Raw genomic sequence first — 121,286 nt, 5'->3', positions numbered from 1 at the left:
GACAACTTCTAAGAGAAAACAGGGAGGCAGGTATTTGAGAAGCCACTATGAACTTAGAAAAATTCAGCACATAGGGGCAAGAATAGCATTGAATGAAACTGAAATGCTGAAGTTCATAGGCTCTTTAGCATTTCAACCCTTGTCTATGTTTGAACTACGTGCTGCTTTTCCTATAACTCAGTGTTTCTTTGTTGTTGTGTAGTTATGTCTAAGTTATGTCTGACTCTTTGCAACCCTAAGGTCTGTAGTCTGCCAGGCTCCTCTGTCCGTGGGATTTTTCAGGCAAGTATACTGGAGTGGGTTGCCATTTTCTTCTTCATTTCCTTCCTGACCAGGGGTCGAACCCGCATCTCCTGCTTGGAAGGTGGATTCTTTACCACTGCGCTATCTGGGAACGCTGGATGTTTCTTTTCTCATCTTCAGTGCATTTTCTAAGACAGCAAAAATTTTTATTATTGCTGGAAAATGCCTGCTTCAGTAAACAGTAAGTTTCTTGGGGCCACATAAACCAAACCAAGAATCAATCAGTCAGTCTCTCTCTCTCTCACACACACACATACACGTATTTTTATTGTGAAATATTACCTATGTCTAAAATGTACATGTATGGTTTAACAAATAGTTTAAAACCATGTGCCAGTACAACCACCACCCAGGTCAAAAAATAGAAATTATCTAACACAGAAGTGACTCATCTGTGCTGTCTTTCCTACTCCCAACTCCCCTCCCATCCATGAGAGGATACCACTTATCCAGACTTTTATGCTAATCATTTCCTGCTTTACATTATATTATCATCATACATGCATGTATCCATAGATAATGTGTTTAGTTTTGCTTGTTTTCAAATTTCTTAAGTGGGATGATAAATTTTCTCTTGCTCTTAATTTTTTAAATAAGATGTATCTATTTTGTGTGCAGCTGTAATTTATCCAATTTCATTGCTATAAAAATTGTACTTTATAAAAAAATCCCACAATATCTTTATCCTGTCTGCCAGTGATGACAGTTTGAATTGTCTCCAGTTTGGGTTAATTTTATAAAAAATGCTGCTGTGAACCTTCTTGTGTATGTATCAGGGTATAGCTAGGAGTGAAATTTCTGTGTCATTCCTGGTAAGCATATCCTGAACATAACCATGTAGTGTGAAAGCACCTCCCGAAGTTGTTTTGTCATGAAGTCACATCTGACTCTTAAGCGACCCCATGGACTGAGTCCTCCAGGCTCCTCTGTTCATGGAATTCTCCAGGTAAGAATACTGGAGTAGGTAGCTATTTCCTCCTCCAGGGGATCTTCCCAACCCAGGAATTGAACCCAAGTCTCCTGCATGTCCTGTACTGGCAGGCAGACTCTTTACCACTGTGCCACCAAGGAAGCCCATTTAAATCGATAAATGTCTCTGAAATTTTTTATTTTTTTTTCCTCTAAAGGTTTTGTGTATCCCTAGTCTGACGTATTCATAGATAATTGACTTTGTTTGGTGCTGTTGTAAATCATAATTTTAAGAATTTGCTGCTTTACAGAAATAAAATTGGAATTTGTATACTGATTTTATATGGAGCTACCTTGCTAAACTCTCTTACTGACTCTAATATTTTATTTGTGAATTACATTGTTTGATCTACAAACACAACCATGTCATACCTGAATTATGCCAGTTTAATTTCTTCCTTTCCAATCATCAAACTTCTGTGCCTTCCTCTTGCTTTATTGCTCTGCGTAGGAGCACTACTAAAATGCTGAATTGAAAAGTAGTAATGAACATTCATGTCTTTTCTTGAACTCAAAGGGGAGCTTCCAATGACTCATCATTATATCTGAAATTTATGGACGGTTTCTGGGTTGTTTACAAATAATTTATTTTCTATTCACAATTCCTGGGAATTTTAAATCATAAGCGGAAATGAATTTTATCAAATACATTTTTCTGGATCTGTTGAGGTAATTATAGGATTTATTTCATTTGTTAATTAATTACATTTATTCTTTTTCTAATGTTAATCTGCATCTTTGGGCTTCCCTGGTGGCTCATGGGATGGGAAGATGGCAGATGGATGGGAAAGAATCCATCTGCCAATGCAGAAGACATGGGTTTGATTCCTAGTCTGGGAAGATTCCACATGCTGCAGAGCAACTAAGCCCATGTGTCACAACTATTGAGCCTGTGCTCAAGAGTCCGGGAGCCACAACTACTAAGCCCAGGAGCCACAGCTGCTGAAACCCATGCATTCTAGAGTCCATGCTCTGCAACAAGAGAAGCCACTGCAATGAGAAGTCCGTGCACTGCAAGAAGAGTAGCCCCTGCTCACCGCAACTAGAGAAAGCCTTCATGCAGCAAGGAAGACCCAGCACAGCCAAAAATAAATACAAAAATAATGTTTTAAAATATCTTCATCTTGTATATAAACCCTCTTTGGTGATGATGGATGATCCTTTTTACATGTTACTCACTTTGATTTGCATGTGAGTTTTCTTTCCTGTTTTCCCATGTCAGACTTTAGTATCAAAGTTTAGCTACTCTCAGAAAGTAAGTCTTCCCTCTTGTTACTCCTATTATCTCCTATTATCTGGAAGAGTCTGTGCAGTATTTCCTTGAAGGCAACTTTAGTTGTATCCCATTATATTAATGCATCACATGGGTTGTCACGACAGCTTGGAATCCCAAGGAACCTTATCCATAGATCAAATCTTCATAGTCCTGTTGACTCTCCCATGGGCTTTCACTGAATACACACTGGTGCTGAGCCAAGGCCTGGGAGCAGGCAAGGAGAGCTGAGAGAAACTTCTGAAGGTTTCATTCAGTGCAAGGCACTGGATGCCAGCTTCCTATGGCTAAGGGATGTCAGAGTACTGACACCAGTCCCTCACTGAGAGCACTGCATAGGCTTCCAAAGCCTGAGGGTAGGCTGCAGAGAGACCTCCTGAGGCCCTGATTGGGAATCATAGAGAGAACTTCCCATGGACCCCAAAAGCTAGCAGCTAGCCCGTAGAGCAGAGAGAGATCACCCATGATTTAGCAAGCTGGGTAACTTGGCTACAGAACAAGAGAACTGTAGGGTCCCATGCCCTGCTGAAGGAAAAGTGCTAGCTCTTCTTTCTAAACATTTGAAGCTAGTAACCTGAATCTAGCAAACCTGAAACAAAGGCCATACTCAACTCAGGTACAGATTAGATGGTAGCGTAGATGGTAAAGCATCTGCCTGCAATGCAGGAGACCCAGGTTCAATCCCTGAGTCAGGAAGATCCCCTGGAAAAGGGAATGGCAACCCACTCCAGTATTCTTGCCTGGAGAATTCCATGGACAGAAAAGCCTGGTAGCTTATAGTCCATGGGGTCACAAAGAGTCAGACAACAACTGAACAACTAACTCACCCACAGATTATATGAGCTCAGGCCCCTAACCAGAAGGCCTTATTGAATAATTGAAATGCACTTCTCTGGAAATAAATATTATTAACTTCCCTGTCCATGTCTTGTCTAATATCAAAAATTAAGATACATTCAAAGAAGCAAGAACATATGAGCTAGGATTGAAAAAAGAAATGGTCAATAAAAGCAAACCCAGAGATGGCCCGGATGTTGGGCTTATCAGACAGTGACTTTCCATAACTATAATAAATAATAAATGTTAAGGGCTCTAGTGGGGAGAAAATGGACACTGCACAAGTAGATGGGCAAAATCCACAGAGAACTGGAAGTTATAGAAATGTTAGAAAATATAGAACAGATACAAGAATCATTCAGTGAACTTAGCTGACTGGACACAGCAGAGAAAAAAAAATTAGTGAAGCTTGTAGACAAGTCAATTGAAATGATCCAAAATTAAACTAAATAGAGGGAGGGAAGGAAGTTAAAAAGCGACAGAATCTGAGTTCTGCAAGATAATAACAATAGCCAAACCCTGTACAGGTAATAAAAGTCCAAGGAGAAGAGAGTGGAGCACCGGAAAAATTTGAAGAAATAATGGTTGAGAAATTTCTTCTGTTGATTAGTGATACCAACCTACAGATTCAAGAATCTCAGTGGACTCCAAGCAGGATAAATCCAAAGAAAAGAGCTGGGGTGGGACTGTTGGACAGTTATGTCCAACTCTTTGTGGCCTCATGGACTGCAGCCCACCAGGCTCCACTGTCCATGAAATTTTCCAGGCAAGAATACTGGAGCAGGTTGTCATTTCCTACTCCAGGGGATCTTCCCGACCCAGGGATTGACCCGCATCTCTTGCATCTCCTCCAGGCAGATTCTTTACTGCTTATGCCACCTGGGAAGCCCTGACCAGAGTCAAAGTGTACTAAAAGGCAAAGACAAAGAACAGATCTTAAAAGCACCCAGATGGTGAAAAATCTTCACTTTCAGGGAAACAATAGTGAGGATGATGGCTAAATTCTCTCAGAAATCATGAAGACCAGAGAACACTAGAACCGTATCTTTAAAGTCCTGAAAGGACAATTAGGGGGTAAAAAGCTGGCAAGCTAAATATCCATTGAAAACCTCCTTTAAAAATTAAGGTAAAGACATTACAGAGTACCACTGGGAGAACTCTTTCCCAACAGACAGTTACTGCAAAAAAAGCTAACAGGTTTTAGGTTGAAGGGAAATGATACCAAGTGGAAGCAAGACTCTTAAGACAAAATGAAGAGATCAAAAGGATAATAAATATGTAGCTTTAGACTTGCTTGGCATAAAAGCTTGGCTTTAAAAGCCAAGTCATGGTCACCAATCCTTTGCCCTAAGGGAACCAGAGCCTTTTCCTCTCAGAGTACAGGCTCTCCAGCTGCAACAAAGAGTTGGCCCCTGTCTCCTCCTCTCTGGTGACCTTGGGAAGGTGGCACAGTGGTAAAGAATCTGCTTGCAAAGCAGGAAGCACGGCTTCAATCCCAGGGTTAGGAAGATCCTCTGGCATCGAAAATGGCAACCTACTCCAGTATCCTTGCCTGGAAAATTCCATGGACAGAGGAGCCTGGCCGGCTACAGTCCATGGGGGTCACAAAGAATCAACGCTGTGTCAACTGAGCACACCCCCTACAGATGTTATCCTTGGGACTCTTTCTTTCTTCTTGACTATATTCTTTAAAAAATCATTTTACATTGAAACAGATTACCACCTGCCTGCACTGTGGCAGAAGTTTTACCTTCTAGGTAGATATGGAAAGAAAGGAGCAGTTGGTGGGGCTGGGAGTGGGTCAGTGGGAAAGCTCTGTCCAGCTCCCAACAGAGCTCACATGCAGAAGTCAATGGCTGAATGCTTCTTTGGTGTTTTAGTCCAAGAGAGTTCCTTGTTCTGGGCAGGCAGATGAGGTGAATCGATGCCTTTTGCTTTATTGCTGTTACCGCTTCTGCTTTAGTTTAAAATTCACAGCACGAAGAGCTCCAGAGTGTGTCCCTCAGCCCACCCCCAGGGACACAACAGTGCACTTGTCTTTCAATGCTGCAAACAGCCTTTTCTTTCCCCCTGAGTTTCCAGCACTGTTTCCAGTCGTTGGCCTTTATCTTCTCAGGTATTTTAATGAAATAGTTAGAGAGGTTACATCAGGTAAGTCTAGTTTTTTTTTTTTTGACAACTTTTTATTACTTAAATTCATATATATAGGAAAGCTGAAAGAATTTTACAAGAAGTTTCCATACACCTTCCACCTAGATTCAATACCTAAAGTATTTTGCTTATTAATGATAAATTTTAAGACCCACAAAAAATAGTTTAAGCAGATTGTTATTATGCGTATCCTCAGGACCTATGAACATTAAATATGCTTTATCCTGTTAATAATAAAAATATTTAACCAGAGAAAAACTGGAGTATAAATAATTTTTCTATAAATGATATGTCAGCATTACATTAATAAATGGAGAACTGAAGCAATCATTTTAACAACTCATGTTTTACAAAATTTTAATGAGACTTACTTGAATAATTTTTTACAATGATTCACCTCATTCTATAGATTAAAATTGGTTGAATGATAGGAAAGGAGAAATAAATGACCCAGATGTCAATTTGAGCCTATGTTGTCCCAAGTAAAAATTTACCTAAACTATAAATCAATTTGGGCTTTCCTGGTGGCTCAGAGAGTAAAGAATCCACCTGCAATGTGGGAGACCTGGGTTCAGTCTCTGGGTTGGGATGATCCTCTGGAGGAGACCATGGCCACCTACTCTAGTATTCTTGCCTGGAGAATCTCCATGGACAGAGGAGCCTGGCGGGCTACAGTCCATGGTGTCACAAAGCATCGGACATGACTGAACGACTAAGCACAACACATAAATCAATTTAGAATTCAAGACATCTCCTTTTATAGCTAATCATATGGGCTTCCCTGATAGCTCAGATGGTAAAGAGTCTGTCTGCCTGCAGTAGTTTCTCGCAAGAGAAGAATGAGAAGATTCTTGACTTTGTAATTCATCACCTTCCAACACGATCACAACTTGGGAGAAACCGACATCAGCCACTGGGCTGACTTCTTGAGAAGCTGAAGGATGATGGCCTCAAAGCGCTTTACAAGGAGCACTTCAACTCCAACTTCCTTTAAAGGGCTATGTTTTTATATCAAAACTTAGTTGTAATATTCCTCCACTTTACATTTTTCTCCTCTCAATACAGTATTTTAAACAGCCCAGCCAAGGGACCCTAAAGCAGCGTCTTAAGTCTTACATAACCATCCCCTGCATATTATTATTATTTTTTAAATTGCTTTTCCCTGGCACACATTACAAAGAACTTTTCCTATATATCAAAACTAAAGGCTTGGACTGAGCCCATGTTTGTTTCAACTTGAATCACCACCCACCTGGGTCTGAGTCAGGCTGGCAGTCCAAAGGGAAAATACTGCCTAAGTGTATTACAGCCTCTGGATCTGTCCCCCTGCTCAGGAGCACAGAAGCAGATCAACTGGGAGAGGCCACAAGGCAAATTTGCCTAGAGATGAATTCTGGGAGGCAGCACGGTTGAGAGTAGCTCAGCCATTTGGCGGGGAGTTAAGTTGCAATGACTTCTGAGAGGAATCATTTGAGAAAGAGCAAGATTGCTCATGAGTCCTAAGTCAGGGCTTGCTGAAGCATTTTTTTAAAGCTAGAAATGCTTTCAAGGCAAGCCTTTTCCTTTTTGAGAAGTTTAAGACCTGAAAACCAGCCACCTTTGGTTATTATAAAACTTCAAAATGTATATAACATTTTAAAACAAAGACTCACGTTCAAGAACTCACTTAAAAAGCAACTAGAATTGATCCGTTCTTTTCTTCTAGAGGTCCTTTTCGATTCTAGATTTTACATATTCTAAAAGTAGAATCCTTTTCCAAAATAACTTTCAGGAAAAGGAAAGGTCATTTTATTTGCTAATTGTGGCTCTCTCCTTTCCCCCATAGACCAGATTCTGCCAGGTGAGTAAACTGTCAGTTGGCTGAGTCCAGCTGTCAAGAATCTTTAACTCTCTAAGCCTCTAGGACATTGCTCATCAAGGACAGGCATTAATTCCTCTCTGTCAAAGGGTCTAGCAACGTGCTGGGTCTCCTGAGAAACTGGTGAGGAGGAGGTATTCTATGCCTTATTTGGGGTCAATCAAGAGCCTGAAAGCCTGGGAGACCATACTGGCTGCTCTAGGAGGTCTTATGGCTGTGACTGGAGAACATCATTTCCAGCTGCCCTACTGAGTGGCTGGATAGATTGGGACACATTACTTCACCTCTAAGGCCTATTTCCTCATCTGTAAAATGGGGCTAATGGTAACAAGCACAGCAATGTGCTGTTTTGTATTTTATAATTTATCTTTATTTTTGGCTGTGCTGGGTCTTTGTTGCTATACAGGCTTTCCTTTAGTTGCAACAAGCAGGGGCTACTCTTTAGTTGCAGTGCTTAGGCTTTTCATCGCAGTGGCTTCTCTACGGAGCACAGGCTCCATAAGAGCCTGGGGAGTGTGGGCTGCAGTAGTCGCAGCTCCCAGGTTCTAGAGCACAGGCTCAATATTTGTGGTGCATGGGTTTCGGTGCTCTTCCTCATGTGGGATCTTCCAGGACCAGAGATGGAACCCGTGTCTCCTGCATTGGCAGGCAGATTCTTTACCACTGATCCACCAAGGAAGCCCCAGTGAGCTGTTTTTCAGATTAACTAAAATAGAAAGAGCACAAAGTAAATGTTAAACATATGTTAGCCATTACTATCAGACGTCTGTGTGTGTGTTTGACACATGTAACTGTACTACGACCAAATGTCATTTGTGCCAGTAGAACTGCATTGTCAGCTCTAGTCAGATAGATCTAGTCAGATATAAACTTCTTTCACGATTGTGAAAAGATTACCAAGAGGAAACCGTGAACTGAGTGCTGAGGCAGGGGGAGAGCCGGAATCTCTAGGGCATTTGCCCCCACCCTCCCTTGCAGCTCTCGCCACTAGTGAGAGTTACCTTGTTTGGACCAAGAGAAACCACTCCTGGGAGCCTCTTATAGCCGGGGTCCCCAACCTCTAGGATCTAATGCCTGATGATCTCAGGTGGAGCTGATGCAATAAAAATAGAAAGAAAGTGCACAATAAATGTAGTGCACTTGAATCATCCAGGAACCATCCACCCCTCCATCCACAGAAAAACTATCTTCCACAAAACTGGTCCCTGGTGCCAAAAAGGCTGGGGACCATTACTGTACAGAGCAGGCTTTGTGTGTGTGTGTGTGTGTATGTGTGTGTGTATTTAAAGTTCTTCAACAAATACACTAAGTTCTGCTTCGGGGATACATCATGGATCCACAAAGAAAACCCAGTCGAAAGAAACATTATGGATGCAGAAACATCATCAAGACCTCACAAATGCTTGAGTACTTTTGCTGCCTGTATTTACAGACAGACCCTTGAAAGGACCCAAAAGGTGGCCCAAAGAGTCACTACATAACAATGCTTTTAATTTCACTAGTGTCTATATGGCTACAGTTTAGTTTCACATAAATTCACATTAAATAAAATTACAAAATGCAATTTCTCCCCCCAAGGGATGATTTTATTGATTTTACATCCATTTTCCTAAGTATATTTTCAAAGTAGAGGTGTGTATACCTGGTAATAGTAAATAAAATTAATAGATATTAGGAAATGGGCATCACTGAAAGATATTCAGATTCTTTCATATCTTCTACTTTCTAAATGAAATGTAACGAGTTTTTGGCTTCTATTGCCAGAGAAACACAGAAGAACTCGTCCTTTCATTTCCATTTGAGAACCAAAAATCCGATCTCTTTTTCTGTGCCCTGTAGCAGACAATTGTTTAACTTGTCCCTTGTTAAAGAATATTTCTATTAAACAATTTAATCCCATTTTACAGGTGAAGACTAGAGAGATGTACAGGGAAATGAAGTAATTCACCTAATCTCATGCATGTAGTAAGTGGAAAACGTAGTGTTCTGATCCAGAGCCTACCTCCTTTACTACTTCCATTGTCTTCCTGCCAACAAGGGGAACCATAATAATACTTATCTACTGCATTAAGTAAGGTGTTGGAGGCTTTCCTGCTGGAGAATCTGCCTGCAGTGCAGGAGACCTGGATTCGATCCCTGGGTGGGGAAGATCACCTGGAGAAAGGAATGACTCCACATTCCATTATCCTTTCCTGGAGAATCCCATGGACAGTGGAGACTTGCAGGCTATAGTCCATGGGGCTGCAAAGCGTTGGACACAACTGAGCGACTCACACTTTCATTTCATTTTTTTGAGGAAGGCTACAGAGTGTACACACTGTGGGCTTTAGCAGTGTTTGTAATATGCTATTTCCTCAACTTAGGTCATGGATTCACAGGGATTTATTTTTATGTTTCCTAATTTACATCAATGTCACTTATGAACTTTTATATGTATCATTTACTACACAATTAAAACTGTTAAAAATACCCCAGTACTGGTATAAAGATGTGTGGGTAAAATCTATAGACTAATTTTTTAGGCTGCTTTAAAATTTGACCTGTTCCTACACGGATGGGGAAGGGAGAGATTGGAATGGTGATTTAGGAAAATGTGGAGAGCAAATCTCAAATCTGGTCTCACACTGACTCGTAAGACAACTTGTTCCTCTGGAATCTGCTTTTCTCAGAACTACTCTTTCTCCAGTAATTTATGGTTTTGGTGGGAGATGAATGATTCCACTTCCTGGATACCACTGATTGGAGCCGAGAGTGCTCCCTGGAGACAAAATGCTGTAACTTCGGTAATTCATTTCCTGGCCTAAGTCGATCTGTCTATAAGCAGGCACGTGATTCAGGCTAAGCCAATCCGTGTCCTTTACCTAGAATTTTAGGACCAGAATTAGAATACTGTTAAGATTCAAACTCAGATCTGGTAGTACATTTTTGGAGAAAAATTCATTTGTATTCAAAAAGAAGGAATGCAAGGCAGACAAAAAAAAAAAGGACAAGCCACTGGGAATCTTGATGGCATTCAAGGCTTGGTTCCAGAAGTTCTCAAGGCCCAGCTACACCCAAGATCTTCCAAAGATAAGTTGTTTTGTAAGAATCCACAATATACATTTAATAAAGTACCTTTTTAAAGTACTTTTTAAAAAGAGTTTTTTTTATAACCTAAGAGAGTTCTAATTTCCTTACATTAATTAATCAGCAGATGTTACTGCAAAGGTATAAGAAGACATTTATCCAGATAATAAGGACTTTCTCTGCTAGTCACTGAGAGTTGAAGAGGTTATAGGCTCACAGCAACTATTTCTACTGAACAGCCAAAAGAAAATACAAATAGCAAACCAAGAAGTATACCTGTGTGTGTGTGTATGTGTGTGTACGTGCATGCGTGCTTGTGGTCGGTTGCATCCAACTTGACTCTGCGACCTCATGGTCTGTAGTCCATCAGGTTCCTCTGTCTATGGGATTCTCCAGGCAAGAATACTTGTGTGGGTTGCCATTTCCTCCTGCAGGGGACCTTCCCGTCTCAGCGATCGAACTCTGGGATCTCCTGGATCAGCAGGCAGATTCTTTACTACTGAGCCACCTGGAAAGCTATTGGTTATGTCAAAAAACAGACAAAAGAAAAATAACCAGAGTTGCAAAAAAGAGGATAAAAAAAAAAATTGAGAGGCAAAGTAGGAATAACAGCTTCCAATAAACATTAATGAACTATTTAAATTCTGTGCAAATGCATCAGTTTGGTGTAAAATAAAAGGTGTGGACCAGATAACTGCCTACCTCCTTACTAGCTCTAAAATTCTTTAGTTCTGATGTTAAAAACAGCAATGATAATTTATAATGTTTTTAAAGTCCTCAAAATGTGACAAAGATTAAAAATGGAGGTCTTAGCTAACTTAGTACCAATGATAGAATCAGACCAACTGGTTCAGAATCTGCTTTATTGGCTAGTTATCAAGTTTGCATTGGTGAAAAATTTTTACTAGCTCTCAGAGGTGATTTGTAAATATCAGATATAGCCCAGGCTCTGTAGATGCTAAAATTACATAGAAAGGTTGTATAAAGACACGAGAAAGCAAAATCCAATCCCTATCATTTTATTTCTTGATGGTTTTTAATTTAAAATCACTACTCTATTTTCCTTTTAAAGTTTAGTTTGTTTCTTCTTTCACACCAGTGGTCCACTTTATCATAAATATTTTCTCTATTGTAATTTAGTATAATATGTATATAGAGAGAGTAATGATTACAAAATATTTTTGACAAGTATGGAAAATAGTAGTTAATGTTTTCCATCTGTTTGCTGTATGCTGGCATGAAAAGAACCATTGGTCCTATAGAATCAGGAAACACCTATGTAAGTACATGACAGAAATACAAATGCTTAATGAATTAATTTTGATTGCTTACACATTTTTGTAAATGTTACCACATGTTGTTTAAATTACCCATTATCAAAACTAGTGCCCAAATGCTATCACTTCCTAGAGCTTCACTATGGAAAGTTTTAAAACTTGTAATTATTTAAATTTATTTGTGGAAAACGAACTGTCGTTTCTTTCTAGATATCTGATTTCTAAAGCTGAAGTTCAAGGTCTGAAATCTTCCTTCTAAGAACTTTTGTGACGCTGTCACAAAGTATTTTGTTTAGTAGACTTAAGTTCTCCAAAAAAAGTCAAAAGCAAGAACTCTATCTAACGACCTAATTCAAACTACAGATTGCAAAAGCGAATGCAGGCTTGGAAGGTATTGCAGATCTGCAGGCTTGGAAGGTATTGCAGATTGTCCATGTTCTAGGAAGTCAGGTGGTGCTAGTGGTGAAGAATCCAGCTGCCAGTGCAGGAGATGTAATAGATGTGGGTTTGATCCCTGGGTTGGAGAGATCCCCCGGAGAAGGAAATGGCAACCCATTCCAGTATTCTTGCCTGGGAAATGCCATGGATAGAGGAGCCTGGTGGGCTATATAGTTCATGGGGTTGCAAAGAATTAGACATATCTGAGTGTGCACACACAGGAAGTCACCAGAGCTTGGTTCCATGTAGGAATCCAACTGTCCTCACCTCACCCCCATGCTTCCGAGGGATTGTGCCGGAGGAAGAGAGCTCCGTCAAGACAACACGAAGGAGTTTAGGAACTTTTTCTAGACAATTCTGTTTCACCAACTTGGCACAGAGATCAGAAAGGCTTCCCATAGGCAAAGTAATTGTTCTAAATATTGCAAATACTGGCATAGGCATTTGTTGTTTCTTGAATAATGATTGCGTTCTTATAAAAGCAGCACTATCTCAAACTCCTTAAAGGTAGGTGTTCTAATTATGCCCATTTAAATGCCCAAGGTGACACACCTAAGATGTTGCCCAGCAGAGGGTGAACACAGGTGCCTTACTATAGAGCTGCTGTTCTCACCACTGCATAAGGTAAAGGGCTAGATATTGGTACAAATGACACAAACAGAACTTCTTGTCTGAGGCGACGTTATCAGGGATTTACTGAGCAGATTTCCCGGGCTGAGTTTTTTAGTCTTATATTAATGTTTACAGAATGTGGTTTATCCCAATTCATATTGCACATACAAATTTCACACAGTGAAATTTCAAAGAGAAAAATAGGCATGAAATCACACAGCTCACCCATCTGGAGTACTGGCAGAGTAGGTATCAAAGACTCTGCACTGCACTCCCTTCCCCAAATAACTAGGCCAATGTAAAGTCCACAGGGGCCAGGAGCTCTTGGAAACAGGAAAAACCTTGAATATACACACAAACGTACATTTTGCCTGAGGAGAGGTGATATCGGATATTCATATCCCAAAACATGAAGAACCACTGCATTAAAATCTTTTAAATTGTAGAACTGATTCCCCCCATGCTGCTAAGTCACTTCAGTCGTGTCCGACTCTGTGTGACCCCATAGACGGCAGCCCACCAGGCTCTGCCGTCCCTGGGATTCTCCAGGCAAGAACACTGGAGTGGGTTGCCATTTCCTTCTCCAATGCATGAAAGTGAAAAGTGAAAGTGAAAAGTGAAAGTGAAAAGTGAAAGTGAAGTCGCTCAGTCGTGTCCGACTCTTAGCGACCCCGTGGACTGCAGCCCACCAGGCCCCTCCATCCATGGGATTTTCCAGGCAAGAGTACTGGAGTGGGGTGCTATTGCCTTCTCCGATTCCCCCCATAACTTTTATTATATAGGAAGAATGTTAATCCACAAAAGAAAATCTGCCCTGTTTGTTATATTTCTCATGGTAATAAATTAGTATTGTGATTTATTAAAAAGCAAAGTAAGAGAAAAACCAAAAATGCACTAAGGTTTACAATGCATATATAATATAACCATGTTAAAAAAGCAACATTAAATTGGAATAAAGTGAGTCATTTCATCATTAATACAAGTCTTAGAGTCTCTGAGAAATCTTTATTTTACTCAATCCTGAAGGGAAAGGAACAAATGGTTCCTTTCTGTTTGAAACACCTTACAAAGTCACTGCTCTAAGGTTACATCTTAAGAGATAATCCGTCTTTAGGTTTCATGTTGAAATTCAAATGCACTGTTACAACAGGATGTAAAAACTTCAATTGTATGTGGGTAATATGGTGCAATCACTGAACGTCTGTCTTTGATAAAAAGCACCTATTGTGCTGAGAAATGGCAAATTTTAGTGATTCAACAACTGACTTGAATCCTCAATACCGTGGTACAAAATGGAGCAGGGAATATGAGAAAGAAGGGTTTGCTGATGTAGATATTATCAGCTTGAGAAGACTGAAGATTTTCCACATAAGCATATTTCCCCTTAGGAAAAAACACGTTACAGCACAGAAATATAAAAATCTTACCCAGTCCTAATCTCTCTTTTATGTAGCAAATGAGGATACATCATCTTTAGTGTCTGCAAGGAAATTGCATTGGAACCATACAACCTCCTCTTATTGAGTTTTGTATTACAGAAGGTAAAAAATTTAATCCCTTTGAGAGTTAACAAATATAAGGATTTCTCCTTTCAGGGTGTAGGAAACAAAACAGAGAATTTATATTCTTGTTATATATTATCAGTATATGATAATATACTGATTGGAAGTGTTTGGATCTAGGCTTGTCAATACAAGTTGACAAGCTAACTTATTCAACAAATTATAATTCAACAAGTAAGTTGAATAATATTCATGTGGTATCCAATAACTGTTGAGCTTATTTCTCTAAGTGTGCTTTATTAATCTTGATAATGAATGGAAGATAATAAGAAAGAAATTGTATGGCAGTTTATACAAAAAATTTTTTTCCAAAGTGGACGATAATATTTGATCTCTGTGCTTCTTTTTTGAGGAAATTTAACTCTAGAAGTTTCTGGTCCTGTGGGGCTCAGAAACTACACTGGCAGTGAACAGAGTGCTTGCTGAATAAAATGAAGTGTGCTCAGACACAAGTGCTCAGGGACAGATTCTGCATCGGTGAAGCCATACTGCCAACTTTAATAAAGAAATCCCAACATTTTGGTGACTTACCACAATAAGAGTGTAATTCTCATTCGTGTAACAGTCACTGTTGATGCTCCTGGCCAGTGAGTGGCTATCTTGATCCCAGTAATTCAGAGACCCAGGTTCCTGCCAACTTCTGGTGTCATAATCTAAATGGCCTCTTCTGTTGCCTGTGTCTAGATGGCAGATGGGACAGAGAGCTTCTTAAAGGTCTTGGCCTACAGGTGACACACATCACTTCCATGTACATTTTGTAGTGACTACTGGTCATGGGGCCACACACATAAGTCAAAGGAATTAGAAAATGTAGTCCTTAATTGAGCAGCCATGTTTCAGTTAAATTTCATATTATGGAAAGGTAGCAAACTTTCGCTTGAAGCAAGCGTTCAATGTCATTGACTCTTAACCACTTTACATTACATTAAAATAAATTTCCAGATGGATCACTTTTAAATGCAAATTTTTCCCTCTTCAGCAAGTGGTGCTGGAAAAGCTGGACAGCTGCATGTAAATCAATGGAGTTAAAACACACCCTCTAACCATACACAAAAATAAACTCAAAATAGCTTAAAGATCTAAGTGTAACACGACACCATAAAACAATTTAAATGTAACCATGACACCATAGAACATAGACAAAACATTCTCTGACATAAATCACACTGCTGTTTTCTTAGGTCAGTCTCTCAAGGCAATCGAAATAAAAACAAAAATAAGCAAATGGGACCTAATTAAACTTACAAGCTTCTGCATAGCAAAGGAAACCATAAACAAAATGAAAAGACAACCTACAAAATGTAAGAAAATATTTGCAAAAGATGTGACTGTCAAATGACTTATTTCAAAAAATACAAATAGCTCATATAATAACAAAGAAACAACCCAATTAAAAAATGGGCAGGAAAAAAAGAAAGAGAAGAAGAAAAAGAAAAAAAAGAGAAGAAAAGAGAAAAGAAAAAAAGAAATGGGCAGAAGACCTAAACAGACATTTCTCAAAAAAAAAAAAAAGACACACAGATGGCCAATAGGCACATGAAAAGAGGTTCAACATTGCTAATTATTTGTTTAGTTGCTAAGTCCTGTCCCACTCTTTCCTATCCCATGGATTGCAGCCTGCCAGGCTTCCCTGTCCTTCACTATCTCCCAGAGTTTATTCAAATTCATGTCCATTGAGTCAATGATGTTATCTAACCATCTCATCCCCTGTCACCCCCTTCTCCTTTCACCTTCAATCTTTCCCAGCATCAGGGTCTTTCCCAATCAGGAGGCAAAGCACTGGATCTTCAGCTTCAGCATCAGTCCTTCCAATGAATATTCAGCGTTGATTTCCTTTAGGATTGATTGGTGTGATCTCCTTGCAGTCCAAGGGACTCTCAAGAGTCTTCTTTCAGCACCACAATTCTAAAGCATCAATTAACCAGCACTCAGCCTTCTTTATGGTCCAACTCTCACATCTGTACATGACTACATGGACTTTTGTCAGCAAAGTGATGCCTCTGCTTTTTAATACACTGTCTAGGTTTGTCACAGCTTTCCTTCCAAGGAGAAAGTGTCTATAATTTCATGGCTACAGTCATCATCCTCAGTGATTTTAGAGTCTAAGAAAATAAAATCTGTCACTGTTTTCATTTTTTCCCCTTCTATTTGCCATGAAGCGATAGGACCAGATGCTACAATCTTTGTTTTTTGAATGTTGAGTTTTAAGCCAGTTTTAAGCCAGTTTTTCACTCTCCTCTTTCACCCTCATCAAGAGACAGCACCAAATACTTAACTAAGTATATCAGTCACTATTTATAAGCAGATCTTTCAAACACTCCCCAGAATATTCTTTTAAGTATTTCAGTGAAGTAGCTTATGAATTATTTGAACATTATTTTAATCATTACAAAACTCTTGATAACTGCTAGTCCTTATGATGATCCTGTGTTATTTGAGAACCTGGAAGTTTGTATCAACTAAAGGTATATTTACTAAGGACTTGGCAGACAAAATTAACAATGTCAATTTAAATGAATAAAGATCTCCCAATGTGATTTGGATTAATTTTTTTTTCCTTTTTAAGTAAACACAGTAAAAAGTGATGTGTTTATCATTGCACTAAATACCTCTGAGGAACTGATTTGTAGATTGTGTACTAGGAATGATATTTGCATATAATAAAGCAATCTAAAGATTAAAAACAAAACAGAGACTCTAGTTTCTTTTCACTTCCTGCCATTAGAGTGGTATCATTTTCTACATTCACCCTTATGGCAGAAAGCGAAGTGGAACTAAAGAGCCTCTTGATAAAAGTGAAAGGGGAGAGTGAAAAAGCTGGCTTAAAACTCAACATTCAAAAACTAACATCATGGCATCCAGTCCCATCACTTCATGGAAAATAGATAGGGAAACAATGGAAAAAGTGACAGACTTTATTTCCTTGGGCTCCAAAATCACTGCAGATGGTGACTGCACCCATGAAATTAAAAGACGCTTGCTCCTTGGAAGAAAAGCTATGACCAGCCTAGACAGCATATTAAAAAGCAGAGACTTTACTTTTCTGACAAAGAATCGTCTAATCAAAGCTATAGTTTTTCCAGTAGTCAAGTATGAATGTGAGAGTTGGACCATAAAGAAAGCTGAGCACTGAAGAATTGATGCTTTTGAACTGTGGTATTGGAGGAGACTCTTGAGAGTCCCTTGGACTGCAAGGAAATTAAACCAGTCAATCCTAAAGGAAATCAGTCCTGAATATTCATTGGAAGAACTGATGCTGAAGCTGAAACTCCAATACTTTGGCCACTTGAGGCAAAGCATAGGCTCATTAGAAAAGACTCTGATGACAGAGGATGAGATGGTTGGAAGGCATCACCAACTCAATGAACATGAGTTTGAGCAAGCTCTGGGAGATGGTGAAGGACAGGGAAGCCTGGAGTGCTGTAGTAGCAAAGAGTCTCAAAGAGTTGGATACACCTGAGTGACTGCAGCTGCTGCCTCTAAGTCTCTTCAGTCGTGTCCAACTCTATGCATCCCCATAGACGGCAGCCCATCAGGCTCCCGCATCCCTGGGATTCTCCAGGCAAGAACACTGGAGTGGGTTGCCATTGCCTTCTCCAATACATGAAAGTGAAAAGTGAAAGTGAAGTCACTCAGTCATGTCCAACTGTCCTCGACCCCAAGGACTGCAGCCTACCAGACTCCTCCATCCACAGGATTTTCCAGGCAAGAGTACTGGAGTGGGTTGCCATTGCCTTCTCTGAATTGAGTGACTGAACAACAACAAATCTGCATATCTGAGGTTGTTGATATTTCTCCTGAATTCCAGCTTGTGATTCATCCAGCCTGGCATTTCAGATGACGTACTCTGCACATAAGTTAAATAAGCAAGGTGACAACATATAGCCTTGTGGTACTCCTTTCCCAATTTTCAACCAGTTTGTTGTTGCATGTCTGATTCTAACTGTTGCTTCTTGACCCACATACAGGTTTCTAAGGAGGCAGAGAATTTATAATAATTATATGATAATTATAATAATTTGCTAATTATTACAGAAATGCAAATCAAACTATAATGAGGTATCACCTCACACTACTCAGAATGGCCATCATCAAAAAATCTACAAACAATACATGCTGGAGGGGATGTGGAGAACAGGGAACCCTCCTGCATGGTTGGTAGCAATGTAAATTAATACAGTCATCATGTAGAACAATATGGAAATTCACTACTTCGAATACACCCTGAGAAAAACAACAATTCAAAGACACATGTACCCCAGTGTTTGTTCACTGTAGCACTATTTACAATAGCCAGGACATGGAAACAGCCTTGATGTCCATGGACAGATGAATGGATAAAGAAGCTGTGGTATGTATATACAATGGAATATGATTCAGCCATAAAAGGGAATGGATTTGAGTCAGTTGTAGTGAGGTGGATGAACCTAGAAGCTGTTTTACAGAGCTAAGTAAGTCCAAAAGAGAAAAATACTATATATTAACATGTATATATGGAATCTAGAAAAATTGTACTGATAATCCTATTTGTAGGGAAGGACTGGAGATACAGACATAGAGGACTTATGAACACAGTAGGGGAAGAAGAGCTTGGGATAAATTGAGAAAATAACGTTGACCTATATGCATTACCATGTATGAAACAGATAGCTAGTGGGAAGCTGCTATATAACACAGGGAGACTAGCTTGGCACTCTGTGACAACCTAGAACCCCTAGATGGGGTGAGGAGGGAGAGAGGCTCAAGAGGGAGGGGACATATATATATACGTACATAATATATCTAGTTATACCTGATTCACATTGCTATACGGCAGAAAGTGTCATGGAATCTGGAGGTCCAAAACACACCTTGGAGGACTCTCAAGACAGTGGAGTAAAGTTTATTACACCAGCGAGTCCAAGGGGAATCAGTTCCCAACAAGGAACCCTGATGTTTCTGAGACCCAGTTTTATACTCCCTGCTATGTGATCGGTTACATGTTAGCAACCTCTTTGTTGTATATGACTGAATTTTACAACAAGTGGAACAATTAAGGTGAACAATTAAGGTGCTAGGAGAACAATTCAGGTGAAGGGGGGGCGACACTGATTATACATCAAGGGGGGATGTCTCCATGGTTAGTGTAACAGGGGCAGCCTGACCTCAACTACAATCTCCATTTGCCATCTGTAGGGAGGGAAGTCTCCAGGAGACCTGGATTTCATTAGCAATAGTTTCCTCACTCTTGGGCAGGGTTCAGGCCTAGTTTACATCCTGTCTTTAAGATGGATGACAGGCTTCAAGATGGAGTCTCTCCTGCTTTCCTCACACTGCTGCTGCTGCTAAGTCACTTCAGTCGTGTCCAACTCTGTGCAACCCCATAGACGGCAGCCCACCAGGCTCCGCCGTCCCTGGGATTCTCCAGGCAAGAACACTGGAGTGGGTTCCCATTTCCTTCTCCAATGCAGGAAAGTGAAAAGTGAAAGTGAAAGTGAAGTCGAGTCCGACTCTTCGAGACCCCATGGACTGCACCTACCAGGCTCCTCCGTCCATGGGATTTTCCAGGCAAGAGTACTGGAGTGAAGCCCCAGCAAAAGTAACACAACATTGTAAAGCAATTATTCTCCAAGTAAATAAATAAATAGAAACTTCCTGAAAGGTTGTTGCTGAGCTGTGAAAGAGGTTGGGATTCTTGGCCTCCAGAGGAGAGGAATTCAATCTGGGGCCAGTGATCGTTCAGAGCTTTTGTGTGATAAAGTTTTTATTAAAGTATAAAAGAGATAGACAAAGGTTCTGACATAGAAATCAGAGGAGGCAGAAAGAGTGCCCCCCTGCTAGTCTTCAGCAGTATGTTATATTCCTATCAGCAGGCTGTTAATTAGAGAAAGGAAATGTCTCAAAACTCAGAGTGGTATCAGGCCCCTCATCCACAACATACATTTTGAGATAACATTAGCACAAGGTAAGTTGTCTCAGGCCATAAAATGATTGACATGAATTTTGAAGAAAGGCAGGTTTCCAAGCAAAGACATAGTCTCATTAACATAACTTAAGAGAACATTTGCAAGTGTAAAACATACTGGTTTGTCAAGTGGGTTCTGAGTCTTAGGTGGAACCAACTTGAAGAAAGAGTGTTCAGTTCAGTTCAGTCACTCAGTTGTGTCTGACTCTTTGTGACCCCATGGACTGTAGCATGCCAGGCCTGGACCAAACACCAGCTCCCGGAGTTTACTCAAAATCATGTCCATTGAGTTGGTGATGCCATCCAACCATCTCATCCTCTGTTGTCCCCTTTTCCTCCCACCCCAATCTTTCCAAGCATTAGGGTCTTTTCAAATGAGTCAGTGCTTTGCATTAGGTGGCCAAATAATTGCAGCTTCAGCTTCAGCATCAGTCCTTCCAATGAATATTCAGGACTGATTTCCTTTATGATGGACTGGTTGGATCTCCTTGCAGTCCCTTAGACTGTAAGAGTCTCCTCCAATACCACAGTTCAAAAGCATCAATTCTTTGGCGCCCAGCTTTCTTTATAGTCCAACTCTCACATCCATACATGACTACTGGAACAACCATAGCTTTGACTAGACAGACCTTTGATAGCAAAGTAATATCTCTGCTTTTTAATATGCTGTCTTGGTTGGTCATAACTTTTCTTCCACGGAGCAAGCGTCTTTTAATTTCATGGGTGCAGTCACCATCTGCAGTGATTTTGGAGTCCCCCAAAATAAAGTCTATCACTGTTTTCATTGTTTCCCCATCTATTTGCCATGAAGTGATGGGACCAGATGCCATGATCTTAGTTTTCTGAATGTTGAGCTTTAAGCCAACTTTTTCACTCTCCTCTGTCACTTTCATCAAGAGGCTCTTTAGTTCTTCTTTGCTTTCTGCCATAAGGATGGTGTCATCTGCATATCTGAGGCTATTGATATTTCCCCCAGTTATCTTGATTCCAGCTTCTGCTTCATCCAGTCCAGTATTTCTCATTATGTACTCTGCATATAAGTTAAATAAGCAGGGTGACAATATACAGCCTTGACATACACCTTTCCTGATTTGGAACCAGTCTGTTGTTCCATGTCCAGTTCTAACTGTTGCTTCCTGACCTGGATACAGATTTCTCAAGAGGCAGGTCAGGTGCTCTGGTTTCCCGTCTCTTTCAGAATTTTCCACAGTTTATTGTGATCCACACAGTCAAAGGCTTTGGCATAGTCAATAAAGCAAAAGTAGATGTTTTTCTGAAACTCTCTTGCTTTCTCAATGATCCAATGGATGTTGGAATTTGATCTCTGGTTCCTCTGCCTTTTCTAAATCCAGCTTGAAAATATGGAAGTTCACAATTCATGTACTGTTGAAGGCTGGCTTGGAGAATTTTGAGCATTACTCTGCTAGCGTGTGAGATGAGTGCAATTGTGTGGTAGTTTGAGCGTTCTTTGGCATTGGCTTTCTTTGGGATTTGAATGAAAACTGACCTTTGCCAGTCCTGTGGCCCTTGCTCAGTTTTTCAGATTTGCTGGCATATTGAATGTAGCACTTTCACTGCATCATCTTTTAGGATCTGAAATAGCTCAACTGGAATTCCATCACCTCCACTAGCTTTGTTAATAGTGATGCTTCCTAAGACCCACTTGACTTTGCATTCCAGGATGTCTGGCTCTAGGTGAGTGATCACACCATCCTGATTATCTGGGTCATGAAGATCTCTGTTGTGAAGAAAGACAGAGTCTAGAGTAAGTACATAGTTCATTAACATAGCTTAAGAAAAACATTTCCATAAGAAAAATGCATTGCTTAGCTCAAGGTTTGAGAAAAGTTAAGTTCAGATGGAACCAGGTGTAGTCATGGCAACACAGAATTTTAAAAGATATCTCCTTTTAAATTTGCATAGAGAAGGAAAAAAATCTGACACTTGTAGTTTGTTTCCTCCTGCCCCTTGCTGCTGCTGCTGCTGCTAAGTTGCTTCAGTCGTGTCCGACTCTGTGCGACCCCATAGATGGCAGTCCACCAGGCTCCTCTGTCCCTGGGACTCTCCAGGCAAGAACACTGGAGTGGGCTGCCATTTCCTTCTCCAATGCAGGAAAGTGAAAAGTGAAAGTGAAGTTGCTCAGTCGTGTCCGACTCTTTGTGACCCCATGGACTGCAGCCTACCAGGCTCCTCCGTCCATGGGGTTTTCCAGGCAAGAGTACTGGAGTGGGTTGCCATCTCCATCCTGCCGCTTAAGAGAGATAAAAATGTCTAACACTTGCAGTCTATTTTCTCATTTTGGAGACCCCCTAGCCTTCCTGCCTGTTACCCTCTCACTCCTATCTTTTGTTTCAGCAAAGATGAGCTCAGCTTACACTGAAGTCTCTCTGCTACTGCAGTAGCCTGAATAAAATGTTTGGCCACCTTAAAAAATAAAAAGTATACTTATATGTATAGCTGAATCACTTTGCTGTACACCAGAAATTAACATAACTACAAATCAACTATACTTCAACAATTTAAAAAAGGAATATATGGAAATTTTAAAGATTATATTATAATTATATAATATATATTATATAATTATAATTATATTAGATTATAATTACTGCAAGGAAAAGTGAAAGTGAAAGTGAAAGTCGCTCAGTGGTGTGTGACTCTTTTCGACCCCATAACTGTATAGTTCATGAATTCTCCAGGCCAGAATACTCGAGTGGGTAGCCTTTCCCTTCTCTAGGGGATCTTCCCAACCCAGGGATCAAACCCAGGTCTCTCGCATTGCAGGCAGATTCTTTATCAGCTGAGACACAAGGGAAGCCCTAGTGCAAGGAAAACGACCGTTTATTATGTAACAAAATCCAGAACTCATTAAAAAAATTAAGTTAATTCAACTACAAACATAAGGCATGGCAACCAGCAAAATGGGGGTGGGAGAACAGGGCAGGGGGATCTTCATCGCTTGAAGCACAGGAACAAGCGATTATTTCCTTAGCACACGGATAGTTTCTATAGTGAAGAAGAAAATGTAAATAGTCCAAAAGGGAAACCAGGAAAAGGTGAAAGTGAAGTTGCTCAGTCGTATCCAATTCTTTGCGACCCCATGGATTGTAGCCCACCAGGCTCCTCCATCCATGGGAATTTCCAGGCAAGAATACTGGAGTGGGTTGCCATTTCCTTCTCCAGGGGCTCTTCCCCGCCCAGGGATCAAACCCATATCTCCAGGGTGTGTTTCCTGCATTGCAAGCAAATTTTCTACCTGCTGAGCAATTGGGAAAGTCCAACTTCTATGGATTTTATCAAGAACTCTGAAATTTAAAATGGGATAGCCTTTGGTCCAGTAAATCCCATTCTACAAAATCATCTTACAAATACATTTCTTGTGCTCTAAGAAAAAGATTTGTTCACTTAGCACTGTTCATATCAGCAAAACATTCTAAACAACCTACAGATCTATCAATAATGTTATGGCTAGTTTATGTCCCAGCCATACAATGGAAAATTATAAAGCAATTCAAAAGAAAAAGGTAAATCTACATACAGTTACATGTTAAGATCCTTTGATGTGTTTGGTTAAAAATGTAATCTGCATACAGAATTTTTTTTCTTTTTCGCTCAGCCCTGTCTGACTCTTTGCCACCCCATGAAATATACAGTCCATGGAATTCTCCAGGCCAGAATACTGGAGTGGATAGCATTTCCATTCTCCAGAGGATCTTCCCAACCCAGGGATCAAACCCAGGTCTTGCATACACAGATAGTGCAATAATATTTATGAAAAATATATACTTGCATATATCTGGATATGCTTGCAAATGCAAAGAAAACAGTTTGTAAGGATAAGCACCCACTTTTTAACACTTCTGTTAAGAAGAGGAATGCAATAGAAGGAAGTTTTAGAACTGGGCTTTGGGTTCTTCCTTTCCCACTTTTTATTTTATGCATTTACTTCTAACTTTTTACAAGGAGAACATTATGTCTATAAAGAATAAAAATAACAAACTGTGCTGGACCAGGTTCACCAAAGCCTTACCTTAGAACCATGCTTCTGGATCATCCCCTCAAAGGTAAAATCTACCACTTAGAACACAGGGAAAGTCTATGCCTTTTGTGTGTGTGAGTGTGTGCATGTGTGTGTGTGTACCTGAACAAGCCAAATTCTCCCAGTCAATTGTGAGTCATGTAAGCACTCATTTCATTCGCCTTAAGAAGTGCCTCTTGTATTAACTAAATCCTGAGAGGATGGGTGCCAGGGACAAATTGGGGGCTAGTTAGATCATGGCATTTGGTCCCATCACATCATGGCAAATAGATGGGGAAACAATGGAAACAGTGACAGACTTTATTTTGAGGGGCTCCAAAACCACTGCAGGTGGTGACTGCAGCTGTGAAATTAAGAGACACTTGCTCCTTGGAAGAAAAGCTATGACCAACCTTGACAACATATTAAAAAGCAGAGATATTACTTTGCTATCAAAGGTCTGTCTAGTCAAAGCTATGGTTTTTCCAGTAGTCATGTATGGATGTGAGACTTGAACTATAAAGAAAGCTGATCACCGAAGAACTGATGTTTTTTAAGTGTAGTGTTGAATAAGACTCTTGGAGATCTTACCTCTGCAAGCAGATCCAACTAGTCCATCCTAAAGGAAATCAGTCCTGAATATTCATTGGAAGGACTGATGCGGAAGCTGAAAGCTGCAATACTTCGGCCACCTGATGTGAAGAACTGATTCCTTGAAAAAGACCCTGACGCTCGGAAAGATTGAAGGCAGGAGGAGAAGGGGATGACAGAGGATGAGATGGTTGGAAGGCATCACCGACTACATGGACATGAGTTTGAGCAAGCTCCAGGTGTTGGTGAAGGATAGGGAGGCCTGGCGTGCTGTAGTCCATGGGGTCGTAAATAGTCGGACATGACTGACTGACTGAACTGAACTGAACTGAACTGAGGCTACCACGTGACCGCCAACGACGTTCTAGCATTCGGGCACGAGCAGCCCAGGTTCAAACAGACTCGCTTAGAAGTTCTCCAGGAAACCGTTGGGTGGGTGGAGAGGAGTGCTCGGTCCAACAGCTCCTTTCTGATCTTCCGTGCTGTTTGAGAACGTGGCCTTTCCTTCCTGGAAATGAGCCTTAATCCCTCGAAGGTTGCACCAGAGCCGAAGCGGGAGGCGGGGCAAGAGCCTGGGTCCAAGTCCCAGGGGCCTGGGTTGGAGCTGGGGCCTGAGCTGGAGAGAGAGAGCTGGCCGCCCGCAGGGCGTGGCCTAGAGCCGGAGCCGCCCTCGGCCTCTGGTCAAGACCGGAACCGAGCTTGGCTGGGCGGTGGGGCAGAACGCAGAGCCCCCTCCCGAGTCGCGGCTGAGGCTCCACCACCTCCGGCCAGCATCGCGGTCTGAGAACCAATTGGCCCAGCGGCCCCGCTGCCACACCAACTGCCTGGAGGCGCCGCTGTCCCGGGCCTTCGGGCAGGTGGACTGAAAGGTGGGCTCGCATCCCTGGATCTGCTGCTGCCCATGGTGTTAAAGGCCTTTCTCGGCACCGGCCTGATTTACCAGCCCCAGGCTGAAGAAGACGACCTTGAGGAGCAGTACACCCCGGTAGGGAGACCCGCCAAGGCTGCGCTACGCTTTGTGCAGGACATTTCACCACCAACGACTCTCTCTCATCTTCTCCGTCTCTAGGAAGAGCACCGAGGTAAGTTATGCCTCCATCCTAGTGGTCTCCAACTTTGAGACACTGCTGGAGCTGGAAATCTTAGAAGAAATTTGCAAGATGGATGACCCGGTGCAGGTTTTGATTGTGACACAGGACAGTGGAACCCAGATCCCCTACAACGAGGTGTGTGCTAAGAACCAGGGCTCCTGTGTCCCTCCTCCAATTCACTCTTGTTCGCCTGGAAAAGGAACAAGGGCCTCAATCTGAAAACCTACACCTTCCCCATCTACAGCCTAGCCTGTCAGATCATCTACTTGGCCACACCATCCTGGGAGGAACTGGGAGAGGATTGGGCTGAGCCAGTTGCTTCTCCAGGCCAAAGCCATGTGGCTGCAGTACTACCTGAAGACAGATGAAGGAGAGGAAAACTAAGGTAGCAAGGTGTGGATGATCCATTTCCTAAGAAGGCTGGCAGCCTTGAAAAGAGTCTGGCCTTGAAGAAGATCAAGGTACCTAGTGGCTGGGGTTTATAGGGAGGCCAGGAGAAGGTGGGAGGGTTAAGAGGACTTGTTCCAAGTACCATAGCAGCAGCACTCCCACATTATCAGATAGAGTCCTTGACTGGAAGCTAGGTGTGCTCTGCTCTAATTGATCCTTAATCCAACTTTCTTAAAATAGCACACTGAAGAGAGCCAGGAAAGAATCTAAAAAAAAGTGGATATGTGTATAACTTATTCACTGTGCTGTACACATGAAACTAACACAACATTGTAAAGCAACTATACTATAATAATTTTTTTTTTGAAATAAAGTAAAAGGAGATAGGTCCTAAAAAAAAAAAAGAAGAAGAATGCCTCAAATCTTAAGTCCTTGATAACATTTCACTTTCATGCGTTGGAGAAGGAAATGGCACCCCACTCCAGTGTTCTTGCCTGGAGAATCCCAGGGACGGGGTAGTCTGGTGGGCTGCTGTCTATGGGGTCACACAGAGTCGGACACGACTGAAGCGACTTGGCAGCAGCAGCAACATTCTGGTTAAAAACACAAATTGTACATTCTCAGGGTAGTTCTGTTCAGTACAGATGTTGATCTTCAGGTTTAATTTGGTTTTCTGGTCAAATTACTCTGAAATTCTTACTTCCAGTTTAAGCCTTTGCTGTTTCTGGGAGCCCCCTAAACTTTGTTTGGAATTCATTAGAATAAAAAGACAAAACTTTAAACAAAAGTTCCATGATGTTTTTGAGAAAGAAAGATGACCATTTAAAAAGTAAATTATAGCATAGTGCCAGGCACATATTACTACTGCTACTGCTAAATCTCTTCAGTCGTGTCCGACTCTGTGTGACCCCATACTCGGCAGCCCACCAGAGTCCCCCATCCCTGGGATTCTCCAGGCAAGAACACTGGAGTGGGTTGCCATTACCTTCTCCAATGCATGAAAGTGAAAAGTGAAAGTAAAGTCACCCAGTTGTGTCCGACACTTCGAGACCCCATGGACTGCAGCCTACCAGGCTCCTCCATCCATGGGATTTTCCAGGCAAGAGTACTGGAGTGGGGTGCCATTGCCTTCTCCAGGCACATATTAGCTGTTCAGTAATTTTTGTGCCGGCAAACCTAGTACTCTGAATAAAACTGGTGAAAATGAGAAGACACCTTCTGGAAAAAGCCTTTTAATACTCAGTTTCTGAAATGGTGTTTGTGCAGTTAAAATAGTAAAAGATGGCAACCTAATAGAAGTTTAGAAAAAATCATAATGTCTATAGTAATTAATGCTTTCACAGTTTGTATAAGATTCAGATTTTGTGTATTCAGGAGTTTTAAACTTTAGACTGTGAAAGAAACTTTGAAAAGCATGCCAGAGATTTGTGGGAAGAAGCAAATCTCTATTACCTTCTATATTCTAAAATCATAATCCATATATTTTGGTTTTTTACTGAATTTTAATGTTTAAATCAATAAACTGTAGTGTTGTAATATCATATGTAACTCACACACAATATCATAATTGAAGGTTATTTACCTGAATATATTTTTGTGGCAGGTCCTCTACTTTACATCACTTTCTAGACAACTGGAATTTGAGGCAACTTCTATGACAGTGGTCCCCTTGTTTCACTTGGCATACCTTCTAATCATATTAGTTGCAATTGTATCATGTTAAAGGTAAAACAATTTTATTAGTAAATTCTAAAAAATATTTTATTGTGTAATAAATATAATGTCTAGATATGTTGGAGTAGTATGTAATTTCCTTGGTTCTGTCTCTCCACAGCAAAGATTTGAAACACAGTGGAACAGTGTTACAGCTCGATTACAGCTCAGAGTTTTATTCAGCAAGCAGAGGAAAGTATACCCTCGAGGCATGAGGGCAAGCTGACCCCAAAGGGGAGGCCTCAATCCATCTTGGCTTCCTGTTTTTATACATTTGTCTCCTCGCCCTGAGTCTGCCCTATGTAAACTGGGCTAGCCAGGAGGGCTGTTTGTTTCACCTGAGGGTCTCACTTCAACCCTCAGGTTTTCTTTCGTTCCATTTTTGCATGCTTTTTCCTTTCTTGTCTTTTAGCCACCACCATTTGGGACTCCTTTTTCCTATTCTAACTATCTAACATTCCCACCTCAAGAGACGGGAGGCCCAATTCTTTGGGAATTGGGGCATCAAGCTCTCGCTGGCTACTTTGCTGAGGTGGGATGGTGAGTGGAAAAGGGCCTCCCCCTCTTGCTAGTCTGAAGCCTCAGAGTCCTTATAATGGTGTCCATCTAAGAGTGAGTGATATTTTCTGTGGTTGGGTGTAGTTTTATATATCCTTGTTGAACTGGCACTGCATGTTGCAGCTTGTTGACCTGGGCAGAGATAAAATGGGTTAAAAAATTGATCATACATGGAACAATCATAAGCAGCATCAATATGGTGATAACAGGGATTAGTAGGGGCATTGCTGCTGCTGCTAAGTCGCTTCAGTCGTGTCCGACTCTGTGCGACCCCAGAGACGGCAGCCCACCAGGCTCCACCGTCCCTGGGATTCTCCAGGCAAGAACACTGGAGTGGGTTCCCATTTCCTTCTCCAATGCATGAAAGTAAAAAGTGAAAGTGAAGTCGCTCAGTCATGTCTGACTCTTAGCGACCCCATGGACTGCAGCCCACCAGGCTCTTCCATCCATGGGATTTTCCAAGCAAGAGTACTGGAGTGGGGTGCCATTGCCTTCTCCGAGTAGGGGCATTAGCCAACTCCAAATTCCCCATCACCAGGAGAAGGAGCCCCCAAAGAGAGATTGTAGCCACCCTGATAACTCTGCAGCTCATTCTTTGAGATCCTGTAGGATCTGAATGTTTTTCTTGAGGACTGTGAGACTTTCTTTAACTTAGCTGGAGGTATTTACCCAGAAACAACACATCTTATTCAAGATGGCTCAAGTCCCTTCTTGTTCAGGGATCAGGAGATCTATCCCTTGTCTATTTTGGAATACAACCCCTGGCAAGCATTGTTGGTTCTTTAAATCTATCCTGAGAAATATTATCCCCAGAAACTTAATTTTTACGGTATTCATGAATATGCAGTCGATTGTAGTCTTGAATAGATATCGAGATCTCACATGTGTATTGAGTGTCCTCTTCTCTTTCATTCCATGGTTTGACTCATGAGTAGTGAATTCAAGAGTCATGCCCTGGTACCTTGACTACTATGGGGGTAGAAAGTATTACAGGATAGGTAGGAGTCCTTCCATGTGGCTGGAGTTGAGCCTTTGGGGATACATCTTTCCAGACTTTAAATAGGACTTGAGTCACTGGAGCATACAGTGGTGGCTCTTTAGAATCTGTTGGGTCCTGATTGACACCCTACAAGTGTGTGTATTGTTGGAATTGCCCAATAGCCATGGTATAAGACCAGAGGCTTATACCATGAGCCTCTGGATCTAGGAAGGGGTCATTGACATAAACAAAAGGTCTCCCATATAGCCTCTCATAAGGACTAAGACCAACCTTTTCCTTAGGGGCAGTATGGGTGCATAGGAGAGCTATTGGTAAAGCTCCTTCCATCCCAGGGACGTCTCCTGGGGTTATCCTTTTTATCTCTAGTTTTAAGAATTGGTTGGCTCTTCCTACTTTTCCTAAAGATTGAGGCCTCCAGGCACAATGGAGATAATAAGTAATGCCCAATGCTTTAGAGTCCCCTTGGGTGACCTCAGGAGTAAATGATTTCCCTTTGTCACTTTGTAATGATCTGGGCAGACCAGATCTCAGAATGATTTTGTGGAACAGATTTTTTTTTTTTTTTACCACCTCCTCAGCTTTCTCAGTCTGGGTGGTAAGCCTTCAATCCATCCTGTGAATATATCTATCATGACTAGTAGGTATTTATACCCTTGAGAAACTGGCATCTGGGTGAAGTCCATCTGCCAGTTCTCTCCTGGGTAGGTCCCACACCATTGGATGGGCTGGGTCAGCTGGGGTCTTTGAGCTCCTTGGGGGTCGTTTAATTGGCAAAGGGGACAAGAGGAGACCACTTGCCTTATAGTTGTTTGGAGGCCTGTTCCTCTGAAGGACCTTTCTAGTAATCTTTGGAGGGCCTTCTCCCCTAAATGAGTGGTGGGCTTGTAAGGAGTTAACCAACTTCCACTGGAGGTTCCCAGGCAGAAAAAGGAGTCCCTCCTTTTGGAATCACCCCATATGATCTTTTTGAAAGCACTTACTCTTAGCTTTAAGAGTCTCACCTTCAGTTTATGAAGGAATTTCTGGCAAAGTAGTCTGCGGAACTAGGGTGGCAACCCTATCAGGTCATTGTTCTGTAATGCTGCTCTCTTAGCTCCTTGATCAGCTGCTTGGTTCCCTCGTGCCACTTCCGTGCTCCCTTTTTGGTGTCCTTTATGATGGGAGACTGAAACCTCAGCGGGCAGGTGGATGCCTCCAAAAGCCTAAGGATTTGATCACCATACTTGATTGGGGACCCTCGGGTGGTCAAGTGGCCTCTTTTTTTCCCAAATAGCAGCATGTGCATGTAGCACCAGAAAGGCATACTGGGAGTCAGTGTAAATGGCTACTCTTTTTCCTTTTCCCAGCTTTAAAACTTGAGTCAGGGCTATGAGCTCAGCCAGTTGGGCTGAAGTACCTGGTGGCAAAGGTTTAACTTCTATGGTCTCAAAATTGGAGCTTATTGCATATCCAGCTCTTCTTTTGCCACCCAGGGTGAAGCTACTTCCATCAGTGTACCAGATTTCCTCAGGATTGGTCAGAGGATCTTCTGACAATCCTTCTCGGGGTTTTGTCCAGTGGTCCAAGGTTTCTAGGCAAGAATGAAAGGGGAGAAAGCCCTTGGAGGTAGGCAGGAAGGTGGCAGGGTTAAGAACCTCACAAGGGGATATAGTCAGGCCTGGATTTTCCATCAGCACTACTTGATACCTGAGGATCCTTTGATCAAACATCCATAAATGGCCTCTCCAATTCAGGAGTTGTTTCACCTGGTGACTAGTAAAAATAGTTTGCCCCCAAGAGAGAGTTTTAAAGCATCTTGTATCAGGACTGCAATAGCTGCAAGATTTCGAAGGTAGAGAAAGATCTCTTACCAATAATGGAGTAGGATACTCAGGGACCACCAGAAACTGGTGGGAAAATATTTGTCCATCCCAGCAACAAAGAAGTGCTCAGGTGAATCTTTTTATAGTTGTTTTTCTTATAGCACCAAAATGGTACAGGTTTGGGAGGAGAAGGCTCTGGAGTAGAAGGTCAGGACAGAGTAGGTAGCCCCTGTGTCAACCAAGAAATTCTCGGACCTACCTGCCACATCCTGTTGCACCCTTGGCTCCAGTCCCATGATGATTATCTGTGATAAGCAGGCTGGCTGGAGTGAGCTGCTTCAGTCTTGTTGAACCATCGTGAGGGAAGGCTTGGCACTTGACCTTCAGGCTCTTGGGTCCTGAGGGCAGAGTGCTGCCCAGTGTCCCAACTAATGGCATTTGTAGCAAGCTGTTTTAGGAGACTTGTCACGGTTTGGACACTCTTTGGCCCAATGTCCTGCCTGTCTACAGATTAGGCATTTGCCTCATATCTTGTCATTTAAGGACTTGGGGTTTGCCATAGGGCTCCCCTGGAGCAGGGCCAGCATCTGGGCATGGCTTGTCTCTTTCCTTTTCTCCCTTTCCTGGGCCTTGGCGTCCTTCTCCTATTCTCTGTTATTAAAAGTATTGGTGACTGTCTGGACCATCTTATTTAAAGAGTCAGCAAGGCCCTGCAGTTGTAGATGTTGTAGCTTTATCCTGATGTCTGATGCACATTGGAACAGTAATTTGTCCTTTAAAGTCACCCTCATAAGAGTCTAAGTCCAGATTGGTAAACTTTTGGAGGGCCTCTTTTAGACTTTCCAGAAAGGCAATGGGGTTCTCACTGGACTCCTGAGTTATTGCTGAGACTGGGCACAGTCCCACAACTAATAGGCTTCCTTTTATTTCCATGGGTGGACTTCCTTAGGGGTAAGTCTTTTTGAAGCTTATCCTACTCAGTACTGTTGCAACCTGAGAGCTGGGCATCCCCAGGTCAGGGTACAGATCCCCAGGCAGGTTGAGGAGACAGCCTACTGGAGATGGAATCCTGGGTCAGGTTGAGGCAGGTCGGCCTCTTGAGAATTGGGTCCCTGGGCAGGTTGAAGCGTGTCGACCTCCTGGGACTGCTGGACTGGAGGTCCCCATGCAGGATGAGGCATGACAACCTCCCAGGGCCTGGATCCCTAGGCAGGTCGAGGCAGATCGACCTCCTGGGACTCCCAGGCTGGAGTTGGGTGTCTCCGAGGTCTCCAGCATGACTAGTGCTGGATAAGATTAAGGGGCTGTAATCTTAACTCATTGCTGGTTTGTCCACTGAGGATGGAAATAGATACCATGAGGTAAAGCAATCCAAGCCTGTGCCCTGAGACTGGGAACCTGGTGAAATAGCCATAAGCCTTAATCTCTTATTGCTCTGAAGTAATGTAAGTCAGTGATTTCTTCCCCTAGTCCTCCATAAGAGCAGTTTAGGGTGTTTCCAATGGTAAACATATCATTGTCATAGACCCACTTTGGGTAATAGCAGAAGTAACGGCAAAGGAGTGGGTTATCTGGTCCTGCTACGGGCATTAAGAGTGTTTGAATAATAAGTGGGGTGGAGTGATGTTGCCTACAAGGGGGCAGGGTCCTGGTTGTAGGAATTAGTAAGTGGCTTAAGAACATATTGATAAGAGGCAACAAATCAGATTTTCCGTAAAAGTGGAGTGGAGATTTGATCTGGGGGTATGTTTGTAACTTTAGGAGAAGGGTAGGAATGGTTTGGGCCCAAACAGCCTTCAGGGCTAACTCCCAAAGTGGCAAACATTATCCCTGGAAGCCTGCGCAATTGCCCTCGAAGGGATGCCACCAACAGATGGACTTCTAGGAGGCATTGTGTGTCTGTCACCTGCCCTAGCAGGTTCACTGAGAGATGCTGTTGTTGCACATGTTGTAGGAAACGTGGAAGATGAAGGCTTGAATATCTAGAGGGATTGGATATTACACAGTGTTTCCCTCCCAAAGGCCAGCTATCTTCTGGTTGGTTGTCCTTCCAGAAGATTGTAGAGGCAACATTGTGGGCCCAGACGGGGCTCAGGAAAAGAGCATGAAACAGGAGCAAAGAGGGCAAGGCACAACTTTGGAAAGAATGACATAGCCCAAGGGCATATTATAAACTGATTAAGATGACAGACAAGTCAAATGCAACTAAACCTTGATTCTCAATCTAAATGACACACACGGAGGTAACAGGATAGTTCCAGGCACTATCAAAAGACCAAGGAGTGGCTGGTTCTCCAATTGTTGGAATGATCCTCCCACTCATTAGCATATGAAATCACCCAGCTTTCAAAAACTAACCACACCACATTCCCTGGCCACTGCACTCTGTGATGGCCCAAGCCCTGTGGAGTGTGCTTCTCTCTAAATCTGAACAAATCTACTTCTTACCTATCACTGAATTCTTTTTGCAACGAGACATCAAGAACCTGAGCTTCATTAGGTCCTGAAACCAGGCACTGTGGGTTTTTGCCAGGCTCAAGTCCCAGTCAGACACGACCGAGTGGCTAAGCATAGCACAGAGCCACATGGGTTTGAGTCCCAGTCTTAGGTAAACGGTTTCAAACACAACTTTTCCCCTTCAGGAAAGATGATGACCTGCCCAATACTTAGTAAGCAGTGGCATACATGGAGAGAGGAGCTGAAGGATGGGAGGAAAAAGCAGTGGGAAAAACATGCTGAGGAATCCCCTTCAAAACCTGCTGGGAAATCTGCTAAATACCTGACCTGTGCTCACAGTTTTCATTGGTCTGATTCTTGGCACAAAGAAGATTAAGGACAGAAGAACCCTCACCCACTTGGGCAACAGCTACTAAGGCACAGCAGATAGTAGAGCCTTCAGGACACACCGGCCAGAGTCCCTCAATGCACCCAGTGCCGCTTGCCTGTTTGCAGGGGGTTTGAGGAAACAAGAAATGATAGATTGTTTAGGAATTAAGATTTTGTGAGCTATATGTCCTCCTAGCCATAGGGGTGAGGACCCCCTACCTTAACCAGAAGTCTTCTGTAATCTGAGACTGAGCCACGTGAGCTTTCTGCCACATTTGTTTTTGCTGTCCTGGCTTCCCGCATGCTGGGCTTCTTGTCGCTTGCATCGCACTGGGTTTTATTCACATTCAGCTTCCACTGTGGGAGCTTTTGAAGAGTTGGTTTCTGCTGTGCTTGGCCTCCACCTCACAGGGGCTGAGCCGAGGTTGTTTCAGCCAGGTGAAATCCAAGTCACAACACAAGATATGTCTGGGGAGTGTGTAATTTCCTTGGTTCTGTCTCTCCGCAGCAAAGATTTGAAACGGTGGGCCAGTGTTAGAGCTTGGTTACAGCTTAGAGTTTTATTCAGCAAGCAAAGGAGAGTACACCCTCAAGGCATGAGGGCGGGCTGACCCCAAAGGAGAGACCTCAGTCCTTCTTGGCTTCCTGCTTTTATCCATTTGTCTCCTCCCTTTGAGTCTGCTGTATGTAAACTGGGCCAGCCAGGAGGGCTGTTTGTTTCACCTGAGATTCTCACTCTGGTCCTCACATTTACTTTTGTTCCATTTTGGGGGGCGTTTTCCTTTCTTTGTCTTTTAGCCACCACCATTTTGGACTCCCTTTTCCTCTTCTAACTACCTAACATATAATATTTCTAACATAAAATGTACCATTTCAAAAACCATTTTTAAGTAGACAGATCAGTGGCATTAACTACATTCACAGTGTTGTGCAACCATCACACTATCTATGAATATTTTCCATCACTCCAAACAAACTCAGTAACCATTAAGTAATATTTCCCCATTGTCTTCCCCAAGTCTCGGCTAATTTTTAATCTAGTTTCTGTTTCTATGAATTTGCCTATTCTAGAGATTTCATATAAGTGGAATCATACAGTATTTGTCCTTTTGTGATTGACTTATTTTGCTTATCATAATGTTTTCAAGGATTATCTATGTTGTAGCATGAGTTCCTTTACATGGCTGAATAATATTTTATTTTATGTATATACCACATTGTTTATCTACCTATCTCTTGATGGGCATTTGAAATATTTCTACCTTTTGATGCCCATAATCACAGAAGCAATAGCAAAAGTTACCCACAAAGAACACAGGGGATGAGAAATTAACAATAAGGAAACAATGAACATAACTGTTGATGCAAAAGTCACATTTTGAACAGTGTTTTCTAATATTGCAGAATACTGACCAAAATATATGAATGCCTGGTAGTATACCTTTAGGGAGCTTCACACTTCTCAGCCATGTCTTGGAACTGGTGTAACATCAGTTTCTTATTGAAGAAGAAATATCCATGGTTTGAATGAAAGCCTGGGAACAGATGATTTCCTGTGATGATGTAATATTGTTATACACAAAAAGTGGAAATTCCATGTAAAAAGTGGGTTTATTGCTTAGAAAACTGTCTTATCATTTATATCTTGACGGAGGGTTTCCATATGTTTTGTATATTCTTGTAACCAAAACTCTGTAAGGTTTTTATCTACATACTCACTGTTTTCAAAATCTGCCAGATGACATTTTCCCAATTTTTGCCTTGTTTCTTTATCCCAGTATTCAAGAGTCTCAGTAATGATAACCATAACCCTGGGACCATAACTTGACAAATGTTCTTCTACATTACAATATGGTGTGATATAGGAGTTGTACCTTGCCAAATTTTGGAGGCCCAAGTCCTGGGTGTTCATTGGAAGGACTGAGGCTAAAGCTGAAACTCTAATACTTTGGCCACCTCATATGAAGAGTTGACTCATTGGAAAAGACCCTGATGCTGGGAGGGATTGGGGGCAGGAGGAGAAGGGATGACAGAGGATGAGATGGCTGGATGGCATCACCAACTCAATGGACATGAATTTGAGTAAACTCCGGGAGTTTATGATGGACAGGGAGGCCTGGTGTGCTGAGATTCATGGGGTTGCAGAGAGTCGGACACGACTGAGTGACTGAACTGAATTGAAAGCTTCCTGCACTTGGAAACATCCATATGTACTACTTATGATGTACAAAATGTATAGGAGCACTACAAAAAACTTGGACTCAATGCTTGTGAGAAAAGGACTAAAATATTCTCTAAAGAATAGATTCACTGGATCCCATATGTAAAATAGATAGCCAACAGGAATTTGCTGTATGGCTCAGGAATTTCTCACCACAGGCATTTCCCACCACAATCTCCTCCCTCACATCCCCTCGATCTGTCTCTCTGCAGTCAACAGCAGCCCTCGCCCTGGGATTGCTCCACAATCCCTAAACTCCAGCTCCCAGCTGCTGTACCTTCCAGGGGACCTGCATCCTTGTCCAGGGTTTATGGCTGCCACAAGGACTGTCTGATTCTCATTCTATTTATGCTGCAACAGATCATCTGTTTCACTCTCAGCCTTAAATGTTTCTCCTCTGACTCAGGTTTTTTCCGATATGGGGATCAGACCCCTGCTTCAGTTCCCCTACCAGCCGAGGGCAGGTCCAGTCCTCCTAAGACTCCTGTTTTCCCCCCTAGTTCCTTCATCCTACTGAGTTTTGCGTGGTTCTGTATATTCTTTTCCATTGGTCAGGTAATCCTGTCTGCTCTCAGCTGGTGTTCTGCATGCACTTCTGTGTCTGAAGATGTATTCCTGATGTATCTGTGCAGAGAGGTGTACTCCACGTCCACCTACTCCTCTGTCATCTTGTTCTCTCCCCTTTCAGGATATTTTAAATAACATTTTTTTTTAATGGTATTTCCAAGCCAAGGAAACGTGCCTTTGGTTTTAGTCTATTGACTATTCTTAATAGTGTGTTTTCATCATATTGGATTGGGGCAATCAGGAATACTGCAATTGGTCTTTGTTAGTGGCTTTTCAAACTAACTTTCAAAAAAAGGTTAAGAATACTGACATAAAATTAGACCATGAGCAGCTCCAAATACCATCACAAGAAAGAATCTGAAAAAATGTCCTGAAGATGTACACTTTAGCTGCAGATAGGACATACATCCCTATTATTGCTGAAACTGCACTTTGTAACACAGTGTGGCCTAGCAGATACAATGCCTCAACGGGTTTTCAGTTTACTGAGGGCTCTGAACTGGAAACAAATGCATAAGAAATGTGAGCAGAAAAGTCAAAGGAAAACCCTATACAAATGACAAGATTAATCATGGCTATGATATCAAGATTGTCATTCCAGAAGGCCATAAAACCCATGATGCACATAATCACAGAAGCAATAGCAAAAGTTACCCACAAAGAACACAGGGGATGAGAAATTAACAATAAGGAAACAACATAACTGTTGATGCAAAAGTCACATTTTGAACAGTGTTTTCTAATATTGCAGAATACTGACCAAAATATATGAATGCCTGGTAGTATACCTTTAGGGAGCTTCACACTTCTCGGCCATGTCTCGGAACTGGTGTAACATCAGTTTCTTATTGAAGAAATATCCATGGTTTGAATGAAAGCCTGGGAACAGATGATTTCCTGTGATGATGTAATATTAATGTTATACACAAAAAGTGGAAATTCCATGTAAAAAGTGGGTTTATTGCTTAGAAAACTGTCTTATCATTTATATGTTGACGGAGGGTTTCCATATATTTTATATATTCTTGTAACCAAAACTCTGTAAGGTTTTTATCTACATACTCACTGTTTTCAAAATCTGCCAGATGACATTTTCCCAATTTTTGCCTTGTTTCTTTATCCCAGTATTCAAGAGTCTCAGTAATGATAACCATAACCCTGAGACCATAACTCGACAAATGTTCTTCTACATTACAATATGATGTGATATAGGAGTCGTAACTTGCTGAATTTTGGAGGCCTAAAGCTTCCTGCACGTGGAAGCATCCATTATACTACTTATTATGTACAAAATGTATAGGAGTACTACAAAAAACTTGGACTCAGTGCTTGTGAGAAAAGGATAGATTCTCTAAAGAATAGACTCACTGGATTCCATATGTAAAATAGATAGCCAACGGGAATTTGCTGTGTGGCTCAGGAAACTCAAACAGGGGCACTGTATCAACCTAGAGGGGTGGGATGTAGAGGGAGATGGGAGAGAGGTTCAATAGGGAGGGGATATATGTATACCTATGGCTGATTCATGTTGAGGCCAGGACATTGGTGATGGTGGTGATTGTCATGGATACTGCCACTTTTGAATAGACATTGGACATCTGCTCACTTATGCTATCCATGTCATCAACTCCAACACCTGTTAGAGAAAGAAACACAGTCTCTGTACATTTTTAACATCCATTAAAAATTAACAAGATCAACTCAAACCATTTTCTTTGCCTGTCTCTCAAGATTTCACTGATTTAGCAGTGTGCTTGTGTGAATGAATGACATGTCCTGAGCAAAGCAAGTGATGAGCCCTGCTCTGGGGTTTTGCAGTGCCTTGAAATGACTGAAGGCAGACCCCCAAATGGGAGCCTTGTTGGGGTTTATATACCAACCTCCCAATGCCAAGAGACACCCAACATCCCTGCAAGAGCATTGAGCAGAAATGGGCGAAGCGTGTGGACTGAACTTTCTTTTCTTGGTCACCTTTTCCTGGTCTCTTTGACCATTCCATAATTGCATGGGGAATTAGAACTACTAACCTAATCTGTCGGATCATAGACTTTCAAGGGACTTGTGATCCATGCCATTATTCTGTACTTTTACTTAAACCTCAAACTATATGGATGGAAGTGCCTAGCCTTGCTAGGAGCTGAAAGTTGCAAGAGCACATTTGGGAGTGAGGCGGAGCTCTAGTTCCAGGACCGTCTCTCAGACTAGAGGCCATTCTCTTGGCTGCTTGCCTCAGGGCCCAGGGTCTAAAAGTAAGTCTTTGTCATTGCTGTGCCTCTGATCTATGTGGGTAGGAGCATTGCTGGTGACCATGAGGTTTTTGAAGACACAGATCGGTAATTGCAGGATCTCGTCAGATTGGAAGTAGGGTGGGTTTCTTCCTTTGGTAGGACTAGCTCTTGGCAGACCAGAGAAATCTCTCCAATGGCTTGTCTCTCAACTCCCTAGATATTCCTTTTGTGAAATCACTGGGAATGAACTGGAAGGATTGGCCCGAGTAGCTTGAGGACAAAAATCATTTTTTTCTCGCCGGCCAACCCTCCACTCCCTCTTTTGCTATCACATATACTGGTGTGGCAACACTCAGAAGACACATCTTGGGTTTTTTATTCATCTCTTTATAACTCAGCACTTCTACTGTCATCAGGACTATACTCAGGAATGTGCGCAGGCACATGGAACATTGATGCTTCCCCTAGTAGTCCTAGCTTGGGAAGCATTCCAGAAAACCTACTCTGCTCCACCCTGGGTGGCATCAGAGGAGGAGTGAAAATCAGACAAAGGTCTTAATGGTGAGGAACTGGACATCAGTCTGAGGTGCCATAAGGTCTACCCCTGGTGCATCTCCACCCTGCCTCAGTGGTAGAACTGGGAGGTACGGGTAAGGCACCTGTGTTGGTAAGGGACAGATTAAGTCTGAGCATGGACGGAAAGCTTCGGTGGAAAGTCTGTCTACACCCCCATCTAGAGCAGGGAGGGACGCCTCCGGTGGAAAGAAGCCATGGCTGTGGATGCCACATTTTTCTCTTTTACAGATAGGAGCTAGCAGTTCCAGAATCACTTCTTTAAAATATATTTAAAAAAACTGGGACAAGTTTGATCCCCAGAGTTTAAAAAAGACACGCCTGATCTTTTTCTGTGATACTGAATGGCCATGGCACCCTTTGGAAGATGGGGAACACTGGCCAGTTGAATGGTCTCAATTATAATACTGTTTTACAATTAGATCAGTCCTGCAGAAAACAAGAGAAATGGGTAGAAATGCCATATGTGTTGCTCCTTATCTGTCTGCAGGGCATGCCAGACTTATGTCCTAAGGGTTCAGATTTGGGTGTGAAACCTTCAGCTGCCTCCTGTTCTCTTACTTTGCCCCTGTACCTGGGGCTCCCAACTAAACAGGCTGAGTCATGGTGCCCTTCCAGAACAGGTTGCCTCAGTCTTAGTAGAAATTCAAACAGTCCCAATTCATAGAAGCCTTTATAGGACTAACTTTATGATCTTACTTGGAGAGATATAATGTATGTCTTGGGACAGATGCTGACTCCTGACCCGAGAACTCAAGTTTTGGGAGAAGCTACTACTTTTGGAAATGAATGGCTTGAGCATGAGACAAGGGGAAAGAGGGAACAAAAGAGCCCTCCTCCCTACTGAGAGGCAAGCAGTTCCCACAACAGAGCCGGACTGGGACTAAAAGGTAGGATCAGAACCACTTTGCCAGGTGTAATCTTGAAGGACTCAGGGAATGCACACTAAGACTTTAAACTATGCTAAGTTGGCTGACATAGAACAGGGAGAGAAGAAAACTGATAAATTCCTAGATAGACTACAAGAGGCTCTCTGCTGATTCCAAAAGTACAGAGAAAGGAATGATCTTAAAGATAGATTTCGTACTCAGTCAGCTCCAGATATCTGCCATAAGTTACAAAAACAGGCATTTAGACCAAATCAGTCTTCAAAAAACTGTTACAGCTGGCTCAGATGGTATATTATGGTAAAGAATACGAGGAGGAAAAGAGAAAAAAAACCTGGCAAAAGACTGAAGCCCCAAAAATGTCTGTTAGATCCACTCCGAAATGGCCTGAGGAGAAGTGCCCAGAGTAACCCAGGTGAAAAGGGGTGGACTTATTATTATGGTGGAAAGGAGAGGCATCTCAAGCAGGCTTGCCCTCAGGCATCTAGTCTGCACCTGGCTCCCTGTCTGTCTGGTCTGTAAAATGACCACACCTGAGGAGAGACTGCCCTTTGAGACATAGGACCCAGGGTTTGGACTCTCAAGGCAATTCGGACTGAAAGTGCCTGGGAGTCCCCACACAAGCTCCCATCCTAATTATACCTGCAAAGCCTGGGTATTAATAACTGGGGGCCCAATCAGTCGACTTTCTTTTGGACACTGGGGCAACTTTCTCTGTGCTCAGTGAAGCCCTTTGTCTGCTTTCCTCCTGATCCACTACTGTAATGGGACTGTCGGGATGAGCCAAACACTATTATTTCAGTCATCCTTTAAGCTGAAACTGGAACTCTGTGCTGTTTTCACAGGAGTTTCTGATTGTGCTGGAGTCTCCCTCATCCCTTCTAGGGAGGGATATACTGAACATGGTCCAGGCTTCTGTTTTCACAAGTATGGAGCCTGCTCTTTTAATTGAACAAAATGTAAATCCTAGAGTGTGGGTTGATGGAAAACTGCGGGTTGAGCACAAAATGCCATTCCTGTTATTATCAAGATCAAAGACCCTCACTTATTTTCACATCAAAAGCAGTATCCACTAAAGCCTGAGGTTAAGGAATGGGCAAAACCTTACTGTACTGACTTCTCATGAAGTAAGTGGGATCTTAAACTCTAAAGTTCAGAGCAACAGTGATCCATCTTAAAGCTACTGTAACTCAAGGAGTGTCAAAAGTTCTAGAAATAGAATATCACTTACACGATCCTGGAGATCTCAATCTTCAGGAAAGGTTGAAAAGGCCAATGCTGTTATTAAAAGACATCTGTGTAAGCTAACTCAGGAAACACAAGACAGTTGGTTTAAAGTTCTACTCATGTCTTTAAAGAAGGCTTGAACTGCCCCTAAGAAGAAGGGACTGTGTCTATGACAGACTGTTTTTGTGCACAGATATTGTAATAGATCCTAAAAACTTAAAATTAACTATATGACTCAGCTTTCAGCTTTTCAACCTCCTTGTCAGAGAAAGGCTTCATGTGGAGGGTTTCTCTGCTTCAAGGAAAGGACTTTCTTCAACTCTGTGAATACCCTCACCAATAACAATCGTATATGACACCTCTTCTTGATCTGATGCCATCGAACAATCCTAAAATGGACTGATGTAACCATGGACATAATGTAACTTTTAATTTTGATTATGTTTTAACTTGGTTTAATGGCTATTTTGCCTTACATCTGTAACTGTAAAATGGGGTTTGTCTCTAACCATCTTGTCACACGAGTGTATGTTCCTCGGTTCTTTGTCTCATCACAACAAAGATTTGGAGCGACGGACATTAAAGCCCTCGGTGCGTCACAGCTCTTGGGTCTTGGACAAACTGTGCTACAGCTCTTAGGCAAATCAGTGTTACAGCTCTATTTTATTTATAAGATAGCAGGAAAGTGAGAGGGAGAGAGAGAAAGAAAAGAGCGTACGCACGCGGGAGAGAGAATCCCAGAGAAAGCACTTTGGCTCCTCCTTTGATATGTTTTTTCTTCCACCTGGGCCTGCCCTATGCAAATTGGGCTTAGCCAGGAGTGCTGTTTGTTCTGTTTGTTCTGCCTGAAGTCTTCACTCTGGTCCTCGGACCTTCCTTGTCTTTTAGCCACCGCCATTTTGGACTCCTTTTCCCTATTCTACCTACCTAACAATCTGAAAGCTTTTAAGTTACTAAAGGTTGTCCAGGCTCGTACGAGTGCCACAGCCTCCTCCAACTATTACTTGGGGCCCTGGGATCAAAGACCCTCAGTATGAGGGTTAGGAGAATATGTTCCCTCAACAACTTAGGGATGATGCCCGTCAACAGCAGGAAGTAATTATGGAATGAAAACGACAGCCCTTTTCTCTTGGCAACATGATTCTCTTAAAAGAAAAGGGGGAGTGTGAGAGTCAATTCCTAGGTAGGTTGATAAGTCCAGGGTCCCTGAGGAGGAGGAAGGGGTCTGGGGCTCTCAAGGAGAAAAGGACAAACGTTCTCTTCTACACTGCTTTCTTTTAGTGAATATAACAATATATCTTGCTCGAGGACATGTTTCTCCTTAACAAGAACCTTCTGACTAATCCTGTCATCTTAAAATGTTTATTATGGGAGTGGATCTGGTAAGATCTTTCCATTGTTCGTTCTAATCTTGTTAATTTAAGATGTATATTGTGGGAGTGGGTTTGGAAAAAGTATATAAGGTCTTGATAAGACTAGCTAGGGGGGCACTCTGCTTCCCCCTTCTGATGTCTATGTCAGAAGCTTTCTCTGTCCCTTTTTATACTTTAATAAAACTCTGCTACACAGAAGCTCTTGAGTGATCAAGCCTGGTCCCTGGTCCAGAATAAGTTGAATTTTCTTCTTCAGAGATCACAAATCCAACATCTTCCACTGAAAGCTATCATAGGATTAGCCTGTTTTTGTTTTTTCCTATTCTATATCACACTGAAATGAACATACTTATTCTATTTTGTGAACACCTTTCCAATAAATAGGACAAATTCCCAGAAGTGTAGTTGATGGGTCAAAGGTACTCCATTTTAAATTGTTAAGTCTTTTGATTTGTTGCAGTTATATTTTAAAACTGTACCAATTTACAAATTTTCCTCAGCAGAATGTGTTCATTTGCATACAACCTTCCCCAAACCTTCAGTCTTACTATAATATTCATTAATCTAAGAAGAAGAAAAGGTGTCTCACTTTTGGTTTAACTTGAATCCCCTCATTAATCAAAAGGTCAAATATTTCTTTCTTATATTTTGAATGATTAGTATTTTGGATTCTGTGTGTGTGTGTGTGTGTGAAATGCTTGTTCATGTCCCTGGTCTGTGTTTTTCCGTTTGGGGTACTAGATTTTTCCAACTCTTAAAGGCACATAATTCCATTTGATTTTCATTATCTCCTGATTCCTCATTTTGGATCTGTAGAGTCACCTATATATAATTATTTTGCTTACTCTAACACAATACCCTTCCTTTACCCACCCCACATCTCCATATACACAGTGTGCAGCCTCACCCTTTGTTTTATTCACCTAGAATAAGAAATGGTGAATTTGCAACTATGATCTCATATGGTACCCCAACATACAACATCAGGCCAAAGCCGCTCACCACTGCCAAGGCAGCAGAAATGACTCCAAAGGCTGCGACCCACATTTTGTTTCGTATACAGTCACACCCGTAAATTTCGAGGGAAAAGTCATGGAACTTGTGGTGGTAGCTTCCATACTGAAATTCTAGGAATTCATAACATCTTGACTCAGACACCTCCTCAGAGCCCTCTTATGAAATAATTCCCATACCTGTCTGCTGGAGAACTTTAATTTCCAGGCACTAGCCCAGACCATCTGAACAAAAGAAGGAGGGGGAGGAGGGGACAGAAAAGTTGGGAATCTGTGCTGTTACCAAATTACACTGATTGATTCTTATACATCGAGCCAAGCATGAATCCACCAACTGACCTTTCAGAACCACAAAGATATACTGCTGCTGCTGCTAAGTCACTTCAGTCGTGTCCGACTCTGATGGCAGCTCACCAGGCTCCCCGGTCCCTGGGATTCTCCAGGCAAGAACACTGGAGTGGGGTGGCATTTCCTTCTCCAATGCATGAAAGTGAAAAGTGAAAGTGAAGTCGCTCAGTCGTGTCCGACTCTTAGCCACCCCATGGACTGCAGCCTACCAGGCTCCTCCATCCATGGGATTTTCCAGGCAAGAGTACTGGAGTGTGGTGCCATTGCCTTCTCTGAAAGATATACTAAAGCGTTGCAAATAGCTACTTCCACTCTGATCTTCAAAGGAGTGTAAATGGAAGCAAGCAATATGAAAGTGCCCACGTCTAGGTATCCTCTCACCAACCTATGAGTCCACTTAGCCATAAACACAATCCTAAATATCTCCTGTATGTCAAAGCTTCTTTACTATATATTGTGGCTAACAAAAAGAGTGAAAGCCTCCTTCTAGAAGATTTTCATGGTTCTCCTCTGCTAGAGACGTGTGCTCTAGAAAAGAGGTTGTGTGTGTGTGTGTGTGTGCTCAGTCAATTCAGTCATGTCCAACTGTTTGTGACCCTATGGACTGTAGCCCACTAGGTTCCTCTGTCCATGGGAGTCTCCAGGCACAAATAGTGGAGTAGGTTGCCATGCCCTCCCTCTAGTGGATCTTCCCCACCCAGGGATCAAACCCAAGTCTCCTGCAATGCATTGCAGGTGGATTCTTTACTGTTGAGCCACCAGGGAAGCCCAAGAAAGGTGGCTACTAACTGCAAAAAAAAAAAAGTAACACGTGTTCCATTTTGTATATAACACGTCTTATGCCTGTTTCTTGGTTGGACCAACAAAAGTGGGAATATATATACAACATTTTAAAAAGACTGGATTTAATACTTTAACTCCCCAACAACCACAACTTTACATCTTAAAATATCGATGACAATCTCTAGGTTTCTGTTTTACTTCATTGCTAACTGCTTCAAAGCAAATGACAGATAATTGCCTCTAGAAACTTTTAGTAGGATAGGGAAACTCAATTTGATTTGAAGACTAGCAAAGTCAATTATGGAAAAGGAGCTACTGATTCCCATAGAGGAAGAATATAACTAAAGACCTTATACATGCAGGCCACATTAAAATAACTAAACTTTCTTCTTATTAAAACAGCTATGTGTGTCCGTATTTCACTTTTTCTCAAACTGCTGGTGCTATTAGTTAAACTCAGGGCCCCAAATCAGCATACACACACACACACACACACACACACACACACCCCAAAACAAAAGGATTTTTTTTTTTATTACAGAAAAAAATTTGATTACAACCAATACTTTCTGTGGACTTCCCTATAGCTAAGATGGTAAAGAATCTGCCTTCAATGGAAGAGATCTGGGTTTGATCCCTGGGTCAGGAAGATCCCCTGGAAAAAGAAATGGCAATCCACTCCAGGATTCTTGCCTGGAGAATCCTTTGGACAGAGAGGCCTGGTGGGTACAGACCATGGGGTCACAAAGAGTCGGACATGATTAAGTGACTAACACACACACACAATACTTCCTTAAAGCAACAATATTAGTTTACAGGAGTTTAAGATAAAAGTAACACAGATAAACCTTAAAATCAGAAAGATTAACAGGATAAAAGATACATATGACATGTTTAGCCCTATTATGTCTTTCAGGTTTCTGGATTGGTGGTATAAATTTTTCAGAGGATGGGGAGAGTGAAGTATATTATTGGCTAGAGATATTTGACTTTGACTAGCTGCTGTGTTGATTCTCCCTAAATGACCTTTATTTTAATAATCAATAGGCAATGGAAGGAAAGATATGAATGTAGAACACTAGTGAACACACTTGCAGATTTTCTAGTCCCCAAGAAGGACTTTGGTTAAGCAGTTTATCAGAATGACTTCAGAGAGTCTTAGAACTTTAGATTTCTGCAGTCCTGGAACACAGCTCTGCAGACTCTGATCTATGGTTTATAGAGAAGTCACAGAATCTGTGTGTCTAAAAATGTCTTCATGTGATTCCAGTGCTCAGGCTGATTTGGGCATCACTGGCAGCAAAATGACCAATCCAAACAGCTCACTATTAAAAGCAGAAACTACACATTAAAGAAAGCGTAAATCAGGAGTTCCCGGGTGGTCTAATGGTTAGGATACCTCAGTGCTTTCACTTCTGGGACCTGGGTTTGCCCCCCAAAAAGGCATCAATGGATGAAATGAAGGATAATAAGCTATAATTTATACAGAATATTAAATACCCAAACAATAGAAGTAAGTCCTTCCTTGTCAGCAATTATTTTAAATCTAAACAGATTAAATTTTCCAATCAAAAGGATATATTGTCAGAATGGATAAAACAGCATGATTCAACTATATGCTATTTACAAGAGATTCCTTTTAGATCCAAAGGCATAAAAAGACTGAAAGTTAAGAGGACTGAAAAAGATACTCCATACAAATAGTAACCAAAAGAGACTTGGAGTGCCTATATTGATAACAGACAATGCAGACTATTTCAAAAACTGTTAGAAGTTTTGAGACATAAGGGCATTACATATTTATAAAAGGGCCAGTTAATCCAGAAGATATAACAATTATAAACATAAATGGACTTCATAAGAGAGATCCAATATAGATGAAGCAAATATTAACAGTATTATAAAGAGAAATATATAGCTCTACAATAATAGTTGGGAAATTCAATACATCACTTTCAATAATGGATAAAACATCTAGGCAGATAATCTATAAGGAAAAGGAAAACATGCACAGTATCATAAAACTTATGAGATGTGGTGACACCAGCGCCCAGAGGTAAATTTATACTACATTACAAAAAACAGCAAAGATCTCAAACCACCTTGTGGATTTAGACACCTTGCGGAACCAGAAAAAGAAGAGAAGGCCAAACACAAAACTAATGGAAGGAATAAAACAAGAACAGGGATAAATAAAATTGAGACTAGAAAAACAATAGTGAAAACCAACGAAGCCAAAAGTTGGTTATCTAAAATACCAACAAAATTGAAAGACATTTATCTAGAGTGATAAAGGGGAAAAAAAGATACAAACAACTAAATTAGACATGATGAATGGGGACTTCCCTACTGAATTTACAGAAATAGAAAGGATTTAAGAGATTACCATAAGCAACCTATGCCAAGAAACTGGATAACATAGATGAAATACACAAATTCCTAGAAATACACAAAGACATACACTGACTCAAGATGAAACTCTCAATAGAACATGTAACAGGTAAAAGGATTGATCCATAGTCAAAAACCTCCCCCCACCTTCAAAATAAAGTCCAGGATTGATGGCTTCACTAGTGAATTTTGTCAAATATGTAAAGAAGAATTAACATCAATTCTTTTCAAACCCTTCCAAAAAACTGAAAGGAAGGGAACACTTCCTAACTTTTGATGAGGCCATGATTACACTGATAGCAATGCCAGACTAAGACATCATAAGGAAGCTACAGATAATACCTCTTATTAACATAGATACAAAAATCCTCAACAAAATTCTAGCAAACACAATTCAATAAGCATATTAAAAGGAGTATATGTCATGACCATATGGGATTTACCCCAGGAGTGGAAGAGTGGTTCAACACGAGAGCATCAATCAATGTAATACAGCACACTAACAGAACAAAGGATAAAAACCATATGAATCTCTCAAAAGGTACAGAAAAGGCACTTGACAAAACTCAATGTCTCTTCATGATAAAAACTCTCAAAAACAATGAATGGAAGGAAAGTTCCTCAAAATTATAAAGGCAATTACGAAAACTGCATGGCTGATGTTATACTCAATGGTGAAAAAAAAGAGAGCTTTCTCTCTAACATCAGGAGCAAGATAAGAATGCCCACTTTCATCAGTGATATTCAAAGATGTGATGTCAATGTGTAGAGTCTTCTCTTGTGTTGTTGGAAAAGGGTATTTGCTATGACCACTGCATTCTCTGGGCAATTAGCCTTTGCCAATAGAGTTTTTCTGTATACAGTCAGCAAAAACAAGACTGGGAGCTGACTGTGGCTCAGATCATGAATTCCTTATTGAAAATTTAGACTTAAATTGAAGAAAGTAGGAAAACCACTAGACCATTCAGGTATGACCTAAATCAAATCCCTTATGATTATAAGTGGAAGTGAGAAATAGATTGAAGGGATTAGATCTGATAGAGTACCTGAAGAACTATGGACAGAGGTTTGTGACATTGTACAGGAGACAGGGATCAAGACCATCCCCAAGAAAAAGAAATGCAGAAAAGCAAAATGGCTGTCTGAGGAAGCCTTACAAATAGCTGTGAAAAGAAGAGAAGTGAAAAGAAAAAGAGAAAACAAATGAGAAAAAGAGAAAAGAGAAAACTCTCCATTTGAGTGCAGAGTTCCAAAGAATAACAAGGAGAAATAAGAAAGCCTTCCTCACCAATCAATGCAAAGAAATAGAGGAAAACAACAGAATGGGAAAGCCTAGATCTCTTCGAGAAAATTAGAGATAGCAAAGGAACATTTCATGCAAAGATGGGCACAATAAAGGATGGAAATGGTATGGACCTAACAGAAGGAGAAGATATTAAGAAGAGGTAGCAAGAATACACAGAAGAACTATACAAAAAAGATCCTCATAACCCAGATAATCACAATGGTATAATCACTCACCTAGAGCCAGGCCTCCTGGAGTGTGAAGTCAAGTGGGCCTTAGGAAGCCTCATTACGACCAAAGCTAATGGAGTTGATGGAGTTCCAGTTGAGCTCTTTCAAATCCTAAAGATGATGCTGTGAAAGTGCTACACTCAATGTGCCAGCAAATTTGGAAAACTCAGGACTGGAAAAGGTCAGTTTTCTTTCCAATCCCAAAGAAAGGCAATGCCAAAGAATGCTCAAACTACCACACAATTGCACTCATCTCACACGCTGGCAAAGTAATGCTCAAAATTCTCCAAGCCAGCCTTCAACAGAATGTGAACCACTTTTTATTAGACTTACTAAATTAAGATGCATCTATTTCCTAAAATAGATTTCAATCCTCACCAACATTATTTTCATTTTACATTTATTGTTGTTACAGTTATTGTACACACTATGAAATCTTTTTCATAAAAATGAACATGAAAATGAAAGGAACTCTATCATAGCAATGTCCGTTACTGAGCTTCCTCTATAGGGTGATTTATCATCAACATGATTTTTAATGATCTAATTTCTGAGGCTCAATTAGGCTGTCCATCAATTTTCATGAAAGCAAAGTATTAGAAATCATCTGAGTTGCAAAAAGATTTAATACTAAATGAATAGACTCATTCATTTTCTCAAAAACAGCACTCTGTCTGGCACCTGAGAAATCTGTGGGCCCTGGAGAAACTCATCACAGTAAGCAGAGGGAGAGAGGCAGGTCTCACCTTTATGGAGAGGTCTTTGTAGAAAGCGAGACCCTCCACCCCACTGGGACCGCTCACCACCTCTCAGCCCTTGGCAAAGCAACCTCTGGAAAGTCGGCACAGGCAGGCTGGGGATCTTCAATTTCTTTTTAATCCATATACTGATGTAACCTTAACAAGCATTCACATAGCACTAAGCATGTGGGGGCCCAATTGTAAGGTTACCCACTTGAAAAACATTTAGGAAAAGCTCCTTTTTATTTCTCCCTCTTAGAGATTTGCAATCAAACCAGAATATTAAAATCTAAAGAAAGCTGTTTCACTTTCTTTATCACAGAATTTTTGAAACCAGTTTGCTCCCCCACCCCAATCTTTTCTCTCAAAGAATACACAGTTGTATAGAAAGAGACTTTAAGTCCGCTGCTCTGGTCCCCAGAGCTCCAAACTGAGTCTCCTGTGAGTTCATATGTGGCCTGACCTGTTCATGACAACTACAGGCCTCTCTAGTCTTCAGGGGACCTGAGATTGGTTGGTTTTCATGGACTGTTACCTGCTAGGGCAGTGTTAGTCTCTGCCCCAGCCTTCCTACTCACATTATCCATTTTTAGATGGACGTTTTGCTACAACAGGAAGGTGTCTGTGCTACTGATGTGGGGGCAACACCCACTGCAGCCATGAACTTGAAGCCTTATGATCAGCTCTCAAATAACCACCAGTGGATGGTCAGTTTGGTGCCTCCCTATCTGTCTTTCTGGGCCCCGTGGTCCATGATGATGTGGGCCAAGTCAAGAAGGACTATGATTAGAGGCAGAGTACAATTAAAATCCAAACATACATGAGTGGTATGTGTATGTGAGAAAGAGACTGTGTCTCATCAAATGACTGCTTTTTATTACACCCAGAGCCATGTGGATTGTAATCATCCGGTTTGAATTGTCCATCTTTTCATTGCCAAGCACAAAGAGTTGGCTACATTATCATGGTGAAGATGAGAAAACACAGTTCAAGTACCACCTCTAGGGAGAGATGTCCCCGAAGCTGTTCACTACCTGGAAAGAGGGCCGGGTTCCCTGACTTGAGTCACATTTTGGAACACCGCAGGCATATGATCTAAGACACCACTGACAGTACACAAGAACAAGTCCCTGCTAGCCTTTCCACCAGGAAGACCCCAGGACTTCAAGTTAGAAATCAGTCAATATGCGATGCACCAGTGCTGAACATTTTGGTTTGCATGGAGATCCAGTCAGATTCTCCACTCTGACTGCAGCTCAGAACTCAAACAAATCAGTCATATCTGCTGGGAAAGAAGGCTGGAGAGCAAGCTGGTGGGGCATCTCTGTTCTTGGAACACAGGAACCGTGAAGCGTGTCTGCCTGTACCTTCATTCTGCACACCGCCTTCACTCTACCCAGAACGAGTGCTGGTGAGAGCCAGAGGCCAACCACATGAATGACTGGTCCAGCCTCAACTGGAACTGGCGTGGCCCTTGGGAAGCCTGTGTTCTCACCTGTGAAGCTGCAAAGTAACCGATGCATTTTTATAAGCCTCTGCAAACCAAGGAGAACAGAAATCAAAACAGCTGGAAGAAACAAGATAAGGCATTAAAATTAGTTTTTGATCTTAAAACCACTGGAGGTTTCCTGGGACATTACCCTCCCAAACTCCCATTGATGGGAAGACAAGAAGAGCAGAAATCAAATGGTTTGGTTACAGGTGACGGGGGAGAGCTCTCAGCACGTCAGGTCATGAGTTCTAGATGTTAAGGTTCAGGGAAACGTGCCAGTGAAGGGCCAGGAAATAAACACCACACAGCGAGGCCATGAGCAGGATACTCTACATGCTCAGTGAAAACTCCTAGACAAATTCGGCTTAAATATTTTATCTTTAATGCTTTGTAGAAGGGCTGGGGAAGGAGAGTGGGGTGAGGAAAACAAAGTAGCTAGATTAAAACTTCTTTCATGTAATGAGATACGCAAAATATAGCTAAAAATAATAATATGTCTAAGTGTAAGTCTTGAGGAATACAGCTCTTTTTATTAAATAAGAAGTAACTTTTAATTAGACTAATGTTCCTCCTTTGGTTTCAAATAGTCCTGATTCTCTGAAGATGCTAATTGTCTACACCCTTCATGTGTCTTATGACCGTAATTTTAACTTTTTAAAGCAGCTGGACGATGTAAATATGGATCTGTGAAAAGCAGAATATATACTTGGTACTATATACATATATGTATATATACACAATAAATATGTCAAGCTTTCCTATCATTTACCAACCTATTAAATTTTTTATAAAAATGTAAAGTTAAAAAAAAAATGGTACAATTAGCACCAGAACACTGAAAAAACAAGGAGATATGTTGCTGAATCAGAAACTTCTGGCTTCTCATCCTTTATAACACCTCTGAAGGTAGTTAGCAAGATTCTTCTTTTAATCCCTGGCCATGCTTTGCCACTCTGCTGTCTTTAGTGTAGGTTTATGGATGTTCATAATGTTCTTGTTCAACAACTGTCATAGGAAGCAAATTCTGTTCATTCATCTCAAATATCTGGTTCTGCTGCTGCTGCTGCTGCTAAGTCGCTTCAGTCGTGTCCGATTCTTTGCGACCCCATAGACGGCAGCCCACCAGGCTCCGCCGTCCCTGGGATTCTCCAGGCAAGAACACCGGAGTGGGTTGCCATTTCCTTCTCCAATGATGAAAGTGAAAAGTGAAAGTGAAGTCTCTCAGTCATGTCCAACTCTTCTGAAGTCAAGTCGCTTCAGCCGTGTCCAATTCTTTGCAATCCCATGGACTGCAGCCTACCAGGCTCCTCTGTCCTTGGGATTTTCCAGGCAAGAGTACTGGAGTGGGTTGCCATTGCCTTCTCCAAATATTCGGTTCACTGCCCATCAATCAGGGCCCAAGCCATGTCCCAGGCCCTCCTAGAGTTGTCCTCTCCTGACCACACTAGTGCACATTCACCCAACTTCCTCCTAAATTCCTGCAACACTCTCTTTGGTATCACTGAAAATTCAAAACTTACCACCTGACATTGTCATTTATATATATAGACATATAATATATAAAATGCAGTATGTAAGATATATGTAAAATATATAAAAATTATATAGAGCCCCTTGAAATAAAGAATTCTATTGAATTGGTTTCAGATGACTTGGTGTATTTTTTCTTGTCCTCTGCTTGTATGATATTCATCTGAAATTCAATTATTATTAGAACTGCAAGAAATAGAAGAATAGGATCTTACTTCCTAGAGGTCCCATGTCAGAGTCCACGTTCCCTGGTCTCATGCTCCCTTGAGTTCCCCTCTCTCTTTCATCTCCAACTTTTTATTATTTTTATAGGTTTTTGTACAATATTTTCTCTTTACCTTTTTATTTTGAAGTATGTTTCATAACTTCCATTCTTTGCTGTATAATGTTTCTCAGAAGACAAAGTACACACTCCTATCCTCACACCATCTCTGTGTTTAGGAGCTGTTTGACTTTGTCTCTGTGTTTGACTTACATTTTCATATTTCACAATATTACCACATGCCAGGCGAGGCAAACATTTTCCTGTCTGCTTCTCATTTTGACCCATGTCACACTAAAATGAAGCAAAAGAAAGGGTTGCAGACAGACCATTGAATGCTTTATTTAAGATGCTGGCCTTTTATAATTACATTTTATACTTTCCAAAGACGAGCCCGTGCATCAGAGGTATGGCCAGTCATTTGGCGCCTTCTGCAGGACACAAAGAGCCACAAGCTGGGAAAATTAGATCTGATTTAATGAACATCAAGGTGGCCACCACATTCCTAGAACCACTCTGAATAAACTGTTTCCTGCAGTCAAAATAACTATACTACCTAAAGCAATCTACAGATTTGATGCAATTTCTATTAAATTACCAATGGTGTTTTTCATAGAACTAGAACAAAAAATTTTACAGTGTGTATGGAAATACAAAACACCCTGAAGAGCCAAAGCAATCTTGAGAAAGAAAAGCAGGAACTGACAGAATCATGCTCCCTGAATTCAGACTATACTACAAGCTACAGTAATCAAAACACTGGTACTGACACAAAACCCAAAATATATGGCATAGTTCAATAGAACAGGATAGAAAGTTCAGAAAGAAACCCACACACTTATGGTCAATTAATCTAGGACAAAGGAGGCAAGATGATGCAATGGAGAAAAGACAGCCTCCTTAATAAGCTGAGCAGAGAAAGCTGGACAGCTACATGTATAAGAATGAAATCAGAACACTCCATAACACCATCCACAAAATATAAACTCCAAATGGATTAAAGACTTAAATGTAAGAACAGACACTATAAACTTCTTGGAGGAAAAGAACATAGGCAGAACACTCTCTGCCACAAATCACAGCAATATCTTTTTTGAACCACCTCTTAATGAATATAAAAACAAAAATAAGCAAATGGGACCTCATTAAACTTAAAGGCTTTTGCACAAGATATCATACACAAGACAGAAGACAACAGAAAGGGGGACAATATTTCCAAATGATGCAACTGACAAGAGATTACTCTCCAAAATATTCAGGCTTTCCAGGAGTCATGTACATATGTGAGAGCTGGACTATAAACTAGACTGAGTGCTGAAGAATTGATGTTTTCATACTGTGGTGCTGGAGAAGACTCTTGAGAGTCCTTTGGACAGCAATGAGAACGAACCAGTGAATCTTAAAAGAAATCAACCCTGAATATTCATTGGCACGACTGATGCTGAAGCTCTAATACTTTGGACACTTGATGCAAAGAGCCTACTTACTGGAAAAGACCCTGATGCTGCGAAAGACTGAAGGACAGAGGAGAAGGGGGCGAAGAGGATGAGATGGTTAGACAGCATCTTCAACTCGATGGCTGTGAGTTTGAGCAAACTCCGGGACATGGTGAAGGACAGGGAAGCAGGGTGTGTTGCAATCCATGGGGGTCGCAAAGAGTTGGACATGACTGAGCAAGGTAACAATAACAATAACATGCAGAGGTTCACAAAGAAATGTGACTGGAAGGGGTGACTACAACTGGGAGTTGATATCAGTCAGCTCAGTTCAGTCGCTCAATCCTGTCAGACTCTTTGTGACCCCATGGGCTGCAGCATGCCAGGCCACCCTGTCCATCACCAACTCCTGGAGCTTACTCAAATTCATGTTCATTGAGTCAGTGATGCCATCCAACCATCTCATCCTCTGTCGTCCCCTTCTCCTCTGTCCCTCAGTCTTTCGAAGCATCAGGGTCTTTTCCAGTAAGTAGGCTCTTCGCATCAAGTGTCCAAAGTATTAGAGTTTCAGCATCAGTCGTGCCAATGAATATTCAGGGATGATTTCCTTTAGGATTGACTGGTTGGATCTCCTTGTAGTCCAACGGACTCTCAAGAGTTGTCTCCAACACCACAGTTCAAAAGCTTCAATTCTTCAGCGCTCAGCTTTCTTTATAGTCCAACTCTCACACCCATACATGACTACTGGAAAAACCATAGCTTTGACTAGATGGCCCTTTGTTGGCAAAGTAATCTCTCTGCTTTTTAATATGATATCTAGGTTGGTCTAGCTTTTCTTCCAAGGAGTAAGCATCTTTTAATTTTATGGCTGCAGTCAACATCTACAGACATTTGGGAGCCCCAAAAGATAAAGTCTCTTACTATTTCCATTGTCTCCCCATTTATTTGCCATGAAGTTATGGGACCGGATGTTGTGATTTTAGTTTTCTGAATGTTGAGTTTTAAGCCAATATTGTCACTCTCCTCTTTCACTTTCATCAAGAGGCTCTTTAGTTTTTCTTCATTTTCTGCCATAAGGGTGGTGTCATCTGCATACCTGAGATTATTGATATTTCTCCTGGCAATCTTGATTCCAGCTTGTGCTTCATCCAGCCTGGCATTTCACATGATGTACTCTGTATATAAGTTAAATTAGCAAGGTGACAATATACAGCCTTGATATACTCCTTTCCCGATTTGGAAGCAGTCTGTTGTTCCACATCCAGTTCTAACTGTTGCTTCTTGACCTGCATACAGATTTTTAGGAGGTAGGTCAGGTGGTCTGGTATTCCCATGTCTTTAGGATTTTTTCACAGTTTGTTGTGATTCCCACAGTCAAAGGCTTTGGCATAGGCAATAAAGCAGAAGTAGATGTATTTCTGGAACCTGCTTGCTTTTTCGATAATCCAGTGGATGTTGGCAATTTGATCTCTGGTTCCTCTGCCTTTTCTAAATCCAGCTTGAATATCTGGAAGTTCATGGTTCAAGTACTGTTGAAGCCTGGCTTGGAGAATTTTGAGCATTACTTGCTAGTGTGTGAGATGAATGCAATTGTGCAGTAGTTTGAACATTCTTTGGCATTGCCTTTCACTGGGGTTGGAATGAAAACTGACCTTTTCCAGTTCTGTGGCTACTGCCGAGTTGTCCAAATTTGCTGGTATATTGAGTGCAGCACTTTAACAGAATCATCTGTTAGGATTTGAAATAGCTCAACTGCAATTCCATCACCTCCACTAGCTTTGTTCATAGTGATGCTTCCTAAGGCCCATTTGACTTCGCATCCAGGATGTCTGGCTCTAGGTGAGTGATCACACCATCACACTTATCTGGGTCATGAAGATCTTTTTTGTATAGTTCTCCTGTGTGTTCTTGCCACCTCTTCTTAGTATCTTCTGCTTCTCTTAGGTCCATACCATTTCTGTCCTTTATTGTGCTCATTTTTGCATGAGATGTTCCTTTTATATCTCTAATTTTCTTGAGACGTCTCTAGTCTTTCCCATTCTATTGTTTTCCTCTATTTCTTTGCATTGATCACTAAGGAAGGTTTTCTTATCTCTCCTTGCTATTCTTTGGAACTCTGCATTCAAATAGGTGTATCTTTCCTTTTCTCCTTTGCCTTTAGCTTCTTGTCTTTTCTCAGCTATTCGTAAGGCCTCCTCAGACAACCATTTTGCCTTTTTGCATTTCTTTTTTTGGGGGCTGTACAATGTCACAAACCTCCATTTATAATCTTCAGGCACTCTGTCTATCAGATCTAATCCCTTATATCTATTTGACACTTCTACTGTATAATCATAAGGTATTTGATTTTGATCATACCTGAATGGCTGCAAAAAATGTAATCAATCTGATTTTGGTAGTGACCATCTGGTGATGTCCATGTGTAGAGTCTTCTCTTGTGTTGTTGGAAGAGGGTGTTTGCTATGACCACTGCGTTCTCTTGGCTAAACTCTGTTAGCCTTTGCCCTGCTTCATTTTGTACTCCAAGGCCAAATTTGCCTGTTACTCCAGGCATCTCGTAACTTTCTACTTTTGCATTCCAGTCCCCTATACTGCAAAGGATATCTTTTTTGGGTGTTTGTATTAACATCCAAATTACCTAGAATTATCTAGAAGGTCCTGTAGGTCTTCATAGAACTGTTCAACTTCAGCTTCTTCAGCATTACTGCAATTACTGGGAGTTGATATACTACTTAATAAATGACAGGGAGTAGGAGAATAAGGCATCTTGTAAAAAACAGGTGACTTGGGTGAGGAGGGATACTTACGGGAGAACAAATAACATTTAGGAAAGATAAATGGTACCTCAGGTGGATATATGGGAGATAAGGGAGTTTTGTGAAAATGTTTGTTTGGTGCTTTTTCCAAAATAAAAAGTCTTTTTCCAAGACTTTTTCCAAAAAGCAAAGCAAAAATAGATAGATAGGTAGATAGGTAAAGAAAAGGTGAAACGTCTTGGGCAAATCTTATTTATCCATGAGGAACTTTCTCTAATTTTAATACTGTCTCCAAAAGTAAATCAAAAGTCAATTAAAACTGACTCAAAAATGCATTCCTTTTTATAGTTGAATAATACACAGCTTCTTTATCTATTCATCTGTTGATGGTCATCTAGGTTACTTCCATGTCCTAGCTATTGTAAATAGCGCTGCAATGAACACTAGGGTACATGTGTCTTTTTGGAATTTGCTGTATGATGCAGGGAACTCAAAGCTGGTGCTTTGTGACAACCTAGAGGGGTGGAAAGGGGAGGGAGGTGGGAGGGAGGTTCAAGAGGGAGGGGACATATGCATACCTATGGCCGATTCAAGTCAGTGTATGGCAGAAACCATCACAATATTGTAAAGTAATTATTCTCTAATTAAAAATAAAAACATTTTTAAAGTTCATTCATTTAAAAGGCAAAAACTCAGGCAAACCTTATTTCTCCATGAGGAAGGACCTGTGAATCTGTGTTTAAAGTTACATATAGTAAGCTTTATGCTTCTTTTAACAATTGTAATACATCAAAACATTGACGGTAGCCATAACATCAGTATCTAAATCTTTGGGTCTATATATAGTGATAAAAAGTGGAACATACAAAAAAGCTATCAATCAACACCACTAAATATTAATGACAAGTCTGGCTTTTTGGGTGCTGTTTAAACAGCAGGTATTAGGGCTCAGTCTGAGTTTGTAAAGTGTGTTCCTGGTGGCTCAAATGGTAAAGAATCCACCTTCAATGCACATGACCCGAGTTTGATCCCAGGGTCTGGAAAATCCTCCTGGAGAGGGAATGGCTCCCTGCTCCAGTATTCCTGCCTGGAGAATTCCATGGACAGAGGAGCCTGGTGGGCTACAGTTCATGGGGTCGCAAACAGTCAGACATGATTGAATGACTACACTATTGCTTAGAATATGGAAAACTCAAGAGTGCTGGTTTTTAAATATGCTTAAAAGTAAGTTAGATGCAGAGAAACATCACTTAAAATGCTATATAAATTTTCATCATACAGATGTAATACAAAAATACTTTCCTTTAATAAAGATTTTCTCATCATCTTTAATGGAAAACAATGAAATGTCATGGAAACAGTCCAGTAGGGAAACTTTTATGATTTATCATTCTAAATCATATATTTTTCCTTCAAAATCTGTGTATACTGTGCTTTTGTTTTCAAAATTTGGTCATCATACACATTTGACCCATCTGCAGATACATGAGACACTGTAAAGGCATCAGATGCAAATTCAGCATCAACTGAAAAGAAAAGGAAAGAATTATATTCTTTACCTAAAATACTTGAGTTAACTAAGCATTAGTAAAAACAAAAAACAAAAAAACTGCCAAAAGCCTGAGACCTTTCCTAGTGTTTCAAAGAATGAAATATATCTATAGATGGCACCACATAAAATACAAGATTACAATTTTATAATCTGCTCATGGTCGCACGTGTGACTGAGTATCAGAGTTTCTGGTTTTCTCATCCTTCATTCATTTACTAAGTAACTATGTGCAAAGGTGTGCATAGTGACAAGCACTGGAATTATAAGATGAAGGTGACCCAGTCCACCCTGAAAAATGAAATGCAAACTGGAAAAATAGACAAACGGGCAATTTCCTTACAGAGTCATAAATACAAAGACAGCTATAAAAGATGGCACAAGGAACACTCAGAAGGGACAGCCAGCTTTGTGTCAATACTGCCAGCTTTTTGGTGGAAGTGATATATATGTTGAAAAGCAGAGACATTACTTTGCCAACAAAGGTCCGTCTGGTCAGGCTATGGTTTTTCCTGTGGTCATGTATGGATGTGAGAGTTGGACTGTGAAGAAGGCTGAGTGCCGAAGAATTGATGCTTTTGAACTGTGGTGTTGGAGAAGACTCTTGAGAGTCCCTTGGACTGCAAGGAGATCCAACCAGTCCATTCTGAAGGAGATCAGCCCTGGGATTTCTTTGGAAGGAATGATGCTAAAGCTGAAACTCCAGTACTTTGGCCACCTCATGTGAAGAGTTGACTCATTGGAAAAGACTCTGATGCTGGGAGGGGTTGAGGGCAGGAGGAGAAGGGGACGACAGAGGATAAGATGGCTGGATGGCATCACTGACTCGATGGATGTGAGTCTGTGTGAACTCCAGGAGTTGGTGATGGACAGGGAGGCCTGGTGTGCTGCAATTCATGGGGTCGCAAAGAGTCGGACATGACTGAGCGACTGAACTGAACTGGTATATATGTAGCTACCTGAAGGACAGGAAAAAGTACAAGAGATAGAGAGGGGAGAAGCACATACAAAGACTAGAGATGAGGAAGCGCACCTGTGGGATCCTACACAGTCTGGCTGCTTAGATGCAGAGCTGAGGGGCAGAGGAGGGTGGTAAAGAGATAAGGCCAACTTCTTTGGCGGGACCCAAATTGATGTGGGTGTTTGGAGCTTTTCCTGAGAATAAAGGATAAACTGGTGACAAAGTCAGTGACAGAGAAATTTTAAAGTCACCCACCAAGTGACAGCTACACAAACGTGACTGCTTGAGTCTGGGTTTCTTAGCCTTAACCACTACCAACACTTGAGAAGTTGATGAACTCCACGTTTTCTGAGAATAGTGTCAGGTGTAGGTGGATAGTTCCACAGGGATGGAGGAAGTAGAAGAAGGATATAACCAGAAATAAAAAGAAATACACAGACCTTCAGAGATTGTTTTTCAAGCTATGGAACATGATGAATAAATGAGGAAGAAGGATTTTTTTCACTATGACCACTCATACTTTCACATTTTTCATTAGCTATGTATAAGAAAAAATACTTAACATGGCATCTGTTATCCAAACAGTGGAAAGAGATCCCATTTACTTCTTACAGAGTATTTCAGAAATCAATGTCTAAATTTAATTCATACATTTTGGCAACATACCTTTTCTTATTTCTCTAGTTATACTCCTGTCCAACTCCCGCTGCATCTGAAATAAGTCAAATATTATTTATGTTTAAGATAAACAAGAGATATTATCATAGGAGTGACATAAAACTTACTAAATGCGACTTTTAAATAATACTTTTAGAGACCAGACCTAACCTCAAGATTACTTCAGTAGAAAAAAAATCACATAAATAAAAGAAAATGAATTTCTACTTATTCTGCTTATAGATAACAGAACCATATATATGGAATCCTATTTAGATTAATCTGATAAAAAGTACAATAAATATCAGTCTATAGTACACATAATTTCAGAGAATTAGGGAATGACCCATAATCCTAGGAATGACCCACAAGATTACTATCTTCTCCCCCAACAGCTCCTGCCCTAAATATGTACTTCTGAGACCTTTGATTTCTAGGTGAGGATCGTGTTCAAATGGAGGAATCTAAGTCAAATGCTAATAAGGAGAACACATCTGCGATTTTCTTTACACTTCTCCATTTAATGAAAAGACAGAAAGGTGAGAAAATTACACACAAGAAACAATGTACCAGCAAGTTTCAATTCTGAAGATGTTTAGGGAGAAGGATTCTCTTTTAAGTGTTAGTTTCCGAACTATGTCCCCTTAGAATGGGAAGGTCCCACAGGGGTTACTGCAGGGTTGAGGAACAGAGAAGTCACAGCAGCAGTGCCTCTGGCCACTCTTTAGCTAAAAGGCTCTATACTTGGCTCTGTTTTATATAACACGGTTCCACGCAGAAGTTTTTTTTTTTCAAAGAAAGGTTGTTTTCTTTGAAAAAAAAAAAACAAACCTTTTTTTAAGGTATAAGAGTCATTGATGTAGTCAAAGTTCCTAATTCTACAAAAGAAGTAACAAAGGCAATGTCCTTCTTACTGAGCCCAGAGTTCTATACCAGCTACTTCCTCAGATTAAGGAAAAAACACATAGATTTTAAACTATAACATAGATAAAATGAATATGTAAAACCATGCTATATAGTTCAATAATGCTTATGGCGTGACATGACTTTCTAGGTAAATGTGTTTTAAATGCATGAACAAGAATAAAATCAATATCAAATTCCTATTTGTAGCAATCGATATAGTTAATTTAGAAAGCATAAATATTTTTTAGACACAGGACAGGGAACTTGAAGGAATCTTTAGTTGATCAAGCAGGCCAAAACTGAAGAGATTCAACCTTAAAAGGATGTTTGTTCATTCCTCTAGATAAAACCTGGCTTGCTAAAATGAGTCAACAGTGAATTATCCACATTTTGGGTTATTGAGGACAAAATTTAAAATACACAACAGATCTCTCTTTACTGTTTAGCATACTTCTCTATCCAAGCTCTCATCATCAGTTAATATATACAAAAAGTATGCATATAAGCTCATTTATAATCTAAATCTGATCAGAAATTGCAGTTGAACTTCATTTCCTCAGCCTGAAGTTTCAAGGGGAGGACTTATACTCCTACCCTCCTTATGAGAAGCGAGGAGATTTACCTAACAGGTGAGTCTGGGAGAAGGAACTACGAAGTGCTTGCTTGGTTCTGAATCTCTTCTTTGAAAAGGTGTATGTTTCCACAGCACCGTGAACTTGGGTCTACAGTAGGCAGCCTTCCCCTGGGAGGGGTCAAGCATTTGCTTCCTCCTCTTAGGCCTACGTGGGGAAGTGTCTGACTTAGGATGAAATGTTTGGAGGCCCGCTGTGACTGCACAGCTAAAGCACATCCTCGAGGTTCATGGCTCTCAAGTACTAAGACCCAACGTAGCTGCAGTGCTTTCAAAGAAACCTTAGACTGCTCTTCTATGATGGCAAGAAGCCAAATGAGAAAACAGGTTGAGACTGCATTTAACAAAGGCTATTTTTCTCTGCATCATCAACATCATGAAAACACCATCAAAACCATAAACCCGTGTGCACTGACTGAAATGGATATTTTAATAATAATGACTATACAATGAAAACTAGTTGCAGTTTAAAGACTCCCCATCATTGCTATCTCAGTCATCATTCATTCAGGTGATGTCAAAACAGAGACAAAACAAACAGAGAACAAAAGTGAGCAACTTAGAAACATTCTAAAACTGCTTAGCAAGGTTTTTTTAGAAATTTAAATCAAAATTCTGTAAGTAAAATAGCAGTTAAAGATGTACTCTTGTATAAGAAAATAACAAAAAATGTTAACCTAAAACCAGAAATTAATCTTTGATTAGGTATTACAAGTTTGTTTAATTCATAAAAAGGATTTATCTAGGATTCCTTCAAATAAAAGCATCCATATGTGGTTAGTGTTTAGATGCCAGTCATTCACTTATGTTTAGGGGTAGAAAAACTGCAGTGGGTGCAGCAGAGCCTGGAAATGATTATGAACCACTGCCAAAGTGAAATAATTTAGAAAGTAAATCAAACAGCTGAAAGTATACTTTTGGTTACTAGACAATAAGATTTCATTTCTAAAGTTGAATTTAAATGCAGCTTTTCAAGAAATTTAAGATTTTAATAAATATCTCTTAAAAATGAGAGATCTAGGACAAAAAAAAATCATTAAATGTCTCCTTGATTATCATAGTTAAGTATGGTTTTACTTAGTGTGCATAAGTCAAAAAAACAACGCAGAAGTTCACCCAATTAAAAACAAGGATCATTCATATCAGAAATCTGAAACCCAATGAAAAAAATAGAATAGAACTAACCTTGGTCAAGTAAGTCTCTATACTGTCATTTGAACGGCATGGAATTGAGGTAGAAAACCCTCTGTTTGCTCTTGAAATAACATTTGTGTTGAACCCTGAAGCAGGATTGAAGTTTCCAACAGAAGAGGACTCCAGGACTGGCCTTGTGCTGAGACTGCTGTGTATAGATCTGTTCTGTTTCTCCACCTCAAGTTCAGTGCTGATCTCTGTCAGCCTCTCATCAGTCCTGGGGAAGATGGAAAACACCAATTTCGTTCATGTTTCTCTAAATGACTGACATTTTTTAAAGTTGCCACAGAGTAAATGGAATTCCTATTGAACTATTTGAACACCGAAAAGACAGAGCAGACCTACTGTAAAGAATGACAGTTGTAACCTTGTTCTGAAGAAGTACACATGTATCTAGGGCTCCACAAGTAACAAGCTACAGTTGGGAGAGGAGAGAAAGGGCATCAGAGAGAAAGGGAGGTGGCCTCACAGTGACACCTGCTGCCCTCTGGGACACACCTGCCTCCAGGAAACAGTTCAGGGATGAAGAAACACACCATCCCACAAAGTTCCTTTCAAGTGTTTCCTTTCACCACCCTTGTATATACGTTTCACTCATGACCTCAGAGAAATTAAGCATTTGGCTTTGAGGTATCATCTAGAGCCACAATCTCAAGAGGAGGATGAGAAAGTCATTGGGTGAGACTGAAAAGAGCTAAAACAGCCCCAGGAATAATTACAAGTATCCCCTGCTTTCCCAAAGTTCACTTTATGTTACTTCACTTCTACTATGGGCCTATGTCAACACCTGTTCCTGATGGTCCAAAAAAAAAAAAAAAAAAAAATCTGAAGACAAATTTTGGTCTCATTTAAAAAGCCAAAACTCTAAACAGTAGTGTACGTTTTAGAGCGAGAGGCATCGCGCTCCCCAAGCAGGGAAACCGGCCCCACCGTGCTCCTTCCCTGGGAGCCATACCCCACATCTCAGCATCAAGTCGCCATAGCCTTGAACCTTGTCTGGGATCACCTGTACTTCACTTGGGCATATTCGACTAGCAGATGACCCACTGACTTTCTCACCCACTGACTTTCTCATCCTCCCCTTGAGATTGTGGCTCTAGATGATACCTCAGAACCAAATGCTTAATTTCTCCAAGGTCATGAGTGAAATGTATATACAAGGGTGGTGAAAGGAAGCACTTGAAAGCATATTTTAGCATCGACTAGCAGAATGTGTCCTTGGGTACCTGCTTCTTTGCTTTATGCTGTTTTGGCTTATGAAAAGCATCCTAGGAATGCTCTGCTTTCAGATAGTGGGGAAAGCTGGACTAGGCTCTGGAGGTGGGATCTGCCCTTTCCATTCTCCACACACTCCCTCGGCCAGGTCACTATATTATTTCTAGCCACTTTGTGAATTATCCTGCCTTTCACCCCTGTGTTAATTTCCCCCCTTTTCACAAGCATGCCTCTACATAGTGTGGAAAAACTTGATACAGTACTAATAGTTTGTCTAAGGGCGCCCCCTTAGCAGTGACTATCCACTTAGCTTTCACTTCCTAGTAATCTCAGGAACTGTGCTCTATAAAAATATTAGGCTTTAGAGACAAATTAATGAAGTAAATTTATTTTCTGTGATTCTGTGTTTTGACTTACTTGTCTAGTTTATCTTTCAATGACTTTCTAACTTCAAGTTTTACTAGGTAGAGATGCTTATATTTTTCCAACTCGTCTTTATTAGAATCTTCTTGCAAAGTTTTCATCTTAGAGAGTTCAGATTCTAAGTCTTTAATTCTGAGTTCCATCTGTTGAGATCTTGCTTGCATCTAAGGCAAGTTGAAATAGATAACATTTTAAAAATAATTATAACCTGGAAAATTATATTTGTTTCCTTTAGTTTTGAGTCAGTAATTCAGAGAGTGATTACAAAGGTGAAAACAAAAAGAGCAGAAGTTTAAAACAATTATCATCAATGTGAAGTGAGTTAAATCTGAATTATAAAATTAAAGTGGAATGACTGCTATAGTAGTACTTATATAATCTGATAATTCAAAGAATAGGGGGATCAACTTAAAATTTTAAAAATTGAATGAGACAAGAATAATTCAAGAGGATGGTATCAGTTCTAAACCACAGTATTTTCTTTTCTTCATAATGGTCTTATTTTATACCAACTGGTCTTATAAGTAAGAGGATTCTCAAGTGAGAATCATTCTGATAGGACAATTTAGTGAAAACTGTGGGGGAAACTGAAATATTTAAAGGGAAAACAAGTGCCCCCCCATTCCAGAAATCTACAAAACATACTGCTCTAAGGGAGGTAGAGGAAACACGCAAGTTGTATATGTCTGAAATGTACTATACAGTGAAAATGATTTCAAGCACATGACAGATCAACAAATTAACCTACAAAAATAGGTTGACTTCTTTTCATTTCTCTATAAGATTCTGTCTTGCTCTTTCTTCAGTAGCCTGTTGATACTGCTCTACTTGACTGCGTTCTATCATATTCATTTCTATATGACTTTTGAGGGTCACTACATGTTGCTCCAACTTCTTTTTCTTCTCTCTAGTTTTTTCACATTTCTTTTGCATTCATTCCATAGATAATAACTCCTGTTGAAATACTTGATTTTTCTGCATCCACGTGCAGACATTTTGAAGATGCAGTTTCCAGCTCTGCTGGAAAATCATCAGTCTTCAAGAAGAAAATGAGACCATTTGGTAATGAGGAATGTGGATTAAGCACAGCCTAATTCAAACCCAGGATCAAATTAAAAGGATGGTATGTGTATTGTAGAATGTAGGACCAGGGATTACTCAGAGAATCAAGAAAGATGTTCACACCACCAAGATTCACAAAATATATTCTTCACTGTCATCTTTGTCAAACAACATTTGCACTTGATTTTATACTCTTTTATTGTTCTACAATAATATTTTTCTATCTTTCTTCCATAAAATGACTACAAGTCCCCTCTTGGTAGAACGTCTCTTAATCCTTCCCTCATCTTAATGTCCCAGGGTTTTAAAGTAGTTTAAGGGATACTATATTGAGTTATCTAGGGCTAAGTTAATAAATGCCTCTCAAAAGAAATCTGTGAGAATAAGACTCTAATTAATAAATCTTATAAATACAGAGTCTAATCCCATAAGCCTTTTCCTGAACTACAAAGACTTTTGCTAATTTGAATTGCAGTCCAAAGAGAAATGATTTGCAAAGATAAAGAAATCCCATCTCCTAACAGTTTACAGAGATGATCCATACATTTTTCTGAACAGCAACAACAAAAAAAAGCCTCATTCTTGTAATCCTTTGTTACTGTCCTTTTATGCAAGACAAGTGCTGTGCATATCTAAAAATATTCCCTGTAATACCAATATATTCTTAGATAAGATTCCCCCTCATGGAAAAAAATGGCAACAGTGTAAAATTAGGGGCTAAACTCTTCCTCAGAGACTAGATAACAATGGCTAAAGTGAAAAGGCTCCATGAGAGGTGGACATTCAGGAAAGCCCCATGAAGGAGGAGAGACTGGGCACCAGGTCTCAAATAATGGAGGCCTAGTCAAAAGGAAAAGAAACTGTAAAGACAGAAAGGATAGCCTGAGCAAGGGCCAAGAAAGCTGAAATCAGCCAGTTACGTCTGAGGATAAAAATTCAACCACAGGGAAACAAAAACATGTCCACACAGAAATGTGTAAATCAGTGTTCACAGCAGCATCATTAATTGCCCCAAAGTGGAAACAACCCAAAGCTCCACCAACTGATGATGGATACATGGCTTAGTCAAATACTATTGACTGACTGACAACCAACTAACAGAAGAACTGATACGTTGCAATTACACAGATGAACCTCGAAAACATGACATCAGGTGAGAAAAGCTAATCCCAAAGAAGCACGTATTGTATGATCCCATTTATATAAAATACCCAGAACAGGCATGTCTACAGAGACAGATATTAGACTAGGGGTTGCCTGGGGCTAAGGGATGGAAGGCCACGGGTGGTGGCTAAGGGATGCAGGGTTTCTTTTGCGGGGTGATGGAAAGGCTCTAAAATTGACTGTGGTCACAGGTGACACATCTCTAGACTAAGAGATACTGAACTACACATGTTGAGTGGGTGAATTCTATGATATGTGAATTATATCTCAATAGCTTTAAAAAAATCCAATGGTAGGATCTAGATAATCTTCTTAATTCTCTAGTTTGGATGTATGTACTATACATCATCTGAGTACCTCCATGCTTTTGCAATATACTTAAAATGAAAAGGAAAGAAGGCAATGCCTATATTTCATCTGGTTTTTATAATACCCTTTCTGCACAAGTTATTCTGAAATCCATGAAATAAATAAATACAGAACTCTACAGCCAGTCATAAAAAGAAAGATGAGCAATGATAATTTTCTGGAATCTTCCATTAAACATTATCCTTTGATTTTATCTGGCTAGCCTCCTTATGTAATACAGCTATCACTAAAAAAAAGTATTGTTTCAAAGAGAAAAAAGTCTCTCAACTTGTGTGAACAGTGAGGCGCAATTCTCAACTTTCCTAAGGGCAAATAATATAAGAAAAAATATATATAATGCAAATGGCAGAATGAAAGTCAGAGGTTAAGAAATGAGTGCATTATAAAGATAAGAAACTTACAGTAAATTACTTGTAACAAAAATACAAAAGAAAGCTGACCATGAAAATGAGCGTCCTAAAACACTTCATCCTACATATTAACTGTTGACACGTTCAATTTCATACATACCTGACTTGTGGGTTGATGTATGTTGTTCTTTAAATCCTGTGTCTCAGCTTCTAATTTAGCACAATTAGACATGCTCTCCAGTGAAGCCTCTGACATAGACTTCTTTTTCAGGGCATCTTTTTCAGCCAGTTCTTGTTGAAGTTGTCTCACAACTGCCTAATAAGACACTCTGTCACTGAGTTTAACAAATCACTTTACTATTCTGTTATGTTAAGAATAGATAACTCCAACATACGTACTTTGAAAACTATCACCACCTTCTTCTCCCTCCTCACTGAATTTGGTTACAGACATGGAAGGGGCCACCTTCTGGCCTTTCTGATATTAAGTTATTCAGACAAAAGATGCAGACCCGCTGTCCATGCCCTGCTCCTCCCACTAGATCTGCAGAACTTCACCACCTCACAACCAGAGAGAAATAGATTTGAATGTGGGACAAGTGGTGGAAAATTCCACTCTGTGGAACATTTTCCCTCTTTCTTTATTAGAGGCTTCTATTACCTTCAGAGATCTTCACATATTCCAACCAGTGCTCAGATCTTTCCAACAGATTCCTAGCTCAGCAGAAAAATGAGGCCATTCCCTTGTGGCTTATCTATTTTCTATCTAGTAGTATGTCTATGTTAATCCCAAACTCCTAATTTATCCCTCCTCCCCACCTTTGCCCTTGGCTAACCATAAGGACCTACTGTAGAGCATGGTGAACTCTACTCAATATTCTGTAGTCACCTACATGGGAAAAGGAACTGAAAAAGAATGGATATATGTATAAGGATAACTGAATCAATTTCCTGTACATCTGAAACTAACACAAAATTGTAAAGCAACTATACTCCAATATAACAGAAAAATAAAATTTAAAAGATGAGGTTGCGCCCACGGCCTTCAAGGAGCCTCATTAAAGTGGCCTCTTCTACCTGTCTCCAGACCGCAGGCCCTACAATCCTCTCCCTGACTCACTCCATTCCTGCTGATCATGAATCCTGACACCCTTCATTTTTAGTGGACAAGCTTGTATCTAAATGATATTAATTGATACTGAAAATGAGAATTATGAGCAAATTGTTGTAAAAATATTCTACTGCTGCTGCTGCTGCTAAGTCGCTTCAGTCATGTCCGACTCTGTGCGACCCCATAGACGGCACCCCACCAGGCTCCCCCGTCCCTGGGATTCTCCAGGCAAGAACACTGGAGTGGGTTGCCATTTCCTTCTCCAGTGCATGAAAGTGAAAAGTGAAAGTGAAGTCGCTCAGTTGTGTCCAACTTGTAGTGACCTCATGGACTAGGCTCCTCCGCCCATGGGATTTTCCAGGCAAGAGTACTGGAGTGGAGTGCCATTGCCTTCTCCAAAAGTAAATCATAAATAGCAGTGGGAAGATTAAATCAAGAAGAATTTTGCTAAAGCTCACCACTTGAGTCCCAAATTATGTTTTAATGATAAGTAGATGCATTTAAAGAGTTGAGTGGCTTTAAGAATAAATGATTCAAGGCTAAAATGTTTCCCATATTAACTCAAATTGATGTGAATAAACATAAAATTATACCAACAAATATGACACAAAGCTATGACAAGCTACCAAAGCCAAAATATGATATAGGCTCTGGGAAACCTGGAATTAACTGTCAAGGTAATCCATGTAACTGAAGCTTAATTTTGAAATGTTCATTTTAGGTTTGAGCATTTCATTTATCTGCTTCATCACGATACTGACATGTGGTAACATAAAGATTAAAATTATTACCTTAATAGTAAAAGAGTAAATTACTAATATCTATCTGTATTAACAATTTAGAACCGAATCTCTTAACATTTCATAAGACATGATGTCTCTACTCAAAGTAAAGCATTTCCTGGGTCTAATTTTGATTTGCTGGATACAAGTTGTGTTTTTAGGCTGGTTTAGAGACTATAGATTCACAGCCTATGTATTTTTATATTCAACTAGATTCAACATTTAGCCAGAATCAAGCCAAAATCAAAACTTTGAATTTTCTTTCAGGAAGTCTGAGAATTATTTCTCCTTCTGGATACTTACTTCTCTTTCTGCTTTTTCATTTTTGTACTGATACATTCTCTCTTTTAAATGATTACGTTCCTGGATTAACTCCTTGTTTCTTTCCTCCAGCATCAGACCTTGTTTCTCACTTTCAGCCTGAAGTTTTCTCATGATCTGCAGATACTGGTCTTGGATGCTAATGACTGTCTTCTCCTTACTGTTGGCTTTATTTTGTGCATCATCCAGTTGCTGCTGGAGCAACATGTTTTCACTCCGGAGTTGAGATAATGTTTCCTCTAAGGAGTCCTGCTTTCCAAGGTATTTATTCACTTTTCCTTGTTCATTCAGATACAGGTGTTCAATTTCCTGCTTTTGACACTCTGCTTGGCAAAGGTCTCTCTGGACACGTTCTAACATCAAAATCGTTTCTCTAAGATTATCTCTCGTGTGCTGCAACTTGATTTTTACCTGATGGAATTTACTTTCTGCTGTAGAAAGTTGCTGGGAAAGCGCCTCATTCTTATCTTTTAGGTTAGCCACATCAGACTTCATTTTGTCCTGCAAGCATAACCACTCATCTTCTGCTTTCTGGAAGGCAAGCTCCAGGTCTCTTTGTGATGTCTGACCTTGATCATGATCGTGAAAGGCAGCAGCCAGTCTAGAATGGTAGGATTCCGCTTCTGTTTCCAGTCTTTGTTTGTTTTCTTTTTCGTTCTCCAGCTTAGACTTTAGCATTGTATTCTCAGCTGTCAGAACATTAAGCTGGTCTATATACTGGGATATAGTTTTTGTTAACCTTTCCTCATTCAGTTTTATTGTGTTTTGAGCATCATCATTCTTTACTTTGACAGTTTCAATGTCCTCAAAATAGTTCTTTTCCTTTTCCAGATTCTGGTTTTTCATTGCCTCTATTTCCAGTCTTAGCATGGCAATTTCATCCTGCAACATGTGGTTTTTGCACAACAGGTCTTTTGGTTCTTCAGGACCAGCAGAAGCCTAAGTGAAACAAAGGAGATTTTTAGCTAGTACACAATAAAGTAACATTTCATAATTTCCTCTGAAATGAAAGACTATCTTGTATGCTTATACAATGAAAGGCTGTACCAAGTGTGTCTCCAAAACAGAAAAAATAAGGCTCAATACAAACCTCAGACTTTATAAAAGCAGAAATTTTCAAACGTTCAAAAATTTAATTGAAGACAATGAATCCATGAAAGTCAAAAAGAAATCCCAGGAGACTTTTCAAGAAGCTCAGACCTGGAGAGGCTTTTCTCTGAACTACAATAAACCCAGAAGGCTTAAAATATAAGATTTATAGACCTGACTGCACTTAAAAATGGCATCTGATGTGAATATTTATACAATGGAAAACTACTAAGTCATAAAAAAGAATGAAATAATGCTATTTGCAGCAACAGGGATGGACCTAGACATTATCACCCTAAGTGAAGAAAGTCAGACAAAGACAAGTATTATATCATACTGCTTATATGTGGCGGAGAAGGCAATGGCACCCCACTCCAGTACTCTTGCCTGGAAAACCCATGGATGGAGGAGCCTGGTAGGCTGCAGTCCATGGGGTCGCTAAGAGTCGGACGCGACTGAGCGACTTCACTTTCACTTTTTACTTTCATGCATTGGAGGAGGAAATGGCAACCGACTCCAGTGTTCTTGCCTGGAGAATCCCAGGGATGAGGGAGCCTGATGGGCTGCCGTCTATGGGGTCGCACAGAGTCGGACACGACAGAAGCGACTTAGCAGCAGCAGCAGCAGCTTATATATGGAATCTAAAATGAACTTATTCAAAAAACGGAAAGACATAGAAAAAAAATTTATGGTCCTCATACGGGATGAGGGGGTAGGGGAAGGGATAAGTTAGGAGGTTGGGATTAACATATACATACTGCTGCTGCTGCTAAGTCGCTTCAGTCGTGTCTGACTCTGTTTAACCCTTAGACGGCAGCCCACCAGGCTCCCCCGTCCCTGGGACTCTCCAGGCAAGAATACTGGAGTGGGTTGCCATTTCCTTCTCCAATGCGTGAAAGTGAAAAGTGAAAGTGAAGTCGCTCAGTCAAGTCTGACTCTGTGCGACCCCATGGACTGCAGCCCATCAGGATCCCCCGTCCATGCGATTCTCCAGGCAAGAGTACTGGAGTGGGGTGCCATTGCCTTCTCCGAACATATACATACTAGTAGATGTAAAATAACCAGCAAGGATCTACTGTACAACATAAGGAACTACACTTAATATTCTGTAAGAAGAATCTGAAAAGGAAAATGTGTGTATGTGTGAGTGTGTGTGTGTGTGAGTGAGTGTGTATGTGTGTTAATCACTCAGTCATGTTTGACTCTTTGCGACCCCATGGACTGTAGCCCACCAGGCTCCTCTGTCCATGAAATTTCCCAGGCAAGGATACGGGAGTGGGTAGCCATTTCCTTCTCCAGGGGATCTTCCCAACCCAGGGATTGAACCCAGGTCTCCTGCATTGCAGGCAGATTCTTTACAGTCTGTGCCAGCAGGGAAGCCTCATTTATACACACACACATACAAATATATCTGAATCACTGTGCTGTATACCTGAAACTAATGCAATATTGTAAATCAACTATAATTCAATAAACAACACCACTTGCTGGCTTTATAAATACTGCATCTGATACCTCCTATACAGCCACTTCACAGTAAGAGTGATTACTGTGTATATATTTAAATTTATTTAAATATACTAAATATATTAAATTTAATATTTAAATTTTATAGATTTAAATAGATTAAATTTCATATAAAGATTTTCCTTGAGAATATGCTACCTTCTAACATTTTCATAAGCAATTATAAGAATTATACCTATTGACAACTGTACTAAGTACTTCTACAAACATCAATTAACTCATTAGCTATAATGATTCTGGAAAGGGAGAAGTTAAAAATATAAGTAAGCTGCAGGTGTTTCACCAGGTCTTTTGACTCTACTAGTTCTCTTACATCAAACCACAGTTACTTCTCTAGTACAAACATATAAATACAAAATAAGCCTCCTATTTCATTCATGGCACATACACTAATGGGAAATAAGGTGAAATTTAGAAAGCTCTTCTTAGGAAACCATGAGATTATTTGCTGCTGCAATAAATTTCATTATCTTTCCATAATGTTTAATATAGTAAGATGGGGGAAATATAATGAAAAACACTTAATAGCTATCACTAAATATATATTACGGCATATCTATCACTGTTTTCAAAAGTTCCTTGTACTGAAATAAGACACTACACAGAGCAGAGTGTTCATTTTCTTACAAGTAGAAGAATGACTTCCAAAATATGATCTCTGAACTGCCTATAGTTTCCTTCTTACCATCAGTGGAAATGATAAACTACCCTAATGATGGGCCAAGGAAGTGAATTCACTACCAAACCCCAGAATATCTATTATTAGTAGCAAGTGCTTTTTTTTCCCCCCTTGGTGGGGGAGAGGCACTTTTATAAGTTTATTCTAAAGAAACAACTTTTTAAAGTGTTCGAAACTGTTCTTACAATGGATGTTGCACTTTTTACAAATTGAAAAACAATAAATGATGTGAAAAGGTCGTTGACAGGGTGTTGTTTAAAGAAATGACAGTGGAGCCAAGAACGGACTCTGATTCAGACACTGACGGCGATGACGTGCATGGAGCGATGCTCACCCCAAAGCAGAGTGACTTTGTTGGGTGGTGCGGTCGATGGGGGAGCACACGCGGTCTTCATGGCCTAAACCACAATCAGGGTTCCGGGTCCTTAGAGACAGTTGCAAAAGATTTGAGATCAATTCCTATGGAAAATAATAAAGGCCTCTCCTTGGATGAGGCCATTGTATGTCCCTACCTGACTGCTGTAGACAAATGGATTTGAATTACAAATAGTACTTTCCTGAGCTCTCCCTGAGAGCTTTCTGTTGCAGGAGATCTGCTGGTAGGACCTTGGGGATGAGACCCAGTCTGTATTTGAGAGGGATATCGGGCAGGGGAGTGAATTCCTCTGCTCTGAGATGCCACTCGACAACTCTTCAGAATGAAGGACAATCAACTTCAATAGTGTCTGGTTTCTACCAACTGCTGGAAAAAAATTCCACAGGGAACATTCTTGCACCTCTTGAGGATGCCACTTAGCACCTGTCCTTGAGGACTCTACTGTGAGGGAGAACTCAGCTGGGAAAGCTGGAGCCAGCTCTGAGCTGTTCATGGGGAAGGTGGACTGGAGGGCTGACGGGCACAGAGGGAGGGGGGTCCACGACCCTCAGCCACCTGCCAGATTGAAGCCAAGAGGTAACTTGATGTAAAATTAGGTACCGTTTTCCCTCCCAGTTCCCCTTCTCTTCTAGACCTATTCGCTCACAAATGGTCCCTCAAGGCAGAAGGATCTGTTGCATGAGGTGGGCAGAGAGCTTAACCTCTAGTTTCTACACCAATCTCAACCCTGCGGTTTTTCAGTATCTATTGTGTGAGCTACTGACCATGACCTCTTTGTCCCTCTGATCATAAAAGTGCACCCAGCATTTTAGGATTATAGAATTCTTATTTCTGGCCCTGTTACTTTGGGAATTTTTAATTTCTTTTGCTTTTGTTTTTAAGAAGTAACCTAAAATTTCCTATAACAGTAAATAAAATGACACTAAATAACTGGTACAACACAAAATAAAATGGTATTTTTCAAAAAAAGAGGGATATTAGATATAATATTGATGAAGTAGTGTTAGAAATTTGAAATTTTCACCAAAGGTTAACTCTACCTGATTCTGATTATTTGTCACAGTCTTCAGTTCCATTTCTAGTGCTCGGAGAGTGAGTTCAAGTTGCTGCTTCTTTTCAACTTCTTTACTATATTCATCTTCTTTTCTTCTTAACTGCTCCCTAATTTTTTCATATAACATATTGGAATTTCTTCTATTCTCTTCTTCTTGATTTAAGGTGAATCTGCAAAATTTAGAGATCTCTTCTTAGAAAATTATGAGATTTATTTGCTGCTGCTGCAATAACTTTTGTTCCCTCTTCACAATGTTTAAAATAGTAAAAATGGGGGGAATACACTGAAAAACACTTAATGATCACTGTTTTCATACAGAGGGCTAAGAATAAAACTGCATAAAATTTTGTTTTTATTTTGTCTTGAGAAAAATGGCTACTTCATACCTCTGGGGGTCGGAATGTAAAGCAATATAAGCTTTCCTAAGAATAGTTTAGAAATATAGATCACAGATCTTTTTAAAATTTCTCTACTTTAACCAAATAATACAATATTATTAAAGAAAATGTATTCAAAATAATTAGAAAGGTAGAAATGAATTTATAGAAAAGATGCTCCTTGCAGTATTAAATAGAATACACAAAAGTGGAAAACAAGCGAAAGTCACTTTGGTAAATAATTAATGGGGTTTCCATTATGGTGGATTTCTGTATGGTCATCAAAATGATGATTTGGAAAAAATATACATTAAGTTATTAGAAGCATTCACTGTTAAGAATCTGTTATATTATTTCCAAGAATTTCACACTCCACAATACTAATGATGTTTTCTTCCCTGTAAAATCTGAGAAGGTAAGTTAGTCCTTATAATACATCTACATCTCTGCAGTATTAAAGGAAACAACAGTTCAAATATTTCTTTAAAAGCAAGATGTACGGTACCTCAAGCTTCTGTGCTCTCGTTCCCACTCCACTTTCTGATGCTCTAACTGTGATTTCACTTCTTTGGTTTCTGACAGCTCTTTTTGTAGCCCACAAAACTTGCTTTTCATTTTGTGAATTTCTCCTCTAAGTAGTTCACAGTGTTTTCTTTGAAAATTTACTAATCTGTCATGTGAAAAAATTGCATCCTGAATTTTCAACAAGCTACCAGAATCTTCATGATGAGAAAACAAAGATAGAAACAAACAAAAAAAATTAATGTGAATAAGTTTTGAATATAAAGGACTGTGCCTTTCATGGTCACTCATTCATGTACTGAACAAATATTAAGTGTCTATAGTGCGGAAGACATTATTCTAAGCCCTGAAGATAAAACAGACACCCCTGGCTCTTGTTTAGCTTGAAGTCTAGTACAAGAGAAAGAGAAATCAAATAATTATGATCTCAGATAGATACTACAAGAAAAGAGAGTTCTATGATAACAGAACTTGAAATAGACTGGGTCCTGGAAAAATTTCCCTGGGGAAGAGATGTCACACTGAGAAATGGAGGATGAGCAGGAAGTAGTAAGCAGAGTAGGAGGAACAACCCTGTGGACAGTCTCCAGCTACCATACGTTTCTAACCAAGACAGAGTGAACAGCTACCGATTTACCTTCCTGAGTGGAGCAAGCAAAAACAACACGGACAAAATACATTAAACAATGATTTTCATGACAAGAACTTCAGGGAATGAAGGACAATGATCCCGGAAACACACCAGGTTAGCCTAAGGAACGCCCCAGCTCACTGCCTTGAGAGAATTTCCAAGCCCCAACATGGGGAGAAGGAACAGAAGCACAGTCCAGTGGACTCCCCACGTGGAGGTGATGAAGCTGAGAGTCTGGTGAAACCAATGTGGGCAGAGATCACAGGACAAAACCGTGGAGAGGAGAGAGTGGGACAGAGAAAAAGGACCCAGGAGAACTGAGGAGGAGCCCCTCAGGTATTCAACAGAGGAACAGACAGTGCACTTAAGTGAGAAACCACCTGAGACCAGGGAGAAACCACGTGGAAAGACTACAGGAAGCCGTGCCTGGAGCTCACGCGCTCCCAGGGATTCTATCTAGCCTCCTGAGCCAGGCGGGAAACACTCCTACCTACCAGCAGCATGAACAGGGTAGTCAGCAAGGTCTGGCCTCCAGGGCAGGAAATAATCAGCCCTAGCCCCAGGGCCCCTCTGGATGCACCTAACGCATCATGAGAAGCAAGAGCACAGAAGGATCTCTGGAAAACTCTCAGTATTTGGAAACTAAATCATATGGATCTAAATAACCCTTATCAAAGAGGTAATGAAAAGAGAAAGTACAAAGTATTTTGAACTGAAGGAAAATGAAAACGTTAAGACCAGCAGACATTTTAGGAAACTGACAAGCTGATTCTAAAATTCATGTAGAAAGAAGGGTAAAAAATAAAACCAGATGAAGCTAGACAATTGTGACCTTTAAGCATGCAGCAAAAAGAATCAACAGTTGGGCTTTAAACAAGGGGGTAACATGATGAGACCTGAATTTTAAAAAATAGGTAATAATTACAGTTGCTGTGCAGGCCGAGGTTCCGTGAGGTGGAGTGGCAGGGAAAGAATTCCTGAGATTATTTCAGTTATTCTAGGAGGAAAATGATGCTGACCTGACCGTGGGTGAAGGCACAAGAAAGAATAAAAGTCAACAGAAGGTACAGTGAGTGAGAGGATCATAGGCCTGTGGCTCAGAGTATACACTCACTTTCATGTTCCTTTAATGCAAAACAAAATTCTGAGATGCACAGCACTGTAACACATCCCTGGCTCTAGAGCAGTACTGACAAGGTGTGCATATATTACTACTCTAAACACAGACAGGCTTTCTGTTAACATTTACACTGTGGTCCTACCTTTACACCCCAAGTCAAGAGGTTCTACTTGCAACGTGGAATTTGCAGAGTGAAGTGCGTTGCCATCCTCAGAAACCATCTCAGACGACTGAGTTAAGTCATCCAGGTCGTTCACATAATTCATTTGTTCTTTGACCTAATATAAATAATACTGTTTCACAATGTCCTTAAAATATGTATAAAATATACTAAGTGTACAGAGGTGATAAATGGCTCTTTATCAAAGCAAAAACAGATATTTCTTAAAAGAAGAGAGTTTTATCAAAAGGGTAAATTTACCAACAGTGTTTCTAAATGATGTGTTCAAAGTAAACTTCTCTACAACAAAGGAAGATTTTTTACTTTACCACTATTCCTTTTACAAAGTATTTTTGACAAGGATAATAATATTTTTGAAAGTTCATTTTTTTTTTTACTATACCTTCTTCTTTTCATACGGTGTTTTCCTTGCAGGCCTAAAAGAACAAATGATTCTCTTCAGGCTAATAGTAAATATTCAAAAATACAAACAATACCTAAACTTTTCTTTTTTTATATAAACTCTTTGCATTGGCAAATAATTTTCTATAAAAGGATGCAACAATAAACAAGAGGAGCATTAAAGGACAAAAAAATATGTCAGTAATATTAATAAAGTATTAAAGTTAGATCCAAGGAAAAGGAAAAACATATTACTTGCATTATGTGATAGGAAACAGTATACCAGTGTTTTTTGCACCTGTCCTTTAATCCCATGGATGGAGGAGCCTGGTAGGCTGCAGTCCATGGGGTTGCTAAGAGTTGGACACGACTGAGCGACTTCACTTCAGTTTTCAATAAGAACTAACCTTCATGGCAATAAAACGTATCTGGGAGGTATTCCTTCAGTCCTTCTAAGAAAGAAACCCATTTTAATAACCAAGACTTTTTGAGGACTTCCTAGGCATCGGTTATGCATTATTAGAACCACTTGACATGTCTTAAAGGCATTTTCATCCTCACAGTCATTCTGGGAGATAGGTATAGGAAGAAGTGGAGCACACAAAGGCTGAGGAACTTGCCCAAGCTCACTCAGCATGTCATCAAACAGACCCAGAATTCAAGCCCAGAAATCTGGCTTCAACACTGCTCTTCCAAAATTCGCTGAGAAAGGAATATTGAAAAGTTTTTTTAAGTAATATGAGAGCAAATGAATCTATAGTATTATTCCATGTCTAGCTATAGCTATAAATAATAATTTCTGAATCTTAAAACATATTTCTCAAAAATTATAAAGACTTTAGAGGTAGGCAAGACTGGAGACCTACTTTAATAAAGTTTTGTTTTTTGTAAAGAAATTCATCAGTAGGCATTCATTCAACCATTCTGCTGTTTCTTCATTCATCTGACATACACTTATTGAGCACACAATATGTGTTAATGACACTCTTAGTACAGGAAGCACAGTTTTTGTCATTTAGATCTATATAATCCAAAAGAAATAATTTGTGAAAGACTGTTAGTAATTTTTTTCTATTGAATATAAACAAAATCTTCCCCTTTTGGTTGGAATCTATAAACAACTATGAAGTTAATATGATGTGACGTTTCAGAGCATCTTACAAAATCAAAGCTACTCACAATGTTACTATCAACTGAATCATCAAGGAATGATCAAATCCTATTCAGTATAGCCTAAATGTTTGTAAATTCACAATTATGTAATTTTTGAAAATCTATATATGATAGAACTAACTTAAGTAATCATTTGCATATTCTGTTACACAAGAATATTACTCTTCAGAACCAATGAGCAAGCCCTTATCATAAAACTAATACATGAACAGAACTATTATGTACAATTAGTTTACTGTAATAGTTTAAAGATAATGTCATACAATCAGTAAGCTTTCTGGTACTGGAAATGCAAACACGATGAAACTAAATAAGCACATCCTCTGCTGGCTCTTTTCCAATAGCATACACCCTCTAAAAGCTTCCTTCTTAACATAAAACGAGAAACACCTTTGAACTCCACATTCCTCTTGAGTTACCATCCAGTTCTTCATTGCCTGCCCCAATAATATTCCCTAGGGAATGTTTATGTGTATTCACTACAGTCCAGCTTCCAAATGGACTATTTACTGAAATGACTTCTGGCCAAAGGCACTGGCCCTCACCTTAACCTTTCAGCAGTGTTCATCCACTATAGTTGAGGAACCTCTTGTCTTGGCCTGAGCACTGTATTATGCTGCTCTGTTTCCAGAAGAAGTATTTAATGCTAATATTTCTTCCCCTACAAAGAATCTGTAGAATGTACCTGTCATCATCCTGATCCACTTCCCTTAAAATGCTGTCATCATTCACGTGCAGCAGACCACCAGTCAGTGACTCGGTCTTTTCAAATACTGGTGCAATCATACATTCTTCTGGTGTCCATTTGTCATTGTTCTTTTTCTTTACTTTCTTCCTGTGCACACCAGGATTGCTATGTTAAAAAATCCACAAAAAAGCCAATGTTTTCTAATAATTTGACTGATAAAGAATTAAAAAAAAAAACCAATTTTTATAGAATTCCAACTCTTACCCATCTAAAGTCATTGATTAATTCACAAAACAGTTACGAAGTACCAACCATATGCAAGGAAACAAATTCTTCCCTCAAACACAGATATAGAATTCTGATACAATATGATATGTAAAAGTTGACATATGAAAGTGATAAGTGAAATAAGGAAGGATTTGCAGAAGTGAAGACAGGAGGTTGTGAGAAACAGAAAAGGAAGAAAATGATTCTACTTGGAGATTCAAATATGAGCACAAACATCAGGCACATGGCACCTAGGCCGTTTCCTAGGAACCTGGAAGGAAGAGTATAAAATACATGGAAGAAAGTAAAGAGATGCATCTGGAAGGACATTGAGAAGAACCTCAAGAGCTACACTGAAAACCTGGATGGAGTCCACTGGCTAAGCACCTTGACTCTTAGACATGGCAGTCATAATTAGATTTACACTATATTTGTTATTTTGCTTCTGAATATAATAATGGTGAATTTAGGGATTTCCCTGGTGGTCCAGTGCTTAGGAGTCCCCCTGCCAATACAGGGGGCATGGGTTCGATTCCTGGTCAGGGAAGATCCCACATACCATGGTGCAACTAAACCCATGCTCTGCAACTACTGAAGTCAGCACCCTAGAGCCCACGCTCAGTATCAAGAGAAGCCACCACACTACAGCAGCAAAGAATCAGTGCAGCCAAAAATAAATTAAAAAGAATTCAAAGGAAAAACTAACAATTAATTTAGATGATATTTTAAATGACATGAGGCATATATACCATGAAAGAAGAAATCAAGGAAATATTTGGCCAGGGGAGGGGAGTTTACTTTTAAACATGATGGGGTGACATCAGCAACATGGCTGAAAGACAGGTGCCTCATCAGTTTTCTCGCCACCAACACTTTGGCCTCCATCCATGGACATACTCAAAGGAGGAAAAACCCTGCCAACCAAGGGTACTCTATCCAGAAAAGTCTTTCAGGAATGAAGGATAAATAAAAACTTTCCCAGACAAAGCAAACCTGATGGAGTTCATCACCACTAGTCTCGCCTCATAATAAATGCTGAAAGAAGTCCTCAAACTGAAATGAAAGGATGTTCATTAGTGACATAAAATAAATTTAAATATACAACACACTGGTTAAGGCAAATATGCAGTCAAATCCAGAATACTCTAACATGTAACATGGTGGTATGTTAACAAAGGAACTCTAGTATTAAGGCTAAAGAACAAGAGTATTAAAAATAACTATATCTCTAGTAAAATAGAAAATCTGTAAATCACAAACATTAGCTCAAGTTAGAAATTATTTTATAGGAAAATAACAAGTGACCTGCTGTTAAATATTGATATAGAATTACCTATCAGAATCTTCATTCTCCATAGCAGGAAACTCCTGGTTGCTGTTTCCTCCACTCTTTCTCTGCTGAATCAATCCACTCTCATCAGCAGCGTCGCATACGTTGTCTGATATTTCCACTTCACTACTTTTGTGCTTCTTTTCTTCTTCAACCTTTAATGAAAGTTTGACACTAAGAATATTTGCTACTTCTTTATTATAAAGACCTTTGTTTTCAATTTTATTATTTGACTCAGTGTTTGCCCTGAATTTAACTGATAAAAATATATTTTTCTATTTATTTTATCACTTACAAGTCACTGGAATTTTTGTAAAATCTGCTCCTTTCTGTTTGAGGAAAAGAAACAAAATTCCCAAACTTTCAAAAATGGCTTTCTTAACAAGATGCAATTATTCACATTCAGTCTTCCCCATATGACTGGCAGAGACAGAGAAATAAAAAGACAAAGACACAAAATCTGTCCTCTTTGGTCTTTACTACCTGGATTTTCCATTAAACAGCCAGATGTAGAGGATGTGACACCGTAGTGCCTCAGAAAGGAAACATTCTTTCTGCACTAAAGCTATTCTTTCCCCACTGCCTTTTACAATTCTTTTCTCACTTGGATCTGGGAGATAGCAAAAAGGTGATGGTGTTCACTAAAATAATGAACCAAAGTTTACCAAAACACAAGGAGCAGAAAGAAACTGAGGAGTTTAGTTAGTGTGGAATTCTGGAAAATAAGTAATGCTTCCCAATTCCACATTCAATAACCATCAAACCTTACAGCTAGAAGGTATAGAAATAATTACCTATTACTGCCCCACTATTTGGCACCCCACTCCAGTACTCTTGCCTGGAAAATCCCATGGACAGAGGAGCCTGGTAGGCTGTAGTCCATGAGGTCGCTAAGAGTCGGACACAACTGAGTGACTTCACTTTGACTTTTCACTTTCATGCATTGGAGAAGGAAATGGCAACCCACTCCAGTATCCTTGCCTGGAGAATCCCAGGGACGGGGGAGCCTGGTGGGCTGCCGTCTATGGGGTCACACAGAGTCGGACACGACTGAAGTGACTTAGCAGCAGCAGCAGCCCCACTATTTAACAAAAACAGCAATAAAATTAAAAAATGTTCAAGGTTTTGTTCAAAGCCCCTAAAGCAGTACTCCTTAGCAAAAAGAGATGATACAATTCTGTGACATTGAATGTGATAAATTACCAAATGAATTCATCAGATTAATCAGATAAGTTAAAAGCATGACTTTGACACAGTAATTCAATGCCTTAGTTGGAGGGTAGGGCTCATCTTTTTTTTTTTTTTTTAAACAGGAGAATACATAGATTTTTTTTTTATATTGTTCAAAGTCAGTCAAAGCACCTCTTACACAAAAGAGCAAACAATTTTAAAAACCTATTACTGAAGAAAGAAAAATCTCACATTATCTCAAAACTGTTTTCTCCTTTGGAGATAAACACTTAAATTTTTTAAATTTTTCTTTTTTTGCTCAGGGTTTATACTACCTATGAGCTTCCCTGGTGGCTCAAATGTTAAAGAATCTACCTTCAATGCGGGAGACCTGTGTTTGATCCTTGGGTTGGGAAGTTCCCCTGGAGATGGGAACAGCTACCCACTGTGGTATTCTTTCTGGCCTGGAGAATTCCATGGACAGAGGAGCCTGGCAGGCTACAGTCCAAGGGTTCGCAAAGAGTTGGACATGAGTGAGCAACTTTCACACACATACACACATACTACCTATATGACAAAATCATACATGTCAAAACTTTCTACATTTTAGTAAACAACATAATGGAATGGTCTGTCTAAAAAGAAACATCTGAGAGTGGTAATGAAAACATATGTGGGAGCACATGTATTTGTTATTAAAAAGATCCTAAAGTGGCCATGCTGGAAATCTAAGTGCCCAGGGACAGTGGAAAGCAGAGATCACACATAATCAACCACAATGAAGAGATTAGAGGGAACATGTGTTCATGTCCCTTCTCTCAGTCACTGCTTTCTTCCCATTCTATGGAAATACAACTTCCCATTCTATGGAAATACAAGCTAAAGGAAAAAAAAAAAACACAAAACCCTAGCTGATTATACTTCTGAAGCAATTTCCTTGGTGCTTATTCTGGCTCAGAAGATCACATGGTAGATAGTTAAATGAGTTTCCCAGTCCATAGGAAAGACTGATAGAGACAGAATTAGATATTAGATTGATTGAAGGACAAAAGCCATGAAAATAGTTTCCTGAATTCCTATTATTGAGATAACAATTGATTTCTACACAATTACCTATTTAGATGACCCCACTTTATTCATAAGTGGAAAATCAAAATGGACCAGATCATCAAGAAAGAGAAAAACCAAAGCAAGAGTAAATGAACCTCTCCCTCTTTTGGAAGTTGAATTTTCTCTTTCCAGAGGCAGCAACTCTACTTGTAACATGTCTATTTCATTCTTAAACCTCTAAATGCTGCTGCTGCTAAGTCGCCTCAGTCGTGTCCGACTCTGTGCGGCCCCATAGACAGCAGCCCACCAGGCTCCGCCGGCCCTGGGATTCTCCAGGTAAGAACACTGGAGTGGGTTGCCATTTCCTTCTCCAACGCATGAAGGTGAAAAGTGCAAGGGAAGTCGCTCAGTTGTGTCCGACTCTTCGCGACCCCATGGACTGCAGCCTACCAGGCTCCTCCGTCCATGGGATTTTCCAGGCAAGAGTACTGGAGTGGGGCGCCATCACCTTCTCCGAAACCTCGGAATAGCCTTCTCTAATTCTTCATTTACATACACTTCAGATGCGCGGTGACTGTTAGGTGGAGAAGAATTCCCATTTTCTAATTTGGGTTCCACGCTTTTGTTGTCACTAGCACTGCAATTATCTGCATGCAGTGGCTTCTGGAACTAGCCCTGTATTGTTTTATTTTTCAGATCGGTATGTTTTTAACAGTAGGAGGACTGTGAATTTTTATTTGAATTATGTGTTTCATCTTACCGAGCAGACAAGCTGCAGACTACAATGACATGCCTGTCCCATGTCTAATTTTCGATTAGTGGGATCTTGCCTCAGATTTTGTGACATTTGCGTATCAAACTATTGGTCTTCTTTCACTTTAAATGTAATTACCGGGTCCCTTACATTTTTATTTTCTATATCATTATAAAAACTCTCCTCAATTTTGATAAACACATGTTCAATGTCTAGTTGATCATTTTCAAAGTCTACTTTATTTTCAGAGAAACAAAGCTTTGAAGATGACCGACAAGTTTATCCCAGGGACCCAGAATTTACAGATGATGGGAAAACTTTTTTGAGACTGAGTTCTTTTTGTTCAGAAAATGCTTGGAATACTAGAGAGATAGATACTCCAAATGCATCTTCTTCCTCACAATCAGGTATATTATTTGTGAGATTAGGAGATATTTCCTTTTGGTTTGCTTCTTCTTTAGGGTTATCACATAGTGGATCTTCCTCAGGACAAACGATAATTTGATATTCCTCACAAATTTCACCGAACTTCTGCTTTAACTCATTTGTGATGGGTTTTAACTTATCTTTCCATTCTAATTTGCCTTGTTTGATACACATTTTCTCATACAGTATTAAACCAGAAATTGAAATTTACAGTTTTACATACCTGTGAAAGGTTATTTTCATCTCCATCAAATTTTTCTTGTTTTTCCTCTGTTATCATTTCCAAGTCTAGTTCTGTTGACAAAGCTGCATGTTTAGTTAAAATTACTTAGAATATTTAGATAAAAGACATAATGTTCATTTAAAACATAGATCTACAACATTGTATCAAATGACAGATTAAGTCAATCTTAATCTTCAGCTGAATATTTACTTCTTTAAGAACTACTTCCAATGATCTAAAAACTTCAACAAACCATTTGGGATATACCAGATGTCACCTGGTTACAGGCAAACAGCTCAAAGATTCATTCACAGATTCATCCAAATATCAGTGAACAAAACGAAATGTCAAAATACAGGACAGACATATAAAGTCACCATATATTCTCGTCTCTACTTCATAACAGGACCTTTTTAACAATACACCAAGCTTCAACTGTAACATTATTCATGGTTTATAAAATTCCTCTTATTTTTTATGCTTTTATCAGTTCCTTAATCCAAAATGCTTCCCTGTGCTCTTCCAACAAATTACTTTTCATTTTTTAAAGCTCAACCTGCTTTGTGAAGTTGTCTTTGGTTACTGCTATCTTTCCCCTGATAAACAGGTATCTCTTTCCTTGTAGCTACCTTACTTTAAAGATTTTTCTATTGTATCTTTCTAGATTTTCCTAGTGATAGATAAACATCTGAACTGTAAATTATTTCTTCACATGTCTATCCCCTTGGCTCCTAGACTACACAGGAGAAGCTCTTAAAAATCATGTGGGTATAGATTTTCCTTTTTTCCCACTTGTTATTTTACTTAAGGATAATTGTGTCAAAGAATTTTGTTGTTTTCTGTCAAACCTCAACATGAATCAGCCGTAGGTATACATGTATCCCCTCCCTTTTGAACCTCCTTCCCATCTCCCTCCCCACCCCACCCCTCTAGGTTGATACAGAGTCCCTGTGTTTCTTATTCAGTAATTATTTCTCAGGTTTCTGCTCAGTACTAGACCCTAGAGTTTAAGGGAAAATGTAGATAAAAGGTGTCAGGGATGGCTTTTCTAGAGATAATGCCTGAGCACAGACTTACACAGTTCAAGGGCACAGAGGGCAGGAGGGGGAGAGCACTTAAGGCCGGAGCAAGACGGGAAGAGAAGCACACGCAGGACAGGGTAGATACTTGTCCAAAGTAAAGGGACAGGGGCTGATGGAGATCTTGGCATCCGGTCCCATCACTTCGTGGCAAAGAGATTGGGAAACAACGGAAACAGGGACAGACTTTATTTTCCTGGGCTCCAAAATCAATGCAGATGATGACTGCAGTCATGAATTAGAGGATGCCTGCTTCTTTGAAGAAAAGATATGACAAACTTAGACAGAGTATTAAAAAAGAGACATTACTTTCCTGACAAAGGCCCGTCTAGTTAAAGCTAGTAGTCCTGTATGGACTTCTTTTCTGGTAGTCATGTATGGATGTGAGAGTTGGACCAAAAAGAAGACTGAGCACCGAAGAACGGATGTTTTTCAACTGTAGTGTTGGAAAAGGCTCTTGAGAGTCCAAGGGTCTCTCTGTAAGGAGATCAAACCAGTCAATCCTAAACAAAATCAGTTCTGACTATTCATTGGAAGGACTGACGCTGATGCTGAAGCTCCAGTACTTTGGCCACCAGATTCAAAGAACTGACTCATTAGAAAAGACCCTGATGATGGGAAAGATAGAAGTTGGGTGGAAAAGGGAATGACAGAGGATGAGATGGTTGCATGACATCACTGACTCCATGAACGTGAGTTGAGCAAGCTCTGGGAGATGGTGAAGGACACAGAAGCCTGGTGTGCTGTAGTCCACAGGGTTGCATAGAATCAGACACGACTGAGCAACTGACCAACAACAACAGGGAGAGGTGAGGAGGGCATCAACAGCAGTTGATGGGCATCAGTGGTGCTTTAAGAGGTCTAGACACCAATATGATTTAGAGTGCTTCATGGTCACCTGTGCTTTTGAGATTGGTGACTCTAAATGCTATGGGAGGGATGAATTTGAAGAGTATACAAATAACTGGAGAAAGACAAATCTGAAGGCATTAATACTGAGGAAAAAAAGGTGATGCAGGCCTGAACTGAGGGAGTGTTTACAGAAATATTTTAGGATATAAAACTTTCAGGGTATAGTATAGATAAATTTTTAAGAAACCAATAAAGGTACAAATCCAGGGACTCCAAAAGAGTAGATTCTGCTTGTTATTTTATAAAAGGTATCGAGTGAGAAGGGAAATGATCAACATGAACTGACTGAATTTGCTTCTATTTATTTCGTAGTTTTCCTATTTCACATTGTCCAGTGTTGAAGGGACTCGTGTAGGTGTTTTATTTGAATTTGCTTTTCCTGACCTACCAAGCTCATGGAGAAACAGGAGCAAATGACTCAGTTGTATAGATTAAAAGAAGAAAAAGACAAACACTTTGAGTTTAGAGCTTGTAGTCACTATTCTAGGAGATAACTGAGAATCGTCTGTAAATGCAAAGGTGAGGATAGGAAAGAAAAAAGTACAGGAGTGAAAAAAGAAACTGTATGATTTCTTACTATAGCCCTGACCATATGACTGTTTAAAGGTGCTAAATTAATTAGTATTTATGGACAACACATTATTAGATGTGGTTACTCAATAGATTTGGCATTCTAGTAGAGTCAGAATTGACTTTATATATACTGCTTTTAAATAAAACAGCACTCCTTTATACCAGCATCCCTTGTGAACTCTTAATTCATTACAATAATTTACAATAATAAAACAAGTTGATATACTATGTGGACACAGCTGAGAAGGAGGTACTATGTTGCAAATTTCCCATGACCCCATTACCACTGGCAAAGCCAATTCCAAAATATATGAAATCAGAGAAGACACGAGAAATATTTTAGTATTTGGTATCAGAGTTGCTTTTGCAGTTATACTGATATAATCATAACTAATGAATTGACAGCTATATAAAAATATTGCTATGAAGTCGCATTTTGAGAAGGCAATCTCTAGATGTCTACCTAGTTTCCCAACTAGTCCCAGAAATAGCATAGCTGATATTCAGCTGATAGCATCAGCTGAATAGCATCGCTGATTCAATGGATATGAACTCGGGCAAACTCCGGGAGATGGTGAGGCACAAGGAGGCCTAGAGTGCTGCCGTGCAATGGGTCACAAAGAGTTGGACCTGATTTAGTGACTGAACACCACCACCGACAACAACTTCTTTAATTACAATGAGACAGTCTTTCCTCAAATTATCAATATCTTTAGAACTGATTTTTTAAGCCTTAGATAGACATCATAAACTTACATAAGAAATGAGTCTTGTGGGTGACTAATTGTTTCCATGTGAAAATAGGATAAGTCTAGGACCACACTGGATCCAAACAGCACAGAGTGCCATGAGGCAAGAATGAATACAACACAGAAATATTTGCTTTAGAAAAAGGAATTGTCAGGTCTAAATTACTTAAGAGAAATCAAAGAAACAAGCAAGAAATGTAAAAGTGAAACTTTAAACTCCGTGTCAACACAAGGGCCCCTTTATCATTTCACATCCAACCAGGTCAATGGTTTAAAATGGTGGTTCTGAAGTGTGACCTAAGAATCCCTGAAGTCCAGAGATCCACTGGGCCAGGGGGTCCAAGAGGTCAAAACTATTTTCACAACTCTAAACATTACTTCCATTCTCATTCTTTCTGAGTGCACAGTGGAGTTCTTCAGAGATATTTTAAGACTCAGTGAAGTAAAATGGACTGGTTTGTGGTTTAGTCCTAAGTTGGGTCTGACTCTCGTGACCCCACGGACTGTAGCTCGCCAGGCTCCTCTGGCGATAGGATTTTCCAAGCAAGGGTGCTGGAGTGGGTTGCCATTTCCCTCTTCAGGAGATATTCCTGACCCAGGCGTCAAATCTCAATCTCCTGCACTACAGGCAGATTCTTTGCCGACTGAGCTACCAGCGAAGCACCCAAATGGGACTGGAATGGGTGAATTTAACTCAGATGACCATTGTATCTAGTACTGTGGGCAAGAATCCATTAGAAGAAATGGTGTAGCCATCACAGTCAACAAGAGTCTGAAACAGTACTTGGATGCAATCTCAAAAATGTTCATTTCCACGGCAAACCATTCAATATCACGGTAATCCAAGTCTATGCCCCAACCAGTTATGTTGAAGAGGCTGAAGTTGAACGGTTCTATGATGACCTACAAGACTTTCTAGAACTAACACCCAAAAAAGATGTTCTTTTCATTATAGAGGACTGGAATGCAAATGTAGGAAGTCACGAGATACCTGGAATAACAGGCAAATTTGGCCTTGGAGTACAGAATGAAGCAGGACAAAGGTGAACAGAGCTTTGCCAAGAGAACATACTGGTCATAGCAAACACCCTCTTCCAACAACACAAGAGAAGACTCTACACATGGATATCACCAGATGGTCAATGATAAAATCAGATTGATTCTATTTTTTGCAGTCAAAGATGCAGAAGCTCTATACAGTCAGCAAAAACAAGACTGGAAGCTGACTGCAGCTCAGATCCTGAACTTCTTATTGCCAACTTCAGACTTAAATTGAAGAAAAGTAGGGAAAACCACTAGACCATTCAGGTATGACCTAAATCAAATCCCTTAGGATGATACAGTGGAACTGACAAATAGATTCAAGGGAGTAGATTTGATAGAGTGCCTGAAGAACTATGGGCAGAGATTTGTGACATTGATCAAGCACATTTCCAGGAATAAGAAATGCAAAAATGCAAAATGGTTGTCTGAGGAGACCTTACAAATATCTGAGAAAAGAAGAGAAGCTAAAGGCAAAGGAGAAAAAGAAAGATATACCCATTTGAATGCAGAGTTCCAAAGAATAGCAAGGAGAGATAAGAAAGTCTTCTTCAGTGATCAATGCAAAGAAATAGAGGAAAACAATAGAATGGGAAAGAATAGAGATCTCCTCAAGAAAGTAAGATATACCAAGGGAACATTTCATGCAAAAATGGGCACAATAAAGAACAGAAATGGTATGGACCTAACAGATGCATAAGATATTCAGAAGAGGTGGTAAGAACACACAAAAGAACTGTACAGAAAAGATCTTCATGACCCAGATAAGCATGATGGTGTGATCCTTCACTTAGAGCCAGATATCCTGGGATGTGAAGTCAAGTGGGCCTTAGGAAGCATCACTACGAACAAAGCTAGTAGAGGTGATGGAATTCCAGTTGAGCTATTTTCAAATCCTAAATGATGATGCTGTGAAAGTGCTGCACTCAATATGCCAGCAAATCTGGAAAACTCAGTAGTGGCCACAGGACTGGAAATGGTCAGTATTCATTTCAATCCCAATGAAAGGCAATGCCTAAGACTGTTCAAACTACCACACAATTGCACTCATTTTACACGTTAGCAAAGTAATACTCAAAATTCTCCAGGCTGGGCTTCAACAGTACGTGAAACATGAACTTCCAGATATTCAAGCCAGATTTAGAAAAGGCAAAGGAACCAAGATCAAATTACCAACATCCATTATCATCACAAAAGCAAGAGAGTTCCAGAAAAACATCTACTTCTGCTTTATTGATCACCCCAAAGCTTTTAATTGTGTGGATCACAACAAACTGGAAAATTCTTAAAGAGATGGGAATACCAGACCACCTGACTGGCCTCCTGAGAAATCTGTATGCAGGTCAAGAAGCAACAGTTAGAACTGGACATGGAACAACAGACTGATTCCAAATAGGGAAAGGAGTATGTCAAGGCTGTATATTGTCACCCTGCTTATTTAGCTTATATGCAGAGTACATCATGCGAAATGCCAGGCTAGATGAAGCACAAGCTAAAATCAAGATAGCCAGGAGAAATATCAATAACCATAAATAAGCAGATGACACCACCCTTATGGCAGAAATCAAAGAAGAACTTAAGAGCCTTTTGATGAAAGTGAAAGAAGAGAGTGAAAAAGTTGGCTTAAATCTCAACATTCAGAAAACTAAGATCATGGCATCTGGTCCCATCTCTTCATGGGAAATAGATGGGGAAATAGTGGAAACAGTGACAGATTTTATTTTGGGGATCTCCAAAATCACTGCAGAAGGGGACTGCACCCATGAAATTAAAAGACGCTTGCTCCTTGGAAGAAAAGCTATGACCAACCTTGACAGCATATTAAAGAGCAGAGGCATTACTTTGCCAATATCGGTCTGTCTCGTCAAAGCTATGGTTTTTCCAGTAGTCCTGTTGGATGTGAGAGTTGGACTGTATACAGAAACCTGCACACTGAGGAATGATGCTTTTGAAATGTGGTGTTGGAGAAGACTCTTGAGAATCCCTTGGACTGCAAAGAGATCCAACCAGTCCATCCTAAGGGAAATCAGTCCTGAACATTCATTGAAAGGACTGATGCTGAAGCTGAAACTCCAATACTATGGCCACCTGATGCGAAGAGCTGACTCACTGGAAAAGACCCTGATGCTGGGAAAAACTGAAGGCAGAAGGAGAAGGGGATGACAGAGGATGAGATGGTTGGATGGCATCACTAATTCGATGGACGTGAGTCTGAGTAAACTCCGGGAGTTGGTGATGGACAGGGAAGCCTGGTGTGCAGCAGTCCATGGGGTTGCAGAGTCAGACATGACTCTGACTAAACTGAACTGAACTCCAATATAGTAAACATCAGTACACATAAACAAAAGTTCCTTGGAATTCTCAATAATTTATAAAAGTATAAAAGGATCCTAAAGCAAACAGTTTTCAGAATCACTGTTTTAAAAGATTATGTCTATCAAATATTTATTAAAGTATGATTACTTCCCTTACTTCTAATAATCAAAGACACCACAAACTCACACACACATACACAAACACACACACACACAGTCTGCTAATCAAAACATCTGATTGGCCTACTTTCATCTGTGTAACAGCACTATAATGAAATAATTATAAGCTGAAATATAACTGACATAGTAGCTAGTGAAGTTTTTTACTCTAGGGAAAGTTCAGAGTTCAAACAAGCATTTTTGGACATTGAAAAAATCTTAAAAGTCTAATATTTAATCTCTGAGAATTCCTGAGAAGTATAGAGATTCCAAACTGAGAACTTCAGGGTATTGAAACATATACAGAAACATCTTATGTTCAAGCTTACATTTTAAAAATTTCTTTTTCTTATGCTTGTAAATATCTTTTGTTTCAAAGCACAGGTATCAATAATAACATTTGCCTTATTTATGTTAAATTCTTAAATTAAATTTGCAAAAATAAGTTAGAACTTTGAAGACTGAGCATTTCAAATATTTCAGTGTCCCTCTTTCCAGAGTTAATTGTGTACTGAAAAATTTACCTGAACCGGATGTTTGTAAATCCTTCATTCTGACTGTTTTATTAGGAACATAATCTTTCATTCTGACTGCAGGCTGAATGGGGTTTGGAAACAAGTTAATTACTAAATAATGCACATATGAATCAATCCACAGTTCATAATTCAAGATAAAATCATAAACATTTTTACCTTCATGTTATAATATTTCTCAGGAGAATCTAAAAGGGAAAAGGGACATAGAGTTAATTACACGTAAATATGAAAGCCAGCTGCATATTCATGCAGAGTTAGTACTGGGCAGAATCCTTGCCTTTGCACTGAATACATTCGGTTTTAGTGTCTTGTTTTTAGGGAGATCTTAGGACACTGGTAAGACAGACTTATGAATCCGCTAAAGATAGTGAAGAAAAAATAGGAATCAGTTCAGTTCAGTTCAGTCGCTCAGTTGTGTCTGACTCTTTGCGACTCCATGAATCGCAGCACGCCAGGCCTCCCTGTCCAACACCAACTCCCGGAGTTCACCCAGACTCACGTCCATCGAGTCAGTGATGCCATCCAGCCATCTCATCCTCTGTCGTCCCCTTCTCCTCCTGCCCCCAATCCCTCCCAGCATCAGAGTCTTTTCCAATGAGTCAACTCTTCGAATGGGGTGGCCAGGTACTGGAGTTTCAGCTTTAGCATCATTCCTTCCAAAGAAATCCCAGGGCTGATCTCCTTCAGAATGGACTGGTTGGATCTCCTTGCAGTCCAAGGGACTCTCAAGAGTCTTCTCCAACACCACACTTCAAAAGCATCAATTCTTCGGCACTCAGCCTTCTTCACAGTCCAACTTTCACATCCATACATGATCACAGGAAATACCATAGCCTTGACTAGATGAATCTTTGTTGGCAAAGTAATGTCTCCACTTTTGAATATGCTATCTAGGTTGGTCATAACTTTCCTTCCAAGGAGTAAGCATCTTTTAATTTCATGGCTGCAGTCACCATCTGCAGTGATTTTGGAGCCCCCCAAAATAAAGTCTGACACTGTTTCCACTGTTTCCCCATCTATTTCCCATGAACTGATGGGACTGGATACCATGATCTTCGTTTTCTGAACGTTGAGCTTTAAGCCAACTTTTTCACTCTCCTCTTTCACTTTCAACAAGAGGCTTTTTAGTTCCTCTTCACTTTCTGCCATAAGGGTGGTGTCATCTGCATATCTGAGGTTATTGATATTTCTCCTGGCAATCTTGATTCCAGCTTGTGTTTCTTCCAGCCCAGCATTTCTCATGATGTACTCTGCATATAAGTTAAATAAGCAGGATGAGAATATACAGCCTTGACGAATTCCTTTTCCTATTTGGAACCAGTCTGTTGTTCCATGTTCAGTTCTAACTGTTGCTTCCTGACCTGCATACAGATTTCTCAAGAGGCAGGTCAGGTGGTCTGGTATTCTCATCTCTTTCAGAATTTTCCACAGTTTATTGTGATCCACACAGTTAAAGGCTTTGGCATAGTCAATAAAGCAGAAATAGATGTTTTTCTGGAACTCTCTTGCTTTTTTGAAGATCCAGCGGATGTTGGCAATTTGATCTCTGGTTCCTCTGCCTTTTCTAAAACCAGCTTGAACATCAGGAAGTTCACAGTTCACACATTGCTGAAGCCTGGCTTGGAGAATTTTCAGCATTACTTTACTCGCATGTGAGGTGAGTGCAATTGTGCGGTAGTTTGAGCATTCTTTGGCATTGCCTTTCTTTGGGATTGGAATGAAAATTGATCTTTTCCAGTCCTGTGGGAAGACCAACCCGATGTCCAAGGAGCACTGGCTGTATGGGCGCAGGAGGGCCTAGAGGAGCTATCCCACGCTGAAGGTCAGGAAGGGCGGCATTGAGGAGATACCCCTCATCCAAGGTAAGGAGCAGCGGCTGCACTTTGCTGGAACAGCCGTGAAGAGATACCCCACACCCAAGGTAAGAGAAACCCAAGTAAGATGGTAGGTGTTGTAAGAGGGCGTGAGAGGGCAGACACACTGAAACTATACTCATAGAAAACTAGTCAATCTAATCACACTAGGACCACAGCCTTGTCTAACTCAATGAAACTAAGCCATGCCTGTGGGGCAACCCAAGATGGGCGGGTCATGGTGGAGAGATCTGACAGAATGTGGTCCACTGGAGAAGGGAATGGCAAACCACTTCAGTATTCTTGCCTTGAGAACCCCATGAACAGTATGAAAAGGCAAAATGATAGGATACTGAAAGAGGATGTTCCCAGGTCAGTAGGTACCCAATATGCTACTGGAGATCAGTGGAGAAATAACTCCAGAAAGAATGAAGGGATGGAGCCAAAGCAAAAAGAATACCCAGCTGTGGATGTGACTGGTGATAGAAGCAAGGTCTGATGCTGTAAAGAGCAATATTGCATAGGAACCTGGAATGTCAGGTCCATGAATCAAGGCAAATTGGAAGTGGTCAAACAAGAGATGGCAAGAGTGAATGTCGACATTCTAGGAATCAGCGAACTCAAATGGACTGGAATGGGTGAATTTAACTCAGACGACCATAATATCTACTACTGCGGACAGGAATCCCTCAGAAGAAATGGAGTAGCCATCATGGTCAACAAAAGAGTCCGAAATGCAGTACTTGGATGCAATCTCAAAAACGACAGAATGATCTCTGTTCGTTTCCAAGGCAAACCATTCAATATCACAGTAATCCAAGTCTATGCCCCAACTAGTAATGCTGAAGAAGCTGAAATTGAACAGTTCTATGAAGACCTACAAGGCCTTTTAGAACTAACACCCAAAAAAGATGTCCTTTTCATTATAGGGGACTGGAATGCAAAAGTAGGAAGTCAAGAAACACCTGGAGTAACAGGCAAATTTGGCCTTGGAATACAGAATGAAGCAGGGCAAAGACTAATAGAGTTTTGCCAAGAAAATGCACTGGTCTTCCAACAACACAAGAGAAGACTCTACACATGGACATCACCAGATGGTCAACACTGAAATCAGATTAATTATATTCTTTGCAGCCAAAGATGGAGAAGCTCTATACAGTCAGCAAAAACAAGACCAGGAGCTGACTGTGGCTCAGATCATGAACTCCTTATTGCCAAATTCAGACTGAAATTGAAGAAAGTAGGGAAAACCACTAGACCATTCAGGTATGACCTAAATCAAATCCCTTATGATTATACAGTGGAAGTGAGAAATAGATTTAAGGGCCTAGATCTGATAGATAGAGTGCCTGATGAACTATGGAATGAGGTTCGTGACATTGTACAGAAGACAGGGATCAAGACGAACCCCATGGAAAAGAAATGCAAAAAAGAAAAAAAAATAGGAATACAGGTTTGCCAAAACATGCAGTTAATAACATTACGTTTTCAATGGCTTTATAAAATGTTGAAGTGCACATAGACCAATGTGAACATATTGACTGGTGAGGAGAAAATGGATCTTAATCAGAGGAGCAAATCATGAACCCAAGAAGATAAATGTTAAAGCTGATGGTAAAATGCAACAGCATATCTTGAATGCAACACAGCAGTTATCATTTGCACCATTATATTACAAGTATTTGTCATGTTCTTCGATCTGTCCAGTCATTTAAGAAGTGCACAGTTGGGGTGACAGTTCACTAAAATGTATAATTCATTTCTCATCAGAGACAGAATAATGAACAGATTAGTCTGGATATACACTTGTAGAAAATGACTCATAAAAATATTCATTTTTTTTTTCCACATCCATGTGGGCTACTGGTTTGCCCACAATGTCTTGGCTCCTCTAGTTTAGCCATCTTAAAGTTTCTCAATCCACTCATACAAGAAGGTATATAAGACACATCTAGGAAATAATGTATAATAAATTCTCAATATTGAAACACAATTATCAAAAAGGAAATAATACATTTAATTGCCAAAGAATTATTAGAAATTAAAAATTTGCATGTTTCAAAATCAGTGTAGTATTTATTAAAAGTATTTCTAGCATTTAGGGAATGAACCCGATTAATCTGGCTTCAAAACTTAGTTTGGTTTGGTACTACATGCTAATGCTTCAAAGGATTTCTATGAAACAACTTTCAAAAAATCAGCTATGTTTAAAAAAAACGAATCTATGGTTCCTTTTTCAAATTAATCTAATTTGAATAACAAATACTGGTACAACATTTGTCTTTGATGCCTGAGTGGCTGCGATTTCTCCCACTTCGAACACCCCCTCCAACCTCCAGGATTCTCTGGAGCAACAATGATCTTATCTCTTTTCCCTGTAAATACACTGAAGCCATCTAGAAGGAGTTCTCCCGAGTGTCCGCATCAACTCCAAACTCACCTCCCTAAGGCCTTACTTTCCTCCCTTTGTCCTTTCACTAGATTCTCTTCTCTCCAAACGGTAATCTCTGGATCTGTGGTCTTAAATCTTCCCCCTTTATATCCTTTCTATGGATCATCCCTACCATTTCTTTCTCCCTTTTTGCTTAGCAATGGTATTTTACACCTATTAACTGCTACTTCAACTCTTTGTTTCCCTCTGGTTGTGGACATGCTCAGAAAGAAAAACAGAATAATGCTTTTCCTTGATCCTGTTATGTCCTCCACTATCCAAAGCTCTTCTTCCAGATTTCTCTAAATGCAAGGCTACACCCTTGCTACTCTGAGAGCTTGTTAGAAACGCAGATTCTCAGGCCTCCTGCTCAGCATGTGTACTTCACACGTGGCCCCCAAGTTACTAATTAAAATTCGAGGAACTCTGGTCTATAAGGAGTCTGCTTCTACATTCAGTTCAGTTCAGTTCAGTTGCTCAGTCGTGTTCGACTCTTTGCGACCCCATGAATTGCAGCATGCCAGACCTCCGTGTCCATCACCAACTCCCGGAGTGCTTCTACACGCATGAAAGCGAGTCCACTGGAAAGTTTCCAACTTCTAATGCAGTTTCAGTTTGCGGGGAAGTGTTAGAGTGAGGAAACAGAGGCTAAGTTTTCAGGAAAGTGAACTAAGTTGAAGTAATACTGCATTAGATACTGAAACTGCATTAGAAGTTGGAAACTTTCCAGTGAACCGCTTTTATGCTGTGTGTTCCTTGTCTCCCCATCACGCCCCCTGCTCTCTCCTTCTTTATAGCTCTCTTGTTGTGGCCTATGCGACACCATCCTAGAAAGCAGCACTTCGTATGACATCAGTTTGAAACATCTACAGCTGAGGACCTATGCCTGTGCTCCTCCACAGAGGATAAAGCACAGCTCTGCTGCCGAGACCTCAGATCTGAATGTCTTCCTACAGCTCTGCCTGCCAAGACCTCAGTTCTCAATGTCTTCCTAATAACGAGTAAAACAGGAAGAGGGGGAGAACTTTGCTGTTCTTCTCTGACAAGTTTTGGTGCCGGAAGCTCACTTCAAATTCATCGTCCATGTCAAATACTCTCTGTTTATCTAAAGACCTTTATTACTTATTGCCACCTTCCCCCACAAACCCGTGCTTCCTTTTCTTCATTTCCTCCCTGTGCCCCCTCTGCCTCCCTAATCCTTCATTCCCTCTTGTTTCTTATTTCTTGACCTTCCTTAGGGTGTAGAATATCTTGAAACAGAACTAATAATAATTTTTTTCTTTTTTTTGGTCATGTGTCACATGGAATCTTAGTTCCCTGACCAGGGATAGAACCTGCACCCCCTGCATTGGAGAGCCTTAACCAATCGAAGTCTTAAACATTGGACCGTGAAGTAAATCTAATAACTAATAATTTAGCTTCTTAAATTGGATTCTCAATGTAATCTGTGGTTGACACCTGATAAGATATACAATTGCCCTGCTTTTCTCATCTTTTTTTCTCACTACCCATCCGACAGGTGATTTTCTTTGCTTATTAGAATATATTAGCATTTCCATTTTCAATCAACGTTCTGTCAAATGACTTTTCCGTAAAATACAGTTCTTACCTTCTACTTGTCCATTTAATGTCTTTTTTCCTCTTTCACCAGCAGTTCTAGATAAATGATCCACATACTTCTGTGGAAGGCTCTCAGAGATACTCTGCTACAATTAATGATAATAATGAGTTGCACAAAAAGTTCCTAATCCCTTTTGAAGAAAATACCGTACTTTTAAAAACTGCCTACTTTTAACCCGGTTAAGACAGGTTTTGCCAAGATCCCACAGTTGCTATGGGACAGAACCAGGATGCTGAATTCAAACATGGTGCTGGATCACCAGGCAGTGGCTGCCTGCATCTAAGAGATCAGGCCCTTCTTATCTCCTTCCATAGCTCCCACCTTCAAACAGGGCATCGTTACTTTATGTTACTTCAAGTACGGATGCCATAAATGTACTCTGCACATGCTACTTAAGCAATCAAAAATGGTTTGCACTTACTAAAACATCACTAAAGCTAACTGCTGTTATTATAACCCCACATATTTATTACTATTTCCCATGCTTTTGCTTCTCTTGAAATGTTCTTTGCAAATCAACCTGACAATCCAAATGTAGTAATACGTTCAAGTTTCACGCACTTACTTTTCAACGTCAGTGTGGCAAAAAACCAAAATTCAACCTGTTTCTCTCTGACCCTAACAGTTTCACACATGCACATGTACCAAAGAAACATACATTTGGTTCGGAGATTGGGATTGACACATACACACCACTGTGAGTAAAATAGATAAATAATAAGGCCCTACTGTACAGCACCAGGAGCTCTACTCAATATTTGGTAAAAGCCCATATGGAAAATGAATATAAAAAAGAGTTGATTTATATATATATATATATATATATATATATGTATGTATATATATATATATATGTAACTGATTCACTTTGATGCACACAAGAAACTGACGCAATACTGTATATCAACTGTACTTCAATAAAATTTGAAAGAAGAAAGGAAGGAACAGAGGAAGAAAGAAAGAAACATTTGATCATAGACTGACCTGGAATAATGCTACAGTTTTTAGATAAATGTAACTTCAGAACCCAAACGGATTCCTTAGGACTTCTAAGCCTTGGTTTCTGTACAACACTGATTTCATTAGGTGAATCTTGCAAATGAACAAAAGTGTACTATTTGGTAGTATTTAGCACAGAATTATTTTATTCAATACAGGTTTAAAAAAAGAACCAAGTTTTGATGGGGAAATGCAAAGGTGAGAAAGTCATAGCATCTCTTGCTTTTATGTTCTTACATCACTCAGTGCTTACATTTCAAAATAATAACAGAAGACAATACCTTAGAATCCCAAGGTGATTCTATATCTTCCTCTTCTCCCAATCCTAAGGCTGGCAGCATATCTGGAAAATGGTGTCACAGATACATTAATGAGAACATTTACTAACTATGAATTTTAAAGACATATATAAGCCTATCTCTATCCATGAATATTTCAATAAAATAAAGTAGTGGAAAAGAATTTCAGAGGGTTGAAGCATTCTCAGGAAGAAAAGGTTGGTAGTAGGTGGGACAGTTATGAAGAAAGAGAGCAAAAGAAACTTACTTAAAAAGAAATTCATATAATATTTGGATGCATACTCTTTAGATGGTTTTATATTAGCTTTTAAGCATAGAAAAAATTCAAAGAAGTTCACTGACTTACCACGTCTATCATTTTTGTATGCTCCATCAACAGAAGTCGAACGGTCATGATTTGTTTGTTTTTGGGGAGCCCTGTCAATAATATCAGTATCACTTTCTTCTGCAACAAGTTCTGACTTTGTGGCCCCTTCCTATAAAAACAAGACAAAATAAAACAAAAACCCAACTTTAGAAAACATATTCATTCATTTGGTCATTCACTCAATCAGTAAGATGATAAACATTCACTCTGTCTAGGAAATCATAGACACTGTCCTGGGAGAAGTTAGAAATGTAAAGAAAAGAGTGATTCTGCGTTGTGTTCTAGGTGAGGCAGAGACACATGAAAACAAACAAGAGCAGAAAAGTATCCTTCAACAGCTCTGCAACTGAAGCACACAGAGCACAGGAAAAGCACAAAGGAGAAAGGAGGCAGGTGTACCTGTGAAGCTCAAGGAACGCTGTGATAAAGGGCTGTGTCTCAGAAGACAGAGAGTGCAGAGCCAGGATGTGAGGGGGATTCTAGGAAGGGCGGCCCGAGCAAATGGGTGAGGTGTGAAACAATGTTCACAAGTCATGTAGAAAACTAGAACAGAGTCACTGGGAACCATATAGAGAGACAAAACTGGAGAACCAGGTTCAAATGGGAGAAAGGAAGTGTCATCTTTTTCCTTCACATGTTGGGGATCTACTACACAGGTAAAGGTGTTCAGTTCAGTTCAGTCGCTCCGTCGTGTCCGACTCTTTGCTACCCCATGTACCACAGCATGTCAGGCCTCCCTGTCCATCACCAACTCCCAGAGTCCACCCAAACCACGTCCATTGAGTCGGTGATGCCATCAAACCATCTCATCCTCTGTCGTCCCCTTCTCCTCCTGCCCTCAATCTTTCCTAGCATCAGGGTCTTTTCAAATGAGTTAGCTTTTCATATCAGGTGGCCAAAATATTGGAGTTTCAGCTTCAACATCAGTCCTTTCAATGAACACCCAGGATTGATCTCCTTTAGGATGGACTGGTTGGAGCTCCTTGCAGTCCAAGGGACTCTCAAGAGTCTTCTCCAACACCACAGTTCAAAAGCATCAATTCTTCTATGTTCAGCTTTCTTTATAGTCCAACTGTCACATCCATACATGACCACTGGGAAAACCATAGCCTTGACTAGATGGAGCTTTGTTGGCAAAGTAATGTCTCTGCTTTTTAATATGCTGTCTAGGTTGGTCATAACTTTCCTTCCAAGGAGTAAGCGTCTTTTAATTTTATGGCTGCAATCACAACCTGCAGTGATTTTGGAGCCCAGAAAAATAAAGTCAGCCACTGTTTCCACTGTTTCCCCATCTATTTGCCATGAAGTGATGGGACCAGATGCCATGATCTTAGTTTTATGAATGTTGTGCTTTAAACCAACTTTTTCACTCTCCTCTTTCACTTTCATCAAAAGGCTCTATAGTTCCTCTTCACTTTCTGCCATAAAGATGGTGTCATCTGCATATCTGAGATTATTGATATTTCTCCCAGCAATCTTGATTCCAGCTTGTGCTTCCTCCAGCCCAGCGTTTCTCATGATGTACTCTGCATATAAGTTAAATAAGCAAGGTGAGAATATACAGCTTTGATGTACTCCTTTTCCTATTTGAAACCAGTCTGTTGTTCCATGTCCAATTCTAACTGTTGCTTCCTGACCTGCATACAGATTTCTCAAGAGGCAGATCAGGTGCTCTATTCTCATCTCTTTCAGAATTTTCCAACAGTTTAGTGTGATCCACACAGTCAAAGCCTTTGGCATAGTCAATAAAGCAGAAGTAGATGTTTTTCTGGAACTCTCTTGCTTTTTTGATGATCCAGCAGATGTTGCCAGTTTGATCTCTGGTTCCTCTGCCTTTTCTAAAACCTTCTTGAACATTTGGAAGTTCACAGTTCACGTATTGCTGAAGCTGGCTTGGAGAATTTAAAGCATCACTTTACTAGCATGTGAGATGAGTAAAGGTGTTCAGATCAGATCAGATCAGTCGCTCAGTCGTGTCCGACTTTTTGCAACCCCATGAATCGCAGCACGCTAGGCCTCCCTGTCCAACACCAACTCCCGGAATTCACCCAGACTCACGTCCATCGAGTCAATGATGCCATCCAGCCATCTCATCCTCTGTCGTCCCCTTCTCCTCCTGCCCCCAATCCCTCCCAGCATCAGAGTCTTTTCCAATGAGTCAACTCTTCGCATGAGGTGGCCAAAGTACTGGAGTTTCAGCTTTAGCATCATTCCTTCCAAAGAAATCCCAGGGCTGATCTCCTTCAGAATGGACTGGTTGGATCTCCTTGCAGTCATCACAAATATATTTTATTTTATTTGGTGCCATGCTTTATTCAAATATATTCATATTTACACCAGGAAGTAGTAAATATGACAGGATTTTAAAGACAGCATCATGGAAAAAACAAAAACCTATAAGCAATGCTCCACAGAGAACATTAAGCACCCTACACACTGTACATATATGTATGAAAGTGTAATTAAAAAGCAAATTTGGCTGTAAAAACAGCCAAATAAAGACAGTAAGAGTCATTCTAAAACAAACTGCAGAGTCAAGAGGAAAGAAAAGACTGGCAAGTATATTTTAGAATGATTACTCTGGCAGCAACATAAAGATGAACATCAGGAGAGCAAAACTAGAAAAGAATATTTCAAGATCATAGGTGAGAAATGAATTAGTGTAATAAGATATGAAAAATGTTAAACAGGTAGAAAACACTGAACTTAGTAAGTGACTGGATACAGTAATTTCAAGGAGGGTGGAGTCCAGAGTTTTTCCCGCTGTAGCATTTCAGTGATTCTGTCTGCTATGATGGGGAGGACAGATGACAGGGTTGCTTACAAAAAGGCAGGAAGGAGGGATGCATCAAGGACAATGGCTTCAGTTTGGGGTGTATTAAATGAATTTGAGGCACGCAAGGGGCTTGAAAAGATTTGGATAAATACCATTGGGTTAGAAATAGAGAAACTTTTTCAGGAAAAGCGTATACCCTTAGGATAATTATTTGTAAAATATACTAAACTGGTATAATTAGTATAAACATAGGCAGAATTCTGAACTTTTGAAAATAAAACAATACCAGGGGAAGAAACTATGAGATTAAAGTTGTCAATTATATATTTCAACATCTGTTTCAAAGATATAAAGCTGTAGTTTCATAAATATATGAAATATTCACTTGTGGGATATTACAATAATAAGCATTTTTAAGTTTAGTGAAAAAATTTAATTGTAAAACACCAATTCAAGATGTGACAAGAAGACTCCTTTTTAAAATTGATCTTAAACGACAAGTTTGAAATTGTAGAAATGTTTATGTGAGGATGTAATTATGAATCATTTTAAAGTACTATTATGCTATAAGAAAGAAATAGAAAATCCTATTTGAAAAGAACTCATACAAAATTGGTAGAGAAATCAAAAGCTTTACAGACAAGCAGAAGTTAAGAGAATTTAGCACCACCAAACCAGCCTTGCAACAAATACTCAAGGGACTTACATAGCCAGTAAACACAAGAGAAAGGAAAAGACCTACAAAAACAAACCCAAAACAATTAAGAAAATACCTATAGGAACATACATATCGATAATTACTATAAATGTAAATGGATCAAATGCACCAACCAAAAGACACAGAGTAACTGAATAGATAACGATAACAAGAGCCATATATATGTTGTCTACAAGAGACCCACTTCAGACCTAGAGACACATACACACTGAAAGTAAGGGTGGAAAAAGATATTCCATTCAAATGGAAACCAAAAGATGTGTACTCCTTTCCCGATTTGGAACCAGTGTGTTGTTCCATATTCAGTTCTAATTGTTGCTTCTTGTCCTGTAATCAGATTTCTCAAGAAGCAGGTCAGGTGGTCTGGTATTCCCATCTCTTGAAGAATTTTCTACACTTTGTTGTGATCCACAGAGTCAAATGGTTTGGCACAGTCAATAAAGCAGAAGTAGATGCTTTTCTGGAAATCTGTTGCTTTTTTAATGATCTAGATGATATTGACAATTTGATCTCTGGTTCCTCTGCCTTTTCTAAATCCAGCTTGAGCATCTGGAAGTTCATGGTTCACGTACTACTGAAGCCTGGCTTGAAGAATTTTGAGCATCACTTTGCTAGCATGTGAGATGAATGCAATTATGCGGTAGTTTTAACATTCTTTGGCATTGCCTTTCTTTGGGATTGGAATGAAAACGGACTTTTCCAGTCCTGTGGCCACTGCTCAGGTTTCCAGATTTTCTGGCATATTGAGTGCAGCACTTTCACAGCATCATCTTTTAGGATTAGACATAGCTAAGCTGCAATTCCATCACCTCCACCTGCTTTGTTCCTAGTGATGCTTCCTAAGGCCCACTTGACTTCGCATTCCAGGATGTCTGGCTCTAGCTGAGTGATCACACCATCCTGGTTATCTGGGTCATGAAGATCTTTTTTGTATAGTTCTTCTGTTTATTCTTACCACCTCATCTTAATATATTCTGCTTCTGTTAGGTCCATACCATTTCTGTCCTTTATTGTGCCCATCTTTGCATGAAATGTTCCCATGGTATCTCTAATTTTCTTGAAGAGATCTCTAGTCTTTCCCATTCTATTGATTCCCTCTATTTCTTTCATCACTGAGAAAGGCTTTCTTATCTCTCCTTGCTATTCTTTGGAACTCTGCATTCAAATGGGTATATCTTTCCTTTTCTACTTTGCCTTTTGCTCTCTTCTTTTCTCAGCTATTTGTAAAGCCTCCTCAGACAACCATTTTGCCTTTTTGCATTTCTTTTTCTTAGGGATGGTCTTGATCACTGCCTCCTGTACAATGTCACGAATATCCGTCCATAGTTCTTCAGGCACTCTGTTAATCAGATCTAATCCCTTGAATCTATTTTTCACTTTCATTGTCTAATCATAAGGGTAAATACTATATGAAACTAAATTCAGAGCAGGAAAACTAATTTCACAATGGAACACTTTACCTTGGTTTTAAAATCTAAGACTTCATCATCTGCTGTAGGCCCTAAATCAACACCAGGTTTATTGGGAAACCTTTAAAGCAAAAACATACAATAAAAATGAGTGAGTTCATTTCTTTGAACAACAACAAAACAAGTGAAAGTTTTTTATATATTAAATGAACTTTCTTGACATGAATAAAATTTGGCCTGTTTTAAAACAGCTTTTTTTTTTAAAAAAGATTTTTTGATGTGGACCAGTTTTAAAGTCTTTATTGAATTTGTTCCAATGGTGCTTCTATGTTCTGTTTTGGCTGTCTGTCCCCGAGGCATGTGAGATCTTGGCTTCCCTGAATGAATATCAAACCCACACTGCCTACACTGAAAGAAGTCTTATTAACCATCTTAACCACTGCAGCCCCAGGCAAGTCTCCAAAAAAGTTTTTAATTACCTATTTCTGCTTCCGTCTCTCCCAACCTATGAAATATCCAGTTAACACTCATTCTTAGTTTCCATAACAGAGGGTGACAGCCTAAAAATAATCTGTTTTCACCAAAAGTTCTAATAGCTGAACAGAAAATCCGATTGATGGATTGAAATAATTTTTTTTGCCCAAATTGGAATAAACCTGATGACTTAAAACAAAGTGGAAGAATAGGCTTTTCCTTCTCCATTGTCTGTTCCCAGTTCAGAGACTAATCTGAGTCTGTCCAAAAGGGGAGTCTAGGTCCGTCAGCAGGGAAACCACTTATTGAGAAGGCACCAGTTCTCTCCTTTACTCTAAAAGAGAGTACATGGAGTTTCCCTACAATGTCTAAACTTAAAATGTAGACAAGTCAAAGAACTAATTTATATCTATCTTTAACTTATGTGCTGTATGGGTACTTCTCAGTCTCTGCTGAGGGACATAGGAGTAGACGTGGGAGCCAGGAATGCCAACTGTCAAACCACAGGTCAACTCATTTTAACGGCGGAATCACAGGTCAATTCATTAACCTCCTGAAACCAGAGTTGCCTAACATGGACGGAGGAGCCTGGTGGGCTGCAGTCCATGGGGTAGCTAGAGTCGGACACGACTGAGCGACTTCACTTTCAGTTTTCACTTTCATGCATTGGAGAAGGAAATGGCAACCCACTCCAGTGGTCTTGCCTGGAGAATCCCAGGGACGGGGGAGCCTGGTTGGCTGCCATCTATGGGGTTGCACAGAGTCGGGCATGACTGAAGCAAGTTAGTAGCAGCAGCAGCAGGACACAGCTACTTTACAAAGCTGCTGTGATGAATCTATGAGGTCACAAAGAAGCACGTAATGCAGTGTCTAACCCAGAGTAGAATGCTCAACAAACATTAGTTTCTCTTCTCCATGTTCCCTTAGTTAAACATATAATTTAAAACATCCTAAAAATCCTACCTGCTTAAAGAGTCTTCTTCAGAACTCTAATCCAATATTAAAGAAAAAAGCAAGATGCATTTTAAATCAACAAAAGAAAAATACAGAATATTAAAACCTCAAGACTGATGCTTGATTTAAAAGTATTCCTTTCAAACCACACCTGGAGGCCACACTAGAGGGAACAGTGACTGTACTATACTCGTAGGTTACTAATGCCTAAGAACCACTCCTCCCCTTTATAGTCATCAAATGCAAAACAAAAACACAAAGAAAGAACTGCTATTTACAATGACCATAATCCTAACCAAACTCCAGGAGACTGACAGAAAATGATATTAGACCATTGATAGAATCAGTACTATAAACTGACAGTAGCACACTTAAACAGCACAGTATTTCTGGACTTCCATTGCCTGGAGCAGTGAACAGAGACTATAGGTGTCTTTTGGGGACATGACAACTTCTCTGACTCTTCAGTTCACAATGAAAATGCCTGATCACAGGGAAGCTTGGTCTACAGGCATTGAACTTCAGAGCATGGTAAAACATAGGAAGCAAAGTCTTCTCTTCTTGGCCCTCTTTCCAAGGGCAAGAGAAGTATGAAAGATGTAGTGATTCCAGGTTTAGAAAGGATAATCTCTTGAAAGGGAGGCGGGGGAGGGCAAACGGGTAAAGGAAGTCAACTCGGTTGTGAGAATGGGGACTGGAATTGTAGTGGTGAGCATGCAGTAGGGTACACAGAAGCTGAACTTTTAAAAAATGTCTAAATACTTATATATATACATACATACACACACACTAATATGCTTAAAAAGAATCTCTTGAGATTCTCTCCTTCCATTGCTCAAGAGTATCTGGACCACATAGAGCAGGATGGTCCAAAGAGTGCTGTGTACTAGTGAGGGATATCATTATATCAATCCTCCCCATTATATGGCAAATGTTTATAGAAATCATGCTTTTTCAGCTTGGAAGTCATACATCATCACATTTTAAGCTGATGAACAAGGGGAGGGAGGGAAGGATGGAGGGAGCCATGGACTCTGGTGCCTTTGGACAACATTTCCCAGGGGTCGTCATGATCTGATGCTGGAGGGGTGACTCACATTCAGTGACTCCAGGGGAGAAGAGCACTGCAAGCTTGAGCCTGGAGAGCAGGGGCAGTGATTTTTAAATGTTTGCACCCTGTGACATCAGAACAATGCTTAGTACATAAGAGACTCTTGAAAGTTATCTGTTTAGTGAACAAGTGAACAACTAAATAGGCATGTTTTCTTTGAAAATGTTGTTTAGAAAAATACAGAAATTAACCAGAGACAACTCTTTTCTATTTTGAATGTATTGAAGACCAAGACTCTGTCATCTCTGTATTACCTCTGACTAATGTATTAAACCAACCTACAGTTCTTTGATAGATGTTTTTGTTGTTCAGTTACCAAGTCGTGTCTGACTCTTGCAACCCCATGGACTGCATCTCACCAGGCTCTTCTGCCAATGGGATTTCCCAGGCAAAAGTACTGGAGTGGATTGCTGTTTCCTTCTCCAGGGGATCTTACCGACACAGGGATCAAACCGTATCTCCTGCATTGGCAGGTGGATTCTTTACTAGTGAGCCATCTGGGAAGCCCCCTTTGATTAGACAGAGGTCTACTCAGTTAAAGGTATCCTCAGACACCCTGTGCAATGTGCCACATTGAGCAGGCCTAATGCTGTTTTTGTTAATCCGAAGTATTTTTTGTGCTTTTAGTAGAACCTGCAGAGTCCCAAGTTGATCTATTTGAATATCTATTATGATAATCTTTTAACTGATGGCAAGAGAACATCTTGTTCTTACAAAACTATACTGTCATGACAATTATCTAACACACAGAAGAAAACATCTGGTCCTAATGAAGTCAACCTACCTCACTCTCTTTGGATCTGTAAGGAATGAAGTTGCTAATAGAGACCTGCTTGGTACGCAATAGGCAAAACAACTGGCTCTCAACCAGGCATTGCTTTTCCGCCTTCTGTACTGTTGGTAGGTATCTTTCAGAAATAATCTCTCACTATTATGCTGCACACTGGCTCTGCTTTGCAGTTCTTTTGTTTATCATTTCTTATCCTACCAGGAAGGGATTATTCAGGTTCTCAGTTTTAATGATGGTAACTATTTTAGTGAGACTAATCACTACACAGTAACTACTAACTATTCATTCACTAAATGCAAACTATTTCTAAAAATGAATGTTCAGTTTCATAAGAAGTCCAATTTGATATAGGACTATAGATGAAATATACATCATACTAAGTTAAAAAATTTTTTTCTTATTTACACAAAGATCTAATATAGGACTTTAGGGGCCATATTAAATACATGGATTTCTTTTCAGACAATACTGTCTTTGATGTTAAATCACCTATAACTAACCTCTTAAATAATTATGAATACTAGAGTATTAAAAAAGTAATTTAGAAAATAAAACACATATGCAATTTACACCAATTTTTTCATAGTTCTTTCATTATTAAAACTTCCTCACTCCTACTTTATCTATGGTAGAATCACCAAGAGTAATTAGGTATCAGATGATGTACCTGGGTTGCTATTTTCAGGAGAAGTTTCAGGTCTCTTTTCTTTATATTCAGAAATCAGTTGGCGAATGCTATGTATTAAAATTGTGATAAATAATATTTTAACACTAATATGAAAAACAACTACCAAATTCTTAGATCATTTCAGATAAAATTGTCAGAAGATATAAATCTTCAAAAAAAATTCTAAAAAAAATTGAAAGCGACAAATTATTTTTATCTGTACTACATTCCTATTAGTGCCAAAAAGATCAACCCTGTCTGCTAATCTGACTTGCCTATAGACAGCTTGATTGACACAGAGTTTTACATTTTTTTGAGTTGTTAAAATGTTAATTCAACCTCCAGATTTCTTTTCCTTTTTTTGTGTGTGCCAAAATCCAGGAAACTCAAGAATTCTTGCTTTTGAAATAATTCTTAGTGAGGTCTTTGGGGTGGGAAGGAGGCTCACAAGGAAGGGGAAATATGTATACTTAGAACTGATCTATGATGTTATACAGCAGAAAACAACACAACATGGTAAAGCAATTATTCTCCAATTTAAAAAATTAAAGTTAAGAAACAATAGTAAAGGGAAAAATAAGGTCTCTGTCAGCAGGAAAAAAATATATATAAATAAGAATTTGAGATTTCTTCTGGTACTTTTCTCACTGTGCATATTTAAAATGTTTGATCCACACTCCATCTGAAACTTTTTGATGAGATAAAAATCTAGTTACTTTTCTCTTTTATCAGGTTATTTCTCCACCATCTATATACAATTTATCTTTCCTAATAGAAAATATCATCAGTATCAAGTTCTAAAGTTTTACCTACATTTGGGTGTTTGGGCATTTTCTATTCTGTTCCATTCATTTATCTATGCCCTTTACAGTTGTTAGTGAATGAATATTTTGTTGGCACTTACGGCACATTTTTATATCATGAAGAGCAAGTCTTAGTCTACTACGTACAATTTTAATTTCATCACAATAATTAAAGACAGCATATGTAATCCAAAATGTTTAAAATCATGATATATTGATTTGGTTTAAGTATAGAAAAACCATATATCCTAAGAAAATGTCTTCCTATTCAAGGACACAGCAAGCTTCCTACTTCAAAGCTGTCTTCTAAGGTCCTTCAACAAAGAACATATACACCTAAGTGTACACTGATATAAAATGGATATTGAATTGTATCTGAGGAATTTTTAATCCAGAAGTTGACCTCTCATGGGAATTATTTTGCTCACTATGCAGTTTTCTGTAATATATACCTTATGGTATAAAACTATGTAAATTAAAAATAAGATGCTGACACCATCAGAAATCTGTCCACTGCCATGATCCATGGATTGGCGATCCATGAAGAAGTGTTTTCATAAATCACATGAGAAAAAATGTGAGAGCCAGGAGGTTCCAGAAGATTTCTTGAAGCCTATAGAACTTGGGAGCTCTTACTCATGAGTACATCATGCTAACCCATGCAAATAAAAAGTAGGAGGAAGACAGAAAAAACAGATGCTATTCATGTTTCATTTCATTTCTGTGGTTACTGACATTCAGTTAAATGACTTCAAAACCATCAGCAAAGTGCCCTATAAGGGGAATTACAAGTGGGTCTGAAACCAGCTAAGGCTTTCTGCTGATCATAAATTCTGTGGGGTGCTGGATCCCAGGAAGGTGTCGAAGAGCCTTGGAGGGGAAACTCACAGGAGGGACCCCTGCCAGGCCCTTCCACCCCGCTTACCTATTCATCTTCTGTCATTCAGGCCATTCCTCCTGGGCAACAGAACCTGCTGCACTTTGGCTACGTTGCCTGCACTGGCAGCTTTGTGGATCTTTCCGAGGTCCTTGTCTCGGATGCAGTACCCGGGCTGGAAGTTGATTCTATGACAGCTGTCTCTCACTGGGTTGACGGAGGAGCCAAAGGGCGAGATGCCCTTCTTAACTCCTGAAGCCAAAACTCTTCTTCATCGCAGAGTCTACAAACTCCAACACACCTCACCTCCCCCTCAGCTCTTCAGAGTCCTCTAAACCCACACAAACACTAAGAGGTAAGCCAGAGCAGTCCTGCCACAACCTCCCAACTGGGAAGCTCAACAGTTTAGAATCTTTTATCCCAGAATGATCGTTGCTAAGCGACACCTAGAAACACATTGCCCATGTGCACAGAGGCTTGGCGTGCCAGACTGACAAGGGTGCATGTGCAAGAACTATAAGTTCATTTTCTGAAAGAAACAAACAGTATCAATAACCCCTTACCTAAACTAAGAGGGAAAGACAGGAAACTGAAATAAACACAGAAATCAAAGTGACATTAAAACTATATAACTGTCAAAATAACTATACTACCCAAAACAATCTACAGATTCATTGCAATTTCTATCAAATTACCAATGGAATTTTCCACAGAACCAGAACAAAAAAAATTTTACAGTGTATATGGAAACAGAAGGCCCCAAATAGCCAAAGCAACCTTGAGAAAGAGAAGCAAGAGTTGACAGAATCAGGTACCCTGACTTGAGCCTACTCTGCAAGCTTCAGTAATCAAAACACTGGTCCTAGTACAAAAACAGAAATATACTGAATGATCAATGAAACAAGACAGAAAGTCCAGAGAGAAACCTATGCCCAATGGTCAATTAATCTATGATAAAGGAGGCAAGACTATACAAAGACGCAAAGACAGCCTCTTCAACAAGTGGTGATAAAAAAACTCAACAGCTACAGGTATAATAAGGAAATTAGAACACTCCCTAACATCATACACAGAAACAAACTCGAAATGGACTAAAGACTTAAATATAAGGACAGGCCCTATAAAACTCTTAGAGGAAAATATAGGCACAATACTCTCTGACCTAAATTACAGCAGTATCTTTTTTCATCCACCTCTTAGAAAAATGAAAATAAAAATAGAAATAAGCAAATGGGATTTAATCAAACTTAAATGCTTTGGCACAGTGTAGGAAATCATAAACAAGACAGACCACAACCCACATAATGGGCAACAATATTTGCAAACGATGCAACTAACAAGAGATTAATCTCCGACATTTTCAAACAGCTCAAAGAGCTCAATATCAAAAAACAAACAACCTGATCACAAAATGAGTGTAGGATCTAAATATACATTTCTGTAAAGAACACCTACAACGACCAAAAAGCACGTGAAAAGATGTTCAGAAAGGATGCTCTGCATCACTAATTATTAGAGAAATGCAGAAATACTACAATGAGGTATCATTTCACACCAATCAGAATAACCATCACCAAAAAATCTACGAACAATAAATTCTTGAGAAAGTGTGGAGAAAAGGGAACCCTCCTACACTGTTTATGGAATGTAAGTAGGTACACCCACTGTGGAGAACTCTATGAGGTTTCTTTAAAAACTAACTATAAACTTGCCATATGATTCAGCAATCCCAGTCCTTGGCATATATCTGGAGAAAACCATAATTCAATTAGGTACATGCACCCCAAAGTTCACTGCAGAGCTATTGACAATAGCCAAGACACAGAAGCAATCTAAGTGTCCACCAACAGAAGAATGGATAAAGAAGATGCAGTGTACACACACACACACACACACACAATGGAATACAACTCTGCTATAAAAAGAATGAAATAATGCCATTTGCAGCAACACAGAAGGATCTCAAAATTACATACTAAGTGAAGTAACTCAGAGAAAAACAAATATCACATCACTTACTTGTGGAATCTAATCAAAATAAGTTTATTTACAAAACAAAACCAACTCACAGATCTCAAAATCAAATTATGTTTATGAAAGGGGAAACATGAGGGGAGGGATAAATTAGGAGATTGGGGTTAAAACATAGATACTATTTTTCCAGTAGTGATGTATAGCTATATGAGAGTTGAACCATAAAGAAGGCTGAGTGCTGAAGGATTGATGCTTTTAAACTGTGGTGTTGGAGTAGACTCGAGAGAGTCTTTGGACTGCAAAGGGATTAAACCAGTCAATCCTAAAGGAAATCAAATCTGAATATTCATCAGAAGGACTGATGCTGAGGCTGAAGCTCCAGTACTTCAGCCACTTGATGTGAAGAGCTCACTTATCAGAGAAGACCCTGATGCTGAGAAAGATTGAAGGCAGGAGGAGAAAAGGGACAACAGAGGATGAGATGGTTGGACAGCATCACTGACTCGATAGATATGAATTTGAGCTAACTCCACAAGATAGTGGAGGACAGAGGAGTCTGGCAGGCTGCAGTCCATTGGTCACAGAGTCAGACATGACTGAGTGACTAACACTTTGAATTTGAAATTGGAAAACTTAACAGTGCTGGGTTTTAAACATGCCTAAAAGTAACATTCGTGACACTGTACAGGAGACAGGGATCAAGACCATCCCCATGGAAAAGAAATGCAAAAAAGCAAAATGGCTGTCTGAGGAGGCCTTACAAATAGCTGTGAAAAGAAGAGAAGCAAAAAGCAAAAGAGAAAAGGAAAGATATAAGCTTCTAAATGCAGAGTTCCAAAGAAGAGCAAGGAGAGATAAGAAAGCCTTTCTCAGCAATCAATGCAAAGAAAGAGAGGAAAACAACAGAATGGGAAAGACTAGAAATCTCTTCAAGAAAATTAGAGATACCAAGGGAACATTTCATGCAAAGATGGGCTCAATAAAGGACAGAAATGGTATGGGGCTAACAGAAGCAGAAGATATTAAGAAGAGGTGGCTAGAATACACAGAAGAACTGTACAAAAAAGAGCTTTACAACCAAGATAATCACGATGGTGTGATCACTCACCTAGAGCCAGACATCCTGGAATGAGAAGTCAAGTGGGCCTTAGAAAGCATCACTACGAACAAAGCTAGTGGAGGTGATGGAATTCCAGTTGAGCTTTTTCAAATCCTGAAAAATGATGCTGTGAAAGTGCTGCACTCAATATGCCAGCAAATTTGGAAAACTCAGCAGGACTGGAAAAGGTCAGTTTTCATTCCAATCCCAAAGAAAGGCAATGCCAAAGAATGCTCAAACTACCGCACAATTGCACTCATCTCACACGCTAGTAAAGTAATGCTCAAAATTCTTCAAGCCAGGCTTCAGCAATATGTGAACCATGAACTTCCAGATGTTCAAGCTGGTTTTAGAAAAGGCAGAGGAACCAGAGATCAAATTGCCAACATCTGCTGGATCATGGAAAAAGCAAAAGAGTTCCAGAAAAACATTTATTTCTGCTTTATTGACTGTGTCAAAGCCTTTGACTGTGTGGATCACAATAAACTGTGGAAAATTCTGAAAGAGATGGGAATACCAGACCACCTGACCTGCCTTTTGAGAAACCTATATGCATGTCAGGAAGCAACAGTTAGAACTGGACATGGAACAACAGACTGGTTCCAAATAGGAAAAGGAGTACGTCAAGGTTGTATATTGTCACCCTGCTTATTAAACTTATATGCAGAGTACATCATGAGAAACGCTGGGCTGGAAGAAGCACAAGCTGGAATCAGGATTGCTGGGAGAAGTATCAATAACCTCAGATATGCAGATGACACCACCTTTATGGCAGAAAGTAAAGAGGAACTAAAAAGCCTCTTGTTGAAAGTGAAAGAGGAGAGTGAAAAAGTTGGCTTAAAGCTCAATATTCTGAAAATGAAAATCATGGCATCTGGTCCCATCACTTCATGGGAAATAGATGGGGAAACAGTGGAAACAGTGTCAGACTTTATTTTGGGGGGCTCCAAAATCACTGCAGATGGTGATTGCAGCCATGAAATTAAAAGACGCTTACTCCTTGGAAGAAAAGTTATGACCAACCTAGATAGCATATTGAAAAGCAGAGACATTACTTTACCAACAAAGGTCCGTCTAGTCAGGGCTATGGTCTATTTTCCAGTGGTCATGTATGGATGTGAGAGTTGGACTGTGAAGAAAGCTGAGTGCCAAAGAATTGATGCTTTTGAACTGTGGTGTTGGAGAAGACTCTTGAGAGTCCCTTGGACTGCAAGGAGATCCAACCAGTCCATTCTGAAGGAGATCAGCCCTGGGTGTTCCTTGGAAGGAATGATGCTGAAGCTGAAACTCCAGTACTTTGGCCACCTCATGCGAAGAGTTGACTCATTGGAAAAGACTCTGATGCTGGGAGGGATTGGGGGCAGGAGGAGAAGGGGACGACAGAGGATGAGATGGCTGGATGGCATCACTGACTCGATGGACGTGAGTCTGAGTGAACTCAGGGAGTTGGTGATGGACAGGGAGGCCTGGCATGCTGCGATTCATGGGGTCGCAAAGAGTCGGACACGACTGAGTGACTGAACTGAATTGAACTGAATCCCTTGCACTCCTATACGTTAACAATGAGAAAACTGAGAAATGAAGAAAACAATCCCATTCACCATTGCAATGAAAATGAAATACTTAGAAATAAATTTAACTTTAAATAAGTTGGGGCTGGTGCACTGGGATGACCCAGAGGGATGGTATGGGGAGGGAGGAGGGAGGAGGGTTCAGGATGGGGAACACATGTATACCTGTGGCAGATTCATTTAGATATTTGGCAAAACCAATATAATATTTTAAAGTTTAAAAATAAAATAAAAATTAAAAAAAAACTATAAAACACGAAAGAAATCAAAGATGACATAAATAGATGGAGAAATATATGTTGTTTATGGATTGGAAGAATCAATATAGTGAAAATGAGTATACTACCCAAAGCAATCTATAGATTCAGTGAAATCCCTATTAAGATGCCAATGGATTTTTCACAGACTTAGAACATATAATTTCACAATTTGTATGGAAACCCCAAAAATCTTGAATAGCCAAAACAATCTTGAGAAAGAAGAATGGAACTGGAGGAATCAACCTGCCTGACTTCAGACTCTACCACAAAGCTGTAGTCATCAAGACGATATATATTTATTTTTCTTCCCGGCTATATCTTGCCTCTACTTCTGCCATCTCTGTAGAACTATCTGCCTGCACCCTAACAGTATTCTCAGAAAACATGGAGTTCATCAACTTGTCAAGTTTCTGTAGTCCTTAAGGCTAGGAAACCCAGACTCAAGCAATCAAGTCTGTGTCGCTGTCACTTGGTGGGTGACCTTAAAGTTTCCCAGACATTGATTTTGTCACTAGTTTATCCTCAGGAAAAAACCAACCAACCACATCAATATGGGTCCTGCCAAAGTATTTGGCCTTATCTCTTTACCACCTTCTTCTGCCCCTTAGCTCTGCATCTAACCAGACAGACTGTAGGATCCCACAGGTGTGCTTCCTCACCTCTGGTCTTTGTGCATGCTTCTCCCCTCTATCGCCTGTACTTTTTTCCTGTCCTTCATGTATCTACTTCCTCAGCACCTCCACCAAAAAGCTGACAGTATTGACACAAAGCTGGCTGTCCCTTGTGCCGTCTTTTATATCTTAGTATTTATGACTCTGCATGGAAATTGTCTGTTTTTCCAGTTTATGGGATATCATTTTTCAGGGTGGACTGGATCACCTTCATCTTGTAATGCCAGTGTTTGTCACAGCACCTTTGTATATAGTTATTGAATAAATGAATGAAGAATGAAAAAACCAGAAGCTCTGACAGCCACATGTGGGACCAAAGGCAGATTATGTAATTGTAGTCTTGTATTTTGTTTCTCTAAATATGTTCCATTTTTCAGAACACTTAGAAATATCTCAGTTTTTTTTTAAACTAATACTTAGTTAACTCAAGTATTTTAGATAAAGAATGTAATCCTTTTTCTTTCCAGATGGTGCTGAATTTGAATCTGAATCCTATGGCGTGTCTCCTTTAGGATCTACAGATGCGTCAAATCTGTGTCAGGACCTACTTTTGAAAACATCACAAGAATATGTACAGGTTTTGAAGAAAAAATATATGATCTGAAAGATAAATAGTAAAAATTTCCCTTCTGGACTGTTTTCATGACATTTTAGTTATTTCCCATTAAACATGATGAGAAAGTCTTTATTAAAGGGAAATATTTTTGTGCGTATGATGAAAATTTATATGGTATTTTAAAAATGCTACTTTTAAGTAGTATTAATATTACTTTTAAGCAGTAGTATCTAAGTACTTTTGATACTAAGTATTTTCTCTCCACCTAACTTAATTTTAAGCAGATTATAAAACCAGCACTGTGAAGTTTTCCATATTCAGAATGAAAGTGTTGGTCACTCAGTCATGTCTGACTTTCTGCGACCAGAAAGTCTGCCCGCCAGACTCCTCTGTCCTCCACTGTCTTGTGGAGTTAGCTCAAATTCTTATCTATTGAGTCAGTGATGCTATCCAACCATCTCATCCCCTTTCTCCTCCTGCCTTCAATCTTTTCCAGTGTCAGGATCTTCTCTGATGAGTCAGCTCTCACATCAGGTGGCCGAAGTATTGGAGCTTCAGCCTCAGTCCTTCCAATGAATATTCAGGTTTGATTTCCTTTAGGATTGACTGGATTAATCTCTTTGCAGTCCAAGGACTCTCGTGAGTCTACTCCAACACCACAGTTCAAAAGCATCAATTCTTTGGCACTCAGCCTTCTTTATGGTCCAACTCTCATATCCATATCTGACTATTGGAAAATAGTGTCTGTATATTAACCGCAATCTCCTAATTTTTCCCTCCCCTCATGTTTCTCTTTCATAACCATAATTTGATTTTGAGATCTGTGAGTTGGTTTCTGTTTTGTAAATGAGCTTATTTTGATTAGATTCCACATGTAAGTGATGATATTTGTTTTTCTCTGAGTTACTTCACTTAGTATTGTAATTTCGAGATCCATCTGTGTTGCCTCAAATGGCATTATTTCCTTCTTTTTATAGCTGAGAAATACTCCATTGTGTGTGTGTGTGTGTGTGTGTGGTGTGTGTGGTATGTTTGTGTGTGTATATACTGCATCTTCTTTATCCATTCTTCTGTTGATGGACACTTAGGTTGCTTCCATGTCTTGTCTATTGTCAATAGTTCTGCAGTGAATATTGGGGTGCATGTGTCTATTTGAATTATGGTTTTCTCCAGATATATGCCCAGGACTGGAATTGCAGAATCATATGGCAAGTCTACAGTTAGTTTTTGAAGAAACCTCCATAGAGCTCTCCACTGTGAGTGTACCTAGTTACATCCATATGCAGTGTAGGAGGGTTCCCTTTTATCCACACTCTCTCCAGCATTTATTGTTTGTAGACTTTTTGATGGTGGCTATTCTGATTGGTGTGAAATGGTACTTCATTGTAGTATTTCTGCATTTCTCTAATAATTAGTGATGTGGAGCATCCTTTCTGAGCATCATTTCATGTGGTTTTTGGTCGTCTGTAGGTGTTCTTTAGAGAAAAGTATATTTAGATCTTATACTCATTTTGTGATTGGGTTGTTTGGTTTTTAATATTGAGCTCTTTGAGGTGTTTGAATATGTTGGAGATTAATCCCTTGTCAGCTGCATCATTCGCAAATATTGTTGTCCATTATGTGGGTTGTAGTCTATCTTGTTTATGATTTCCTGCATTGTGCCAAAGCTTTTAAGTTTAATTAGATCCCATTTGCTGATTTCCATTTTTATTTTCATTATTCTAAGAGGTGGATGAAAGAAGATACTGTGTAATTTATGCCAGAGAGTGTTCTGCCTATATTCTCCTCCTAGACTATTATAGGGCTTTTCCTTATATTTAGGTCTTTAGTCCATCATGAGTTTATTTTTGTGTATGATGTAAAGGAGTGTTCTGATATCCTTCTTACACATGTAGCTGTTGAGTTTTCTCAGCACCACCTATTGAAGAGGCTATATTCTCCTTTGTATAGTTTTGCCTCCTTTATCATAGATTAATTGACCATAGGTGCATAGGTTTCTCTCTGGACTTTCTGTCTTATTCCATTGATCATTTCTGTTTTTGTGATAGGACCAATGTTTTAATTACTGAAGCTTGCAGAGTAGGCTGAAGTCAGGGTACCTGATTCTGTCAGCTGTTGCTTTTCCTTCTCAAGATTGCTTTGGCTATTTGGGGCCTTTTGTTTCCATATATACTGTACAATTTTTTTGTTCTAGTTCTGTGAAAAATGCCATTGGTAATTTGATAGAAGTTGCACTGAATTTGTAGATTGCTTTGGGTAGTCTGGTTATTTTGACAGTACATAGTTATAATGTTGCTTTGATTTCTGTGTTTATTTCAGTTTCCTGTCTTTCCTTCTTAGTTTAGGTAAGGGTTTATTGATACTGTTTGTTCCTTTCAGAAAATGAACTTCCAGTTCTTACACATGCACGTTGGGCAGTATGGCATGCCAAGCCTCTGTGCGCATGGGCAATGTGTTTCTAGGTGTCGCTTAGCAACGATCATTCTGGGATGAAAGATTCCAAACCATTGAGCTTCCCAGCTGGGAGGTTGTGGTGGGACTGCTCTGGCTTAACTCTAGTGCTCATGTTGGGTTTAGGAGACTGTGTAGAGTTGAGGGGAGGTGAGGTGTGTTTGGAGCTTGTACGCTCTGGGATGAAGAATTTTGGCTTCAGGAGTAAGAAGGGCATCTTGCCCTTTGGCTCCTCCATCAACCAGGTGAGAGACAGCAGTTATAGAATCAACTTCCAGCCTGGGTACGGCATCCAAGACAAGGACCTCGGAGAGATCCACAAAGCTGCCAGTGCAGGCAACGTAGCCAAAGTGCAGCAGGTTCTGTTGCTCGGGAAGAATGGCCTGAATGACAGGGAGAAGATGAACAGGTAAGCAAGGTGGAAGGGGCTGGCAGGGGTCCCTCCTGTGAGTTTCCCCTCCAAGGCTCTTCGACAACTTCCTGGGATCCAGCACCCCACAGAATTTATGATCAGCAGAAAGCCTTAGCTGGTTTCAGACCCACTTGTAATTCCCCTTATAGGGCACTTTGCTGATGGTTTTGAAGTCATTTAACTGAATGTCAGGAATCACAGAAATGAAATGAAACATGAATAGCATCTGTTTTTTCTGTCTTCCTCCTACTTTTTATTTGCATGGGTTAGCATGATGTACTCATGAGTAAGAGCTCCCAAGTTCTATAGGCTTCAAGAAATCTTCTGGAACCTCCTGGCTCTCACATTTTTTCTCATGTGATTTATGAAAACACTTCTTCATGGATCGCCAATCCATGGATCATGGCAGTGGACAGATTTCTGATGGTGTCAGCATCTTATTTTTAATGTACACGTTTTTATACCATAAGGTTATATGTTACAGAAAACTGCATAGTGAGCAAAATAATTCCCATGAGAGGTCAACTTCTGGATTAAAAATTCCTCAGATACAATTCAATATCCATTTTATATTAGTGTACACTTAGGTATATATGTTCTTTGCTGAAGGAGCTTAGAAGACAGCTTTGAAGTAGGGAAGCTGGCTATGTCCTTGAATAGGAAGACATTTTCTTAGGATACATGGTCTTTCTATATTTAAACAAAATCAACATATCATAGTTTAAAACATTTTGGGTTACATACGCTGTCTTTAATTGTTGTGATGAAATTAAAATTGTACATAATAGACTAAGACTTGCCCTCTTGATGTCAAAATATGCCTTAAGTGGCCACAAAGTATTCATTTATTGACAACAGAAAAGGGAATTGATAAATGAATGGAACAGAATAGAAAATGCCCAAACACCCAAATGTATGTAATACTTTAGAACTTGATACTGATGATATTTTCTGTTAGAAAAGATAAATTATGTGTAGACAGTGTATAAATAACCTGGTAAAATGAAAAGTAACTGAATTTTTATTTCACCAAAAATTTCAGATGGAATATGGATCAAACATTTTAAATATGCACAGTGAGAAAAGTGCCAGAAGAAAATTCAAATTCCTATTTATACATTTTTTTTTCTGCTGACTGAGACCTTCTCTTTTTTCTCTTTCTACCCTTTCTTAACCTTAATTATTTTTTTTAATTGGAGAATAATTGCTTTACAATGTTGTGTTGTTTTCTGCTGTATAACATCATGCTGCTGCTGCTGCTGCTAAGTCGCTTCAGTCATGTCTGATTCTGTGCGACCCCATGGACTGCAGCCCACCAGGCTCCTCCGTCCATGGAATTTTCCAGGCAAGAGTGCTGGAGTTGGGTGCCATTGCCTTCTCCGTATAACATCATAGATCAATTCTAAGTATACATATATCCCCTTCCTTGTGAGCCTCCCTAACAC

General features: G+C 39.9%; 1 protein-coding gene and 1 pseudogene across 21 annotated transcripts; one reads left to right on the top strand and one right to left on the bottom strand.

Moving 5' to 3' along the window:
• Nucleotides 1-21,993: 21,993 nt before the first annotated feature.
• LOC113903499 (ankyrin repeat domain-containing protein 26-like) lies at nt 21,994-111,253 on the bottom strand. Of its 21 annotated transcripts, none has more exons than XM_027559688.1 (25): nt 110,896-111,253; nt 105,223-105,292; nt 100,248-100,377; nt 99,884-99,945; nt 98,592-98,688; nt 92,855-92,883; nt 92,687-92,759; nt 85,335-85,417; nt 81,715-81,866; nt 81,375-81,434; nt 80,112-80,279; nt 78,255-78,288; nt 77,834-77,969; nt 75,924-76,137; nt 75,028-75,211; nt 70,299-71,255; nt 68,263-68,418; nt 65,152-65,321; nt 63,511-63,736; nt 60,798-60,843; nt 51,641-51,712; nt 38,580-38,703; nt 37,856-37,964; nt 35,721-35,832; nt 21,994-22,028 (listed from the first exon to the last, which is right to left on the bottom strand). In XM_027559688.1, exons 1-22 carry the CDS (start codon nt 110,901-110,903, stop codon nt 38,591-38,593), a joined length of 3,240 nt encoding a protein of 1,079 aa, XP_027415489.1. In that variant the 5' UTR covers nt 110,904-111,253; the 3' UTR covers nt 21,994-22,028; nt 35,721-35,832; nt 37,856-37,964; nt 38,580-38,590. The 21 variants fall into 21 exon arrangements, with proteins under 21 accessions (XP_027415489.1, XP_027415491.1, XP_027415492.1 ...); XM_027559690.1 differs by having other exon boundaries at nt 35,721-35,814; XM_027559689.1 differs by lacking the exon at nt 21,994-22,028 and adding an exon at nt 31,059-31,221.
• On the top strand, nt 23,782-26,475 carry LOC113902727 (annotated as a pseudogene).
• Nucleotides 111,254-121,286: the final 10,033 nt, after the last annotated feature.

Source organism: Bos indicus x Bos taurus, chromosome 13 (genome assembly GCF_003369695.1).
Source record: "Bos indicus x Bos taurus breed Angus x Brahman F1 hybrid chromosome 13, Bos_hybrid_MaternalHap_v2.0, whole genome shotgun sequence".
Taxonomy (NCBI): Eukaryota; Metazoa; Chordata; class Mammalia; order Artiodactyla; family Bovidae; genus Bos; species Bos indicus x Bos taurus.
Note: the sequence above shows the minus strand (reverse complement) of the source record. Positions and strands in the feature narration are given on the sequence as shown.

Coding starts and splice junctions, on each gene's coding strand:
- LOC113903499 (XM_027559680.1), bottom strand. Junction 99,946..100,247: donor ATACAAAAATGATAGACGTG/GTAAGTCAGTGA, acceptor ACCATTTTCCAG/ATATGCTGCCAGCCTTAGGA. Junction 76,138..77,833: donor TCTTGACTTGGGGTGTAAAG/GTAGGACCACAG, acceptor CTCATCATGAAG/ATTCTGGTAGCTTGTTGAAA.